Below are 121,896 nucleotides of genomic sequence, written 5' to 3'. Positions count from 1 at the left end.
CCTTCAATATTGAGAGTATTCTAGTCACCCCATCTCAAAAAAGTAGGGCTGTCAAGCGATTAAAAAATTAATTATGATTAATCATGCGATTAATTGCGCTGTTAAACAATAATAGAATATCATTTATTTAAATATTTTGGACGTTTTCTACATTTTCAAATATATTGATTTTAATTACAACACAATACAAAATGTACACTTTATATTTTTTATTACAAGTGTTCACATTGTAAAAAGACAAAAGAAATACTATTTTTCAGTTCACCTAATACAAGTACTGTAGTGCAATATCTTCATCATGAAAGTTGGACTTACAAATATAGAATTATGTACAAAAAACAGCAAAAATAGAATGTAAAATTTTAGAGCTTGCAAGTCCACTCATAACAAGGGGGTGTTCTGAGCACCAGAAGTATAACTAGCTTCATAAAAGAATTAGGTAAGTTCATGGAGAATAGGTCTATCAATGGCTGTTAGCCAAAATGGCTAAGCCTGACTGCCAGATGCTGGGACTGGACTACAGCGAATGGATGAATCACTCAATTTTCCTGTTTTGTTCATTCCCTCTGAAGCCTGTGGTATTGGCTACTGTCAAAAGACAGGAAATGGGCAGATGGACCACTGGTCTGACCCAATATTGCTGTTTTTAATCATGAGGTGAGAATGACTATATAGCCCAGTGGTTAGGGCACTATATTGAGAGGTGAGAAACTGCTGTTTAAAACCTTTTTCCCCCTTCAGGCAGAGAGCACGGAATTGGATCAGGTTTCCCACATCTGGGATGAGTGTTCTAATCAGTGGGCTAAAAGTATTAAGAGAGGGAGACACCACCACCATCTCCTCCTCATCCAGCATTTCTTGCAAGAAATAACTTGGGCACCTAAGCCTCCTGACTCCAGGAGAGAGGCTTCTGGCTGTGGATCAAAAGCAGAGATATGCGCCTCCCTCTACAGCCCAGATTTATGTTCCTAACTCTTGAGGGGCGGGATTTAAGACACATCCCTCTGGTCTGCATCTCCCACTGGCAAGCTTAGCTGGCTTCCTGCCCAGCATGCCAGCTTTTGTTGGTCCCATTCTTAGGTGTCTGTCTCTCCCCATGTATTGTATAGGGAGCCTAGGTGTGGGGTTTGCAGATCCCATTGTTGTTTCAATTATTTTCTAGGCACTGAAAAGTTAGGCATTGCAATGCCTATGTCCCTTTGTGGATGTCTATACTACAAGCGCTGCAGTGGCACAGCTGTGTAGACAATTGTTACAGTGATGAAAGGGGGTTATCCATCACTCGAGTAAATCCACCCTCTCTAGAGGCTTTTTAGCTAGGTTGAATTCTTCCATCCACCTAGCTTTGTTTTAATGGGGCCTAGGTCAGCTTACCCACATCTCTCTTGGGTTTGAATTTTTCACACCACTGAACAACGTAGTTAGGTCAACCTATGTTTTAGGTGTAGACCAGGCCTAAGAGTCTGCTCCAAAGCTCTTGAAGTCAGTGGAAAGGCCCCCATTGACTTCAGAAGGTTTTGGATCAGGCTACCCAGGAAGGGGAACTTGAAGTCTAGTGCCTTATTAGTACAATGAGAATCAAACTTGAGGACATGGCTCCTCAGACAAACCATTCTCTGCCCATGCCCTGTCCCCTTTTGATACCTGAGCACCTGAAAATAAAGGAGCAAATATGCAGAGAGCTTGAGACTTAGCCCCATTGGAACTGCTGTGTGAAAATTTCCAACCTTATCTCTTGGTATCTCGGGTTACATATTTTTTAAATGGGTATAATACCACCTGAGTGATGATAGAGATACTTGTATGAAAGGCACTAGCTGCCTACAGCCATTAGTTCCATTTGGATATTTTTCACTTCCTGTCCCAAACTCTTGTGTAACAACTGCAATTTGGAAAAAAAACAAAAAACCATGGCTGCATTTCAGTGCTGATTAAAATGTTCTGCAGATCTCTTTAAAAAAGGTGTGTATGTATGGGGAAGGAAGATTTAATTAATGAATAATTGTAAAGACCTTTCAGATCCTTGGATGAACGTTGCCCTAGAAGTACAAATAAGTATCTGCTATGTCTAATTATGAAAAATTTGGAAGTGAGTTTTCACATAAATGGCCTTTCACAGTAGTCGTGTCTCTTCAGTGTGCGCAGCACATGTGTCTGTCTGGGGTCGGGGGTCAACTACACTGTACGGCACTCACTCTTCCCATTCTCCTTAGCAGCAGCCCCGTGCTCCCTTGGGGAGGGGGGGAATGGGGGAAGGCAGCTGGGTCTCCCGTAGGGATTTGATTGATGGTCTGGAACCACTTTATGAAATGTAGGTGGTGTTTGTGGGGGCAGCAGTTAGAGTTGCCAGGTGTCCGACCAATGGGAGCTGCAGGGGCACCACCTGCGGGTGCAAGGGTAGTGCACGGACTCTCCCTGGCCACCCATGCGTCTAGGGCTCCAGGGACCTGGCGTCTATGGAAAGCGCCGCCGGGATCCCACATCCGAACCCCCTGTCCCAACCCGGAGTCCCCTCCTGCACCCAAACTCCCTCCCAGAGCCTACACATCCCCAACACCCCTGTCTCAACCTCCCCCTGCACCCTAAAGCCCTCATCCCTGGCCCTACCCCAGAGCCCACACCCCCTCCCACACTCCGCACCCCCTGCCCAGCCCAGAGCCCCTTCCTTCACCCCAAACCCCTCATCCCCAGCTCCTTCCACACTCTGAACCCCTAAACCCCAGCCCCACCCCAGAGCCTGCACCCCCAGCCGGAGTCCTCACCCCTCCACACACACCCCAACCCCCTGTCCCAACCTGGAGCCCTCCCCCTCACCCGGCGGGGTGTTCGGTTTTATGCAATTAGAAAGTTGGCAACCCTGCACAGACGCCAGACGTGCCCGCTGAAGCCACAGCGCAGCGATGCGGGTCTCTGCCTGAACCACACGCAGCAATGCTGCCAGGGTGGCTGCATTGCTGATTTGATGGATGCCTCTCAGCAGTATTGTTGCCATCTTCTTACCCTTGAATAAAACGCGGTTAAAGGGACAGGGAGGTGCTGAGAGAGTGAATGAAGGGGTCCTGGGCTCAATGCCTTGAATTGTTGCTAGGCTCCCTCCTCTGATCCTGAAAAGGTAGTCAGCGGAAAACTGCCCATCACCCCCTTCCTAACGTGGGAGGCACGCCGTGCTGCTGCGTCTGCACAGAACAAGTTCCAGCAACGCCCGATGAGTGCTCCCCACCCATTCGCCTCCCTTCCGCTCCCAGCCCCACACTCTTATCGCTCTGGGGCGCCCCTCTGCTCCACGTGATCGGCATTCCTTATACTCACCTCACCTGCCGGCTCTTCATCATCTCCTTCCTCTCCCCAGGAGCCTGGCTCCCCGCCCCCACAATCCACCTTCCCTTCTCTGACCCTACTCCTCATCTAGCTCCCCTCCTTGAGTCCTTCCAACTTTGAACTTCAAAGCTTCAGCAGAGCCGGTTTCCCTGTAGCGTGGATTTGGCGCGCGCTGGAGTTTCTTCTCCCTGCGGTGTGTGTGTGTGTGTGCGTGTGCGCGCGCGATGTCCCTTTTCCCCCCGCAGGACAAACTCCTTTCTCCTCTCACAGAGCCTCAGGGGAGAGCGGCACTGGGACTCTAGTGATCACCAAGCGGTGTTATAGCTGTTCATGTTTCTTTTTCTTTTTTTTACACATCACCCACAGGGAGGGGAAAGGGCGGTTGCAATAACCCTGCAGAGCGAGCGAAGGGCTGGACGCAGCCAGGTCTCAGCTGAGGTCCTTCCTTTGGGCACTAGAAGACGTGTTGATCTCATAGCGGCAACTTTGTCATTCGCTAGGAAGTGCGTTCTCCTCCTGCCCCATTACCTTCGGGTTGCGGCTGCCCCTTCCCCATGCTATTGGCTCCCGTCTCCTATTGCCTCTCACCCTCGCATCCCCCAGTTTTTGCTACCCCTTCTATCGCCTCCTCCTTCTCCTGGGACCCCTCTGGTTTTCATTCTTCCTGCTGCTGCCCCCTCAACCCCAATTTGGTATTCCCGCCTCCTTTACCCCCCCTTCGCCCCTGACTGCTCCCCCTCTTTCTGCTCCTGCCCTTTCACCCTTTTGCTGTTGCTTCCTCCCACTCTGCTAATTGCTACCCCTGCCATCACCTCCTGCTGCTGCTGCCTACCCGTGGCCGTTGCCTCCTCCCCTTCTGCTGCCACGTCCTTGTTTGAAGGAGCCAATGGGCAGGCTCAGTCAGGTGTCTCTTACCTGCACCACGTGGGGAGGGAGGGTGAGCAGGTAGAGCCACATCCCAAAACAGAGACGCTCGCAGCCATTGCGTGCCTCCTAGGGGCGCTGCCCTGGTTTGTCTTTGAATAGGTTCCCAAGCAGTCAGCTACAAAACGGGGACGCTGCACACGCCTCCCCTCCTGAGCAGGTCTCCGGGGAGTGGTGGTGGGTGGGGGAGAGCTAAGTGGCTGCAGGTGTGCGCGGGGCGGCGGGTTTCTTCCTTTACACTCCAGGGGTGGTGTGTGTGTGGCAGGGTCTTCTCGGTAAAATTGGGGCAGGAATCTAGTTTCTTGCTCTCCCCCGGCGATCATCATGACTGCGTCTCTTGACTATCTGGTGATCTTGTTCGGGACGACTGCTGGTGCTCAGGGGGCTAAACTGGGATCCGATGAGAAAGAGCTGGTCCAGCTGCTGTGGAAAGTGGTGGATCTGGCCCGCAAGAAGGTATTTCTCTGAGTAGCCCCCAAAGAGGGGAGGGAAGGGGAGGCTGCTGGCAGGGATTGCCCGTGCGCGTTCCGCTGGGGGCTCCCTGCGGGGGATTTAACCAGCTGCCAAGTTAGGGCTGGTGTCTGTCCGCGTTGAGAAGGCGCCGCCTGGGCTAGGAGCGCAGACGGAGTTAGGCGGCAGCCCACCCCACCGTGACGGGTTGTGTTCAAACAAACAACCTCCACCGAGCCCCATGGCGCGCCCGCCCACATAGGCTTTTCCCCCGGGCCTCCAGCCCGCGGGGCAGCCGCCCTACACGCCAGGGGGCGCTGGGGGGGGTGGGGGTGCAAAGCCCTGCTTCCCACAAATCCTGCAGGGGGGTTCTCCCTGGGAGCAGAGGGCGCTGACCTCTTTCTCCCTCCGGAGGCGGGGAGCCTGCATGAAGTGCTGGTCAGACCGGAGCACTTGGACCTGACCGAGGAATGCAAAGAAACAACCAAGCTGGAGGTGGAGAGCCTGGCGCGAGCCCCGCAGCTGGAACAAGCCCTGCAACAGGTGAACCCCCTTCTGCTTTCAATGGGGCTTCTCAAACCCCTCTCCAGGGAGTCGAGCCTCCCAGAGACACGCTTCCGACTGCAGAGGGTGTGCGAATAGCCCGCGGGGTCCCCGCTCCCCCAGGACAGACAAACTCACTGGGAGAGGGGGTGGGATAGGGTGACCAGATGGCAAGAGTAAATATCAAGACACACGGGGGGAGGGGGGTGCACGGCCCCCAGTTTCAGCCCCTGCTTTAAGCTATGGGTCAGGAGCGCACTGCCCTGGCTCTAGCCCCGGCCCCACATGGGCTCCACCCCTGCTTCATGGGCTCCAGCGGCCCCCACCCCCATGGCCTCTGTCCCCCCTGTGGGCCCCTCATTTTCGCTGCTCCGGACCTCTTCATTCATGGGCTCCAGTGGTCTCCCCACAGGGCTCCCCCATTGTGAGGCCAGCAGAGCTGGCTGGGGCTCCTTCCAGGAGCTGTCCATCCTTCCCAGCAGTCAGGGAGTGTGTGTAAGGCAGTCATGGCATGCAGTGAGTGGTGGTTTTGTTTGGCTCCTCTCTGCCCCTTGCCGTGGCTGGACCCCAGTGTAGTTCCAGCTCTGGACAGTCTCTGATGCCTGCTATCTGCGGGGCCCCGCCTGCCTCCCCAGAGCCGAACTGCATGGGACCTGTGCAGAAGCGTGGCTGGTCTTACCCAGTGTGGGGGGCTTGACTGGGCCCCTCCAGACAAGTGGGTCCTGAGGGAGCCTGGCCGGGGCAGGCCCTGTGCGTTGCTCCCAAGGGTAGGGTTGCCAATTTTCTAATCCCACAAAATTGAACACCCTAGCCCATAGGCACGGACTCCGTGGGTGCTCCGGGGCTGGAGCACCCACAGGGAAAAATTGGTGGGTGCTCTGGACGCACCGACAGCCAAGCTCACCTCTCTGCCGCAGCATCCCCCCTTCTCCTCCCAGTGCTTGCGCATGAAACAAGCTGTGGAAGTGAAGGGGGAGGAGTGGGAATGTGGCGCACTCAGGGGAGGAGGTAGGGAAGAGGCGGGGCCGGGGTGGCGATTTGGGGAAGGAGTCCAATGGGGCAGGGAGAGGGCGGAGTTGGGGCAGAGACTTTGGGGAAGGGGTTGGAATGGGGGCGGGGCAGGGGGGTTGAGCACCCACTGGTGCCAAGAGAAGTTGGCGACTATGCCCTAGCCCCGCCCCTGCCCTGAGGTCCCTGCCCTGAGGTCTCCCCCCTTCCACTCACTACATCCCCCCCCCGATTGCTCGCTTTCCCCCACTCTCACTCACTTTCACTGAATAGCGCACAGAGCCCCGTTGCCCCACACACACACCCCCGCCTAGGAGCCAGACCTGCTGGCTGCTTCCGGGGCGCAGCACAGTGCCAGGACAAGTAGGGACTAGCCTGCATTAGCCCTGCAGCACCAGCAACCAGACTTTTAACAGCCCAGTTGGCGGTGCTGACCGGAGCTGCCAGGGTCCCTTTTCAACCGGGCGTTCTGGTTGAAAACTGGACACCTGGCAACCCTACCCAAGGGACCGGAGTGATTTCCTGCCATGGGACCGGCCCTGACACTGCTGGCTCAGACCATCACCTCACCTCCCAGGGCCAGGGCATGGGGGAGTGAGTGTCTGGTAGATCTGTGTGTGTGTCGGGGGGGCTGGGCAGTGGAGGAGGTTTGTGTGTTTTGGGATGCTAGGCAGTGGGGGGGCCTCTTGGGGGGGGGTGCTGGGTAATGGGGGGGCTGTGTGGGGCACTGTGTAGTTGTGGTGGTGGGGCTGTGTGGAAGGGCACTGGGTAGTGTGGGAGGGGGAGATCTGTGTGTGTTAGGGCAGTTCTGTGTGGGGTGCTGGGCAGTTGTGGTGGTGCTGGGCAAAGGTGGTGGTGTGCAGGGAACTGTGCAGTTGTGGGGCGAGGGTGCTGGGCATAGCCAGTCTGGGGGGTGTTGCGTGGGAGGGCTGTGTGGCACGGCATGGGCCTGCCCCCAACAGGAAGGGTCACGCTGGCAGTACAGGGCCAGGCAGACCAATGTGCGTCTGGCCATGCCATGTATGTCCCATTACCTCTGGCCACCCCCCTTCCCCCACGCCCGCCACTCGCCTTCTCACCTGAGGGCTGGGGGAGGAGGTGTGGGGGCAGGGTCTGGGAGGCGCTTACCTCGGGTGGCTCCCGGGAAGCAGCCTTCAGGTCCCTCCAGCTCCTAGGGTCAGGGGTGGCCAGGGGGGCTCTGCCCGCCCCCACAGGCTCCACCCCTGCAGCTCCCATTGCCTGCGGTTCCTGGCCAATAGGAGTTGCAGAGCTGGCACTCATGGTGGACGCAGCACGCGGAGACCCCCCTGGCCACCCCTCCACCTAGGGGCTGCAGGGTCCTGCCGGCCGCTTCCTGGAGCCAGGTAGGGAGCCTGCCAGCTAGGTTGACCAGTCCAGCCCTGCGCCAAATATCGGGACAAATGCATCCCGATTTTATTGGGACATCTGGTCTCCCTAGGGTGGGATACTTGAACCTCTCTTTCTGTAGGGGCAGGGAGGGCTTCTCTCTCTATAGGTCTATTGCAGATGGTCTAGCTGGGAAGACAAACATGCGAGGAGGAGATAGGCTGCGACTCCAACCCCATGCCCCAGCCTCTGGAAAGCTGAAGAAGGCTCTTCTTGCTAGGGCCATGTGGGCGCCCGGTGGCTGATGAGCGCATTGGGAGAGGCCGGCACCTCTAGGGGCCTCCTGGGATCCCCTGAACCTGCCTTATTCTCTTCCCATTTCGGATTGGGGTAGCGAAGGTTAAGTTCAGAGTGACCCAGCCGTTGCTCTCCCAGGGCCCTTTCATTGAAGGTCGTTGGGTTTTAGTTCTCTCTTTGAATTTCTTTATTAAACTTACTGAAACTTTATTTCTTCTCTGCATGTGAGCCGGGGTAGAGACAGGCTCCAGCGTTACCAATCATATCTCCACAAAGCACCGGGGTGCTCTGTTCCTCTTTCCTAATAACCAGGAGGTTCCATAACTCATTGCTGCAATGCGGCTCACCATACAGTGAAGAGCTGCACCTCATTAACTTCCCCCAACTTTCAGCCACTGCCAGGAGCTTTAGTCTAAAGAGTTGAGCAGAAATTTTCGAACTAGGGTGCTTAAAGCTAGGCTTGTGATGCCCTATTGAGGTACCTACATACTTTGGGATGACTTTCAAGCGTGTTGGGCATGTATAGTCCCCATTAACTCTAATCGGATTTGTGATGGCTCAGCAGCTTTGAATATTAGCCCATAGTATTTAGGTGCCTAAATAAAGCATAGGAATGTGCCCTGAGTCCTATTAAGAGCATTATATAGCACTGAACATTTACCTTTTCATGTTCAACAAGTTGCAATGATCTGAAACTTACACTGACTCTTTCATAACAAAGTGTAGCAGTTCATAATTGTGTACTATGTCTATTTTTTTCAACTTTCAGTTTAACCAGTCTGTGAGCAATGAACTGAATATTGGTGTAGGTACTTCCTTCTGTCTCTGTACTGATGGACAGCTTCAGATCAGACAGCTTCTGCATCCTGAGGCTTCCAAAAAGGTAAGGTGGTTGCACTCATTAGACATTCCTTAAGACTGATCTACTGTGGTGGTGTTTGGGTTTTAATGCAGAATTGATCAGCTTCTTTTTGCTTTATGATGCCCAATATGAGTCTACTTCAGCATAGTCATAACAGAGAAATCTCTCATCCATCAATAAGCTTATTAGACTCTTGGGGCTTGTCTACACTGGGGAATTTTCCAGTTATAATGATATAGTTAAACTGCTGTGGTTATACCAGTATAATTCTCCATGTGGATGCTCTTATTTCAGTTTAATAAGGCCTTTTTCTGGTTTAGTTTATCAGCTTTGGAAGTGGCTTAAGCTAAAACAGAAAAAGGTCCTCTGTACTGGAATAAGTATGTCCACATCGGGAGTCATATTGGTTTAACTACAGCAGTTTAAATTCACACTCTACTCTATACTGGTATTTCCCATGTACAAAAACCCTTAGGTTGCTATAATGGGTTAATACAGGAACTAATTTGTAGGACTTGTCAATTATTTTGTGAAAAATTTACGATTTTAACATTGCTGTTGTACATACTGTTTTGAAACTTTGAAAGCTGACAGATCTAAAGATAAGCGTTCAGTCTTTATGTAATATTCAGCTTGCACTCTGATAATGGTACTTGCCTGTATTTGTAAAGAGACAAACACTGGTCTGAGATCATGTGTCTCTTCATCATCTGCCTCAAATTTTCTATAATTTGATGATTTCCAAAATTACCAATCACTAATAGACTTGCAAGTCCCTATCTGACTTCTCTATTGCCAATAGAATTGCAGTTGTGTAGACGGACCTCAGTTATAACATGGTTGTCCCTGCAGTGCAATCAAGCACAGTTCTGTGTTTCAGTACCATTAAGAACTAACAATATTCTAAGAATCATGCTACAGATTTATTCCAGTCTTCTGTTTTCACTGATGTTTTTGACCCATGCATTTCATTCTCTTCTGTGTCTTGTTTCTTTAAATGGTTGAAAGCATGATGCTAGTAAAACAGTAAATCTTACTGCTAATATCAAACTGCGATATCAGATTATTTATTAATGTAATACTTGCTGCTACTATTTGGTATTTATCATTCAAAAAAAGTCAGTTTAACAAACAGAGAATGCTCCTGTATTATGAATCACTTCATACTATCTGATGTGTTCTAAACATGAAAAAATAAACCATATTTTAATAACTATACCTTTCTCTCCATATGATAGAATTATTTCTCTAACTGCTCTACACTTTACCTATTTTATGCAGTTTATCCTCCATACAATTAGATTAAGTACATAATAAAAAAAATACAGAATCTTTGAAAATTGTTTTTTGTCATCTTAGTTTGTAAGATTTTTTGGGGGGACTAACACTTTTCTATGTATTTGTACAGTGTCTAGAACAATAGGACTTCAATGCTGGCTAGGGTCTTCGGTTGCTATTTCAACACAAATAGCTGGTAATTTGAAATCTACTCTGCGCTGATTATAGATTAAACCAAACAGACAACTACAGAATGTCACTGGCTTTTCTTGTGGATAACAAAATGTTGAGATTAAACCCTAAGTGTAAACTAAAACCAAGACTTGAAAAATCATTAGCTGTTTTTGTGTGCCTCAGTTTTGGATGTCCAATATGAACTACTTCAACAGGCCCTGACTTTGAGTGGTTGTTATGACATAGGCAGGTTCAGTTTATACTGAATGATTAAGAATAGAGTTTGGGGGGACGGGGGACTGAAGTGTCATGAAACCACAACTGGGAAATACCGAAGGTTGACTATTTGCATAAGAGTTTGCATGGGTGGGGTGACATTTATGAAACAAAAGTTCAGTTTTTATATTTTAAAATAAGAGAGCCAGAGTAGCAGTTTTAAAAGTATGTTGCAATTAAAGGAGAAAAGAACCTGTAGTTCATAACTTCTATAATAGAGAAAAATGCAGCTACTCTGGCTGTAGAGCTGATACTAGGTATAAGCACACTAAACATATAAGCACACTAAACAATTGCTTACGGCCCCAAGCAGGTCAAAGGGGAGGCCCACTATTCACTTTTTATTATGCATTTGGGGGACGACCCAGAATATTCCTGCTTAGGGCCCACGGTAAGCTAGTACTGACTTTGTCTGGCTGTAGCAGTTAAGTACACATAGATAATAAAAATCATTGATGTGTGGGGCTCTTCCTGCCCTCCCCTGCTGGTGGGGTTGGTACAAGAAAATGACGTTCTAACATCTGTGCTGATCTTGCACTTAAATGCAAAATTTCTGAAAATAGATGGAATTTGCATCACTAACATAATACCTATCAATATTCTAAAGCCAAAACCCAACTTCTTAGTGTATAAAATCCTTCCAACAGCACCTCCCGCCCCCCGCACACACACATACATACACCCTCTCATCCCAATACACAGTACCCCAATACACAAATTGGCCACTAAATTGTGGATGCAAGGATCTTGTTTTGCTGACTTTTGGAAAAGAAGCATTACCTCATGAACAGCTGAACTAAACATGGAAGCTTATGGCTGTAGGAGATACTGACTTTTCAGCCAGATACAAATAAGGACTTTTACGTGTGGACACCATTCCATGCTAATTAACTCAAGACATTTCCTCTTCCAAAACTTAATAGCTTTCAATGAACTTTAAAAAAAAAAAAAAAAAAATCTTACAAGGAAATTCCTAAATATCCATCATCTCCCCCAACTCAGTACCTGGGACAACCCACTTGTGTTCTGCCTGTTACTAATCAATCCCCTCTAGGATGACTTCAGACTTTCCCAACCTCTAAGAAATCTGCCTTTTTTTTTTTTTTTTTTTTTTAATCAATCCAATGTATTTAAAAAAAAAAAAAAAAGTTTCCTCTTTCCCCCAAATGTGAAATTCCTCCATACCCCAAAATAAAATAAAAATTTTGCCTGCTGTAAAAGGAGTAGCAATAATCAGTTATGCACCAGCGACTGGTTTCAGGAATCTGACTTCCTCTTCCGGGCCACCCCCATTGTTAACCTTGATAGAATCACACAATTAGGAAAAAGAGTTGGAGTGGAATATACAGCACATACTTCTGTTCCTGGAAGGTTATGAGATGTTAGACTTTAAAACATGACACCTATATGTATTAAAAATATGTTGTAGGTTACTTTTAGAGGTTATCCTGCATTCATTTTCTTTCCCTTTGTGCGGTTGGGTTCGTGGTATTAAGGGAGCCTGCCTTTATACCATAGAATGAAGAATTACTCAAACTCTTAAATAGTTTTGTTTATGTGGCATACATAGTGATAGGGTATAATGGCTTTTATTGGCACTTATGTGAGATTAGCTGTATACATTCACTCTTGGCTTTGCTGCTCATTAGTAATGCATCCATAACAAGCACATGCTGACAAAACCTTTACACCACATCATGCTATAATTTGTCTGTTTTACAAAATAGCCAAAACAACTATTTGAAGTGTGATTATACTCTGCAAATAGAATCTGTGACTTCCCTTCATTGAATATGCTGTCTATAAAATTAAAATGTCTTCTGAAAGTTTGCTTGGGCTCTGTAAAGCGAGCTGTGACCCCTCTAGTTTGATAGGGCCAACTAATGAAAATTGGAACCAAGAACTGTTAGGTGTGGTGGTGTAATAGTATCTATTTGCTCTCCCACAGTTATATTGAATCCACAGCATTAGTGATATTAATAAAAAGCAGCAATAACCTTCCCTTTTGTCAGTAAAGGAAGCAAATATCCCTGACTATACCAAGGGAACAGACTTATTGAGTAAGAAAGATTCATAACAATATTTAAGTCACTGAGAGAAGAGCCTTGTAAAAATATGTGCTATAATGTACTCAGGTGAGTGTGGCTATTTTTACTTGAAAACTGGTTGTAAAATGTGACAACTCAAGAGAACATAGACTGGATTCACCTTAGTTTACAGTCACTATCATGTCCTCTTACAGAATATCTTATTGCCTGAATGCTTCTACTCCTTTTTTGACTTGCGGAAAGAGTTCAAGAAATGTTGCCCTGACTCATCTGAGGTTGACAAACTGGATGTTGCTGCCATGACAGAATGTATCCTTTTTAAAAATCATAACTTGAATTATAATGGCAGCCTAGTACTTCTGGAAACACAGCCCAGGAACATAGGAGTGTTCATAATGCTTGTTTAGGAATGATATAATTTAGTAAACAATATTGAGTCATTAATGGGTTTCCTACTAAATATGCTTCTGTCTCTGGTAGCTATGCAAAAATTTGTGGTACCTTGCAAAAGCTTTGAACAGTCTATAGGAGACTTTGAAACTCTTCTTTACCTCTGAATTTTGCCATATTAACAATCACTGCCTTAGTGTCTTGTTTAATGTCAAGTTTTGATAAACCTTGACTCCTAATTACTAAAACACTTGAAAGGAAACACTGAGATAAAATTTGCATGTTAACAGAGTGCATTTAAAATGCTTCCAATTTTCATAGCATTTTTTCAGCCTTGTTTGGCAGATATTAGATCATGGATGTTGTGGGAGCTCATTTTAATTTCTGGAACATTTATTTCTGAAGCAATTATGGTATTCAGCCTTTGAGGTACATGGGGTTGCTTTTAATACCTGAGATATCCAGACACATGATGCTTCATGTAAACTCTGCACAGAATACCCTCTAACATGCAACTAGACTAGGAATCCTATCTCTTCACTGTCTTCTCTCCTTCTCTAGTATGGAGATACAATGGCTAAAAAAGCTTTCAGAAACTGTTCTCAAGTAGCCAGTAACCCAGTTAAATATGGATCTTAAAATCTTTGCTGCATTATTCTCAGTCTGCACTGGAGACAATCCATAGCAACTGAAACTGACCTCCAGAAATGTCCTCTGGCTAGACTCTTCCTTCCACCTCCCTGGTGGCTAGTGTTGTCTCTTACTTCTGCACACATCCCTGTTTTGTAACTCAGAAGCAGAAAACGCTTGGCTCCTCGAATGACACCACCAAAGGGAGCCTGCAAAGGCTGACTGGCCAGGAGGGATATGAATTTAAAATACTTTTCTCAGTTTTCAAATCTAAAACAAATATTGGTGAGAAACAGTTGACTAGGTTACACTCCATATGTAAACACCTGTTGTACATGTACAGTGATTACCATTAAAGCTGGCATCTGCCACACAGTGACTTCTGAGATAGTACAGCCTAAATAAAAATAGGAAATAACTGCAGTTTTTTACATGACTATGTAGCAACAGTGCATAAAGTGGTTGTTGTTGTGTCAATGTTTTAACTGTGGAATCCAAAGCTTGAAAGTAGCTTCAGATGTCAGAACAGTGTAACTAACTTTTCCACTAAGGGAGATGTGCCTTATTTATCTCACTACCCTAAAACACGTGTGTAGATTTGTTAATATACAGTATCTCCTCCATTTATTAGGTTCTCCTACACAGTCCAGGAGTAGGGGGTAATGGTATCTTTTTACTACTGTTGTCTGCAAACATGCAAGGAACTTCTTAGAAAACATAAGAAAACTCCCGGCTTCAAAGAGCTTACTTCATATAGCTTCAAAGTGTATCTATTGCAGCATCCTTGAACAATAAACTATTTGTGTTTTGTACAAAGCACTTGAAAGAGACTGCACTGGTGAGAGATGTTTTATCCATCCAATGGGAAATGAGGTCTGATGTACCTCTTTCCTCTTATCTCTGGGTAGCAGAGATTCTGACCAATCACAGGAGGGTCAAATGTTCAGTGACCCAAATAGTATAGTACTGGCCAAGACACAAGGGCATTCTTGGTATTGGGAGAATTTGACCAGAAGATTTCCATGGCCATTGGCCTCTAAATGTCACTTAGACCCACTCTGAGTGGGGTTGGATGGCATGGTGCTTACATCTCTAGTGACTTCCTGAAGCTTAGTTTAGGACTATATGTATGCTGCATGCTGCTGTTATGTGCAGATATGCTGCACACCCCCTAGCATGGGTATAAATAGCAGTGTAGATGGTGAGGCACTTAAGCAAATAGAGTAAAGACACATCAGAACCTTAGGGTATATACTCTACATGCCCAAGCAGTGCATCCCCATCTACACTACTGTTTTTAGCAGTATAGTGTCCCACTGCTGGAGCCTTCCCCACCACAGTGAATGGCTCTGGCAGGGGTGAGGCAGTGAGGAAAGGTTCCAGCAATGGGAAGCTGCTGGAGCCTTTCCCTGCTGTCCCCGCACCGAAGCCTTTCTCCAGTGCTGCATGTAGCTACACCACAGTGCAGGTGCAGCCCGCTTTTCACTGCCGCATGTAGTTACACATACCCTACATGCCACTGCCAGTGTAGACAAGGCCTATATTGTAGCTCCCATTGCTTCTACTGCCAATGGAGCTTCAACAAAACACCATATTATAGACCTCAGTTCTGAACTGGATAGACTAGTTAATTGAACACCTCTCTGAAAACATATAATTTCAGTGATTTGTTTTGTTTGTGGCTTTTTGTTGTCTTTCTGGTTCCAGATTATTTGACTGATTTGTAGATCTGTTTACCTTGGTGACTTCTCATTGTAAACCTGTTCTGTTTATGTGAAATGGCTAAAATATTCACTGTCTCTTCTACGTGTGCTTAATTTGATTGGATAATGGATTTTGTTCTCATGGTAGGCTTTCTGTTTTTTGGTTGGTTGGTTGGTTCATGTGGCTTCTTAACTACTGTTACAGAGTGGCTTGTTTCATAGACTGCTAATTTTTGTCAGACTGGGATAGTATTTGTGTTCTTAAAATAGTGGTAGAAACTGGTAAAAATTTCTAGCAGATGATCGTTTCCTGATGTTGGGGAAAGCACTGTATAAGTGGCTTGCTTACTTATGGCACCAATATCATTAATTGGTGGGCTGTAACGATGTGCAAAATATTTGCAGTAAACTATTAAGCTACTTCTCTGTTCGCATTACTGACTTAAACAGTCCCATTTCACTGGAAAAAAATTAGTACATTAGGCACTTTATTTCAAATATGAGTGAATTTTGTAGTAAAGGTAGGCAGACTCTGAATGAAAGGTAACTCAAACTTGAAATAGGCATTTAAGGGAAAAGCCAGACCTGTGGAGTATGAAGTCACTTGAAAGGAAACTTAAAAAATATTGCATACTCTCGCAGAATTTCTGCAGTCCCTCTGCTCTTAAAGCAACCAAGTATCTTCCATTTGGTAAGTGGAGAGGGCACAAGGTCTGAATCTAATGTGGAACTTCGTGTAAGTCAAATTCTCCGTTGCCCTGTACCTTGTATGCTGACTGCAGAATAGGGAGGCAGTATGGCTAATGGATAAATAACTTGCTTGGGCCTCAGGAGACCTGGCTTGTATTCCTGGTTCTGCCACTGGCCTGATGGGTGACACTGAGTAAGTCATTTTGCCTTTCTGTACCTCAATTTCCCCATCTGTAAAATGGGGATAATTCTTCTTTGAGAGGAGATTTGACATCTGTGGAAGAAAAAAAAATGTATAAGGGTGAAGTATTACTATATAAAATGCTACCAAATCAGAATGATACACTAGTGAGAATGAATACATAAAGGTAAGTGACTGTACAAGGTGCAGGATCATGGACAATCTAGCCTTGTGTGTGAGACTTGTATTGCACATGTGTGTATTCATTGTCTCTCTTTGACTAACCATAAGTAGCCCTCTTGCACAGAATGTTAAATAACAGTATGTTATGCTTGATCATGTATCTTGTGCAGGGGAAGCAACCTCTTGTAAAAAGAGTACAGAGTTATTAAACTGAATTAATAATTGGGTACCTTATTTTGCTTTTAGAGAGGGTTTATAATCAATTTCATCAGCTAAAACTACCTCAATCTATGGTAAGAAAGGGATTCCAGTTTCAAGAATTCCAGTCCATTCTGTGAAAGCACTCTGCTTTCTCCCCCCGCTCCTCCAGTGGAAATCATAAGTAGTTTTTTTATTTGTTTGTTTTAAAGACTGCTGGGATGCTAAGGAAGGGAAATAGTGCTCTAAAAGGTGCCACCTCTAATTTAGGGAATTGAGGAAGAACTGATGCTACCTAACTAAGAATCTTCTCTCTGAGGTCTCCTCTGCTATCTTTATTATGGAATCAAGCAGTATTTTTACTGTTTGAGTTTGTGGCAAACCTTGTTTTCTTGGCATGACCTAACAGTGAAAGTAATGTGACAGTAACAAGAAAATCAACTCTACAGAAAAGTCATTGGAGAAACAAGTACATTCCTGCTAAGAAAGGAGTTGTGGTTATTCAGGAAATTATGTTCAACTCGTGTGCAAATATACAGAAGGCCAGGGAGTGTTCATTTTGCACCTCTGTACCTCCCTAATTCACAGCACTTCTTGATTTACAGAACTTGCTAAGCCAGTTTTCACTGTTGTGAATGCCTTTAGGGTGGAATGAATAAAGCTTGCATGACTATTCCTAGATCAGTCTCCAGAAGACTCATCCTCCTTTCCCTCAAGATCAGGCGTGCAGAAGCCATTAAATGGCAAGTAAACAGAGGATATAATTGGAGCGAGAATAGCTGTCTTTCTTCTTTCTCGGCTTAGTGGGAGGCGGACTGTCTTAATGAGGAATATATATTGAAGGATAAATAGTCTAATACCCTGAAGAAAGTACTCCTGTTCTGTTGTCATTGCTCTGTTGTGAATCTGTGTGTGTGTGTGTGTGTGTGTGTGTATATATATATATATATATATATATATATATATATTTTTTTTAATGAAACATAAATTGGAACATGCTGAACAGAATCTGGATAGTAAAGTGGCAAAAGTAGTCTCTCTCTATCAGGAAGGCTGTAAAAAGCTCTACATGGAACACAACTATAACTCAGCGCTCAGAAAGGTTTTCATCTTAACTTAATCCTCTCACCCATGTAAATTATCTATTATTCATATTTATTGTTGTGGTGCCTAGGGATCACCCAGGATTAGGGCCCCATAGTGCTAGTCAGTCTTTTTCATTTGGCTTAAAATGTTAGATGTCCAAGTCTAGATTGGTGATCCAATTAATTGGTGACAGGTGACATGGAATGGACAGCAGAGACCGTGCCAACTGAAATAATTTTGGGGTCCTGTGCACTATGGGAATGGAGTGGGGGGGTGAGACCTGAGTGGAGTTGTGACCTGGTATGTGGAGTCAGTGCCACTCAGGTTTGGCCTGGCTGCCCCTCTCTCAGGGAGGGAGCAGCTGGGCCAAATTTGAGGGAGTGGTGGTGTGATCTAGTGTGCAGAGTTGCAGCTCCTCTCATTTCTCCTCTTTCCCCCCCCCCCCCCCCCCCAGTGATTGGTGGGGCCCCTGTGCTTGTGCCCAGAGAGAACATTGGGTAATCTGGGCCTGGGCAGATGTACCTCTAGAAGATGATTGTGTGAGAGACATTGGTGAGGCATTTCATAGTTGGATGTCTGTTTCTGCAGTCATAGATAGGGTCTGTCACTGTTCATGGAGAAGGTCGGTACATCTGCCATATGATATGTGGGAGAGGTTCAAAGTGGACCATGTTTCTGTGGAAGTGAAAAGGGAGGTGTTTTGGGGGAGGGTTGTTTTTTTTGTTTTTGTTTTTTGGGTCACTGGCATCTTTCCACCTTGCTTGCCATTAGTTTTTGGGGAAACCCTAAGTCTTCAGGCTCTTGCACTGCAAGCCAAAAAGGTTTTCTGGAAGTTAAGTTGGAATCTCGGTATATTAATTAGGTCTTTGTGTATTGAAAGATCCTTGTTCCCTCAAATGTAATGGCTTGTCTGAAGAACTATCATGTTGAGACAATTTTGGGTGGGTGGATATGTGCCAGGATTGAAAGCCATGGGGGATAAGCTAAATGAAAAGGGAAGGGAGAAAGGGAATGGGAGGAGGGAGGCCATATGGGTCAAGTGTGGAGTGAGACTGAGGGAGGGCGGTGGTAGGGAAAGAAACTATCTGTACAAATGGTAGAGTGATTGAAGTGACTCTCCCTCAAAGCTACAGAAGGAGTTGATGATACAGCTGAGAAGTAAAATTCAGGAGTTCTTGGCTCCCAGTCTTGTACTTACACAATACAACACCTATCTTTTGCCTCTCACTCTAGTTGGAATATAAATGTACCTATGCTTGGGTTGTAAACACATCCTGTATCTACACAGGTATTATTCGTAGGATTTAATTATTTTGGACTTCTTTCCTTGGCTACACTTGCAAGTTACAGCGCTGTAAAGCCTCCCCCAGCGCTGTAACTCACTCCCCGTCCACACTGGCAGGGCACTTGCAGCGCTGTATCTCCCTGGGTACACCGCTGCAGGTACTCCACATCTCCGAGAGGAATAACAGCTGCAGCGGAGTGGCTACTATGACTCAGGGGTGTGAGTGTAAACGCTTGCAGCGCTGTACTAATCACCTTGTCAAGTGGCCAATCCTCTCCATTGTTGTGACCGGCTGCAGGAATGCGGAAGTGCCGGTTTCAAAGCTTGTACCACAGAGAAAAGCAAACAGATTGCAGCTTGCGTTGAGTGAGTGAATGAATGAGCAGGGGGCCTGGAGTTCGGAACTTGCAAAATAGAGAGCTGACTTGCTCCAAAAAGCACTCTTTCTCCCCCCACACTCCCTGTCACAATCCACCCCACCCCCGTTTTGAAAAGCACGTTGCAGCCATATGAATGCTGGGATAGCTGCCCATAATGCACCGCTCCCAACACAGTTGCAAATGTTACAAGTGTGGCCACACCACTGCGCTGGCAGCTGTCAGTGTGGACAGACTGCAGCGCTTTTCCCTACTCAGCTGCACGAAGACAGGTTTACCTCACAGCGCTGTACAGCTGCAAGTGTAGCCAAGGCCCGCAGTGAGAAGTCTTAAAACTTTCTTTAAACATCCTCTTCCTCTTCTCTACTATGGAAATAGACTATTTCTGTATAACAGTCTGAGAGAAACTAGCCGAATTCACAACATGAAATTATACTTTTTGACTTATTCTTTATTTAAAAAAAAATTACCGTTTACAAAGTCTTCCCCTCAAAACATTAAAAAACTTTTTCTAAAGTAAAAGAAAACAATGCTTGGAAATCACTGCTACATGCAAACAGTCATCCACGCTTTGCTGGCTACATCAGAATCTGTTTTTATCCAGAGCAAGTTTTTGTTGATTTGTTGTGTTTTGTTTTGTTTTGTTTCTTATGTGCACAGTGATCCATTTCTCTCTTACCCAGGGTTGTAAAAAAACTGCTCTCAGGTAAGAAGCAGCAAAAATGAGAGCAATCCCAATTACTCCCACTAGTGTTGACCACCTTTTTCTCTCAACTCCTGTTAATACAAATAAAATGCGTAATTTAGCTAAACTAATTCCTTGTGTCTCAACGCTTGGTGACAAAGGCTGTGTTGGCATTTGGAATATTTCCTAAAACAATGTTTGTTTCAACTAAAAAAGCCACTTTTGATTTTTTTTTGTTCCCCCCCCCCCCCCCGCTTTCTTACATTTTTACTCTCCCCCAGTCTGTGGGGGTCGGGGGGGGGGGGGGGGGCTTGCTTTGTTCACACTTTAAGTGGAAAGAATTAGTGATTTTTTTTTTTCTTTCTCTGTTTGAGGAGGGATGGTAGTATAGATAGGAAACAATCCTGAAGTTAGGCCTAGTACTACTAGGTAACGGTATGTGGCATGAAGTGAGGTGAGGAATTCTAGAATAAAGAAATATTGGCGATAACTCTCTTAAACTGATTTAAAAAAAAAAAAAGCCTTCCCCAAATAATATAATAAATTGGACACTTGGATAGAAAAAAGTCTAGAAAAATATGTTGAATAGAGCTAGCTTGAAAAAAGTGAGTATATTCAATGAGAATATTAGTTAAAAAATTAATGAAAAATACTCTTCATGAGTGTGGGTTTTTATATTCCTATTTTAACAAATTTCAGTTTCTTTCAAGTTGTAGTGGTCAAGGCCTCGCTTAATCAGAGCCATAACTTCAACTGATGTGGAGATATTGAAATGTCTTGTATATTGTTTTGTATCGCTGATTGTAGATCAGACTATGGACAAGCAACAAAAAACACTCTCTTAATAGAGTTAAGCCCTGCATTTCTGTGCCAGCTCCACAGCACTTCCTAAGGGATTGTCTTCACTGCAGAGTTCACTCGAGTTGTAACCTGAGTGTTGTCCCTTACTCAAGTCCCATCTGCACACACACACCCTTAATGCAAGTGTGGTGATACAGTTAACTCGAGTGGCTGACCCACCAGGAGGTGTAAGCTAAAGCCTGAGTGAACATAACTCAATCAACAAGGAGTCTGGTGGCACCTTAAAGACTAACAGATTTATTTGGGCATAAGCTTTCGTGGGTAAAAACCTCACTTCTTCGGATGCATACCCCCTGATACATAACTCAATTGCTAACGCAATCACTCTGCAGCTGAAGTGTTATTTGCAGGAGACTTTCTGTCTGTGTAGGATCACCACATTCCCAAACAAAGGTATTGATGCTAACAGAAGCTTTTTTCCAGAGGCGTAGAGAGCGCCCTCCGACCGGAGGGGGCCCCGCAAGGAAGGGGGCCCCTAAAAGTGGCAAAAAAAATGTAAGGAGCCCCGCCCGGACATATGTTCGGAGGGGGCCACGTTCTTTGTTGCTACGGCCCTGCTTTTTTCCGTTAATATAGCTGCACCTACACCTGCGATTATATCAGCATAGCTATGTCATTTAGGGGTGTGTTTTACTTTTTGTTTTTGTTTCACATTCCTGACGTATGTAAGTGTAGACCTAGCTGCCTCTTACCTGAGAGAAGCTAATTTGAGAGGCATTCACTTGAGTTAATTCTGCAGTGAAGACATAGCCTAATCCGTTTCTGGTACCTCTCTTGAATGTCTGTGCCTTCCTTTAGATCAGTGGCTCTCAACTCTCCAGACTGCTGTACCTCTTTCAGGAGTCTGATTTCTCTTGCGTACCCCTAAGTTACACCTCACTTAAAAACTACTTGCTCACAAAATCAGACCTAAAAATACAAAAGTGTCAGCACGCTATTACTGAAAAATTGCTTACTTTCTCATTTTAACATATAATTATAAAATAAATAATTGGAATATAAATATTGTACTTACTTGTTTATACTGCTCTATATGCTATGCACTGAAATGTAATTGTATGAAATTTTAGTTTGTACTGACTTTGCTAGTGCTTTTTATGTAGCCTGTTGTAAAACTAGACAAATAACTAGATGAGTTTGATGTACCCCCTGGAAGACTTCTGTGTAACCCCAGGGGTACCCCTGGTTGAGAACCACTGCTTTAGATAAGGGATACATTTTTCCTGTATCCTATAAAGCTAAAAATATGGAAGAATTTCCTAAAGAGCTTTACATAAAGCATCATAACTAGCTTTCAAAAGTGGGACTGAAGCAAGACCACCTTTCCCCAACTCTTTCTAAAAATCCTTACCCAACAGGACGAAATTTGATCCATTTTAAAGAACTTTGGAGTCTGATGTAATGAAGAAAAATAACATAGTAAGTACAATTGAAATGACCATGTGAACATGGTGGTATTTGCCACTCAAACTTAAACCAGTCTCTGAAGACGGAAAGGTAGCTAGTAAATCCACTAGATATCAATCCAAAACAAACCATTTCTGCTAGTTCCTCCCATCCAGAGGGTTTATCTTCACCTTTCCCTTTGACTTCTTTCCAAATGGAAGAAGGAGTTAGGGTAGTCAGTGTTTTACCAGGATGATGTGCCATTAACAATTAGCCTTTCTATACTTCAGTATTGGGTTAGCAATCTTTTTTTTTTTTTTTAATTTATTTATTTTATTTAATTTTGTGCAAGTAGGTAAAATTGGAGAAGGTGCCATTTCTAAAGTTTCTGAATTGTATCCAAGTAGGAAGTGATATGCTAGTTCCAAGGAGTGGAGCAAATTGTGAGAGGTGCCATGTAATCTATATTAGGAAGTACTAAGCAACCTCTTTTAGTTTTTATGAGCTTCTAGTCATTGTTTTAATTTGCCTTTTCCCTTCCCACAGAAAGAAAGGTTTTAATCCATGTGGAGCATTTATGGTGGGGGTACAATTACTATGGTGAGATTTAAGAGATGACTCCAATCTATTCTGAATGCAAGAAGGTCTTTGACTTTCATTAAATTCTGTCAAATAACTTACACTTTTTGTGGAAGCTCTTTTAGCATCTCTGCTGTGCTGTCACCAAATGCTTCCTAAAATGACCTTGTATTCTGGTAGGTGACAGTGGTTGGGGGAGGGTGTTTGAACTGTGAAGATAACTAAATCATGAACAAGAACACAGATTTACTATTTTAAGTGTAAATTGACTGTCAGTGATACCATGGAAAGCTTGGTGATCCATGTACGGGGTGGGGAATTCTCTGTTCAATTATAAATTCATTTACTCAATGTCTGTTGACTTAACTTTAATTTACAGATTTAAATCTTGAAAAGAGCAGTCCAGCATGGCGTTTTGGAGCATCTCAAGTGGAAGATATGGGCAATATTATTTTAACACTAATTTCTGAAGTATACAGTAAGCAACAGTAGTAAACTTGGGTTTAGCTTTTTACTTTATTTCTCCAGAATGTTGGGGAGAGAAATAATTTCTGCCGTGTTTTGTAGATCACAGATTTGCAGATCCAGAAAGAGTGAACTATAAATTTGAAAGTGGTACCTGGTAAGTGGAGTGAGTGTGTGTGGGTGTTTTTACAACTAAGGCATAAGTACAAAACCTGACCTACACTTAAAATTTCTGTACTTGGCTACACTTGCAAGTGGTCTTTGTATTTTTTAATGTGTCTTCTATTTTGCTGGGAAGCTGCTTTAAAAAAAAAAAATTAATAGGTTGCTTAACTGAGATGAGGGGTTGTAAAACAGAACTATATGCTGAGTATCCTATGCTGGACTTGCACGGTATTGGTTAAGAGCTGCTACTATCTCCAGAATTGTGGTGTTAATTATCACTGATGATGGTGAGCACACTATCCTATTAAACAAAGATAAATAAGTTCTTGTTAATAACCCTATTGACTTTGGCTTTGTTTCAAGTGATAGGGGAAAAAATATTTGCTCAATGTAACAATGGCATGCAAATGTATCTTCATGTGTCCAAGACAGTATGAAAAGCAATGTAGAATTTTTCTAATAAATTATAAATATTAGTGTCTTTTTAAATATGTTTAGTAATGACAACACAGTTTATGCAATTGCAATGGTACCAATTATGATGCAAACTTCTTAATCTCACTCATCTCTTTTTAGCATCTAAGATTCTTCTCAATGGTATTGCTAAATGCTTTCTAAGCAGTGCCTGCAACAGAGATTAGTGTCAGAATTGGTCTTAGTTAGAATCTTCATGAATGATCTCGAAGAAGGAGTAAACAGTGTGGTCATAATAATCACAGATGCTACTAGTATTTGCAGCTCTTTCTAGCTCAGTAAAGCAAGGGAAATACTATGATCTAAAAAGATCATAAATATTGGCAGAAAATAATGAGATTCATCTGGTAAAATCTATTTAATAGGAGGGAGAAATCTGGACTGTAACAATGAAATCTGGGAATGAGAGTGGGCAGCAAGTTAGATAGGAGTTTGCAATGGAATACAAGAGTGAAAGAACAACAAAGAGTCCGGTGGCATCTTAAAGACTAACAGATTTATTTGGGCATAAGCTTTAATGGGTAAAAAACCCACTTCTTGCATCTAAAGAAGTGGGTGTTTACCCACAAAAGCTTATGCCCAAATAAATCTGTTAGTCTTTAAGGTGCCACCGGACTCCTTGTTGTGTTTTGTGGATACAGACTAACATGACTACCCCCTGATGCTTGAAGAGTGAAAGAGTTAATGCAATGTTGAGCAATCTGTATAGAGGCATATTCTTAGAAGGGTTAAGCATTTTGTATTCTGAAATATCAGAAACTTTGTGCTCTTCCTATAGACTCCTGCTCATCTTTTAGTCTGTAAGATGGAATTTCCTCTGTACGCGTCAACTTTAAATGAGTCCAGTAAATGGTTGAAATGGACTCCACAGATCAAAACAGTCTATTCACAAAATCAAAATTCTACCTATTTGAGAGTCTATAAAATGCGTCTGCCTTGATTGCTGCTGTGTAACACTTGACTCAAATAGTTGCTTGGATGTGATGCACAGGATGTTACTCACTAACACGAGGTTTATTGCTGGGTCCCAGTCACCTGACATGGGCCAGGGTTTCAAAAAGTTAATTTAACACCCTGTTGCATGATTCAGATGAGTATCCTCTTAACTCAATAGATACCAGAGTTATTGACTTGCAGCTGTAACTTCTATAGGATCATCTTCCTATAAATATGTATGTTCTTTACATCAGGGGGAGATGGGGTGAGAGAAAGAAGAGTGACCATGTTCAGGAGGCTAATTTCCCATAATGAAACATCTCATCCAAAGCTAAGCTACATGATGCAATTCCCAAGCTAGCAGCACAACTGTCCATGACTCCTCCAGGAAGCTAAATAAGAGCCATGGCAACTGGATTTTTTTTTTGTCATATCCAGTCAATTATGCAGAGCACAATTGATGGACTTTATATTCTGTACATTCACTGCTGTAGAATTTGCTGCAAAATCAGTCCTTTGCTGCAGAACTGTGCTCTAGTAAAATAAACTTTCTTTTAACTGTACTTTCTAGTCGTTTTGATTATGAGCCAAACTTCCCAACATGAACAGCATGTAAACAATGCAGTGCTGCCTGCCTTAAAGGTGGGAGGACAAGTAAATCTCTAGCCTTAATGCAAAGGTAGCCTTAAAAAGGTAAAGAAATGGAAGCCAGTTGGTAGGGCTGAAAGTCCATCACTGACTTATTTCCTGAAAGTCACGTTGATCACATAACCTTAGATTGGCTTTTGCATCTTGTTTTTTGGGGGGGGCCTTTGAGGAGGAAAAAGAGATGATGCTCTTGACCAATTTATAGCTGCCCTGGGTGTTGCAGACTCCCTGCTGATTACTATCCAGCTGTCTGGGGCTGGGTCAGTCGCTGAGCCACCATTGTGACCTCTAGCCACAACATCGGGTGTGGCTGAACAACATGTGAGCTAGCATGATAGTGGCCTGAGCATGGGACTTGAATTCTAAGCTCTTTGGGCAGGAACTGTCTTTGTTCGGTTTGTACAGTGCTGAGCTCAGTGGGGTCCTGGCTCATGACAAGGGCCCCCAGGCACTACCACAATATAAATAATAATCCCCATGCAGACACTAACTTCCTCTGTGGTCCTGAACAAGTGGGATATCCTCTGTTTTAATTTTCTCATCTTTTCCCATTTTTCAGTACTTCTGCAGTGGACGGTGTGATTTAATTTGTTAGCTCGGGTAGAGAACAGCATAAAAGCAAAGCATTGGGCTGGGGTGGGGAGCACCTGGAAAAAACACCTACAACTGTAATGGAGATGAGACACTGGGGAGCAAAAGAGACAGACCAAGAGGGGGAAGTGGGAAATAGACTGCTTAATTAGTCCATGTGTTCTGTGTTTCTGCCAACAAAGAATAGGTGTAAATGTGAAAGAATGAGAGGAAAAGGCGGGGGGGCGGGGAGAGTAGAGAATAGTAAACCGAAATGAGGGAAAATGTCACTGGGATGGATGGAATGAGACCGATAAGGGAAAACACGCTTATGACTCTTAAATTTGCAATCTTCCCAACTGTGTGAACAACCTCAGTCCTTGTTTGATAAAAGTTGAACATGAGTTTAATTTATTCAGAAGCTTACAGTTCTGCTTGCCGTCTGTGTGGTAGATATTGAGGATGGGCAAACTTCAGTGTGTGTTTGTGCTTTATCTGAAGCAGCAAGATGGAACTTGTAGATGATAATACCATAATCAGAGCAAGAGGCTTACCGTGGCAGTCATCTGACCAGGACATCGCAAGATTCTTCAAAGGCCTAAATATTGCCAAGTTAGTTACCAGCAATATATACGTTTATGACTTTGCAAAACGGAAATGGTGCTTGCTCTGCTTCAATGATTCACTCTTGTCTCCTTTTTCCTTGCCTTGACTCTTTAAGGGGAGGTGCTGCACTTTGTCTCAATGTACAAGGAAGGAGGAATGGGGAAGCTCTCGTCAGGTTTGTAAGTGAAGAGCATAGAGAGTTAGCACTACAAAGACACAAGCACCACATGGGGAATCGGTACATTGAGGTATGCTGCAGCAATGGTTGTGGGGTTTTTTTGTTTTTGTTTTTGTTTTAATCTCTTTGATAGGACTACAAATACCATGCCACATATAACTGATTTTTCCCCTTCTTTCCCTAGGTGTACAAGGCAACAGGTGAAGATTTCCTTAAAATTGCAGGAGGTAATCCACTTTTTCTTTTGTGGGTGGAGATGGGATTCAGTTCCAATAAACACCTGTAACTTAGTTTCAAATTATAAAGTGCTTCTATTGAATGTGATCTCTGAATTGGCTCATAGAATGCATAGGTAGTTGTGCTGAGATTGCTACCTACTCTGCTGATCATTACTGTCTTACAATTTATGCTGTTCTTTCCCTCACCCCCACCTTTATTGTGATTCATCAATATGCATAAAAACTGTAAGGTCTCTGGTGCAGGGACTGTCTTCATTCTGTGTATACAGTGCTTGGCAATGGGGCTCTGATCCCCGAGGAGCTACTGTGACATAAATAAATTCAATATGTTCTCTTCCTTTCAAGGAGTCAGTCAATTAAGGATCTTACCAGACTTGTTCCTGAATTTCATTTGCTACATAATTTTCCTGGGGCCATGGCTTCCATGTAATCAATTATAGAAAAACATAACCTGGATTCTTTCAGAACAGTGATGTAACTCTGTTCTACTTGTTCTCTATTGTTGTATACAAATCTCTGTGTGAAAGCAAATGAGTTTCAAAATATAAATGCTAACTATTAGGGATGGGTGAAACTGGTTTTTATTAAACAACTCAAACTTTTCCTGTATCCTAAAATGATCTTCCTTCCAAGGGAAAGTTGATCACCAAACACTGGAAGGGTGCAAAAGTGTTTTGTAAACCCTCACACCATCTTCTCTCTCAACTCCTCTCTCTCCCAACTGGTCTTAGCCAAGGGGGTTGGATAAGGCTCAACAAGCTGCCACCCACATCTCTGTTGTTGGGTCTCATTCTCAGGTGCCAGACAGGCTTGGTATAGGAATGACCTGCTTCCCTGTTCTCTGCAGGCTGCAGTAACCTAGTACTTAGAAGCAGCAGATACCAATACTCTGAAACTTTTTAAAGGCTCCCTAGAAGGGGAATGTGTGGCTGAGAGGGTTGGTAATGGAGTGTAGCGGTGCCTTTGACTTCTAGGGGTATGGCTAAACTAGAAGAGGTATGTGTGATTGGCATGTGTGTCTCTTCTAAAGTTTGGCTTTAAACATCTTTCTCCTCCCTTTTTTAATCCTGGTCTAGACATAAAGTAGGTCACTAGATGGACCCAATTTACAATCTGTTTCCTGATGGACACTAGGAAACAGATTGTAAATTGGGTCCATTTTCTGGAAAACAGCCACTGTTGGCAACTCCAGTAGAGACAAAGGACTGAGTAGGCATGAAAACTGACTCACCTGAACCTTGGTGACGGTCCCTGGGAGGCAGTGCAGATACACTTGTGCTGCTGCTGGATCTGCACTTCTATGGCTATAGAACTAGGTTGAACTTGGGTCTACATGGTGGTCAGTCTGGCATAAACACATAGGCGCACACATCCCTAAAATTGGATATGTCAGTGGTTTGCCCAGTGGCCCTCTTCTCCCCAATCCTAGAGGTAGAGGATGGGATTTTCAAAGGCACCTAAATGCTATGGACTCTCAGTGGGGCTTGTGATCCTTAGTTACTTAGGTACTTACGAAAACTCCACCCACAAAGTGTTTGTTTTTAATATGATTGACGAGCAATGGCAAACAGATGGATCTTGCATTTCACCCTGTGAAGATAAGGTTTGTGGCTCTCTGTCCGTGCAGCAAAGTATCATACCAGCTATTCTGAGGTTGACTGGGGGGTGTTGTACAATCTATGACTTGCTTATTTCATAGCTCACTCTGGAGAGCTGACGTGTCTTGGGAAGAGAGAACCAACTTTTGGGATAAGAATACAAACTGACATCCTCCCAACTGGCTGTAGATAGGATGCCTTGGATCACTTTACTGATTTTACTGTGGTATTACATTGGAAATGTAAGCAATGCTGATAGACTCCCATCTAGTTACTGAAGGCAAAACTGGCAAGCTTCTAAAGGTGACAATTGTATCAAGGTGGAGCCAAACTCCTGAACCTTCCTAAATGCACTTTTTTGCTGGTAGTTCCCAGGCCATTGTCTGGGGTAGTTTGGTGTCTGAAACAACATTTCAGAAATATGTATTTAAAAGTAAGGCTTGGAATTCACCAGAAAAGCCATTCCAGCAGCATCTGTGCTACTATGTGAGAGACTAGTGTTTGCTGACTGGGCATAGACTCAATGTTGTAAATGCAGCCTACTTTCCCCCTTGGGTGAGGGTGAATCTCTCATTTAAGCAATCAAAGGAGCAGCATTCTAGGCTTCAAAGAGAGGCGTGTCCCATATGATGACACTTCTGGCTTTCCAGGTGGCTTTTGAGTGGGGAGAAACAATGTGAATTTCAGTTCTATACCCTAGGTGCAAACAATCCATACAGAGAGGGAGTTGCTGTCTTTTACGTGTCTGTGGTGTCTCAACTTGGATTTTGTTGTTTTGTTAAAGGTACTTCCAATGAAGCAGCTCAGTTTTTATCGAAAGAAAACCAGGTGATTGTCCGGATGCGAGGTCTTCCTTTCAATGCAACGACAGAAGAAGTACTGACGTTTTTTGGCCAGCACTGCCCAGTAACAGGAGGAAAGGAAGGAATCCTGTTTGTCACATACCCTGACAACAGGCCAACGGGAGATGCCTTTGTGTTGTTTGCTTGTGAGGAATATGCACAAAATGCACTAAAAAAACATAAGGACTTGCTGGGTAAAAGGTACATTGAACTCTTCAGGAGCACGGCAGCAGAGGTTCAGCAGGTAGGGTGAAAGCTTCCAAATATCTTGGGCTCTTCTAATCAAAGAACCAGTCAGGAGGACACAGTGGTTGGCGTGTGGTTGAGGTCTTGAGGAATTGCTTTGTATCTTGTTGTGGGAGGAGAGTTGTTTGACCTCAAAGTGTGGACAAGGTCAGAAAATGTACCTTGTGAAGCCTTTCGTAATCAAGAGTTCTGATCCCTGTTTGTATGCATAGTCAATCTGCTCACTCTAGTGACTGTGTTTTTATTTAAACTGCCTTCTCCTCCCCCCTTCCCCCCCTCCCCCCGCTAGCTATGCAGGTGGCATAATTAAGAGACTATCAACAGGACCACTTACTAAGTTCTGACCAGTCATACCTGGGCAAGCCTATTGCACATGCAGGGTTTGCACAGGCCCAGTGGAAGGCCTCATTTGGCTTGCAGAACCTTTACTGGAGGGGATGCAGATGGCGGCACTCAGGCTGATTTCAGGGGGCTGGCAATTACAAGAACAACTTCTAAATTAAGTACACTTGATCTGGAATCATTGGGACACACAAGTAGAGCTTCACAATCCCACTTTTCATCTCTTGAGTTGACCTGCATTTGAAGACCACTAGGTGTCTAACAAATCATGTAAAGTATCATCAGAAGGCTGAGATCCTCTGCTTTCCAGTGGTATATAACATTAATTAGTAGTCCTGGGAAATTTAACCTGGAGTTGACTAAATTCTAGAAAACAAACCACCACCAACCAAAAAAACCCCCTTGTTTTCTGAGTTCAAATTTTCCATCTTAGTTGCTTAACGTTAACTTCTGTCTAATGATGACTCTCTGGTTAGAGGCCTGGTCACTGTAACTTATTGCAAGTTGCGTGGTTCAGTTTGGCCGCGTAGCAGCACGTATTTGTTTCGGCTGCTACCATGCTGCCTAAGGTATTAGTGCATTCTAGGAAAATCTGGACAACTGTCCTTGGCAGAGCAATCCCTAAAGTAAAAGAAGGAATATTGTGTTTTCTGTTACCAAAAGTGGTGGAGATTCAGCTCCCCATCCTGTCCCTGGTTGGGGTAAAAGTAGTCCCACACAGCTCTCCCTCTTTATCTTATACTGTGAGAGCTCTCTCTCTGTTTCGGTCTGCTTTAATCTCTTCAGCAAGACAGATTGTGAGGACAACAGTAGAAGGGGGCAATGCATTTTGGGATATCTTGCCACATAAAGACCTGCAAGGAAATAGGATCAGTTAAACCAGTTACAGAAACTGAGAGTCCTCTCCATGCTGCAAACAGTATGTTGAACTGGCTACCAGCAGTCAATCATGTGCCAGTCTTGGTCAAGGAGACTTGTTACACTTCCTACCACTGCACTAGCACACATGCTGCTCAGTTGATTGGTATTAACAGTGGAAATGCTAGTGTAGCCTGACCCTTGTCATTTCTGGCATCTTGTCACACACACAAGTTTTGAGCTAACCTGGATTTTTCATAGATCTGGAGTTTGACTCTTTCTATAGAGCCTTATCTGTTTGCACTGACAAAAACATGCATAATATTGCTGTATGCATAGAAGTTTTACATAGATGTGATCAAAGGAAATGATTGAATATTCACATAACTGTTAGGCAGGGCTCTTACTGTTTAAACTAGAAACAATAAATCTAAAATGTAACATGATCTTTTTGGCCAAATATAATTACTTTTAGCTGACAGATGGTGTTGCTACGTGGGCTACTTCAGTCATTAAAATAACTAAATGGTGGCTTACACTGTACCGTAGCACATGAAACAAAAATCTTCTTCTAGTTTCAGGACTCTTCTCTTCCTCCACCTTGACAGTGTAGTCTTGTGTCCTGGTTAACAGCTGCCGCTTTTGTCATCTAGGTTGGATGCCTTTTATTGGAAACAACTCTTCTATGACCATATAAAGTGCTTTGGGGGGATCCTACAGGATGAAAAGTATTATGTAAATGTAATATACATAATTCGGAAGTTGCTGCTCTGATACATTTTCTGGTATGGAGCACTGCAACTTGCAGTCTGATCAAAAAGAAACCAAGATGACATTTTCAAATAAAGCCACCCAAAGACTTCAGACTTATTCAGAACTTATTAATTCAAGCTGTATTTTTATCCTTGATTAAAAGCCTAGTGCTTAGATGACTTACCTTCTAAGTATTGCACAAGTTGACAGAATTTTTGTAAATTATAATCTACATTCCGTTCAGTAGAACAAGCTTGAGGTCTCACCATTTCTTTGTTTCTGGTTTTGTGCAGGTGCTGAATAGGTACTCTTCTACACCTCTCGTTCCCCTTGCAGCACCGCCTATCCTTCCCGTGTTACCTCAGCAATTCATGCCTCCGACCAATGTCAGAGACTGCATACGTCTGCGTGGTCTTCCCTATGCTGCCATTATAGAGGACATTTTGGAATTCTTGGGGGAGTTTTCTGCAGATATTCGGACCCATGGGGTTCACATGGTATTAAATCACCAGGTAGTTAGACAACAGGAGAATGCAAGTCATGGTTGCTAGTGTGCTACCCACCACATGATCCCCTGGGTTGATTACTAGTGGAATAGTAGGAAAGCAGCCTTGATAAAGCCCCTAAATGCACAAAGGGGAGACAGCTACTGATTCTGTCCTCCAGGAGTGTAATGGAAATAATCAATAGTCTTTCACAGAACCTAGCTGCTTCAAGGCATTATATCTTTTAATACTGGACCCAGTGTAGCAAACAAATTGCTAACAGGATCAACCGAAAACTTGGTATGGTTATCCGTAAATGTATGTAGAATTATTTCCATTGTCTGTAAATAGGTAACTCATGTTGCACATGGGGGTTTTGAAAGCAGGATGTGTTGGGCTCTATATGGTGAAACATACAACATCACACCTAAAAAGATTAAAAACGTTTCCTCTCTTTTTCTTGATGATGATAGATGAGGTAGTGGGGGTGAGGAATCTGTTTTTGTGGGGTTGTGATTAAAAAACAAACCAACAACAAAAACCTTTTAGACTCTCCAGCCAAAAAGTCTTGTCTATAGTTTGTTTGACTAATGGTAGGGGTTTCTTTTGTGGGGGTTTTAATTTTGTTTTGTTTTGGGGGTTTTTTTTTTGGGTGCCCAACTTAAAAAGCCTTTAAAAGGGACTCATTAAGAGGATGGGTATTCAGCATTTTCTGAAACCAGTCCTTTTTAAGGCTTCTTAAATTGGGCACCAAAATCATTAGAGCCAGGGGCCAAGGGTTGTAAGAGAGTCTCTGCCTCATTTTAATATGGCCCAATACATTAATTTCAAAGACTTAGTTACTTGAATGTGATGCAGAAAATGTCAAGTAAATTCAAAGATTTTAATAATGTGTTTTATGTCCAGAAGATAGACACTACATTAATTAATCTCTCACAACCTGCCAAAATCTCTTTTAAGAGGATTATAAAGGCAAAAACAACAAGGAGTCTGGTGGCACCTTAAAGACTAACAGATTTATTTGGGCATAAGCTTTCGTGGGTAAAAACCTCACTTCTTCGGATGCATAGAGTGAAAGTTACAGATGCAGGCATTATACACTGGTTCTCCACTTGCGAAGTAACTCCCTGCTCTCCATGTGTCAGTATATAATGCCTGCATCTGTAACTTTCACTCTATGCATCCGAAGAAGTGAGGTTTTTACCCACGAAAGCTTATGCCCAAATAAATCTGTTAGTCTTTAAGGTGCCACCAGACTCCTTGTTGTTTTTGTAGATACAGACTAACACAGCTACCCCCTGATACTTGACACCATATAAAGGCAAGTTGATGTTTGTAACTTAGTGAAAAAGCATAACTGTCACACACTTATTTAACATCTGTCGGGGCACACACAAAGGGACAAGCATGTGTGTTGCTATTTATTTGGTGATTTTGTTATATAGGGTAAACAATGTGATACTCTCTAGGCTTGGAAGAATTAATTTGTTTTTTTAGTTTAGATGGATAATGTCAATGTTCATTTTTAAGCATTATTTTTATCTATTTAAATTTTCACAGTTGTGGGAAATTATGGGTGGGGTCAGAAGTTCAGAGGGTATCAGGTAATTAATGATAGTCAATACTGAGATTCAAAAACTTAAAGCTTTATAACTGCTAAAACACAATTATCAATATCACAGGTCAAAACATATTAAGTAAATATCCCTAAATCAAATGTTAAATTCTCAAGCAGCATTTTTCTTAATTTGCTGGTCTATAAATTTCTATCATAGTGATAGAAATATTTTTGGTTGGTTTGTATGTGTGTGGTGAAATAAACATTTACCAGTAAAAATCTAATGCTTCCAAGCCTACCTATATAACTGGATTTCTGAAAAAAATATTGCCTCTCTTCCCTGGGATTACAGATTAAACTGTTCCATTTACCCAACCAAAATATACAAATTGATACTTAATTTCATTCTTATACTTCACAGATCTTTAATCTCGTATCAAAATCCTTAGGCTTGGTCTACACTAACCCCCCAAATCGAACTAAGGTACGCAACTTCAGCTACGTGAATAACGTAGCTGAAGTTCGAAGTACCTCAGTTCGATCTTACCTCGGTCCACACGCGGCAGGCAGGCTCCCCCATAGACTCCGCGGTACTCCTTTCGCCGAGCAGGAGTACCGCAGTCGACGGCGAGCACTTCCGGGTTCGACTTATCGCGTCCAGACAAGACGCGATAAGTCGAACCCAGAAGTTCGATTGCCAGCCGCCGAACTAGCGGCTGGGTATAGACGTACCCTTAGAAACCTGATAGCTGACCACTCTGAACTAGCAATCTCTTAAACTAGCAATTGTCCCTCAGGGAGGGCTAGTTCCCATTCTCCCATAGCTTGTGATATGGGTATGGTTAAAATTTTGCCACGGTTGCTTTTAGTAAAAGTCACGAAGGGATCGTGGACAATAAGCAGAAATTCATGGAAGCCCACAGCGCCGCCCAGAGGATTCAGGGGGCCTGGGGCAAAGCAATTTCGGGGGCCCCTTCCATAAAAAAAAAAAGTTGCAATACTATAGAATACTATATTCTCGTGGGGGCCCCTGTGGGGCTTGGGGCAGATTGCCCCACTTGCCCCCCCCAGGCGGCCCTGGAAGCCCATGACCTGTCTGTGACTTTTACTAAAAATAATGAGGGGGGACTGATTTGGGCGGGAGGGGTGTGTGTGTGTGTGTGTGTGTGTGTGAACCTGAGCCCTGCTGTGGGAGGTGGGGAGGGTTTAGTACTCACTGCCCCAGCGGCTGACAGCTCCATGGCTCGAGCTTGAGAGTTCCAGGTCCCCCCTGTCACCTGCAGTGGCTTGGCACTTCAGGAGCCAGCGGCTCTGCACTCTGGGGGCCCCAGCCGCAGGGCTGAAGCGGAAAATGTCACGGAGGTCTCTGAAAGTCACAGAATCCATGACCTAATTTATCCTTAGAGATGGGGTTAATGACCTGTTTGACTTAATCCATGAAGGCCTGGTTTACTCTAGACAATTAAGTCAATTTAAATCCATGCTCTCTGAGCAGCATAGTTAAGCCAACCTAACCACCCATTGTTGACCGTTCTAGGTTAACAGAACAATTCTTCTGTTGGCCTACCTACCACTTTTCAGGAAGGTGGATTATCTACACTGATGGGACAACCCCTCCCATTGGTGTAGGTAGTGTCTGTCTATGCTGAAGTGCTGCAGTGGCACAGTTGTGCCACTGTAGCATTTCAAGTGCAGACAAACCCTAAGTAAAGAACGGATATTAGACAACATGACTTTTATCTGAAGCTTGTTCCTTCAATCTGTCTCACGTGTTCAAACTGTCTTGTAAATTACTCTGGACATGAACCATAATCTGTTATGATGACACCACATACACTATCCATGCTCAAATTATCTTGGACTGACGTTTTGCCTTACTTGTCCCATTCTCTTTGGTTTTCTTCCTGGCCTGTGAAACTCTTAAAGCGCACTAAACTTGGTGCTCTACTAACAGAAGAAGACAGTCCTTGCACCAAGGCTTTTATAGTCCACTTCAGACACTGACAGTACAGTCTAGATATGCGAGACACACGTTCCAAACTTGAACCACTCGCTCTGTGGTGAGTGGCGTCACAAAAGTGTAAGGTTTTTAAGGAAGGATGTAATTGTGCAAATGGCAGCCATCTTTTCAATGACTGAAACCTGGGTCTTTTATCACTCCAGTACAGACCTCTACCACTTGGGCTCAAGGATTAACTAAATTGGCTGGACTGCCAATTCCAAGACTAATTTTTAAATGTCCAGAGATGGTCCAGGAATAAATTAAAAGCATAATAAACACAGCTTGAGTGCCTGTGTGGGGAAAATGTTGGTGAAGAGATCTGCTGTCTTGCCATCTGTTGCTCTCCTTGTGTCCAACGCAGCATGTAGTGGTAGACAGGAATCCTGCCACAACTGCCGCGTGGGAGCAGATCTCCTGCTCCATTGTAAGGATTTGTCTGTGCATCATCTATTCAGGAATACTCCAGTTTTAGACAAGAGCTTGAGTGAGCTTAGCTGCCTTAGTGACCCCCTCTGCGGGGGAGAGAGAAAGTTCTTTATTGCAGTACAGCCTGTGGTTATGACCATGGTCCATCTCCACTCTTCCTACATATGGCAGAGATAAGCTCTGCGTTGGGCCTGAATTCCCTCCTGTTCAACCTCCCCAAATCCTAACCCCTGCATAACTGAGCTGCACCAGTTCATTACATGTTGGGCTGGCTACACCTGGTTGGCATTTTCCTCTTGCAGAACCTTCCGTCTGAGGAGTTGAGAGCTTCACCAGTGCTGGTGAATTCAACTGCACAATACCCATGTTAAGGGTAGCTGATCACCCCGATTATACTGATGGAGTATTGAAGGGGACAGAGGAGATTAAACTTCTTGTCCAAAGTCACTGGTGGTGTCTATCTCTTGGTATGCTCATATGTTGTAAAGGTCCACGTCTTGTAAGCTTGACCATTTGCAGTTTAAAAGCAGCAGTAGCTTGCAAAGGCACATATATACTTGCCTCTGCCTCAGTAAGTAACAGACACTGGCTATGTTTAGGAAAAGCTTTTCATGATGTAGATTAAAAGGTTTTTTTGCAGTGTTGGAGCCTTGTTGGCCCCAGGATATTAGAGAGACAGAAGTTGGTCCAATAAAAGATATTACCTCACCCACCTCATTTCTCGAATAGATTAAAGGCTTCATTCAAAACTGCTGCCACAGTGCACATGTGAGAGGGTAAAGATTTTGTCATGCTTGAATTGTATGGGAGCCTTGTGGAATAATGTTAGCGTTTAAATGGTCAAGCTAAGCACTGAGATTAATCAGTGGCTCACAAACTTGAATACAGTCACCCCTTTGCTGTCGTCGTTGTTGCTTTTTGTCTCCAGGACCCTGTTCCTCTTTATATAAGGAAATGTGCTCTCTGAACAGAGGACTAAAGTTCCTAGGGCTTGTCTACTCTAGAAAGTGTTTTGGTGGTGGTGGTTTTTTTGTTTCCTTCCAGTGTAACCTAGGGCATGCATTTAAACCAATAATTCTACAACTATAAACCATCCCATGTTGCACCCTCCTCCCCATGTGGGCACTCTTATTCTGGTATAAGAATGGCTTTTGGGGTTCAGCTTAAGTCCCTTCCCAAGCAACATAAGCTTAAATGGAAAAAAGGCTTACACTGGGATAAGAGGTCTTCTAAACTCTTATTTTTACCGAAGCTATACTTGGAGCTAACGTGTGGCATTTTTATTCTCTCTATTCTGAGCCATAAAAATAGTCAGGCTATACTATAGATAACAGCTTTACTTAAATATTCAAAACAAATAATAGTAGAAGGCTGACAAATATTGATGTAATGTACAGTGGGCAGACCATGGGCCCAGGCAGTAGTGAGAATTTAAGTGTATCAGAACTGTTGATTGGTACAGGAGTTGGGGTGGTAATGGTCAAATAGTCTTTGTAAAAGATGCTGCTAACATTGCAAGTGACTCCTGTTTTGGTACCACATGAGTATTTACATTGGAACTATAGATTTGCTCTTGTTCCTTTTCTTGGTTTTTCAGGGCCGTCCATCAGGAGATGCCTTTATCCAGATGAAATCTGCAGACCGAGCATTTTTGGCTGCACAGAAGTGTCATAAGAAAACCATGAAGGACAGATACATTGAAGTCTTTCAGTGTTCTGCAGAGGAGATGAACTTTGTATTAATGGGGGGCACTTTAAATCGAAATGGCTTGTCCCCACCACCATGTAAGTTACCATGTAAGTTTTGCATGGTTCTTGGCGCTACTCTTCGCTGTGTGCTGGTAGGTGTTGGAGCTTCTTTCTCTTCCCAGTTCTTTGTACGGTATATTAAATGGGGGTGGAATTGCAAGGCTTTTCAATCTGAAATCAGCAGTAGCCTGTGATCATTTTTCTTTTGGTTGTGGATTACTATTACTGAAGAAGAATTACTTTCAAATTATACTCTTCTTTTCCACTGACAAACTTGTTTTCTGCAACTTAACTTGCTCTGGACAAGCAATGACTCTGAAAGGGAACTTTGCCCAATAAAAATTTAAATATGAATTAGTTTATCACTGTGTGTGTGGACTCCATGCCCCTCCCTCTCTTTTAAAGGCTAATTCTTGCAACCACTGGTAATGCTTTTTTCCAAGTCTAAACACAAATATTCTACCTGTTGAACAGCTACTAACCCCTGGACTCTTCCCTAGACATCCAGAATGCATGGAGTTAAGGTTGCTGGTGTGTGAGTGAAATATGTATTTAGACATGCAGCTAAGCTAGCCAAATGTCTTGGTGGATCAGAAAACAGTACTTTGCAAAGGCTCAGGGGCTGACATCTGTTTAAAGTAATATGGCTTTGAACCCATGGGAAAATAATACTTTGCTTCAAAGATTGCAAATGGCAGGATAATTGAGGTAGGATCCTCCTATTTATGCAGAAGAAATGGAATATTGTAAATCCAGACAGGTTGGTTATGACCAATGCTGTTTGTTTACCTGGTGGCTCCTTGGTAGCCCATACAGAGTTGGTCCCAGTCCACTTTCTAGTGGACAAATCATAGAATATCAGGGTTGGAAGGGACCTCAGGAGGTCATCTAGTCCAACCCACTGCTCAAAGCAGGACTAATCCCCAGACAGATTTTTACCCCAGTTCCCTAAATGGCCCCCTCAAGGATTGAACTCACAACCCTGGGTTTAGCAGGCCAATGCGCAAACCACTGAGCTATCCCTCCCCCCATCAGAGAAACTACCACCATCATAATTGGTCCCCTTGTCAGCAGAAAGCCAAAGGCCTGAATGGGAGTGAGGGATAGACAGGTCACTCTCCCCTAGAGATGCGGCAAGTGTACTCTGATTTTTGTTCAGAGACTTCTTTTGTGAAGGTTCCCAGAGCAGGCTAATGAACTCTGCTGAAATCATGGAAAAGTTTTTGGATTTCTGAGTTTCACCTTCTTACAGCTGTGAGCACAGGTGACTAAAAGTTCAAACAGGCCATGTCCCCTTGTCTGCTTGTGATGGGGGAAGTGAGGAGTTGAGTCATCAGATGGTCTCTTCACAACTGCTGGTCCCTTAAAAAAAGTGTGATCAGTTTTGCCATTCCTAATCTGTCTACACTGATCAGAATATGGTTCTGGAAGAAGGAGAGAGACACTACTCTTAAGGGCTTTGGGGAACAGTCTGACCCCCCAGTTCTTGTATGTGTGCAACTTGTAGAAACAACCTTTGTTTTTTGAATTTGCATTATCCTGTTAAATGAAGAAGTGACATGGTGGGAAGTACCAAGGAATAATATAATGGGCCTGTTAGGGATGGAGATCTCTAAATTGAAGGAATGCCCTGTATAATGGGGAAGATTGGACAGATATAATCTTGGATATTGACCAACTTTGCTCTTCTCTTTTGAAGAGAGGAGACTTAACTGATAACTGAAACTAGACCAGTAAACCAACTCATCTCTTTGGAAAGAGAATTTGTTCCTACAAATCATAGAATCCTAGAAATGTAGGCCAGGAAGGGACTTTGGTAGGTCATCTAGTCGAATCCCCTGCACTGAGGCAGGACTAAATATTACCTAGACCATCCCTGATAGAGGTTTGTCTAACCCAGGGGTAGGCAACCTTTCAGAAGCGGTGTGCCGAGTCTTCATTTATTTACTTTAATTTAAGGTTTCGCGTGCCGGTAATACATTTTAACGTTTTTTTAGAAGGTCTCTCTCTATGTCTATATATTATATAACTAAACTATTGTTGTATGTAAAGTAAACAAGGTTTTCAAAATATTTAAGAAGCTTCATTTAAAATTAAATTAAAATGCTGATCTTACGCCACCAGCCTGCTCATCTCGCTGCCAGCCTGGCGTTCTGTTCATCTAGGCCGGCAGTGGGCTGAGTGGGGCCTGACCTCTGAAGCCCCCCACACCCCCAGAAGGGTGGGTGTGGGGGGCTTCAGAGGTCAGGGCAGAGGGCTGGGGGTGTGTGGAGGTGCAGGGCAGAAGGCTGGCGGTGTGGGGGGCTTCAGAGGTCAGGGCAGAGGGCTGGGGGTGTGTGGAGGTGCAGGGCAGAAGGCTGGCGGTGTGGGGGGCTTCAGAGGTCAGGGCAGAGGGCTGGAGGGGTGTGGGGGGTGCAGGGCAGAAGGCTGGGGGTGTGGGGGGCTTTAGAGGTCAGGGCTGGGGGTGTGGGGGGTGGGTCAGGGCAGAGGGCTGGGTGTTGGGGGGGGGAGGGCAGAAGGCTGGGTGTGTGGGGGGGTGCAGGGCAGAGGGCTGGGGTGCTCGGCTTGTGGGGGTGCTCCCAGCCCTCTGCCCCTGAGCGACTCATGGCAGGGGGCTGGAAGGGATATGTTCTATTCCACCCCCTGCCCCAAGGCCCCGTCCCTACCTCTTCTCTGCCTCCTTTACCCAGGGCCGGCTTTAGCAACGGGCCGCGGGGCTGCCGCGCGCCGGCTGGAGCTCCGGCCGGGAGAGCAGGGCTGCGGGGCTTTTACGGAGCAGCCACGCTGCCACTCCTCCCCCCCACCACCCCCCTTTGCAAGGGCCGGCGCAGGGAAGGAGAGGAGGAGGGGCAGGAAAGCAGGCTGCACCTCGGCTGGGAGAAGAAGCGGGGGAGCTTGGCTGCTGCAGGACGAAGCTTCTGCCTCCTGCCCCCCCCGCAGGGGAGAGCGGTGGGCGGGGGGGCTGAGTGAGGCCGGGGGTCGGAACCGCGGCAGGCAGCCACGTGCCATTCAAAATCGGCTTGCGTGCCGTCTTTGGCACGCGTGCTGTAGGTTGCCGACCCCTGGTCTAACCTGTTCTTAACCTCACTGACTGAGGCTACATCTACACTACAGGGGGGGGTCGATTTAAGATACGCAAATTCAGCTACGCGAATAGCGTAGCTGAATTCGACGTATTGCAGCCGACTTACCCCGCTGTGAGGACGGCGGCAAAATCGACCTCCGCAGCTTCCCGTCGACGGCTCTTACTCCCACCTTCGCTGGTGGAGTAAGAGCGTCGATTCGGGGATCGATTGTCGCGTCCCATTAATCGATCCCCGAGAGGTCGATTTCTACCCGCCGATTCAGGCGGGTAGTGTAGACCAGGCCTGAGATTCCACGCCCTCCCTAGGCATTTTGTCCAAATGTTTAACTGCGCTGACAGGAAGTTTTTCCTGGTGTCTAATCTAAATCTCCCTTGCTGCAATTTTATGCCCATTACTATGTGTCCTGTACTCTGTTGTTTAGGAGACCAATTTATCATGTGCCTCCCTATAATAACCTTGAGAGCAAGAGATGGCTTCTGTGTATTGTCACATACCTTTTTTTGTTTTGTGATTTCTACACAGATAACTTTATGAAAATGTGAGCAAGTTTTTTCCAGGTTGGAAAGACCCTAGATTTACTTTGAGGCTCTCTTGCTGAATATACTGGAATTTGGTGAACCATGTTAATCTATCCTCCTTTGGTTCTTTTAGGTCTTTCTCCTCCGTCCTACTCACTTCCAGCTCCTGCAGCAGTTATTCCAACAGAAGCTGCCCTTTATCAGCCCTCCGTGCTTTTGAATCCACGAACACTCCAGTCCTCCACAGCATACTATCCAGCTGGCGCTCAGCTCTTCATGAACTACACGTACTATCCCAGGTAAAGCAATGAGACAGGAACAAATAAGTCCTTTTACAGCAAATGCATGAAGCTCTCAAAAGAGTATTGGCTGCCATGGTGAAGGCTTGTGCTATAGGGAATAGCCTGCTCAGTATTTGATCAGGGTAATTATTTCAGAATCCACTGGTGGGGTTCCAGGTTTAGGTGGCAAATTTTAATATGTGTAAAATATTGGTCACTTGAATAGCGTGTGACTTTTTGAAAAGTGACCAAGTGACTTAGAAGCACACTTGTTATTGCCTCTCCGTGGGAATTGTCCTTTTTTTGTTAAGGGGCTGTGTGTCAGGTAAAAATCCCATGGTTTGTGTCTTAAAATCAGAGGTTTGCACTAATGTCTTTTACCAGAATTTTGCCTCTTCCTTCCCTCAACTTGTTTTGCAGTGTTCTGACTGATGCCCTCCACCCTCGAGGTAACTGCTTTTCAGTGTCTCTGTACAGTTAAAGGATTTTGTAAACTTTGATGGGGAAAGGCGCTATGTAAATTATTCCCACGTGCTTCAGTGCAAGTTGACTGACTAATGTTCTTTTCCCTCCTCCATCCCCCATTTCTCTCCTCTGAGGGCTTTTAGCTTTTCCTGGTTAAAGGAAACAAACACCGGTCTCTTGTGGGTGCGGTATAGTGGGTTTAATATATACTTCACAATCACAAAGTAACTGTTCGTTCTGACTGGAATGCAAAGTACTTCATACTGTCGAGATTGTATGTGAGGCCTGATCTCAAAGTTAGGTCAAAGTAAGCCGTCTTGCGTTAACCTAGTTGTGCATGTGTCTACATTTAAACTTGTCTCCCACTGATATAAGCACCACATTACAGAGACGCAGTAACACCGTCCCCCATTGAGCCGGGGTCAATGTACTGAGGTGAATGCAGCACGAGGGTAAAAGCTGTTGCCTATGACAACACTAACAGTCCTCCAGCAGCTGTCCCACAATGCCTGACACTGATAGCTCTGCTCACAATGGTAAATGCCCAGCGGTCACAGAAACCGAATGGCCTCCCTTCCCTTTAAAGCCTCATACATTTTTTTTTAAATGCCTCTTCCTGATTGTCCAGCTTGGCAAGCACATCTAGCAGCAATCCATTGTTGTGTACAACTGCCCAGCTGACCATGCAGGCTACATGGTCCAGAGGTACTCCAGAATGGAGTAGACTGGAGATATTGGATCTCCTAGGCCAGTGAGGAGAAGAGGCTGTGTAGGCATAGCTACAGACCCGCCAAAGAAAGGTGGATATCTATGAGCAGATTGCATGGGAGATGCAGGCGAAGGGGTATGACCGGGACTGGCACCAGTGCCATATGAAAGCAAAGGAACTGCGTCAAGCGACTGTTGGCCTTGCTGGCCTTCTGATAGATCTGGTGCCGAGCTGCAGATGTACCGCTTTTACAAAGAGCTGAATGCTGTACTTGGCGGAGACCCCACCACCACTCCACAGACTATTGTGGATACCACCAAGAAGCCAAAGTCTCAGGCCCCTGGCAATGAAGAGGTGGAGGAGGATGGGGAATGTGAGAGTGGGAGGTCCAGCTACAAGGTGAACCAGAACCTGTTTGAGACTCCACCGCTGTCCAGTTGGTCCCGGCAGTCAAGCACAAGCGAGCCTGATGCGGGGAAGCAACCTTGGGTAAGTGTGTAAATGTATTTCCCATTACAATGATGGCACCTTCAACTTACCAGGACACAGCTGTTGACTCTTCATTAATTTACTTGTAGTAGAAGAGGTAGTGTTATCTGCTTTTCATTCCCCTCTAGAGGTAGGATAGTGGGGCCATGTGGAACAATTTGTTTATGTACACAGGGATGTCCCTTGAATCCTCCTGAGTGTCTTGATGAAACTTTCATGGAAGTACTCTGCAACCCTCTCCAGAATGTTTCTAGGGATGGCAGCCTTATTTCTTCCTCTGCAATAAGGACACTTTCCCATGCCAGTCAATAATAACTTGAGAGACAAGATGCGTAAGGTAATATCTTTTATTGGTCCAACTTCTGTTGGTGAGAGAGACAAACTTTCAAGCCACACAGAGCTCTTCTTCAAGTCTGGGAAAGTGATGCTCTGAGTACATTTCTGTGTGGCTCAAAAGCTTCTCTCTCTCACCAAGAGAAGGTGGTCCAATAAAAGGTATTACCTCACCCACCTTGTCTCGTTAATATCTTGGGACTAACATAGCTACAACTACACTGCATACAGTAATAACTTTGGCAAGTGCCATTGCAGTACACAGGCTAGCAGCATACGAGCCTGGGAGGCTTCAGGACACCAGCAGTGCTCTGTGCCTTTGTTACCCTCAGGAGAGAGAGATCAGATAAAACCTTCAGCATCTGTGGTCAATGGTGCCAGCATTCAGTGCCATTGCCCTTTATGCATAGCTTCATGCAACCGAGCAATTCCCTCTTCATTTCCCTCACTCCTGGTGGGCGATACTCATCAGTGCTGGTGCTGTGAGTGGTACTGCACACAAGCACTCTGTAGCAGAAGTGTCAATAAGCATGTCTGGTGTAAAATTTTAGGGGAGGAAGGGAAGGGAGTTCTGAATCTTCACTTTCACTTTCCACTGTGACTATACTGACAATGGTACCTCTGTGTGTTTTATCTGCAGCTGCTGCCGTTGCAGCCTTGAGGGGTTCCACAGCCACAACTGTGGAACGCCTAAGCCAGATAAGGAGAAAGAAGAGGACTCAGGATGACACATTCAGCAAGATCCTGCAAGCCAGTGTTGCATCAGACCGTGAGCATGGGGCCTGGAGGATGAACACTGCAGGTAGCCTGTAGAAAGGCCCAGGAATCTTCGAAGGAAAAACAGAATCAGATGCACCAGGATATGACTGGGCTTCTTCGGCAGCAAACAGATGCCGAAGACTCTTGTGGACCTACAGGTTCAACTGTCATGGGCTCGCCTCCCTTTGCAGTTCATGGAGGACTCCATTACAGCATCATCTCCCTACACACCCCACTCAACATACCACATGGTATCAGGGGGCCGCATCCCGACTCCTACCACTTCACCCCGAAGAACGTTAAGGACAGCCACACTTCTCATACACTGACCTGAGACAGCCATGGTTGCTGTATGTGTAGGTAAAATGGACATGAATGTTCTTTCTGCTTAAGTTCTGTTCCATTAATTTAAGTTTTTAATGTATTTGCTTTTAAATTGCACAGACTTCTTGGGCTGACTTAGTTACTGAATAAAATTCTATTTGGAAAAATAATTCCTCTTTATTAGTTCACAACATACGCTGCAGAGAACTTAGCAGTTCTAAAAGGACCCACTTCTTGCTGTACAGTGTGACAGCACATAGGATCAGTGACACAATGTAATAATCCTACATGTACAGCAAACGCTTCAAAATTAATAGGAGCATTGACAGTGTTCTATTCACAGATGTACACCATGCATCACACAATTCCTAACAGACCCCAAAACAGCAGGACCAGGTAGAGCACAATCCACCACAATGCATTACTGTGGCACGCAGTTAAAGTGCTCTTTCAAAGCCTCTCTTAGCCATATAGCTCAGGGCTGACCTCTTCTAATAGCCCTTGTGTCTAGCTGTTGAAACTTGGCAGACAGCCACTCCACTTCCCACTCAGCAGCAAATTTTTCCCCTTTTGCTTCACAGATATTATGTGGGACACAGCAGGCAGCTATAACCATTGTGATTTTTTTTTTTTTTTTTTAAATTCAGGTCCAATCTTGTGAATGAAGTGACACTGGCGTTGTTTAATCTACCAAAAGCTCATTCAGCTGTCATTCTGCACCTGCTGAGCCAGTGGTTGAACCTTTCCTTGGTGCTGTCAAGGTGACCGGTGTACAGCTTCATGAGCCAGGGGAACAATAGCTAGATTGGGTGTCCCCCAGGATTACTATTAGTATTTCGACATTGGCAATGGTTATCCACCAGATGGGAAAGTCCCTCCTTGTAGCTTTCTGAACAGTCCTGTGTTCTTAAAGATTCAAGTACAGATGTTCCCCAGGGTTACGCAAACCCAACTTACGCAAATCTGCACTTACAGAAAAAGTTCCATACGCTTTTTTTTGCCTAATTGTCGGGTATACATTCCCGACTTATGCAAAATTCGACTTATGCAAGGCGTTCCGGAACAGAACGCTTGCGTAAGTCAGGGAGTGTCTGTATCATGCACCTTCTCTGACCAGCCAACCCTGATGTTGTTGAAGCATCCCTGGCGATCCACCAACACTTCATAATTATAGAAATAGTCCTTTCTGACCTCTGCGGCAAGGTGGACTGGTGCCAAAATAGGGATACGCGTGCCATCTATTGCTCCACAGAAGTTTGGGAACCCCATTGCTACAAATCCATCCACTACATTCTGCACATTGCTCAGAGTCACAGTCCTGCATAGCAGGAGGCGATTAATGGCCCTGAACACTTGTATGACAATGGGCCCCACAGTGGATTTTGCATCGCCAGAATGATTTCCCACTGATTGGTAGCAATCCAGCTCTGCAAGTTTCCACAGTGCGATTGCCACTCACTATTCCCATTGTCAATGCAGCTCTCATTTTGGTGCCCTTGCACTGGAGGGCTGAGGCAAGCTCAGCACACAAATCCAGAAATATGGCTTTGCACATCCGGAAGTTCTGCAGCCACAGCTTGTCATCCCAAGCCTGCATTATGATGTCATCCTGCCAATCAGTGCTCATTTCTCGGGCCCAGAAGCAGCGCTCCACCATCTGTAGCTGCTCTGTGAACACCACCAACAATCTTAGAATTGATTCACAGTATATCTCACAGCAATCTGTCCTCCAATAAATCGTCATATTCCCCACTGATTCAGTTCTTCTTACAACTCTGCAAATATTGGAGGAACGTGCGTTCTGTGCTTGCAACACTTATGACAATAGTGCAGAACTGTGCAGGCTCTGTGCTTCTGTCAGAGATGGTGGACAGTAAGGAGGGCCATGTGAATTTGTTTTTCGTTTTTTTGTGTTTAAGGTGCAAAAATTATAGGATATAGATAGTTGCATGCTGAGAAGTTGACTCCTTGCTCCCAGTCCCCCATGTGCAACTCATTTCTGCCTCACCAGGCATTGCCAAAACTTCAACAAAAGACAGTGTGCTGGATGGTGGTGGGTTGTACACTGGGATACCTACCCATGGTGTACTGCACTGTGCATTGACACAAGCACTCCTGGTGAGTACCTGCAGTGCCAATATAAGGAGCTAAGTATGCATGTGCACGAGGAATATATGAACTGTGGTAGCTTTATGCTACATAACTTGCATCAACCGAAGTTTGTAGAGTAGATGTGGCCTTAGTAAGTGGAATATCGGATGGCTAATCTAAACCTCTTTTGGTGATCTACTGTTGGTGCCCTGAAGCCATCCATACAATCTTTTACAGCATGAAGTATCCTTTCTGGGACGTACTGTGCATATCCGCCATTGTTTGCTGGAAGCCCAGGGCATACTTTAACAACATATCCTGCTGAAACATTTAACCTCCCTAAAAATATCTAATGGAAAGTTCTCATTAAACCACTCTTCATTTCTGTCTGTACTAAACAAACGGTGTTGCATTCCCTTCATCCCTAGCCACCAACAATTGAAGTGCAGTCTAGTACCATACGTTCTAGTGGAAACTTACAGGAGGGGGTTAAACAATGTTGATACCAATAGTGGACCACAAACCCAAGAGTCCTTTCCCATCACTTTTTTCACAATCCTTGCTTCTTGTGAGTCAAATTATCCAAGTTCTATTCAGCAATTTAAAAAGGAAGTTGCCATAATAGCTGTCTCTCTTTGAGATAGATCATAGGCAACCCCATTCTTGATGCGAGCATTATCCCTGAAACGTTCTAGAAGCAGTTCATGGGGGCCATTTGGAACTTTCCCCTGTGCTGTGTTCAGAGGGTGTTATATGGGGGAGTAGTGACCATCCCAAAAGTGTGAATCTAGAGGGAAACTCTTTCAGTGGGGAGGGAAACATTGCTTTGCTTAACCGTGCTTCAAGATTTCCATGTGGAATCTCTGGGTAAGGATTCCTGAACTAGGCCCCAAGAGATGCTGTTTCCTAGAAGATGTTGAGGGTACCATCCACCCTAGAGTGGTGGCCAATACGGGTGTTCATCACCAAAGACCTGAAGTATAGGTTAGGCTGTGCAGGAGCTGAGAGAGCCCAGCAGGGCCGGCTCCAGAGCCCAGCAGGGCCAGCAGGTGCCTGGGGCAGCCAATGAAGAGGGGGGCGGCACCTCCGGCCGTTCGGCAGCAATTCGGCGGCGGGGTCGTCACTCCCTCTTGGAGCGAAGAACCTGCCACCGAATTGCCACCGTAGAATGAAGCGGTGGTAGAGCTGCCGCCGCTTGCAATCGCAGCTTTTTTTTTTTTTTTTTTTTCTGCTTGGGGCGGCAAAAACGCTAGAGCCGGCCCTGGCAGCACGGCTCATTATTTTAAATGAATAACTTTGAAGAGATGGTGCCATGGGTGCACTCGCTGCTGGTGGTGCCTCCTCCTGGCTGTCCTGGGATTAGCTCTCCCCAGTGCAGGGTCTATCCTGTCGTACTCTCATCCTGCGGATCCCTCTCGCTCCAAGAACCACAGCCTCCTCTTTGTGACTCAGCCCTCCGGCTGGGGTCACTATGTGGTTTCCACTTCCAGGGGGTAACAAAGTCTTTCCAGAACAAATTGGACTAGGTAGTCCACTGCCAGGTCCCCAGTGGCTGGTAGAGGAACCTGGCCACACCCTCTACTCTGGGTTCTAGCTCAGGGGTCCTCCAGTCAGCAGCCAAGGCCTGCACTGTCTTATCTTGCTGTTTTCCCCTTCTGTTGCCAGCTTCCTGGCTTATATAGAACCCTCCAGATGAGCCTGCTTCCAATCAATTCCCTGTTCCTCTTCCAGGTGCAGCCTGTGGAGTTAATTGGCCCACCTGGCCATCTTAACCCCTTCCAGTCCTGTGTGGGGTAGACACCCTAGCACAGATAGGTTACATTTTACTGAACCAGGATGGACAGCTCACATTTATCTGCACAGAAAAAAAAACGTAAAAGGGAAATTCCAAAACTAAACCATCTTAAAATTAGTTGTTTGCTACACTTGCCTATCATGTCACTTACCAAACTCAACCACTTAATGTAAAAGCAAGGAAATGAATAGCTAAGCACATCATAAAACTTGCACAGGCCACATAAAACAAATAATCCTTCTCAATAAGATATGCAACCTTAATTCTGAATTACTATTCTTTCTTTGAGTCCATAATACATACACCACATACAACCCTTCTGGAAAAAACAAGAACTATGACCCTGTAAAACAATTCATGCAGGCATAGGGTCTACCTGTGTAGAGCCCCTACACTGCAGTCAAGGGGTTCTATGTAGGTGCAGAGGTCCTACTGCAAGCTGCTCAGGACCAGGGCAGATACACAACAATTTCATGTATTGATCAGCCTCAGAAGCAAGTCCAAATACGCCCATAAAATTATCTTTAATTGACAGTTGTACACTATTCCTAGGAAATTAAATATGGGATACTATTCCAAAGAACATCAACTGTAACTACTTTACCTCAAAATTCTACTTTCTTAATAAATCAGCTGACTTTTTCCATTTGATAGTTTCTGTTAGGGCACTAACTAAATATCTTCTAATATTTAGGAAAAGCCTTAATTTATTTAATAAAAATTTATGTGGCTTGTTTAGTTGCAATAAAAAACTATCATATAGAAAGATATGCATTTATGTGAGCAGTATAAGACTTACTCCCTTGGGTTTTGTAAATGATGCGATAAGGAAGTACTTTTTTTCTTTTTTTGTTATTGAGTAACCTTAACCTTTTTTTCTTTTTAATGAAGTTTTCTGGAACTGAAAATAATCCAGCAAATGTGAAGTAAGTGCAAGGGGAAGGAGTGGGTCTCCTCAGTGCTAAATTGTATATTTAAATGCATGTACATGGAAAAGCAATAAGGAATCAGTAGCTAATGACCAAACATTGGCCCATAAATCTAATAAGTGAGCATTTATGGAAATAAGGAAAGCCTCTTTGACCTACTACCAAAAGGTTCAACAGCTTGTGTTGACAAGGTCAAGGATTTCTATAATGGCTGATTCCATCATTGACATAGTGCTGTACTCCTTTTTTTTTCTTTTTCTTTTTCTTTTTCTTTTCCTTCTTTTTCAATTCTCTCTATACCGCCCCAACCCTCCAAGTTTTCTTGTGCTTATCACAAGCCCCCGAGGGAGACAGTTTCAACTGTCTTTCTTTCAGTGTACTAGTGCCAGGGTCGGCAACCTTCGGCACGCAGCCCATCAGGGTAATCTGCTGGCAGGCTGCGAGACATTTTGTTTACGTTTACCGTCTGCAGGAACGGTTTACGTTTACCCCCCCCCCCCCCCCCGCAGCTTCCATTGGCTGGACATGGCGAACTGCAGCCACTGGTTGCTGCAGGGGGCCGTGCCTGCAGATGGTCAATGTAAACAAAATGTCTCGCGGCCCGCCAGCCGAATACCCTGATGGGCTATGTGCCGAAGGTTGCTGACCCCTGTACTAGTGCTATAGTTTTTAATAATAAAAAAGCTTGTCAGTGTATGGGAATACATGTGTGATATATAAGAAAATAATGTAAGAGTTGAGTTGACTTGTTACATTGATCATAAACTGCTGTAATTACATTGCTTGTGCATGTTCACACAACACACCTTGTGACAGCAGAATGCATCCACAGTTGGTGCTTGAGCACCATGGATAGCTATCCCACTATGCAAATCATCACCTTCTCCCACTAGGAGTTCTGGGGATGGATTGCAGTGCATCATGGGTAAGGATCACCGCCCCCATGACGCAGTTTTCTCCGTTCCATAATTCCAAGGGCTTCCAACTGCATTTTGTGCCGTTTTTCAGCTGTGCCTGTACACTTTGCACCTGTCCTCTCTGCCTGAAAGCATGGATCCTGCACTGCTCACCAGTCTTGTGATAAGCATTATGAACACAACATGGCTGATCATACAGTATTTCATGAGCTGCGAATCTGAACAGGAATCTGTACTGCTTGCCCTGCTGCGTGCCATTGAAAGAAACAATTCAAAATTTGATGTTGTCATTCGCAGAGAGCTGCACACAGTGGACTGTCACTAGTGGGGTTGGGAAACAAGCACCGAGTGGTGGAATCGAATTGTGATGCAGGTATGGGATGATGAGCAGTGGCTGCAGAACTTTTGTAAGCACAAAACCACCTTCCTTGAACTGTGTGCGGCGCTTGCCCCTGCCCTGTGGCGCAAGAACACCAAAATGAGAGCTGCCTTAAGGGTGGAAAAGCGAGTGGTGATCACAGTGTGGAAGCTGGCAATTCTAGACTGCTATTGGTCAGTTGCAAATCACTTTGGAGTTGTGAAGTCCACCGTGAGGATTGCGGTGATGCAAGTATGCAGGGCCATTAATCATCTGCTACGAAGGACTGTGACTCTGGGCAATGTGCATGAAATAGTGCATGACTTTGCGGCAATGGGATTCCTTAACTGCGGTGGGGCGGTAGATGGTGCACACATCCCAATTTTGGCCCCAGACCATCTTGCGACGGAGTACATCAACAGAAAAGGCAACCTCTCTATGGTATTGCAGGCCCTGGTGGATCACTGGTGTCATTTCACGGACATCAATGTGGGGTGGTCAGGGAAGGTGCACGACGCACACATCTTGTATAGAAAGCTGCATTCAGGGACTTTCTTTCCAGACCAGAAGATTCCAATAGGGGATGTGGAAATGCCCAAAGTGATCCTGGGAGACCCAGCCTACCCTTTATTCCTGTGGCTCATGAAGCCTCTCACTGGAAACCTTGACAGCAGCAAGGAGCACTTCAACAACAGACTCAGCAGGTGCAGAATGACCAGAGAATGTGCATTTGGCAGATTAAAGCGTTGTTGGCACTGCCTCTTTGGCAAGTTAGACCGCAGTGAGGAAAATATTCCCATGGTCATAACAGCCTGATGTGTTCTGTATAACGTTTGTGAAGCCAAGGGGGAAAAGTTTCCCCAGGGTGGAAGGTTGAGGTAGATCACCTGGCAGCTGATTTTGAGTAGCCAGATATCCGGACAATTAGAGGGGCACAGCGGGTGCTATCCAAATCAGGGAGGCTTGGAAGCATCATTTTGACAATGAGCACCAGGAATGTGTCTTTCTGTAATGAATTGAGCCAAGCATTGTTTGCTTGCCACCTTCAATAACTCTTGTAATGATTCCTGCTTATTAACTGTACTCTGCAAATGTGGCGATTGCCACAGTATTTGAATTTCTGTTGCAACCACACTGTGTAGGTCACAAATAAAGAATCACTGTCTTTGTGGTCTAAATTTTTATTAAACAGCAATACACAGCTTTACATTTCTTACAGGGACATAGAATATCAAGGTTGGAAGGGACATCAAGAGGTCATCTAATCCAACCCCCTGCTCAAAGCAGGACCAATCCCCAACTAAATCATCACAGCCAGGGCTTTGTCAAGCCTGACCTTAAAAACCGCTAAGGAAGGAGATTCCACTACCTCCCTAGGTAACCCATTCCAGTGCTTCACCACCTCCGAGTGAAAAGGTTTTTCCTAATATCCAACCTAAACCTCCCGCACTGCAACTTGAGACCATTACTCCTTGTTCTGTCATCTGATACCACTGAGAACAGTCTAGATCCATCCTCTTTGGAACCCCCTTTCAGGTAGTTGAAAGCAGCTATCAAATCCCCCCTCATTCTTCTTTTCTGCAGACTAAACAATCCCAGTTCCTTCAGCCTCTCCTCATAACAGATGAGGCATCACCAATGTCGAATAGAGAGGAATGATCACGTCCCTCAATCTGCTGGCAATGCCCCTACTTATACAGCCCAAAATGCCATTAGCCTTCTTGGCAACAAGGGCACACTGTTGACTCATATCCAGCTTCTCATCCACTGTAACCCCTAGGTCCTTTTCTGCAGAACTGCTGCCTAGCCATTTGGTCCCTAGTCTGTAGTAGAGCATGGGATTCTTCCGTCCTAAGTGCAGGACTCTGCACTTGTCCTTGTTGAACCTCATCAGATTTCTTTTGGCCCAATCCTCTAATTTGTCTAGGTCCCTCTGTATCTTATCCCTACCCTCCAGCATATCTACCACTCCTCTGCAGTCCACACCATCCTCTAGATCATTAATGAATATATTGAACAAAACTGGCCCCAGGACCGACCCTTGGGGCACTCCGCTTGATACCAGTTGCCAACTAGACATGTAGCCATTGATCACTACCCATTGAGCCCGACGATCTAGCCAGCTTTCTATCCACCTTATAGTCCATTCATCCAGCCCATACTACTTTAACTTGCTGGCAAGAATACTGTGGGAGACCGTCAAGGAATAATATGTCCACTTCTTTCCCCTCATCCACAGAGCCAGTTATCTCGTCATAGAAGGCAATTAGGTTAGTCAGGCATGACTTACCCTTGGTTAATCCATGCTGACTGTTCCTGATCACTTTCCTCTCTTCTAAGTGCTTCAGAATTGATTCTTTGAGGACCTGCTCCATGATTTTTCCAGGACTGAGGTGAGGCTGACTAGCCTGTAGTTCCTTGGCTCCTCCTTCCCTTTTTTTAAAGATGGACACTACATTAGCCTTTTTTCAGTCATCCAGGACCTCCCCCAATCGCCATGAGTTTTCGAAGATAATGGCTAGTGGCTCTGTAATCACATCCGCCAACTCCTTTAGCACCCTCGGCTGCAGTGACATGACAATGAGCAGCACTCATTGAAGTGAGGATCTCACAGCTACGTGCATGTCCAGCTGTCATTATGGAAAATGTCCCTGGGGAGGAGTGAAAGGGTACTGCGATGGGCAGTGAATGTGAGAGGAATGTGTGGGCGGAGTTTGAGGAGGGCATGGAATGCAGTTCTCTATGGGCTGCAGGTGGGGGGGTTGAGCATGCATGTGTTCTGCCTGCAGCGCAATCAGGGACATCAGCATCTCTGCTCCTCCATGAGCTTTATTATCCACTCCTGACCCTGTCTTCTCTCTTGGCTATCCGTTTGTAGTTTCTCTCTCCACGGTCTGCACTCACTATCTGCCTGAACTGATGATTGCAGCAATTCCCAAAACATGTCGTCCTTGCTCCTACTCCTCCTCATTCACCTCCTTATCTGATGGAGGTGCTCTGCCAGCGTATAGGAGCTGGTCCTCAAGGGCAGAAGCAAAAGAAACCATATACAGTCAGTATTGTGTGTGCACTCAGTAGTGAATCATAAGTTACATACACCTTTTTCTCACTTGGCAAACATTCAGCACAGCCAGAACATTAAACGTGATGAGTTTGGCCTGGGGGGAAAAGAGCGTGCAAGACAAGACAGGGTCGGAGTGGTTTCAGAAGGGTATCCGTACAAGCGCCTACGGACACTATTCTGAAAAGTGGCACCATTTTCCACAGGCAAAGGCGATCAAAGCTGAATCGCACACTACTGAGGGTAACCAAAGATGTGAGGGTGCATCTCCTGTATGTGTGCACCTTCAGAACGGGTCTGTATGCTGTTCGCCTGTGTGCTGCATTTGTTCCTCCAGAAGTAATTGCCAATTGGCGCTGCAAAGTTTCCTACAATGGGGGAAGAAACAAAGCAGCTCTGCCAAGGAACCTTCAGCAGAGGATTGCAGAGTATCTACAGGAAAGCTTCCTAGAGCTCTGTGGAAGATTCCCAGGAGATTTCGGTGTGTATTAACCAACTTTTCCACAGGACCCCCACTGCGTAGCTGCACAAGGTAATGCAAAGCAGATGCAAACTGTATCTAGTGGTGTTAATTTCGATCCCTTCTCCCATTTGCATCATGTAACAAAATAAAGGACACTTGTACCTTGTGTAACTCTGCTCTTTCAAAGAAAGATGAATACTTGCTGGAGCTCCCCTCTTCTCCTTGAGGCAACGCCAGACCTGGACTGTTGGGACTGGCTAGATCCCTCTGGAGTCAAAAAGATGTCCTGGCTCTCCGCACCACCGGACAAACCTATTGCCTGTCCCACATCTTCCTCCAAATCTATCTCCTCGTCCACCACTTCATCCTCGGGGTTGACTCCACTGGTCACTACCACCAGTCCCCCTGAAATAGCCACAGAGCTCTTGGTGGTGGAGCTGGAGTGGCCACTAAGGATGGGATGCAGTTCCTTGTAGAAGCGGCATGTTTTCCGTGCCACAGCTGAGATATGGTTGGCCTCCCTTGCCTTCTGGTACACTTGCCTCAGCTTCTTGACCTTAGCACAGCACTGCTGTGCGTCCCTTTCGTGCCCCTTCTCATCTATGCCACGAGCAAAGTTCCTATGGCTGGATCAGAGCTGTGACTGCACAGCCTCCTCTCCCTACAGACTCACCGGATTCCGCAACTCCGGGGTACTCCACGTGGGAGCCCGTTTGCTGTCGAAAGCTTCCAATAGCTGGTCATGGAGGAAGAATGCCCTTGTTCTTAAGGAGAGACCCAAGGTTTGCCACTGACTTCTTGTGAGACTTGGGGGTAAATCAATCTCTGCCAATTTTGTTAATCTCTAGAATGTAGCTAATACTGGACTAACTTTGAGGTGTAAAGTCTGTAACACTCACTGAGATCCTTGAAAGTTGCTGTAAGTGCAAAGTATATTTATGTTCATCTAAAGGGCATCAAAACCAATCCCCACTTCTGAATATTCAGTGGCAAAAAAATTACTTGAGGAAGACAATAGCTGCTGTCTAAATTACATCATTCAGCATGAGATGGTGGTTGGTTTTGGTTTTTAAAATAGATGATACATCTGTCACTTTGTGTGCTGTGGTTCCGTAACAGTCTAAAACTTCCACAACATCTTGCACCATAACACTAAATGTTACGTAGCAGTGATGGCAGCATACAATTACTTATGACTGATATTGGTCATGGTGTTCATGAAGTTAGACTTATTAGAAGTTTCTACAATTTTGTACTCATTGGTTTTTGCAAGGTTCAGTTTGAAGATGGCTCTTCCTTCTGCTCTTCTATAGAAATACGGTTCAGGTATTGTTAGTGAAGAGGAGTTAAGTGAAGATTCCATGTTCCAATGTGTGATCTCCAGTCGTTTTTGTTTTTCTGATGTATATTAATAGAAAACTCTTATAGCTGGAGGGGGCAGGGGAGAGTGCTGTAACTGGGGACTTAGAAACCCCTCCTGCAGGTTACATGCTTATTGACATATTTTAGTCTCTAGAGAATGAGACTTTTTCCAATCACAGTTGGATGTACCTTTCGAGAGGCACCCAGCAATACTTACTCTTCCCTAAACATTCCCCAATGGCAGGCTGCTAGAGTTCCAAAAATTATTCAAATCAGAGCATTCCCACAATACAGGCAGAGAAGTACTACTGGGTCCATTCCTGTCGCTTTTTGTTTTCCAATTCTGTTATCTTATACAGAGGGATAGTAGTTATGCACTGAGCAATAATGGGAGATGCAGTGTCTATTAGATATGCCATGACATTTCATTAACTAGAAAATGTTTGTTTGTAACAAATTTGGATGGTGCATCAGTTTCTAATGACTTCTCAGTGTTTCAGAAGGGCAGTTGGTCTGATCTCAAAATATGGGTTGGTAAGCTAGAGTCAAAAAATATAGAAAGAGGGGCAGTTGTTGTGGAGAATAATTTTGTGTAGGTATCAGTAATTAAATAACAGATATGGCAGTCCAAGTAGCTGGTTGTACAATTTATTGGAAAGAGCTTGATTCCAAAAGCATCACTAGCTCTTGCTCTACAACTAAATAGCTTTCAAAATCCATTTCTTATATTATTTCTGGTCTATATTGAGGGCAAATCACTAAGAAATGGTGGCCTAGTATGGCTTTTCATCTTGTGTTGCAGGTAAAACACTAAACTAGATGGTCAACTAATATAGAGATTAATGTAGGGCCCAATTCTGAAAGTGTTAAATAGCTTGCTTGTAAAGCTGGAGTAATTGTAAAAGGCTTCACAGGACCATCTTAATCACTGTTCAAAGTAGTCTGTACCGTTTCTGATTTATGAAGTCAACCGTCCTTCTGAAATATTGATATAAATGTTCCTGTTTGAATGGAAAAATATATAGTTCTCTTCCCTTCTGGTAATTTAAAGATCTTAGGGCAAGTTTTGTAAGAGTGTAGGGTGTTACCACAAGTGTTCCAGCCGAATGCTAACTTCAGCAATTTCATTATGCCTATATGAAATTCACTTTGTGTTCTAAGCTGGAAGTGGTGTACTACCGTGCACCACAAACTGATATAGTTTTGTATGCTTAAAACTGTTAAAATGTTTTTTCCTACCATTGAACTGCATTTCAGTAGTGAGGACTTACAGACACTGCACTTTAAGTTGACACGGCAAGCCAAATGTGCACACGTTGCCATTGGTGCTGTGATATGACAAAACAGTCTGTCCTTGTGTCAGCCCAAAGGATAGTTCAAAACCCTTTAGTCCTCTGAAAGCTAGACTTGTAGGTCTTGGAACCCTCTCAAGGAGGTGACTGTTCAAAATTCAAGGAAGCTTGGTAACCCTAAATGGTGTACGTAGTTTGAGCTTTGGGGATTGTTGAAGATGGAATGTTTTATATTATACGTTTGTTAATAATTTAGCTGAGCTGGATGATAGAGTTCTGTCTTGTTGAGTTAGATTATAAATCCTTCAGAGTAGGGGCTTTCTTAGCATATGCCTTTTTTTATTAGCGCCTAGCACAATGGGGCCCTTATCTTAGTTAAAGCCTTTAAGTGCTACCATAATACAAGTAGTGGTACTGGAAATCTGTGTTCAGCTCCTGCTCCAAGTCTTACTTCCTAGGCCAGTGGTTTTCAACCTGTGGTCCACAGACCCTTGGCAGTCTGCAGACTATCTAAGATTTCCAACAGGGTTTGCACCTCCATTCAAAATTTTTTAGGGATCCGCAAATGAAAAAAGGTTGAAAACCACTGTCCTAAGCCAACAAGGGCCTGGGAGTGCTGTGAGGGCATCGGAGTGGTGCTCATGGAGAAATCTGAAACCTTGCTCATCTATGACTCTTCCCACTGCCTAGGCTGATGAGGCTTATCAGAGAGATGTGTCCAGCCCTCCCTAGCAAGAAGGATTGTGAGCTCATGGAGTCTCAAAGCTGAAGTTCCAAATTGGCAGAGTAGAGAGGATCCCAGTAACTCTGTTAAGGATTCAGAGGAACCCCAGCCATAGAAAAGAAGATTAATCAATTAGAACAACAAAATAAACAAAAACCAGTAAGTGACACAGTTGCGTTGTCTTACTGTGTTTTCCCTTTAGTCCCCCAGGTTCACCTCATACCCTTGGCTACTCCCTTTCAGCGGCTAACACTAATGTCCCTCCTCAGCATGGCATGATGGTCAAAATGCAGGGCCTGGCTTACAGTTCTGGGTTTAAGGAAATTCTTAACTTGTTCCAAGGTTACTAGATCAGTAGCTTGAAGGCGGAAAATCTTCAGTGCTCCTGTTAACTATCTTTAAATTGATTATCTAAGATAAATCTTTAAGATTACAATTTGAGACCAGTTGCTTGTTTAAGGCAAGAGAAACTCAAGCCATAGAAAGAGTTGTAGGAAAGGGTTTGGAAGTTTGGTCCATACAGTTGGAGAACTGAAAATCTAGAAAGTGTTTAAGTGATCTCGGTCTGGCTTCAACTTGTGCAGCTAAATGTATGCCTCCCCCAAATTCAGATTTGTGCATGCAAATGGCACTTGATGTGCCCAAATTGGGTAGACCAGCAATTTCCCTCATTGTCCACAGAGCATTACCTGGAGGTCTGCAGAGAGCTGGTTGATCAAATGATGTTGACTGCTCCCTGTTTCCTGTTAAACTACATTCAAAGACAGCTGCAATTATAATAAATACTTTCCTAATCATCTTTCCATGTAAGCAATTGCTGTAGTTGCCAATGGGAGAGGGAGGTGGTCCCCAATAAAATATTTCTGCATAAGGAAGTCCACATGATGAAAGCTGGGAAACCCTTCAGGTATTATTTACCTGATTTGGGCATGTAAATGCTGTCTGCATAGCAAAATCCAGTTTGGGGGCATGTGAAAACTTGGATGTTAACACTTCAGAAATTACCTCTTAAAAAGGAATCACATTTTGTTTTGGGAATCGTTGTAGACTACTGCAGTTTCCAAAACACTGCTGGAAAAGGCTAATTTAGACACTATTGATTAGAGCCAAGGCTAAAGACCTACTCTCACAAGGAAGGGTCTGCAGTGAAGATGGTATCCTCTACTCTTCAATTCTGATATTACTCACCTGAAAAGCATCTTTCTGTTAAACTCAGAGCTTTCCATAAATCAGATTTTTTTGCAAGCCTTTAGGAAGCTCTCTGTACTGCAGCTTCGTTTCATAAGGTGCCTCCTCTCTTATGGCAAAAAGCTAGTCTTAAAATTATATTATGCAAGAAGGTTTTATGTGTATGTCAAGAGTGGCAGGGTTGCTACATAACCTTCCTGCCTCCACATAAAACATGCAAGTGCTTGTTCCTACTGGATGCTGGTACTGTTACATCAGAGGGGAGAATCCATCCTGACTCGTCTTCAGCATGAGAGTGCTGAGATTCTTTAAGGTGAAGCTGTTTTGCCTAGGAAATGGTCAACTTTAGGTACAGCTGAGCTGGTGGTGTGCATTTAAAACTATTATGTTTAGGTGGTGGCTAAGGACATGTCTGGATAGGAAAATTATACTTTTTTTATTATTATTATTGAGGTGTGCACACAGGGAGTTGTACTGGTATAAAACTGTTTTAACTAGTAAAACTTTCCCATGTAGACAAGACCTAAACCTGAGCTAAGGTCTTACCTTTCATCCACAGTAAGGCTGTAGCTGTCAACCTAACCCCTGGTATAGATGTAGCTAGGTTGACAGAAGAATGCTTCCATTGAAGTAGCTACTGCCGCTTGGGTAGGTGGTGTTCAACAGCAATGCTAAAAATCCCTCTCTTGCTGTAAGAAGTATCTACGCTACTGGCGCTACAGTGGCAGACCTACGGCATGGTAGCAGTGCCGCTGTAACGCCTGTAGTATAGATACAGCCTGAGAAAGAGCTGGCTTAGTTAGCTAAGGTCAACCTAAACTCTCTACTACTTTTCCTAGTTAAGACCTGGGCTGTGTCTTCACTGCAAAAAAGTGAGATAGCTATCTCATTTTAAAATCCTAGTGGAGACAAAAGCATAGCTAGTTAAGGTAAAACTACCTATGGCAACGTAAAAACTATCTGTACTTTGTCCCCAATAGGATTAGGGCTAGAGCTCTTAATGTAAAAAAGCACACCTTCTTTTTTTGCTGTTTAAAAAAAAAAAAAAAAAATTAGTTGTTTTGGTTCCTCCCTGAACTGAACTAGAAAATCTATCATGCTATATGCTATTTTCTGTCAAACTTTAAAGGGGACAGGAGGAGAAGACAGTGTTCTAATTGTATGCAGATTCTACAAGGGTGAACGGAATCCTATAGCATAAATAATCTTACATTACTCCCTTTCTGTGCATTTAAGATAGTTTTACAGTTCAGAATAGCAAAAGATTTCACACATTCTTGTAGCTCTTGACCATTCTGGCTAAAGGGATAATGTTAATTAAGGTAGTGCCAGAAAGCTATTCAGTTGTTAATAGTTTATGGGAGAAACCCCTTCACTCCATGAGACAATGGGTGATTTATACTGATTAGGTTACAATGGTGTGAACATATATGTACCCTGGAATTTCATACGTATTATCTGCTACTTTAGTGCATAAAGAATACTGTAGGACTTGCCAAATCAGAACACAAAGATCTGTCTAATGAAATATCCTGTGTCATTAATGGTTTATGCTAAATGCTGCAGAGGAAAGCATAAATCCACATGATTCTGAAATGTTTTGGTGGAGGGAAGGCAGGATTTCCTCTTTACTTCCAGATAAGTAGCTTAACTAGGAGTCATGGTTTTAAACTTCTCTTTTTAAATAACATTATTCCATCTAAGGTATATAATACTCCTTGAAAGCAACACCCATTTATTGGTAGATCTGAACAGTAATACTATTACTACTTATGTAGTATGTGATCGTAAACTGAAATATTGACCCTCTTTATATAGCTCTTGTACTGGATTACTAGAACAAAATCATGCAGATACCTTCTCAGCTGAACTGTTCAGTCAATAACTCTTTCACTGGACATCAAAAACGGGCTACATCTGAAGGTAGAAGAGACACAAATGCAGTGCTGAAGAGCTACCAGCTTTCCAGACATGAAGCTGTGATATAAATAGTTTTTGCAAAAAGCACATTTATCCCTTGGTCATGAGATTAACCTACTTCAGGGGTCGGCAACCTTTCAGAAGTGGTGTGCCGAGTCGTCATTTATTCACTCTAATTTAAGGTTTCGTGTGCCAGTCATACATTTTAACATTTTTAGAAGGTCTCTTTCTATAAGTCGATAATATAGAACTAAACTGTTGTTGTATGTAAAGTAAATTAGGTTTTTAAAAGGTTTAAGAAGCTTCATTTAAAATTAAATTAAAATGCAGAGCCCCCCGGACCGGTGGCCAGGACCCGGGCAATGTGAGTGCCACTGAAAATCAGCTCGCGTACCGCCTTCGGCACACATGCCATAGGTTGCCTACCCCTGACCTACTTCTTACTATTACTATTCATCTTCCAGTCCCTGTATCCGTTTAATGCTCTGAGTTTAATTTCTAATCTAGTGGTGGATTGCGTGGTGAAACCTCTGAAAATTCCTCTCCAATAGTGTGACCCTGTACATACATTCCATATCACTTATCTGCTGTTTTAATAATGGTTTAAGTGCCATCCCTGCTGAATAATTCACTTTTAGTGCTACATAGACAAGAGATGATCAGGTGCCCTAAAGTAAGAAAAGATTCAAGCAGGTAAAACACTCTGAAGGAATGGGGGAAGAAGGGTAACAATGAGGGAAGTACATGGCTCCATAGACAAGCTTGTGTGCATAACTCGTAGGTTTTGAGTCATGATTTTTTTTTTTTAAGTATATAAACAAATGATTGATAATCCCTGCCAGCAGCTTCACTGTAGGCATCTTGGTAAAAGTGAATCTTGAGGAGAGATTTTTGATGGCAGTGCTAGTAGGTTTTATGAATTAGTTTTAGGAGGACATCTTTGCAATAGGAGTAGTGGAAGAAAGTGTGAAGGTACTTGTGAATCTGGCAAAGTGGACAAACTGATGTTAAGTGTTACTGGCGGAGCAAATGAGTGGGGTTGACTTGATGAGACACAAGTAGATATATAGGGAGGACATTATTGTAGGTTTTTTGTCTTTGAATTTACATATAGTTTTCACTGGAGGAGGGAGGTGCTAGCTTTAGTTTCACTCAATATAAAGATTTGTTAATGCATGCTACAATAAATTATGTTGGTGAACAGTCTGTAAGGCTCCACCTAGCGGCCAAGTTCTCAACTTTTCCTTTCAGAGACTGTTGCAAACACGTATACATTGCTGAATCACATATCTGCTAACTTGGTGGTGACTATCACCTTGTTACATTTGTATTGTGTTTTTTGATAGGTAAATGGCTTTCTTAGACAGTCTGTCTTTATTTTCTGAATATGTTCTCTTGAGATTGTCCAAGCCTTTTATTTGAGACAGGTCCCAACTGACCAACCTTGTTTGACAACGTTCTGTTTACTAGTCCTTTAGGTTATTAGATGAGGCTGATTCTGCAGCATCACTGCTGTTGCTGAGTTGTTTTTTGCACTGATACCATGGTGACAGGGAGCATTACAAATACTTAGATTTGTAAATCTGTAGTCGGAAGCATGCCCTGAGCTTTAACAAAAATTATGGCTGCCTTTTCCTGTTTCTTTGAAAATTTTTGCCCTGCTTCTGATCATGTACATCTTAACTTGCATTCTAGCATGCAGCAGAGGATGGACTTGTACACACAAATGGCACGGCAAGGACAATGCCCAAAGAATGGATTTGCATTTAAAGGTCCCAGCAGTTAGACTTTCTTAGAAGAGACGGTAAGGATAAAGAACACTAGCATATTACTTGGATGTCTGATTACTATTACAGTTAACTGCCTTTAACTCCTCATTTGTATAGGCACCTTGCCAGCTGTCAATACATTCTCCTCCTTGGAAAATTGCACTCTGTTTCTGTAATCTTCACAGAACACATAATGTCACTTACTGATTTAAAATGGTCTCTTGGTTCCCTTGCCTATCTAAGGCACTTTTATCCACAACTGGCACTTGCTGTGTAGGCACTGTACATCCCAGTTCTTCTAAAACCATGGTGCATTGCCAGTGGTGCTGGAGTAAGTAGTCTTCAGAAGAAAGTGAGGGGTGAAGACTTAAGGAAAAGAACCTCTTTAGAGTAAAGAATCTTATTCCCAAAGTTGCATCTTGGCATAAAACATTAATTTGACAACCCTGGTCTCAGATGCCAGGTGGGGTTTGGTTTTTAAAACTAGATATGTAATCAGGGGAAAAGTGATTATGTTCCATTCCCAACAAATGCAGTTTTTGATCGGCCCTTTCCATTTGCTGAAAGGCGGGCTATCCCATGGGCATAATTAACTTCTACATGTAAATCTTCACTTACTGTAACTTTGCTGCTACAGCATCCGTGTAACTTTTCTCCTTGAATCTAGCGCAGAATCCACCACAGCCATTTTAAACAAGATGAAACATTTCAGCTAGTTAAGGGTTACTCATACAGATTCATTAGCTGGGTTGCTGAAGCCCAATATCATGGTCTGATAACCTAAGGAGTGTACTTTGTTGAATAAACTAGGATTTGTGTGTTAGTGAAATGTGTCCCGCCTTTTCTAGTAAAAAAGCTATAGTGTTTGTATGTAAAGTAGTAAGTTTTGCATGATCTGGAGGCTTCCAAAAATTCAGTTTTCACTGTTCATTACTATAAAGTGAATAATTATTGTAAGAAATGACTTGCATGTTAAGGAAACAATGAATAAGAGCAGAACAACCTATGTTCATAAATAACATTCAAATTCATTGTGTATTTCATGCAGATTCCTCCTAGCTTTCTGATGTTTGTGAACAATTACAGCCAGACAATTGGAGACTGTTTGATTATATTCCTAGTTCTTCTTTTGGTCAAGCCAGCTGTTCACAAGAAAAATCACCAGAACCTTGGAAATCATCATATTGACCTGTATCTAATTTTTAAAATATGAAATACACAATGTCCACAGAGACTCACATACACAAATTGTCACTGGAACCACTGAGCCCTTCACTGAGAGCACAAGTTCAGAGATCACGAGTCCTGATTTTTTTTGTCTATACAGAAAGTATTAAAATGCTTTTCACGTGAATAGAATTATAGTTTAGATTAAACTTTCTAGATTCAGGACATTATGTTAATATACAAAGGTATGTTTGAAACATCCAATAAGCCCAAGTTTTTTATCTAATTTGCACACAGTATAACGTTTTTATATATATTAGGACCTTTAATTATGCATTCAACATTTTTATAAAACATTGTTTTCTTGTCTTGTACATATTTGATTGTTCTGTGCAAAAAACCCTCTGTATACTTTGACAGATTCTAGCCAGGATTACTTTACACAGTGCAGAAATGGTTATGAATGTAAAATGATTACCTGAAAATTACTGTAACTTTGTAAAATACATGAAGTGTGAAACGTTAAACGTTTTCTCTCCAACTCTTCTTTCATCTTGTACATTGATTATATGTATAATGTGTATTTAAGTGAATTTTACATAGAGTATAATGGGAAATATTCTCAAATCAGTCTGCAACAGGAATTAAAAGATGGATGCAGTTAGCCTCAACTGACAGAAGGTAACTGCATCAATCCCATTTCTGATGTCCCCATCCTACCACCTACCAGATTCTTTGCATGGCGAGTGTTAAATGGCTTTCTGTCCAAGAGAAGTTCCCATGATCATGATCCATTGCAAGACTCAACTTCAGAGGAGTACTAAAATCAATTTGTGAGGCCTGGCTGGCTTAAACTGACAATGGAAGATGGAAATTCTCTCCTCTAAATTACCTGTTCTTATCTAGCTCACACAGGTAGAAACTGAAACGTGTTATGATCCGATAACTGACAGGTTAATATGTTCATGCTCTCTGAACAGGTGTCCATTGGCCAGAAATCACCAACACAACTGGCAGTCCTTGCAGAGGTCAAGGTTTGAATACATAAACTGATCTATTCGTAATCTCACTTAAATGGTTGATGTCCTTCTGGAACAGACTTGTGGTCTATTAGCAAGACTGTATAGCAAGCCTGCACTCTCCCTCTGTCTGTGCTGCTACTTCAGCTTCTAGTTCTGTCAGACTAACTTGTTCCATGAACTTTAAACTATTTTTTTTTAAAAGCAAGGAGAAAAAAAATCCAATTTTGAATGTGACTAAAAGTGAAAAATATTTTGGATAATGAGGTTTTTGGTGTAATAGGAGAGGTGTGTTGTTAGAAGGCATAGATGGGACATCTCTCTTACACCCTGTTCAAAATATTATCAAAGCCCTGGTTTTCAAACTGACCTGTACAGCAGTAACCATCTCAAATCTTAAGTGACCCTTGTGAAAATTAACAACATAGAATTGTTTCTAGCTTACAAAATCACTGCCAGACAAGATAAGACAGATAACAAATTGATCTGTCCCATTGGAAAAATCTGTTTGGCTATAATTGTAGAGCTTGATGTTGAAACACATTTATCCTCCTGGAATCTTGTTTGCTCAACTTCTGTTAGAAAATAGATGTGTACAAAATGTAAAAGTTTCTGACGGGAGTGGAGTGGGGGAAATGGGAAGCTAAAAATACTCTTATCTGACTGAGACAACTTGTTTTGAGCAAAGGGAATATTTGGTAAGGAAGAGTCAATTCAAGACCTAAGAATCAAAAGCTACAATGTCATATTTCCCCCAGCATTATTTACACTAATGGAGTCAGTGTTGTTGTTTTTAAATGTTAATTTGATTTTATTTTTAACTTCTTTTAAGACCTCAAATATAGTGTGAGTAAAGTAGACAGGATTTTTCACTGTAGCTGGTCAAATTACTTAATGCAAAGTAGAAATTTAAAATACAATTTGTTCTATATCTATGAAGGTGGCTCTGCCTTCAGTCATAAAAACAATGAAAAATGTTACTAATATTTTGCAGTTAAAACTAATTTGTTCACTTATTAAAGCAACACTTAGTATAGTAACTCCTCACTTAACGTTGTAGTTATGTTCCTGAAAAATGCGACTTTAAGTGAAACGATGTTAAATGAATCCAATTTCCCCATAAGAATTAATGCAAATAGGGGGGGTTAGGTTCCAGGTCAGCTTCCCCTACTCTGCAAGCACCAGGAGCAGGGGACTCAACCCTCAGCCCACCCACTCCACTCCTTCCTCCAAGCCCCCACCCTTGACCTGCCTTTTCTCCCTCCCTACCTCCTCCCCCTTTACTTCGAAAGCTGCATCCTCCCCCCTCCCTCCCCTCCCTTCTAAATGCCGCAAGCCAGCTGATTGCCGGGTTCTGGAGGCAGGGGAGGCGTGCCGAGTCCTTGCTCCTCCCCTCTCCCTCCTGCCGGGGCAATCAGCTGGCTTGCGGCTCGGGAGGCAGGGGAGGGAGGGGGAGCCTGCGGGCCGAGTCCTCGCTCCTTCCCCCCTGCCTCCAAAACGCCGCAAGCCAGCTGATTGCTGTGGGCAGGAGGCGGGGGGAGGAGGGGGAAGGCGCAGGGTCTGCCGACGGGCAGGAGGTGCCATGGGGGGGGTGCGTAGGGAGGCTGCCAGCTGTGGAGAAAGCAGGTAGCCAAACAACGTAAGAGTGGAGCGTTGCACAACTTTAAATGAGTATGTTCCCTAATTGATCAGCAACGTAACAACGAAACAACATTAAGCGAGACGACTTTTAAGTGAGGCGTTACTGTACTGCTATAGTTAAATGTTACACCACTTTCTTCCTTGATCCTTGTTTTCAAGGATTTATAAATAAGATAACCTGAATCTTGGTTTAAGTGACCTGTAAGTGTTTGCTTCTGTTTTTTAAACAAATATCAGACTGTGCAGGAAAAGGGGGAGAATTATTCACCTTCTGGAAACTCCAAGAGTTCAGAAGTGAGCTCCATACTTTCCTTTCCAAGAAACCAGTCTTGAACTGAAATTTCAGTTCAAGCCATTACAACCAAGGTTTAGTTCTAGTTTGATCTAGGTCTGCCTGAGTGAACCAATACTATGTTGCTGTCAAAAGGTTGTGCGTTTTAGAAACCAAACATACTAACAATGGCAGGCTGTTGCTATAACTAGACATATTTGCGTTATGCTCTGCTCACTTTTTCTAAGGCAAATTGGAGGCCTAGTCTTGCTCCCCTGGATATCAAGGGCAAAACTCCGTGACCTCTGTGGGAGCAGGATCTGGTCCTAATCATTCATGTTATCAGGCAATCTTGATACTCAGTCATGACACAGGTGGAAGTACCACTGAAGAACCAACTCTTTGTAATGTTAAGATTGTGGATGGAGTTTGAAAATGTGACTCTGTGACTTGTAGACAGACATGTAACTTCTCTGAAGGAAATATTTGAAATTGATCATCTGGACAGGAACTGTAGAAGGAGCTCTGTTAAGTGCTAACAATTTCTTGCCATTCACTCTTTCAAAACTATACTACTAGCAAATCTGCATTTAATCTGGCAAATTATTTAGATTTAAAATCTAAATTCATGTGGAGCCTAAATATGCCCTACACTAGCTGAAACACAGTTTTTAAACGTGTTTGATAAACACTTTACGGGTGGTGATAAAAGTACATTTAGAATTCAGGCTGACACCTCATTTCACACTTGTTTTCTGAGGAGGGGGAGACAGACGGACATGAGCTTAGGACCTCGGGTGTTCACTTTAATTTTTTAATTTCCCAAGTGTGTGGTTGACTTGTACCTCAAGCTAACCATTTGTTGTATTTTGTACTTCATATACACTGTCTTTGCAAGATCTGAATTTTAAGGTCTTGATCTAGATTTTTTTTTGGAAAAAAACATTGCCTGTGCTCACTCTCATTTAATGTCATAAACTGCATGGTGCAAAGTTGTATTGCTTTGCTATGAATGTTTACAATCTCATACGCAGCACTGTCTCGTTTTGAGGCAATTTGTTAACAATTTCACAGTTTATCATTTTTTAAAAAGTTCTTTGTGAACTTAAGACTTAGGGTTGGATTTTCAAAAGTACTTAAGGGAGTTTTTGAAAATTCTGCCTTAAATCTTAATTTTATTGTCTCTGGCTTGCAAGCCAATCTTCTGTCACAGCATTGTAAAAGAAGTGGCTTGGCAAGGAGCAGCCAGACCACATCTTGCTGCAGTAAAGCCATTAAACTGTTGTAACCAAATGTACATTCCTTCCCCCCCCCCCCCCCCGCAGGCTATCTGCATTCAGCAGGCAAGCCTCTCTTTGTGGATCTTGAATTAATATTTTAATGTGAACATGGCTTCCCGCACAAGGTTACGTTCATCATTGCCTGCTTATTTTTTCACTATCAAATACGTTGGGATTTTTGCAGTTTGCACGCACAAAATGTCATTGCCTTGTACATGTACAAAAATAACATCAATACTAAGGGCCTGATGCTGTGAACACTTACTTACAGGCTTAATTTTAAGTAGGTGAATACTCCCATTGAAAGTAATGGGACTGTTCACCTGTTTAAAGTTAAACAGCTGTGTATATGTGTGCAAGATAAAGGCCCATATTAATACTCCAACACCTTCGAGATCAAAAATGCATCTGCTCCTAATGTGAGAGTTTGAATTGCAGCAAAGTATTGTAGTTGTCTAATGAGACTTAATTTTCCATTCCATTTTCTGAATGTTAGTGGTATTATCTTAAAATCATCATGCTCTAGAAAGCAATAATTTGTAACAAAAAAATGTAATGCTTGTGTGTGTTAACCATACTGTCACTGGCTTACATTTTCTCAAAGGTAACTTGTTAAAATGTAGAGCCGTTGTGGTAGATAAAGAGGGAGGAAACACTAGCACACTAAATTAATTTTGTTACTGAGATCTGATTTATTGGACAATGTGTGAATATCATAAGTGCATATGTGACAGTTTATAGAATATAGCTTGTGTCCAAATTCAAAAGGGGGAGGAGGGGGAAAACAGGTCTTAAAATAACTGAGTTACTTCACTGCTTGAAAGTGAGCGTTTGGCATGTGGAGTTATGCAGATTTCTAGTAGATGCTATTTTTTGTTTAATCATTAACAACTTGAATGGAGAGCCAAACAATTTCTCGTCCCTGCACCCTCCCTTACAGCTTGCCCAAAATGATCCTTTTAAATACAGGAGGCTAGACTGACTACTTGAAATACAAATGTATTCTGGAGAATAGGTCAGAATAAATAATTAAGAGTTCACTTTTAAATAACTGTCTTAACATGGCTTGAAAGCTTATGGGAAAGGCAGCGTGGTACTAATAAGGAAAGAATGAAGCAATGTATGTTTTATTGTGTAGAGCTAACATATTTGGTAATAAAAATGTTCTTTCCTAACTGTTGAATGTCTTCATTTAAATGGTTGACAGTTTTCTGGTTTAATACATGCCATGTCATAAACAAACTAGGGAAATACAACCTAGATGGATCTACTGTAAGGTGGGTGCATAACTGGTTGGAAAATAGTTCCCAAAGCGTACTTATCAGTGGTTCACAGTCATAATGAAGGGCATAATGAGTGAGGTCCTGCAGAGATTGGTTCTGGGTCCGGTTCAGTTCAATATCTTCATCAATGGTTTAGATAATGGCATAGAGAGGACACTTATAAAGTTTGCAGACGATGCCAAGCTGGGAGGGGTTGCAAGTGCTTTGGAGGATAGGATTAAAATTCAAAATGATTTGGACAAACTGGAGAAATGGTCTGAAGTAAATAGGATGAAATTCAATAAGGACAAATGCAAAGTACTCAATTTAGGAAGGAACAATCAGTTGCATACATACAAAATGGGAAATGTCTGCCTAGAAAGGAGTACTGCGGAAAGGGATCTGGGGGTCATAGTGGATCACAAGCTAAATGAGTCAACAGTGTAATGCTGTTGCAAAAAAAGCAAGCATCATTCTGGGATGTATTAGCAGGAGTATTGTAAGCAAGACATGAGAAGTAATTCTTCCACTCTACTCCATGCTGATTAGGCCTCAACTGGAGTATTGTGTCCAGTTCTGGGCGCCACATTTCAGGAAAGATGTGGACAAATTGGAGAAAGTCCAGAGAAGAGCAACACAAATTATTAAAGGTCTAGAAAACATGATCTATGAGGGAAGATTAAAAACATGGGGTTTGTTTAGTCTGGAGAAGAGAAGACTGAGAGGGGACATAACAGATTTCAAGTACATAAAAGGTTGTTACAAGGAGGAGGGAGAAAAATTGTTCTTAACCTCTGAGGATAGGACAGGAAGCAATGGGTTTAAATTGCAGCAATGGCGGTTTAGGTTGGACATTAGGAAAAACTTCCTGTCAGAGTGGTTAAGCACTGGAATAAATTGCCTAGGGAGGTTGTGGAATCTCCATCATTGGGGATTTTTAAGAGCAGGTTAGACAAACACCTGTCAGGGATGGTCTAGATAATACTTAGTCCTGCCTTGATTGCAGGGGACTGGACTAGATAACCTCTCAAGCTCCCTTCCAGTTCTATGATTCTATGTTGTGGTGTATAGGATTCCATTACGGGGAGATTTTTTCAGTAATGCAGACCTGCAGTCAAACATTGTTGTAGAACTCATCTTTTACACCAGAATTGAAGTATTGCTACGTATGTGGTAGGGATAAGGTGGGGGAGGTGATATCTTTTATTGAATCAATTTCTGTTCATGAGAGAGACAAGCTTTCGAGCTTACACAGAGCTTATGCAGACCTGAAGAAGAGCTCTAGGCCTGTCGACAGAAATTCTGGGCGCCCGGGCCAGGGAGTCCCAAGGGGGGAACAGGGCCTGGGGCAGAAGTGACAAATCCATCACTGCTGGGACTGCCCATGCTGGCCCGTGGGGCCCAGAGCGGTCTCACGTGCCTAGGCACCCTGTGGCCTGCCCAGGTGATTTAAAAGGGCCTAGGGCTTCTGGCCACTGTGGCTGTGGTGGCGGCCGGGGCCCCCGGACCCTTTTAAATCGCCTGGATCCCTGGACAATTGCCCACTTTGCCCCCCCGTCAGCAGGCCTGAAGAGCTCTGTGTAAGCTCGAAAGCTTCTCTCTCTCACCTATAGAAGTTTGGTCCAATAAAAGATATTACCTCCCCCACCTTGTCTCTTTAATATCCTGGAACCAACACAGCTACAACACCACTGCATACACATGTGGTAATAAGATAACTCAAGTTAAAATAGCAGCAAAGACACCGTAATGTGCCTTGTTTATCAGTTTGGGTTAAAACCTATAAGGGAGTCACTTTGAACTCACGCTGCTACCCCAAGTTAAAAGTTGAGTTGCTGTGTCTTCACTGATGTTCTAATATGGTTTCGCTAACCCAAGTTAAGAACACACCGTTGCAGTGAAGACTTACCCTAGAACTAAGATTTTAATAGGGGTTATTTTAGCACAGGTTCAAATATGCCTTTTTTCCAAAGTGAAGACAAGGCTGAGGAGTTCACAATCTCTATGCAGGCCAATATGGGAGAAACAAACTCTTCCAATTTGACAAATGGGAACTAAGGCAGTAAAAACTCAAAAGGAAATTTGTGGCAAAGCCAGGAACTGATCATTTCCTCACCACCAATCACCACAAGTCTTTATTGTCTTAATCTTTACACTCACTTTTTCCAGCTTGGGGGGGAGCTCAGTACCAGCTGCAGGCAAATGGTAGAGGTGTACATTCCTAGCTCCTGCCTATGGGCTAGGGATGTACATGTGTTCTGTGCTATGCCTCACTCAGGTGGGCATAATTGTCTTCTCCCTACTTTCTTCAGGTAGGAGGAGAAATGCTGATGACTCTCCTCTAGGACTTCAACTTGCCTGCATGGGCAGGGGAGCATTGAGACAATGAGTGAGTAGCATCACTCGGGAGATGGGACTGTCCTCATCTCTGAGAGACTACAATCTCCACCACCCACTCAGTGCTCTCTAGAAAGAGGGAGTCAAGAGAGTAGAATTGGTGCAGTGGCAGCCTGGGCCTGTGACTAAAGTAAGCAGCAGCTGCATCACTCGCAAGAGCGGGGTGACCTTTCAGGGCCTTGAGCTGAGCACCACGTCTAATCAAAGAGTCTGGCAGTTCCAGGATTGAAATGCTAGAGTTTCTAGCACCCAGTTGCTCCTAGAATGACCTATATCATACATGCTACCTAGGAAAGTATTTAATATCAAGTTGTCTCAGTGTGGGTCTTGACTGCAGAGTTAACTTGGGTGACTGTCCTACTGTTAGCCTTGCCTGAACATTAGCCAAACTGCAAAGCCATGGCCATGTTATGTCCTCATTGGTGCTACATGCAGCTGTGTGTGTCCTTAGAACTTGTGTGGCCACACTAGAAGTTTCTTTGTGATGCAGTAAGCTAAGAGGCTCTGATTCTTTTGCAGTGAGTGATGGGAGAATTTAGCTACAGGGGAAATTACAAGAAGGTATTGAAGGATTATCAACATGTGAGTGATTGTTTGTCCTCGTTGCAGTGTGGGTAGATTACCAGCTAGCCTGGGTGTAAAGCACCACTTAATTTGGGTGAGAGGGTTTGCATGTGTGAACAGGAGGAGGGCGGGGATTAGGAGCAACATGTGAAGAGCCCAAGGTAATTCTGTAGTGAAGACAGCCTGAGTAGTTAAAATTATTTTTGGAAAAAAATGAAGTATACAAATGCTCCACAAACATCTTTAGCTACAACCATGATATATGCATTAAATTAACTTTTTTTTGTGGAGGGAGAGAATGCAGCCTTGCATTCCTTATGGTAGCATTATAGTACTGGATTACTTAAGCAGACCTTGCTTTAAAAAAAGCTAATGCTTATACAGACAGGTGCTTAGATAATACAAGCCTGTCGTGTAAAATCTGAGGACAGCATAGTGGTGTAGAACTCCAGATACATGTACAGTTTAGAACATAAAGGCTTTATGCTTTACCCACCACTGAAGTTGATGGCAAAACTCTCATTGACTTTGGGGTCTAAATGCTAACAAAATCCTGAACCTCAAAGCTGTTTAGATTGTCTAGTCTATCCCTGCCAGAAATAAGTCTACACACATGAACTTTACATTCTCAATTGTTTTGTCCCTTACACTTAAATTCTTGCAATGGAGTTTCAATACCATCTTTGTCTAATTCAGAAATTGTTAAATTATTTTTGATAAACCAAAATTATCCTGCACAGATTTTTTTCAAATTATTGTTCTTCCCACCTTATCCACAAACATGGTGGTGCATATATAATTTTCTGTGAATATTCTCAACCCAGTGAACAAACTTGGTAATTTAGCATATAGGCAATGCTGAGATTTAAATTCTGATTCTTGAATATTTTGCATCTTCTGCCACCTACAGGCCTCCACAGCAAATCAAATTTCCAGACTCCTGTCACTGCAATGCAGACTGTCATAGACAGACCCTTTCCAATTAATCTTCCTTCACTTTTTTAAAATTCACTTAAAAATAAATCCAATCACTGAAAGCTTTATTTAAAGCAGGTGTATAGGGGTGTTGTTTTTTTAATAAACTGATTGTCAGCATAGACAGGATTGGGGATAGAAATCAAGGGTGGCATTCTTTGGGGCAAGAATATGGTAGTGCCATACTAAAAATAAGAAATCATCTCCAGAAACATGAAGAAAATTAAGGAATATGTAATTTAGTCTGAGTATAATCTGCTCATACAGAATACTGTATGTTTGGATCAGTAGGGAGAATACATATGACATCTATATAAAAGAATATAGAGAGCTTTTAGTTTGTCAGTGTATTCTTAGTACTACACTGAGAGATCCTGGATACCAGATATTCTGTATCCAGTGCAACTTGGGGAGTGGAGACCACAAAGGTGGCTGTAAACCACCTTTATAGCTCTAGCACTTGTGCTATTGGTCACTGGTCTAGTTTCAAGAAGCAACTCAGAGCAGTCTGAGGGCTGTTCTAACTTGTATGATTTGCACTGGTCCCCAAGGCAGTTCTGGCAGTTGAGGATTGCTGTACAAAAAAACTCTAGTCCCCTCCCCAACCCCTTTGTCCAAGCTACCCTCCTCTCCTATCCCCAAGAGCAGAGAGGGATGATATACGCCTCAGGTAGCTCTCTTTGTTGAGGAGTCCCCAGGTGGCTTGTTAAGCTAGCTTTCAGCAGTGGAGTATGTTTCAGGTTCTGACACACAAAAGCTGTACGAAGTAGTCACAGGAGGAGTATCTCTATGCTGTTTGGAGCTTAGCTTGTGGCTTTCAGGGCACTGTATACATCCTAAACAATGTGCCAGGAAGCCATTTTTTGAGAAGTTTCAGCTGGTGGGGTTTTGCCTCCAGTGCTGATAGGACATAATGTGATTCAAAAGCTCTTTATAAACCATCAGCCTTGCATGAACAAAACTATGATGTGGTTTTGGTTATATAGTACCTAGCATGCTGGGGACCAAATCCTGAAACCGGGTCTTTGGGCACTACTATGCTGTAAATATTTAAAAAGATGTAAATAAACGTTATTTTTGCCACCTGAAATCTCTACTAGGAAATATGATCCCAAACAGTTGAAAATTGAAAATGTCTGTTTCCAGTTGGTATTTAAAGTGCAGTACTAGTCTGAAAAGCAACTATAAAAAAAGCATTATGAAGTTCCATCTTTATTATGTCTCAGTGGCTTCAGATCAAAAATTCTCCACTTACCAGTAAACAAAGATTCTAGCTCTTCAAACTCAACCTATTCTCTGAGAGTGAAACTAGGTTATTTTCCTTTTCATGCATTATCACCAGTAATAAATGTTCTGCAGACTAAATAGTGTCCGCAGTGACAGCTGTCTAGGCCTATTGGCTTCAAATTATGCCCTTAGTTACCCCTGTACAACTTTATTGTGGTTAAAGTGTTACACAGGTGTAATTGACTGCCCTGTAATTGGAACTTAGTGAACAATTAATGCACAAAAAGGAACAGAATGTAGCTCACTTTCTTACACAAATTAACTCTGCGGTACTAACTGGAGTTAATAGACAGTAAAACTCATTTGGAGCACTACAGTCACACTATATGAGTGTAAGCCAGCAAAAAGCAGATCTACCGAGTAAGACAGTACTGGTCTTATGCTCTAATAAATTTGTTAGTCTCTAAGGTGCCACAAGTACTCCGGGTTTTTTTAAGTCACTTTTCAGATTTGAACTACGCTTTATCACTAGTATGAATGAGAAAGTGGTGTTTGGAAAGCCTTGTGGGGCTTTGGTACAGATACCTGGTCTGTATAGAAATATTTACATTTGGCTAGGAACAGATCTTGGGAGACAGCTAAGAAAGCTTCCAAGGCAATGCATTACAAGTGGAAAGGACCCAGAGCCAGGAACATGCAACAACGGAATCTGAGGTAAATGCTGCTGCTTTTTGGCCTGCTGCACAGGTGAGTTTTTATCCAATTATGACCTCTCCATATTTCTTCTTGGTTACAACAGTTCTGAGGACTTGACTAGTGATCAGTTTTCTGGGTATCATGTAGAGGCAATTCCTGAAAATGAAGATGTTAGAATATTCCAGTTCCATTTTAGGAAATAACCTAGAACTAAGCTGACAGATGCAGTGGTAGGTGTCTTAGTGTTACTTGTAGCCTGAATATAAGGGCATTTAGTTGGAAATAAAAGGTCTAAGTGTCTCCCAAATCTCTAAAAACATATGTAAGGAACTATTGGAACAAATGGATAGAGGCTGAACTGACTGGGGGAAGGAAGTTGCTCATGTAATTATGTGAACAGAGTGAGGAGTCAGGATTTTTTAAATTGTTTTGGAAAAGATTAGAGGAATTTCAGTACAAATGTGTGTGAGTGAATCTCAGTCAGTTTCAAAGGAATATAGAACAGAGACAGAGCAAAGTATCCTAAGTGGAAATACACCTCTACCTCGATATAACGCTGTCCTCGGGAGCCAAAAAATCTTACCGCATTATAGGTGAAACTGCATTATATTGAACTTGCTTTGATCCACCAGAGTGCGCAGCCCTGCCCCCCCGGAGCACTGCTTTACTGCGTTATATCCGAATTTGTGTTATATCGGGTCACGTTATATCGAGGTAGTGGTGTAATCTGTTCTACTCGTGTTTTTGTTTGGGGCAAGAGAAGGCCTCTGTGCCATCTCATTCTGTTCCTTACAGGGGAATTCAAATGTGGGAAGGTTGTGACTGTGGTAGGCAGTAGCCTAATTTCTCATATAAATCCCCAAGTCCTGCGTGCTTTCTTTGTGGCTACACACAGTGTGGGAATGCAACATAAAAACTATAGTGAAACCCTTTTTAAAAAAAGCTCTAACTCTTCTGTTTGTTTCATTGCTCATGGGGGGAAAAAATTGTGCAAATTTATGCAATCACAATTCAAATGCATCTATCCAATCAAAATTGTTATTTAAGAAGTTACGAGGCACTACCATAACCCAAGTCACTGAAAATGAATAAAAATAAAAACCAAAAATTGAACTGGCTAAACAGAATTAAATTATAATAATGTAAAAAATCAAAATATAACATGAATTGATGGTTGTTACAAAAGAGGTCTGAGGTACAATCATTCCCTAGCGATGTACTCACTGAAGCATCTCTTTGTTAGTATAAATTGAAATTTATTAATAAAAATGTCAGACGTGTCCATTCAATGAGCACTAGAGAGATGGGTATGACATCACTTATAGCCAATAAGAAAGCTCCATCTGTGTTCAGAGTTCTACACCCACTCTGTACTGTGTATTAATGTACCAAGCAATTTGTATGTTCTCTGCACTGCCGTATGAGCGATTGCTCTAAGAACAGAGTCCATTCAGTGCATCAAAAGCGCTCTTAATAAAACATGTAGGTAGAGCTGAAAATCTGTCTGGCAGAGTAATGAGCTAAATGGCAGCAAAGTCTTGTAAATTTTTGTTAAAAGTAATGAACAGTTTAAAAGGAGAATCAGCTGGGGGTGCCAAATCACTGTGAGCAGAGCATGCTAGAATATGATTTTCATAGACTAGATATTTGGCTCAGTTGTTACTTTTCCTCCAGGGTTCAGTGTGTTTTTCCTGTCTCTCTGTGTGGGTAATTCTTAATCAATGATTATGCACACACACAGAAAAGAAGAGAAAATACATTAAGGTGACACCTTGTGACCCTTACCAAAGCATGCATTGGGATCACCTGATGAATCCTGTACTAATGATGGATAACATGTTTTGGATACTGACAGATTTACAGAAAGCTGCTTAAAGTAGAAAACGTCTGCACTCAAAGATGTGAAGCACTCACATGTCCACAACTTGCTTTGTTCGACTCAGTGAACTAATAATACAAAAGCCACTTTAAAAGCACCCTACAGATTACATTCTCTTAGAGCTTCTTAAAAGCTCACACACTGAAAGTGCATTTAGGCTAAAAAGGTAGCTTTAACTTTCACAATCATGACTATACAATAGCTGTAGCATTTCATCTCAGCAGCAGCAGCTCCACTAAGTGCATCACTTCACAATTAACTGAACATAGAACTGATGTCTTTATTATTTTATAGCATTCTTTTGGATTCTAAGTAAAGTTAGACTCTGAAAGGGACTTTGTCAAGCCACTTCTGGCATAAGATGTATTAACAATAAGTAGCACCTTACTACTATGAACGCAAGTAAACTGCAAGGCGACGCAGCTGCAATAAAACTAAAAACTCAGATGTGCTGTTTACTGAACTAGTGAGGCAGTCAGGGTGTGTGATGTGACACTTCCTGAAATCACTCTGTCATCCCTCCTCAGGGCCATGTATATGGTCTTATGTATATATTTATATTGCTGGATTCCTTCTACTGTTTGAATATGCAGAGCAGCAATTTCCAGTCCATTCTGCAGTTGTCATTACCAAAAAAAAAACCCCCACACGCGTGCACACACACACAAAACTAAGCAAGAGTTAGGCTCACCTCCTCTCTGGTCAGATAGAATGCCCTAGTCCACGGCATACCACCTCCAGGGCCGGCTCTAGTTTTTTTGCTGCCCCAAGCAAAACAATTTTTGGCTGCCCCCACCCCAGCCCTGGGCTCTCTCCACTGCCACCACCCGCACCCCCTGCCACCTGAGCCCTGGGCTCTCTCTTCCCCCCCACACCCCCCCCTACTGCCCCAGCCCTGGGCTCTCTCCACCGCCATCACCCGCACCCCCTGCTACCTCAGCCCTGGGCTCTCTCTTCCCTCCCCCTGCCACCCCAGCCCTGGGCTCCCCCCCACCAGTGCTGACTCCGCCCGCTCCCCCCTCACCTCCTGCCGGTCCGGCACTGGCAGGGTCGGGGTAAGCAGCGGGGCTCCCGGGCCGCGCCTCAGCCCAGGGTCTCTCCAGCCAGGGCTCCCGCCTCCAGGACCGGCCGGGACCCAGGAGGGCAGAGCCAGGGGACCGACCTGGCAGGGGGCTGAGGAGCCGGGGCAGGGTAGCCCCGTTGGGAGCGGAGCCCTGGAGAGTGGGACGCGGGCCCCGCACGGCAGCGCCCTGCCCTCTATGGCCCCACTGCTGCTGCTTCTGGCCGCCCTGCTGCAGTCCCTGGACAGCTCGGGCTGCTTCGCCCAGCCCCGGCTGCGGCGCTGGGGGGCGGCCACCCTGCGGCACCTGCAGGCGGCTCCGTGTGCCTCGCTCGGAGCCTGCCCAGCCCAGCCACAAGGTGCGGGCGCTGCTCCCCCGTGGCGCAAACCGCAGCGGCCCCAGGGCACCCCCCGTGCATGATGCGCTGCTGCTACCAGCTCTGGCTCTAGGCTTTTGCCGCCGGAAGCAAAAAAAAAATGGCCAGAATGCCGCCCTTGAAAATGTGCCGCCCCAAGCATGTGCTTGGTTTGCTGGTGCCTAGAGCCGGCCCTGACCACCTCTCTCTGTCACTGTCAGCCACTGAGGCTATGTGTTCACTACCGAAAAAAGAGAATAGCTAATGTGGGTTAGCTGCAAAAATCCTCTTGAGACAAGGCACAGGAGGCTTTTACCTCACTGTAGCTAGGTGAGTTCAACACTCAACCACTCTCTCCCCACCCCACCTGGGGTTAACCTCACTTAGCTACAATGAGGTTAAAAACTACCTGTGCCTAGTCTCAAGGGGATTTGAGAGCAAGATCAAGAACTCTTGTTAGTTATCTCACTTTAAAAATGCACTTTTTTTTTTTTTTTTTGGCAGGGAAGACATAGCCTGAGTCCTCCAAAAGCACAGCTTTCCTAGTGAGTCCCAGAGATTGAGAGGGATGGTCCCTACAATATAACTGAGGCCCAGGGTCAAAATGAACTGGCTCCCAGACATTTAGCCAGCTGATCCACTTTTGTGGGGGTGTCACCATGTGATCCAGGATCTAAACTTTCATTTAAAAAATATTTAGCCAAATCAGTTTAGACAGAACCTTCAAAATATAAACAAACTGGGGTCCGCAGGCATGCTGGAAACAATAGTTCTGAGGTGGGAACTGGTCTGCTTCATCTCAATGGGATGTAGACTATCAATATTATCAGAGAAACAAGGTAGATGAGATAGTATCTTTTATTGGACGAACTTCTGTTGGTGAAAGAGACAAGCTGTGGAGCTTCCCAGTGCTCCTCTTCAGATCTGGGGAAGATGAGCAGAGTATCTAAGGCAGAGGTGGGCCCGCGGGACTGTCCTGCCCAGCTCCTGGCTGGCGGTGGAACTGCGTGCGCCTGCCGAGCAGAGCGGCAGTGTGTCTGGCTCCGGCCGGCGTGGAAGCCAGACATGCTGCTTTGCATGCTCTGCTCAGCATGGTAAGTGGGCTGGGGCCGGGGGGTTGTATAAGGGGTGGGAGGCTCCAGGGGGCAGTCAGGGGACAGGGAGCAAGGGGTGGTTGAATGGGGCAGAGGTTTGGGGGGGGGGTCAGGGGATGGGGAACAGGGGGGGTTGGATAGGCGTGGGGTCCCAGGGGGCCTCTCAGGGGGCAGGGGTGTGGATGGGGCTGGGACAGTCAGGGGACTGGGAGCAGGGGGGGGGTTAGATAGGGGGCGGGGTCCCAGGAGGTGGTTAGGGGCGGGGTTCCTGGGAGGGGGCAGTTAGGGGACAAGGAGCAGTGGGGGTTGGATGGGTTGGGGATTCTGAGGGGGGTTGTCAGGGGGCAGGAAGTGGGAGGGGGCAGATGGGGGCCAGGTTGTTTGGGGAGGCACAGCCTTCCCTACGCGGCCCTCCATCCAGTTTTGCAACCCCAATGTGGCCCTCGGGCCAAAAAGTTTGCCCACCCCTGCTCTAAGGGCATGGCCACACTGGCAAATGTAGAGTGCTTTGAGTTAAACCAGCCTTCGTAGAGCACCGTAGGGAAAGCACTGCAGTCTGTCAGCACTGCAGTCTGTCCACACTGACAGCTTCAAGCGCACTGGTGTGGCCACATTTGCAACACTTGCAGTGGCACTGGGAGCAGTGCATTATAGGCAGCTATCCCACAGAGCACATCTTCCCATTCTGGCGCTGTGGCTTGTGGGAAGGGGGCAGGAGGTGCGGGGCATTCTGGGTCCTGTCCCAACATCCCGTGATGCATCGGTTCGCATCCCAGCAATCCCTGTGCTTCTGTCCACATTTGGCACCATCTTTCAATGTTTTTTGTACTGCGCGCTCTTGTCTTCCCTTTTGGTCTGCGGGAATGGAGTCCGAACTGCTGAGGAATATGCTGACGAGTGTCACCTGCACGTCCCGTTTGGCAGTCGAGTTACTCCTTAAGATCCAAACTAACAGTGAGGACTCTGATGATTATATCGACTTGAGTAATGCATACGACACGAGATTGCTTGTGTCATTCACAGACATGCTCACCACCGTGGAATGCTGCTTTTGGGCACTGAGTGGTGGGATCACATCAGCCTGCAAGTCTGGGATGACGAGAGTGGCTGCAGAACTTTCGGATGAGAAAAGCCACTTTCATGGGACACTGTGAGGAGCTCGCCCCTATCCTGCAGCCCAAGGACACGAGATTGAGAGCTGCCCTGACAGTGGAGAAGTGGATGGCTATTGCAATCTGGAAGCTGGCAACTCCAGACAGTTACCGATCGGTCGCTAACCAGTTTGGAGTGGGAAAGTCGACGGTTGGAGTTGTGTTGATACAAGTTTGCAGGGCCATTAATCGCATCCTGCTCAGAAGAACCATGACTCTGGGTAACATGCATGACATTGTGGCTGGCTTTGCACAAATGGGTTTCCTTAACTGCAGAGAGGTGATAGATAGGACGCATATTCCAATTCTGGCACCAGCCCACCTAGCCTCCAAGTATGTTAATTGGAAGGGGTATTTCTCTATGGTTCTCCAGGCGCTTGTGGATCACCATGGGCATTTCATTGACATTAACGCAGGCTGGCCAAGAAAGGTGCATGATGCACCCATCTTTCGGAACACTGGCCTGTTCAGGAAGCTGCAAGCCGGGACTTCTTTCCCAGACGAGAAGATCACAGTAGGAGAAGTCGAAATGCCCATTGTGATCCTTGGAGATCCCGTTTACAGTGGCGTAGCCAGGGTTGCAGCCGAGGAGGAGCGGCGGAGAAAAAAGGCGCCGGTCCTTCGGTGGCATTTCAGCGGCCATGCGCATGCGCCGAAATGCCGCCGAAAGATGGAGCGGCGCATGCGCAGGGCCACCCCGCTTCCCCATCCGGAGCGCTCTCCAGGGCACCGAGACCCCCGGCCACGCTCTCAGGGCCTGAGTCCCGGCAGGAGCGCCGGGAGCCAGCACGCGGCCCCGTTCCGCCGGCCGCCGGGAGCCAGCCCGCGGCCCTGTTCCGCCGGCCGCCCGGAGCGGCGGGAGCCAGCCTGCAGCCCTGTTCCGCCGGAGCGGCGGGAGCCAGCCCGCGGCCCCGTTCCGCCAGCCGCCCAGAGCGCCGGGAGCCAGCCCGTGGCCCCATTCCGCCAGAGCGCCGGGAGCCAGCCCGCGGCCCCGTTCCGCAGGCGGCACTTTTGGGGAATGTGGTCAGGGGAAGTGGCCGCTTCCCCTGAACCCCGCTAGCTACGCTACTGCCCGTTTACCCTTTAATGCCGTTGCTCATGAAACCCTACACAGGGAGCCTTGACAGCAGTAAGGAGCTGTTCAACAACAGGCTAAGCCGGTGCCGAATGACTATGGAGTGTGCCTTTGGCCGTTTAAAGGGCCGCTGGCGCTCTGTATGGGAAGCTGGACCCGGCCGATGACAACATCCCCGCGGTTATATCCGCGTGCTGTACCCTCCATAACATTTGTGAAGGGAAGGGTGAAAGATTCACTCAGGTATGGAACTCGGAGGTTCAACACCTGGAGGCTGAATTTGAACAGCCAGAGAGCAGGGCTATTAGAGGGGCTCAGCAGGGGCCTGCAAGGATTAGGGATGCCTTGAGAGAGCAATTTGAGGCCGAAAGCCACCAGTAATATCTGGTGCCCTGCACGGGAGTGAAGTACAGTGGTTCCAATGTTAGTAGGAATCTGTGTTTGCTACGCTGACTTGCAGTGCATGTTGCTTTCCTGGGCTAAGGAGTCTTTTACTTTATGCAATAATAAAGAATGTTTTCCAAGCCAAAAAATCCATTTATTGAAAAAAAAATTCATTTATTGAAAAGAAACACAACTGCTTGGGAAACAAAAAGGGCAAGGAGGTGGGGTGGGGAACGGTACAATCACAGATTTGTGTATGTCCTGTTATCATACTCAGCCTTCCTGTCTGGAGTGCTGTGCAATGAGTGCTGCACTTCAGGATGGCTATACTGCATGGTGATGGGGGTTGAGTGCAGTGGGTATGGGTTGTAGTTTTCAGGGCTGGGTGGTGAAACTACAGGTGTTGGAGGCAGCTAGTGGCGATAAGAACCCAGATGTTGGGGAAAGTGGGTTGGAGGTGAAAGTGGGTTGGGGCACAAGGGAAAGAGTTTTGGGACAAGGGCTACGGAGGGGCGGGGGTAGGGTGACCAGATGTCCCGATTTTATAGGGACAGTCCCGACTTTTGGGTCTTTTTCTTATATAGGCTCCTATTACCCCCCACCCCCTGTCCTGATTTTTCACATTTGCTGTCTGGTCACCCTAGGCGGGGGACGGGCGCGGTAGTGCTCTGCCTGAAGTGCTACAAGCGCCTGTATCGAGTCCGCTTGGCGCTCCATGATGCTTATCAGCCGCTCCGTGCTTTGCTGCCGGAGCTCCGCGCTTTGTGACAGTGATCCGCATTCTGCTGGCGGATCCTCCTTTCACTCTCCCTCCACTCCTGCGCTTTTAGATTCTCGTTAAGGGACTGCTGCATTATTTCATGCAGCATGTCTTCTTTGCTTCTACGTGGCCTCTTCCTAATTCTTTGGAGTCTTTCGGCCAGTGATAATGTGGACGGCTGAGATCTCAAGGTTGCATCTGTAAAGGCAAAATGCAACACTTAACAGAGGCAGCATTGTTCACACCAGACAGAGCAATGATTCCACTGTACTTAAGGGCAAGCCAGGGGTGAAAGTAACTTAAAGAATTTACCGGTACTCCGGAGTCCTTAGGAGGTGGCAGGGCCTCACCCAGAAGAGGTGTGGCCTCTACCAGAAGAGGCGGGGACTTTAAATCTCTGGGCGCTTTAAATCAGGATTTAAAATCCCCGGGGCTGGGGCTATGATAGCAGCAGCTGGGAGCCCCGGGCCCTTTAAATCACCTCCGGAGCTACCAGCTTCAGAGGCGGCTGGGAGCCCCGGGGGTGATTTAAAGGGCCCAGGGCTCCAGCTGCTGCTACCGCAGCAGAGCCCTGGGCCCTTTAAATCACCATTGGAGGGGGCCCGGCCTCTGGCGGAGCTTTAAAGGGCCCGGGGCTCTGCTGCAGTAGCAGCAGCCGGGAGCTCCTGGCCCTTTAAATCACCGTCTGAGCCCCACCGCTGCTACCCCAGGACTCCAGCAGCGGGGCTCGGGTGGCGATTTAAAGGGCCCCGGAGGGTAGCGGCAGTGGGAGCCCCGAGCCCTTTAAATCGCCACCCGAGCCGCGCTGCCGGAGCCCCGGGGTAGCAGCAGCAGCAGCCAGGGGCTCGGGTGGTGATTTAAAGGGCCCGGGGCTCCGGCTGCCACTACCACCCCAGGCCCTTTAAATCGTCCCCAGAGCCCTGCTGCCGGATCCCTGGGGTAGCGGCGGTGGTGCTCTGGCGGCAAGCTAAAGGGTCCAGGGCTGTAGAGGTGGCTGAGCGCCTGGCCCTTTAAATCGCTGCCGGAGCCCCGCCGCCGCTACCCAAGGGCTTCGGCAGGCTCCAGGGACAATTTAAAGGGTCCGGGGCGGTAGCGGCGTCCCCAGAACCCTGGGGAGCCGGGGGCGGGGCTCCAGCAGCTATTTTAAGGGCCGAGGCTGTAGCGGCCGCTACCCCAGGGCTCCGGCAGCAGGGCTCTGGCGGCAATTTAAAGGGCCCAGGGCACCAGCCGCTGCTGGGAGCCCCAGGCCCTTTAAATTGCTGCCAGGGGAAGCCGATCCACCCCGGTAGGGTGCACTGGCTCTTGCCAGTAAGCTGTACCGGGGCGTACCGGCTTACTTTCACCTCTGGGGCAAGCACAGTCTACACCAGGGATCGGCAACCTTTGGCATGCGGCCCGGGCCGGTTTGTTTACCGGCCGTGTCCACAGGTTCAGGCCAATGGGGGCTGCGAGAAGCAGCAGCCAGCACATCCCTTGGCCCACGCCGCTTCGCGCAGCCCCCATTGGCCTGGGATGGCGAACCGCGGCCAGTGGAAGCCGCAATCGGCCGAACTTGCGGACGCAGCTAGGTAAACAAACCAGCCCGGCCCGCTAGGGTGCTTACCCTGGTGGCAGGGCTGGCTTTATGACCCATGGGGCCCGATTCCAATATCCGGCGGCAGTCCGGGTCTTCAGCGGCACTTCGTGGCGGGGGGTCCGCTCCGGGTCTTCCGCGCCACCGAAATGCCGCCAAAGACCCCCGGAGCTGGGCCCTCTTAGGCGCGGGGCCCGATTCCGGGGAATTGGGTGAATCGGTTTAAAGCCGGCCCTGCCTGGCGGGTCGTGTGCCAAAGGTTGCCAATCCCTGGTCTACACGGTATCATAATTTGCCCGTCCCAAAGCGAGTGCACATAACCCATGGGAGCCCCAAAATGGTGAGTAAGCACAGGACCAAGGGGGACTGATTGTTTCACGGACGTACTGTCCTCTGGGTTTCTGTGCCTTGGGGAGAGCCAACAGCTGCAGGGGACCCCTATACTGAACACTGTCCCCACATTTTCCACAGGAGTTCGTCCTGGAAGATATCTCGCTGCTGAGGGAGACCTGGGAAGCAAGGGAGAGTCTTCTACTGCAATGCGGCTTCTGCCCTGGCCCATATGCAGCTTGCCTGTGTGCAGCAATGGTCCCCCCCCCCGCCCCTCACGGCACAGTGGTGCGGACATGTTAGCCTGACTGGGACAAGGACCACGGTAGCTCTCCCAAGAAACCTGCGCAAGCGCATTGCCGAACTTCTGGATGAGACCTTTGAAGAGATCACTGAGGCCGATTACCGCAATGTGAGAGTGCACATCAACGCCCTATTCCGCATCTAGGCATGCATGCAGCCCTAACCCTCATCGCCCCAAAAGGCCGCACTGAATAACTTCCTTCCCAAAATAAAAGCCACTTACCGGAAACCTCCTCTGGTGTTTGTCCTTCCCCAAGCACCGGCCGCTGCGACTGACTACCTTCCTCCTGGCTTGAGCACAGCTCCTGGCTGCATGCATCTAGGGATTCCGGGGTGTCTTCCTCCTCCTTAGCACCCTCGCTCCCGCTTTCCTCCTCCTCCTGCCTTGTTGAACTGGGCTCTGAAGTGTCCATGGTGGTCCTTGGAGTGGAGGTGGGGTCGCCCCCAAGTATTGAATCCAGCTCTTTGTAGAATTGGCAGGTCGCGGGGGCAGCACCAGAGTGGCGGTTTGCCTCACGGGCTTTGCGGTAGGCATTCCGCAGCTCCTTCACTTTAACCTTGCACTGCAGCGCCTCCCGGTCATGGCCCCTTTCCATCATGTCCCTTGATATCTGCCCGAAGGTATCGTAATTCCTATGGCTGGAGCGCAGCTGGGACTGGACAGCTTCCTTCCCCCAAACACTGATGAGGTCCAGCACCTCGCCATTGCTCCATACTGGGGATCACCTGGCACATGGAGGCATGGTCACCTGGAAAGATGCGCTGAGAGCACTCCACGCCTGGCTGAGCAAACAGGAAGGGGATTTTCAAAATTCCCAGAGAATTTAAGGGCGGGTCTGATGGTTGGTCACCCGAGGGCAGGGCAGTAGAGTTCAAAGTGATGACCAGAGTGGCTAGAACAGGCATTGTGGGACACTTCTGGAGGCCGATCAGAATGCATTAACAGACCAGGGCATCCACACTGGTGCTACGGTGCTCCAGCGGGGGCACATCAAACATTATTCCACTCGCCGAGGTGGAGTACCGGGAGTACTCTACAACATGCCTTGTCAGTGTGGATGCGTTGTGAGTTAGAGCGCATGGGGCTGCTTTAATGCGCTCTAACTCTCAAGTGTAGCCATGCCCTAAGCTAAATACAAGTTGGGACAGATTGGTAAGTATAAGGGATTCACACATGCTGGAGGAGACCACTTAAAATGAAGTGGGCAAGTAATGGTTAGCAGGCAGCAGGGTGTGTTACAAATTGTTGTAATGAGTCACAAAACCAATGTCTCTGCTAAGTCCGTTGTTTTTAGTGTCTAGCAGAGTTATGAATTTAAGTTCCCAGGCTCATCTTTTGAAGTTGTTGTACAGGTTTTCTTTGAAGATGAGGACTGAGAGGTCAGATATGGAGTGATCGCTTTGTGAAAAGGAAGGAGTGAAGCTTGCTGGCTAGCCAAAGATGGAAAAGGGCATTTCTAACTACTGTTTCCACCTGACTGTCCAGAAGCAATGAGATACCTGAAGACTGCACAATCTGACCACTTCAATCAGCTCTCTGAAATGCTTCCTATTTTCCACCATCATCACATCTGACTTGCCTGTGCTGAGCTTTAGTCTGCTGCTCTTCATCCAAGTGCTCCTGTGTGTCTCTCTCTAGGACAGCTAGGCAATGAGACTATCTAGGTTTCATGAGATTAAGAATTAGAGCTGGATGTCATGATGCTTTCCTGGCACTGAGTCCATAACTCCTCAGTGTTCCCCAGAGAGGTCCAATCTAAACGTTGAATAAGAGGGTCTGTAGCACTGAGCCCTACAGGACTCCCTAAATGAGAGCTTTTAGGTGACTCTCTTTAAAGACAGTGAGATAGTATTCTTGGATTCAGGGCCGGCTCCAGGCACCAGCTTACCAAGCAGGTGCTTGGGGCGGCCACTTCGGAGAGGGGCGGCACGTCCAGCTGTTCGGCGGCAATTCGGCGGATGGTCCCTCACTCCTGCTCGGAGCGAAGGACCTCCCGCCGAATTGCCGTCGCAGATCGCGATCGTGGCTTTTTGTTTTGTTTTTGTTTGGCTGCTTGGGGCGGCCAAAACCCTGGAGCCGGCCCTGCTTGTATTTGATGGCCTGTGTGGCTGATTATTTTATATGGGTTGCCGATGCATCAGATGACCTGCTATATTGGTGTCCAATCCATCTCCCATTACAAGCAATACAACCCTTTCAATTGGCTTTAATGGAAGATATAACAGAATTAAATGCCCAGTCTGTATATTGTATTAAAGACCCTAGTGCTCTAAGTCAGGCACTTAGAGATACAAGTATGTAAAACATAAAAATTCTATTTCTCTCCTGAGCGTTATCAGATGTGGCAGTATCAAGCTCTGCTGTGCTGAGCTGATACAGGAGAGGGAGCAGAAAGTGAAGAGAAACAAGGGGGCCAATTGTTTGACTTTTTCTTATATAAATTAAGGGGCAGATAGTCACCTCTATAGAATTTTTTCTGCCTAGAAAGCAGGAAGCTTTTGAGTTGAAACAGATTTCCCTCTGCATTGCTCTGTGGGGATGGTGGAGTTTATACTCCCTCCCTCTCTCCTACCTCTGCAGAAGCAGCAGGGAGGAGTCCAGGTGCTTGAATGAGCAGCTGCTTCAAGGTCCCAACAGGTCACAGGAGAGCAAGGGAGTACTGGACACAAGTCCAGTTTAGAGCTAACCCAGACTCAGATAAATTTCATATAAAAGTTATTATGCAGGCAGGGCCTAAAAGAGACTTAGAACTATGCTGTAAAACAGAACTGTAGAGTAGTTAGCTAGGTAGGGCATAGCACAATGCGCAGAAAGAAATAGCCAGCCACACCAATCAGGGAAACCTATCATAGAACCCTGATAGCATCATCTGTGTTTAAGGATCATGTATGGTTTAGCTATCGTGGATCTGATTCTAGTGTGGACAGATCCTATGGTCTCATCTACACTGAGCAAATTTTGAGGGACTGTTACAATACAGTAGTCTCCCACTGTGATTAAAACATGGTTTAGTCCTGCAGCCGAGACTGGATCAAACTGACTTAACCCGATTTCCAAACTCTGGGACAGCCTTTGTCTTTACAAGTCTGTAGCACAGTTTGACCCATCAGACCAATAAAAGATTGAATCATGTTTTAAACATGTTTGGGAGGTGGGGAGGAAGAGAAACTATCATGCTCTGACCTAGTACCCTAGCACAGTAGTTGCTACAGTGCAGACTACAAGGAGGCAGGTAATCGGTTCCAAGGCCAATGTTGTTTGATTAATATTAATGATGTGGAAAAGGGAGTACAGCAAAATGGTAAAGTGTCCTTAAAAAATGCTCAGAAGTTGAAAATTGCCAGCACTGTTATGCTTTTGTAGCTCAAATAATAAATGATTCAACAACTGTACTGTTACCATGGGTACGGTTTCTCATTGAGCCTAAAATTGCCACACTGCTGACAAGGACCTATTTTTAGTATCAGCAGATGTGTATCTTTAAAAACAGTGAAGGAAACCTACTACTCGTGTGGTGTCTGTCTGTATGTGTGTGAGAGAGAGAGTGTTTGTTTTCTGGTGTTAATAAGAAAGGCAAAGAAAATTAAATGTGTTTGATCTCCCAGATAGATGATGCAGTAAAAGGGGATAGTGTGAACAACTTAAATTACCATTAACATCTGGTAAATAAACCACAAAAAGTGGTAAGATTGCCAGTATACAACTACCCATGCAAAAACTCAGATCATCAGTGTCAATTAATTTGCTACAGTAATAGATGCATCCTATTTTCCATATACATTAGTGTCTACTCGTGCATTATCACAGACTTACTACACCAAAAAACGTAGGCTCAAACCTGATACCCAAGCCTTTGGCACAAATACTGATCACTACAGTGCAAACCCTCTTCTTCACAGTGTTCTGCATTTATTTCATGCAAGAGGGAGGTGCAAGGCTAATATCTGAGAGAGTACCCAGATTAGGGAAGGTGTTAATAAATTCTGATAAATAGGCTTCAGGGGAGTAGATTTTATCAGTAAATGTCATTGATTTCGTCAGACGCTCACAGACCAATTAAACGATTTTCCCATCGATCATCAAAATTTAGAGAGGGAAAGTAAGAAAATTGCTGCTTCAGATCTACAGTTTAATTTAAGAATATTTACTTTGTATATTTTGACACGTGATGTTGATAGTTTGTGTTAACAATTATAAAGCTTTAACTGTTGGAATCTCAACATCTACTGTCATTAAATAATTACTGTCTGATCCACCCATAATTTCCCACAACTGTAATCATTTAGATCAGAGAAAATGCTGAAAATAAACATTATCTGTTAAAATTTAAAAAATATAAAATTTCAGAGTCTGCCAAGCATACTGATAAATAAGATAAGATAATGTTATCTTGTAACAATGCCAAAGACACACAGAGCGCAATCCTTGCTATCAACATACCAATTTACCACATATTTTCTCAGGCACTACAGTGGCATCAATATGAATTGTACTATAAAGACCAGGGCAATTGATACTACTGTAAAGGCACTTGTGCTCAAAGGCTCTGATCCTGCTTCCATTTAAGTTAATCGGATTTTTGCCACTGCCTTCAATGGGAGCATGCTTAAGGCCTAAGCCTTTTAGGGCCTGATTATTAGAGCGAGGCCAGAGGAGTTTGCCTACAGGGACACTTAAAGAACTGACACAAAAGGTATTTTGCCCAAATATGTGGCCAGACAAGTACTGCTTTAGTCATGAGTGCATCCAAAATCCCCACTCTGGAAGTGCCTATGTGGTAAATACACATGCAAAAGTGAGTGTGTTAATGGGCCTCTACTTTTCAGCAATACAGGTTATACAACACTACACTAATGTAACTTACTCCATGTAGAGTAGAGGGGCATCATCACAGACAGTTCAGTGTGCAATCTGCAGTTGTGGTCAAAAAAGCAAACAAGTTGTTAGGTTGCATGAGGAATGGGAGGAAGAATATTTTAATGCCTATATATAAAACAATGGTGTGGCCTCATTTAGAATAGTGTGTGTAGTACTGGTAACCCTATCTCAAAAAAGGATAATACAGAATTAGAGAGTGTTCAAAGTAGTGCAATGAGCATGATAAAGGGTCTGGAAAAACTTGTATGCAGAGAAAATGAAAAGTTTGGAATTGTTTATTTTAGATAGAAAGAAGATGAATAAGAGGGGACATAATAAAAGTATATAAAATAATGAATGGTCTAGAGAAGATAAATTGGGAAAGAACAGTTACTTACTTTACAGTAACTGTAAAGTACTTCAAGGTGTGTTGTCCATATATATATATATATGCCACTCTTAGTGTGCATTTACTGCATGAGCTCAAGATTGGAATTTTTTGGCCAGCAGTGTCTACTGGGGTTGTGTCTGTGCCCTGAGTGCCATGTGCCCTCACTTGAGGGAACAAGGGGTGGAGTGGAGCCAACTTATTCTGAGTTCCTTTGCCAATACAGAATCCAGGTGTCATAACCTGCCCTTTTACTGGGCACACACCTTGTTCAACACTGGTGTCTCTGCGTTGCTAGTAACCTGAAATACTGAAGGTGTTCCTTGGAGTCTACTTGAAGACAGATTGTAACAACTCTGTCAAAAGAGGCAACCAACCTAGATAATGTTTTGTGAATGTGTGGACTGATCCCAAAGTAGCTGCTCTACAAATTTCTGCAATGGGAACACTTCTGAAAGAAGTTGCACAAGCTGCCTGAGTTTGAATGGAATGAGCCCTGACTTGACCTAGATGATCTAAAGTAGCTAACTGAGAACATAGCTAAATGCAATCTCACTTAGATAGCCTTTGAGATTAAATGGTCTGGGTTTTCATTCTTTTTGCATAGGCAACAAACAATGTAGGAGAGACCCTGAGTGACTTTGTTCTAGCTAGGTAAAATGAGAGGATCCTATGTACATCTAAAGAAAGCAGTTTCACCTCCCATTGATTGGAAGGGGGTTTAAGAAAGAACATTGTTAGATGGATCATCTGATTTAGGTGGATGTCTGACACCAGTTCAGGAATAAATTCTGGATGGGTCAGGAGTGGGGTGTGTGTGCTAAAGGAACCTAATGTTTGTGATAAAGAGTGTATGGCGGACCTACCATGAGTGCTTGCAGTTTTCCAATCCTACCGGCTGAAGTAACCATGACTAAGCAGGCGGTCTTCATGGACAGATCTAGGAAAAACTTCCTAACTGTAAGAACAGTAGGACAATGGAACAGACTGCCTAGGGAGGTCGTGGAAGCTCCTTCGGTGGAGGTTTTCCAAAGAAGGCTGGATAGACATCTGTCTTGGATGGTTTAGATACAACAAATCCTGCATCTTGGCAGGGGATTAGACAAGATGACCCTTGCGGTCCCTTCTAACTTTATGGTTCTATGTAAGGTACAGTCTGCAATCATAGAGTCTGCCCTTGTGTACAACACAGGCCGTAAGACTTCCCTGAATTAATTCCTGTTTGAACTACAACATATCTCTTAGAAAAACATCCAATCTTGATTTTAAAAGTGCCAGGAATGGAGAATCTGCTACAATCCTTGGTCATATGCTCCATTGGTTAATTACTCTCACTTTTAAAAATGTGCACCTATTTCTGATACCAGGGACTCAAAGGGAGGATCCATCAACCCAGGTAAAACCACACTGAGATTCCAGGAGGGAAGGGGTTTCCACAATGATGGGAATAAATACACTAGGCCTTTAATGAATCTAGCCATTATAGGATGTGAAAACACTGTGTGATCCTCCACTAAAGTTGATGCACTGATATAGCCACCAAGTGCACCCTTATTGAACTGATAATGTTCTGATCCTTTTAATAACACTAAGTAGTCCACAATATTTGGAATGTCCAATTCTGTTGAAGAAATATTGTGTTGGTATGCCCAAACGGAGAACCTTTTCATATCGCTGCTTAAGTGATCCTTGTAGAGCCTTTCCTCTGTATATGAGAATGTTTTGGACATCCTTAGAACAAGTTATCTCAATGGAAGTCAGCCAGACAACATCTGGGCTGTGAGATGCAGAGAGGCTGCATTCTGATGTAAGATGGTTCCATTGCCCAAAAAGACTATGTCTGGACACATTGATAATGTTATTGAAGATTGAATTGAGAGTCTCATGAGGTGTAGATACCAGAATTGTCTGAACCAAGCTGGTGCTATCAGGATCATTATTGCAGACTCTTGTTTGAGGTATTTTTTTTAATACTCTCAGTAGAAAAGGCGTTACCAATTTGTTACAAAGGTTTGAATTGATTTAGTAATTTAAAGAAACTTCAGGATAAGTAAGCTTGATTGGGTTTATTAAGAATTATTTAGACAGTATATAACAGAAAGAGACCATAATTACCACAATTTGTAAGAACCCATTCCTGTAGACTAGTCAGTTAACATGCACGATATGTCTGGTCCTGGTTTTGAGGTTAGCTTACAGCTTGGTACAATTATAGCAGAGCTGCCTACAATTTTATTTATATGTGTGTGTGTGTGTGTGTGTAGATATATATATATATATACACAGACATTTTATTTTTACCCATAAATTTCCAGTATATTAACATCTGTTCTTTATCTGCTAGACTAAGTGTTTGTACTTGTACTCGCTAAAAATATTTATTCTTAAACTGATAATTTCCAGCAGGCTAGCATCTTCTCTTCTTAGCGTGACTCCCAAAGCATCATTGGGAAGTCTGGCTCATAGACATGCTACATGCCTTATAAAAGTCTGCTTCATAGGTCAACAGGGTATCATGCATCAGACCTGGGGTCCAAGGAGTGAGGAGTGCATTTAGAGGTCCTGGACTCAGGCCTCACCTGGAGCAAAAGATGGGACATTTGTTTATTTCTGTAGCAAACAATTCCATATGAAAATGACCCCACCTCTGAAAAACTTTCAGAATGATAGTGTCCTTTATAGTCCACTCCTGGTCATCTGAAAATTCCCTGCTCAAGTGATCTGCTAGAGTGCTATGTAGTCCAAGTAAGTGCACATCTGTCAGGACAATGTGGTAATGGTTAGTCCAGTTCCACAGTCAGGCTGCTTCTTGACATAGAGGGGATGATCATGCTCCTCCTTGTCTCTTCATATAGAACAACACAATGGTGCTGTCTATCATCACCTGTGCTATCCTGGATTGAACCAAAGGTAGAAATGCTAAACAAGTGAAACAAATTGCCCTAAGATATTTATGTGAAGACAAAATATGTGGGGAACAGACTATCCAACATCTTCCTTCTGTGGAGCTCTTAAAGGTTCCTCTGAAGCTTCTGGTACTGGCCACTACTCTAGATGGACCTTGGTTCTGATCCAGAATGGCAATAACTGTGTTTCTGAAGTTTTAATTAAATGGAGTTGTCTTCTCAGAAAGGGTCACCTTTAGTGTTGATTCATTAATCTTCCCAGCTTAGTTATACAAGTGCAACAGAATTGGAGCACACTACTTATAAAGTTGAAATAGTCCCCTAAAATAATTTCACTTTTATTAATGAGTTTTAACATCCAGGTTAAGCCTCCAAAATTAAAACTTCCCATAACAAAAATAAACTGTTTTATCCAGGAAATGCCAGTATTCTAGCTGGTTGTACATACTATATGTAGGACTGCAAACCAGTTTGTAATATAACCTCACCACAGACACATTTTCCTGTGTCCCACATTTTCAAACCATGCATCCTCTGGGCTGAAACTTTCTATGCTTTGTCTCATGTAAATGGTGAACTTTTCTGTATGGAAAATCTATAAAAAATCTCTGCAGCCATTTTTATGAAAGTGTGTGGGGGGGGGGTGGATTACCTTTCCCTTTGAAGAAAACTAATTGCAACCACAGATTTTTAAGAAACGATTCAAGAGTAAACAAGAGATAAGATTTTAATTAATAGATATAAAGCCAGAAGGGACCATTATGATGGCCTAGACTGAGCTCCCATAACAGGCCATAGAACTTCACCCAGTAATTCTTGGCATAGATATAGTCCTTATTGAAGATGACGGTCTTTGCTTTGTTTAGGGGGAAAATAAAATTAAAATGTTATAAGTGGCTGAAATCTCATTTCCTAGCACACTGAGTGCATTTGCTAAACTTTTCAAAGAGCCAAATAAAGCCTCATTCTTTGTAACATCACTGCCAGGAGCTGGCCTTGGGACAATATGCCCTGCATGCAAAAGTGCGGTTGCATTGAGAAAGCAAAATCTTTAAACAAAGTAACCTGCCATCATGAACACTAAGATTAAAACATGTTATAGTTGCTCCATAATTTTTGCTGCATAACAAAATATTTTGCATAGCTGTGAAATCTTTCATCCAAATAATTCAAAACACCTCACAAATATTCATCACAAGACTCTTGAAAGTATTATCATCTTCCCCATTTTAGACACAGGTAAAGGAGGCACGAAAACAGAACTGAAAACCCCTCTCTCCATCTGATGCTGTTAGCACTGAGATACATTCCACCCTAGACAGAACAATTGCTATGTAAAACAACAGAGGGTCCTGTGGCACCTTCTGTTGCTTTTTACAGATTCAGACTAACACGGCTACCCCTCTGATATGTAAAACAAGCCTTCCTTGTCTCAGGCCCTGGCCTTATCAGAAAGGATATGGGAATTGTCTGGGAAGCATCCACATCTGAAAATAAGGAGGGAGCTGCACTGTGGAAAGGAGTGTGAATTCAGGACAAGACTAGTGAGAGAAGCTGCCACAAGTAGCAGAGGGGAAGCTGTTAGGAAGGAAAGACTGTAACAGAGGTGAACAGACAGCCGATTTAGTATATTTTCTTGTATCTGCGTACCAAGGATTTTAGAAAAGATATCAGATTAGAAGAGGATAATCATGCACACCCAAGCTATCTTAGATGTTTTTAAATGCCTGTCACTAATAATACTTCGCTATAACAGTGTAGGGGTTAAACACCTTTTTTATTATTTTACCCTTTTTGGAGAAAATAGCTGTACTATTTGTGTATGTATACATGCACACACCTTCCGCTGCAGTCATTTGGCTGACCAATATGGGGAAAAAACTGTATTATAAAGGTAAAAAGGCATGAGAATGTGAATTTAAGAAGGTCAAAGTTTGGGTTATTTGCTTTAATTTCAAATCCTTGCTTTTATAGATTTAATATTTTAAATTAGAACAATCACATTGATACAGGTAGAACAAGCATCTGCCTATAGCAGTAAAATGCTTAGAGCAGCAAAATATTTAGTATCAAGCCAACCAGAATCCAGTTCCTGTAATTAAAACATGTTTCTGCTGCTCTCTCTTCTCTGAGTGCTCCCTCACTACATAACACAGAATGTGCAATGAAAGGCTCCTTTTCTTTGTAATTTATTACTGCTGCTAAGAATAATCACACTGAGCCGTGAAACAGCAGCCTTGCTGGATTGTTAAATCAATCAAAGGCCACCCGCTAACTGGCAACTGATGGAACAAGCCTCAGAACACTGGGGGTGAGGCGAATAAAGTTTCTTTGAAGGCACTAAAGGTGAACCTTCAAGATTGTTTCTACAGTAAAACCTCTATCTGAGGTTGGAATTGAACATATTTCTAATCTTTATATAGCTCAGGAGCAGCACCCTTGCTTTAGCATCTTTTAGGGTACGTCTTCACTACCCGCCGTATCGGCAGGTAGCAATCGATTTATCTGGGATCGATATATCGATCCCCGAACGCGCTCACCGTCGACTCCGGAACTCCACCAGAGCGAGCGGCGGTAGCGCAGTTGACGGGGGAGCCGCGGCCGTCGATCCCACGCCGTGTGGACCCCAGGTAATTCGATCCAAGATACTTTGACTTCAGCTACGCTATTCGTGTAGCTGAAGTTGCGTATCTTGGATCGATCCCCCCCCCCAGTGTAGACCAGCCCTTTGTTAAAGATTTGTCAGTTTTAGTGACTACTCTGTGTAGGGGGGGGAGGAGGAGGTTGGTTGTTTTTTCCACAATTGCTTTTGATCATTATACTCCTGTTGCAATCATATTTGCCTTGCATTTTAAAGAATTGAATAGTACCCTTTGCTAAATATATCAGACCACCAGAATACCCCTGCAGAGCAGCTCATGTACATAAGTAATGCAATTTACATACAGATTATTTCATGCAAAGAGATGTTTCAGTTTCTTGTAACTGCAAATATATTTATTACTAACATTTAAATATCACAAAACTTTTCATGGTGCTTTACAGGGACTTTAATACATGGGGAGAAATCCCCACAGAAATCAATGGGAGTCTTGCTTTAGACTTAAGTGGGACCCAGATTTCACCTCTGGTTCCTGAGGCTCAATTTAAAGTTACTTTCATTGTTGCTGAATTTAAAGAGGACAGAAGAATTAAAAATAATACAATGTGAGTCATATAGCAAGCAAATGAGATTTCTGATACCAAGCAGAGATGGCATAAGGTGAGTAAGAAAACATCTTCTATTGGTGGAAGAGACAGAGAACAGCTTTTGTCAAGAAGTTGGTCCAATAAAAGATATTCTCTCACTCACCTTGTCTCTGTCAAGCAAAGATTGAGCCAGAGCAAAACTGGAAGTCAACAAGGAAAAGCAAGGTAAAAAAATGAGGAGTCCTTGTGGCACCTTAGAGACTAACACATTTATTTGGGCATAAGATTTTGTGGGCTAAAACCCAAATAAATGTGTTAGTCTCTAAGGTGCCACAAGGACTCCTCATTGTTTTTGCAGCTACAGACTAACATGGCTACCCTCTGAAACAAGGTAAAATAAGTGCACTCAAAGAGGGATTTCGGAGAACAAAGATGCTTAGAACTGAGGATAAGAGATGTCATTCATGTCGTTGGGACCAGCATGACAACAGGCACACAAGTGAGAGTTGGAGATGATAACAAAGGGAGCCACAAAATGATGTGTAGAGCAGAGAGCAATGGGGAGGATGTGATATAGATGGGGTAGAGGAAGGAATGAGGAATATGAAAGCCAGTGATGGTGTTTTGAATAGGACTCAAATTGTGCATTAACCAGCCCATGTTCTTCCTCTCCCTTCTACTGTTTGTCAGACACACTTAAGTCTTGTCATAACATGAGACTGTAAGCACTCAGGACGGTGACCATACCTTTCTGTATACATCTACTATGCTTAGCACAATAGAGACCCACTCCTGATTGAAAGCTCTAGGCACTACTGCAGACTAATCTGAAGGAATGAGAAATGTGGCCAGAGTGGCAGGCAGGGAAGATTATTCTAGCTGCTGAATGTTACTGTCACCTTCTGTCAATCAAGGAGAAAGGTACAATAGAATAAGCAAGATAAAACCATGGTGTGAAGCAGGGTTTTGTCCAAAGAGTCACGAAAACATTTCTCTGCTCCTACAGAGAATTCAGGGGGTAAAAAAACATTGTTTATATTATTAATGTGCAACTTTGTGCCATACTAACCCAACAACATTTAAGTGCACAATAAGATACAATAACTCCTTTTCATATTTTTACAAAAATTAAGATCAATATTCACCAGAAATACAGAACCCCAGAAGTGCATAAAAGACTGAACCAGCTCCAAAAGCTATTACTATAACACTTGTTAATTACAAATATGTAAGTCTTTAATTTGGGCCCTGGAGATCATAACTCATTTGCTGAAAGAACCTGCTTTTCTACCCAGTTTTCCTGCTGATCTGACCAGGAAAAGGAGATGAACCCATTAAAAAACATCAAAACACAGCAACTAGGAAAATTGTAGATGCACTAATAAGACTTTTTGGGTACAGTAACAATTCAAAAACATCTAAAGTTGTTGAGAGACAACTGATTTTATCTTTCAAAATTGAACAAGCTAAGTGTGCTGTGAAGGGCAAAGGCAGTATGGAGTAAATCAAGTTAATTTTTTTTTAAAGTGTACCTTAGTTGAGCAAAGCATATTTAAAGAAATGTAGGAAACAGTTTATTTCACTGTTTCTACTTTTATCTTTGCACTACTTAGCAAACAATGAAATCTTTCTTGAATAAGTATCACTTTCAGGTTGTTATGCATAGGATAGTACAGCAATATTTGCACTGCAAGGTAATGTTTTGTGGGGTTTATTAAAATAAACTAGAAAGAGTATAAAAATGTGTCAATTGGTCTTACACTACTTGTCTTGTTTTCCAGAACCAAAATGATAGACCAAATTTGATGTTTATTTGTGAAAATCATGATGCAAGCTCTATTTTGAATAAGAATTTTCTTAAGACATGTATGGAGGGGAGTGTTAAAAGTTTATTGGCATGTGTTTATTAGGTTCATGTTACAAGTGGTAGAAGCATTGGAGAGAGTTTTGAAAATCATCCAAAATGAATGCCAAAATCCCTTTACACAACACCATCACACACAGTGTACACAATGCTTAACTCAATGGAGCCCTTTCCTATCCACAGATCTCCCAGTCCTGCACAAGGAAAGAGTAAAGGTTATTTTAAAAGCAATTTAGAAAGTTAAAAACCAACTAGTCAATGAAATTTACTAGTGTCTTCTCTACGTCTCATTTCAATTGCAAGTTTATTAAAACGTATTATTCTAGTAAAACCCTTAGAATGAATGTCTTTATAGTCTTCACTGACTATAAAGAACACTTGTAAAGTTAACTGTTCTGATTAATATACACAGATCTGTGTTTGGGTTTTGGAGGGGAAATGTAGAATCTCTGTGCATAAACTGAAGTAATGGAAACTCAGAGGTAAAATCAGTATGGGAATATTTTAGTTGGCCTTTATTTTATACATTCACATATTTAACCAAAGTTGCATAAATACTGACACTACGTCAGCCAAGTTAGGTAATGTAACAGAGTTACTAAATAGACCCAGGTAATTAAACTGTTCATTCCAGGATTTAAGTTAACCATTAGCACAGTGGGTGCAACTCTGGTCCTGGGACTATTGGACAAAAATATGAAAATGAATAGATGTAAAGGCACAATGGCAGGTAGTTACATTTGAAAGTCAGATTGTTTTATATCTTAGACTTTTGGGAGTTAAAGAATGAAATAGAAAATTTTAAAATAATTCTTCTGCAGTATTTGTAACCTAAATATTGCAACATTCTGATAAAGCACAAGAACAAAGGTAATAGCAAGTCTGTTTATTCCTAGCTGTGTAAAATGCAAAAGAGTAAACCACATAAATTATGAAACTTAGGTTTTAAAATTGTTTCAGATATTAGGAATTAGATATTACAATGTTTTTGAAGTCTGCTCTTACCATGTTCCTTTAAGTTATGTGCTTTGTTATGAAAGATCACATTACATGTCCACAAGTCTGCTTACAAATTAGAAAAAAGAAGAAAAAGCTGGTAAAAAGCACAGTACATACTGCTTATTTACTACCATCTTAGGACAAAAAAAACAAAACCTGAAATCAATACTTCAACTGAACATTAAACACAATTAGGTACTAAAGATTACGTATATCACTCAATGCTAGCACAAGAAAAATATGTCCTGACGTAAGTAGTTTATGGATCAAATTTGACCTTCAAAAAGAGTGAACGGTGCAAGTAACTAACTGCTCAGAGGTAAACATCTTCCATTTTCTTTCAAATGGGATTATACCTTCAAAGGAGCTGCTTTTACCCCAATGTGTGTAGGGGAGGGGGAAGAGGGAAAAGGGGAAATTGTTTTCTAGTGTGTGTACAAACCTAATTTTAAAACTCATTTGTTGACTATTTTAAAATGGAATGAGATTACCTACTAACCTAAAACATTCAGAATAAGTTTTTAAAACACCAATTAGCACCATTGTTTTTGAATAAATCTCCGTAAGTCTGTTCCTACTGAGATGTAGGAGCCTACTACTCCCTTTCCCTCTCCATATCTCAGGTTAGTTGTATGCTCTTCTTCCCCAGGAAATAAAGAACATGAATAAATAACCAACTTCATCTTCTTTCCTCCCTCTAATGTGATATACTAGATTGTTAATTTTGTTGTCAAGTGTGATTTGACTTATGAATTCCTGTGGCAAGGTTGAGTCTGCAGGAAAGGATGTCCCTTGGTGTAAGAAAGAATGCTGCTTGCGAACAAAGGGGCTCAATTGCATCTCAATGCATTAATAACTGGTGTCCCACTGCATCAGACTATGCGGATTGTTGTTTTGTCTGCAAAATGGAGATCTCTTAACTGAAAGGGAAATATGATGGGTTATGTATGTTTGTAAGACTGTCACCACTGCTTAGTTCATATAAAGGTTTACTTTCCTCGATGTCAATAAGACACAGACCCAAGTTAAAAACAAGACCACATTTATTCAATACAGACATGTTAATTAAGACAAGTCCTGTAAACCAGGAACACAATTCAAACACTCCGTTACGAAGTGTATATATTTTGACAACAGCCAGCATCTTTTCAATCCAGCCATTGAGGTTTTGTTTTGTTTTTTTGGAAAAAATAAAAAGTTATTTAGCTACCATATGTGAACAATGTATCTCTGTCTTCATTCACTCACACTTCACAATGATCAGTTCAGCGGCTTTCCAGTTCTGAGATTCACATTTAAAACCGCTCTGTAGTCACAATGGGAAAAGTGTAAAAAAGAAACCCAGGAGGGGAAAGGAAACACGCACCTCCCAATAAGATATTTTAAACTTATTGCAAATGGCTCCTGTGAGACCACCATAGACGGACAAATCTACTCCCGTGTAGCGAGAAAGACTCCCAGCCTGGAGCGCGCTGGCAGTGGGAATAACAGGGCAGGGGTGTGAAGAGACAAACAGCCTTCTCTCTTGTCCATCCTCCTAGAAAGAGCCCCCGAGTGCCGGAGCAATGGCAGTGGTATTAGCAGGAAGGACGGGGACTGGTGGGGTTCTTAGAGAGCTTGCTGTAATATGACCCTGTTTCTGAGAATCCCACTGGTAGGAGGAGCTCTTGGAAAGGGGGAGGGGGGGGGAAGCACAACAACTCGGATCGGGCAACGTGCACGTCCTCAGGAGACTCCCAGCGGTTACAAAACACAGGGCTCGCCCACAGTACAGTCAAAACAAGCTAAGATAGGGTTACTATCTCCAACCGGCTGGTGAAAACACCACCACCGTGCGTGCGCTGGGTGGATGCGCCTTTCGGGGACTGCAAGCGGTGACCTTGGGGCAGAGGAATAGGACCCACGAAATTTTAAACCCGCTCCACCTAAACCTACCTCCCCGCCGCCCCACACGCGTACCCCTCCCCCTGCCGGGTGCCGCATCTCCCGCTCCCCTCCATGACCCCTTCCTCCAAAACAACGGCAGGTCGGGATTGGCCCAGCGTGGTGGTCCCTTTCCCCGCACCGACACACAGCAGCGAGTTGAGGGGGTCTGCATCTCCGCGGAGCGGGGCACGCTCGATGAAGGTGGGGGGCTCCCTCCTTCCCCCACCCCCATTAGCGACCACTACAGAGACTTACAGCGCTTCGGGGCTAGCACCACGTTTTATACAGAATAGCCTGACCCCGGCCACGGGGTCTCACTGTCAATAAAGAGTCAGTTTCAAGTACGGGGGTCGCCCCCTAGATAGATCCGCCGATAGCTGGCCCCTCCCACATGCGATGTCCTGATCCCGGCGCGGAGCTCGGTGCCACGGGATCTCCGCAACCCGCGGGGCTATTGCAGAGGCTGCAGGGCTGCTGCTTCCCCCTCCCCGCTGCCGCCGGTGGTTGTTGTGGCCACGGCCGCCGCCGCCAGCTGCAGGCGCCTGACGGCCTCCTTGATGAGGTTCCCGGAGAGGATGAGCTGCTGCAGGAGCCGGTGCGGATCCTCCTCTTCGCCGGGCGCTTCCCCGGGTCCCGGCCGCTTCCTTCTGTGGGAGGCGCTCCGCAGCCAGCCCCGGCCGCACAGCTGCTTGGCCACTCGCTGGCTATTCTTGCCCGGCCGCTGGGGCTCCGCGGGCTGGTGCGGCTGCAGGGGGGGCGGGCCCCGCGGGACCAGGAGGCCGCTGCCGCGGGGGGAGTAGGGAGCGGCGCGGCCCCGGGCGGTGGTGGGCGGCGGGTGCTTGGGGCCGCGGGGGGCCGGTGCCCGCTGGGCGCTTAGCTGCAGCACCTCGCCCAGCTTGGCCACCAGCGCGTCCACGTCCTTGGAGCCCGCCTGCCCCACGGCGACCGAGCGCTCCAGCAGCAGAAAGCGCTCCCCGGGCAGGCAGGGCATATCGGCCGGCTCCGCGCGCCGCGCCGGTGCAAACCCGACTCGCAACAGCCCGCTGCTGGGCTTGGTTTGTAAACAATGGGTGACGCGAAATCCCGGGCACGTCCCACTGCGCTGAGCGGGGGGAGCGGGCGAGACCACATCGGGGGGTCACAGAGCCGCCGCGGACGAGCCCCCGCGCCCTTTTTGGGGCCCCCCAGCAGTCGCCTGTCCAGAGGGTGACGAGAGGGGATGGGCGAGGGTGAGCCCGCCCTCCCCCCGCTTCGCCGTACATGGGCTCGTCCGCTTTCAAACCCCGCACCCAAAGGGATGGGGACGAGCCTCTCTGACCGGTAGGAGGAGCGTGATTGGGGGGGAGGGGGCATGAAAGAGTGAGGATGGAGTTGGGAGGGGGATGTAAGGGGAGCTGAGCGGCCTGGCTGAGCGGTGGGGGGCAGAGCTGGCGTGGGACGCCCCTGGCTGGGGGGGGGGGCAGAGCTGGCGCGGGGTGCCCCTGGCTTCGGCGGCGGGGGGGGGACAGAGCTGGCGCGGGGTGCCCCTGATTGTATTGGGGGGGATGCAGGGGTGCTCATGGCTGCGTGTCGCGGGAGGGGGCGCAGCGGGGACGGGAACTGTTTCTTTAGGTATGTTTGCGTGGTGCCTGCTGGCACAAGGTTTCAGTTGGGGTCTGTAGGCATGTCGGTAATACAGCGTGTGTGCGCGGAATGTAATTCTGGCCCCTGCTTTCATTGTAGCTGCTGGAGCGTTTAGCAGCAATGGGGAGTGGTAGAACAACAGGGTGCATGAAGGCATTTAGAAATTGAGATTATTTTTTAATTGCCAGTCTCACTGAAACATGTGACTGGATTAAAAATAGTTATGCCCTGGAAATTTTAAACTCTTATTACTTATGGTACTGGGAGTGTTTTTAAACCCAGTAACCTTGTACATTATTGTTGCCTTCCTTTCCTTTATCCAGTCTACACCAGGTAGAACTACATTAACCATGCTCATCTGAGACAGTTATAGCTAACACATATCAGCATATCCATACAGCAGCGTATTTTCTAGCATAATTGTATCAACCATGTTGGCTGTCCACACCCGTCACATTGACAACTGTGTTTGAATCAGTGCATTCTGGGGAAACTGGGCAGCTCTCCCTTAATGCCACAGCTACTAATGCCAGGGAAAAAAGAGGTGATTTTCATTTAGTGCTGTGCACTTTAGGATCTCCAAAGACTTGGGAAAGGGGAAACAGTCCAGCTATGATTATGATTATGGTACCATCTACCAACAAATTTGTGTTAGAAGCTGATTACAAATCATATTATGTTGCAGCCTTGCTGTGAAGCAAGATTGAAATATGATACATACACGCTATTAAGAGCCATATATGTAAACCCTGATGTGTATAGCCACAAACTACTGTCTGTGGCTAAGAGTTTGTCTCCATCCAGATTTTTTACAACTATACCTATATTGGTTTAAAACTAAAGCAATACAGCCCCTAGTATTAGGGTTGCCAGCTTTCTAATTGCAGAAAACGGAACACTCTTGCCTGCCCTGTTCTGCCCCTTTCCCAAGGCCCTGCCTCTGTCATTCCCCTTTTCTGAGGCCCTGCCCCCCACTCACTCCATGTGGGAGGGGGTTCTGGGCTGAGTCAGGAGGTCAGGGTGTGGGAGGGAGTATGGTCTCTGGACTGGGGGTGTGGGCTTTATGGTGGGGTCGGGGAGGAGGGATGTGAAGTGCAGGAGGGGACTCTGGGCTGGGGCCGAGGGGTTTGGAGTACAGGAGGAGGCTCAGGGCTGGGGCAGAGGTTTGGGGTGTGGGAGAGGGTGAGGGCTCCAGCTGGGGATGTGGGCTCTGGGGCGGGGCTGGGGATGAGGGGTTTAGGGTTTGGGGGGGTGCTCTGGGCTGGGGGATGGGGCCAAGGGGTTTGGAATGTGGGAGATGGCTCTGGGCTGAGGCAGGTGGTTGGGGTGCCTATGTGTCTCTCTCAAATGTGGAGATTATGGCAGTGACATGATTTATATCAAGTTCTCAAATGTAATTTTAAACATTTAGAATTTTGTAAGGTGAATCTTAAATGCTTGTGAAAAATTCCATATTGACAGCCATTTGTCCACAGAACATCAGCAAAATGCCTCACCGATGTGCCTCAACCTTTGCTTGGAGAAACTGTCCCCCCACCCCACCCCCGCAGCAGTTCAGTCTCCATGCCCATTCTAATCCTTTGCTTCTCTGCACAGACTGGCAACAAAGAGTAGTCAGTCATGATGCTGTGTGTGTGAGAGAGAAAGAGAGATGTGGGTGGCTGTCATATGGGAACTTCACTGAGTGCTCCAAGTCATTTATCAAAAGCCATTGGCAAAAATATGTCTCTACTGAGCCAGGCTAGGTTAAGTGAACTAGAAGTGAAAGATACTGTATCTAGTTACACTATTTATTAATATATTATGTATTAATGCTTTATTATCACCACCACAGTAATATCTACAGGCCCCAATGAAGATGGGGACCCCAATGTGCTAGGTATTGTACAAACATGTAAGGTACATGCTCTTCCCTGCCCCCAAAATCTTACAATCTAAAAAAGACTTCTAGTATTAATAACTATGCACCATTGTTTCAAATGAAAAGAATGTAAGGAGTCCATATATGCATTACCTGGATATTCTGATTTAGGTCTATAATAGGAGCACTTTTCTTCTAGTATAGGCCCCTTAACTCTGTAGCTATGCTGACATAACCCCCTGATGTAGATGTGGCTAAGTTGACAGAAGAATTCTTCAGTCGACCTAGCTACCACTGCTCAGGGAGATTGATTACCTATAGTAGTGGAAAATCTCTTCATTTGCTGTAGCAAGTGTCTATGCTACAGCTTTACCATGGCACGGCTGTAGCTCCGTAACATAGACATGGCCTGAGTTTACGTTGTGTGCAGTGAGGTCTATATACCTCGTCCATTACTGTAGTATTCTGACCTCTCTTCACAAAAAGAAGAGCAAAAATCTTTTGAAAATGAAAGTTTTAGTTCTGGAATAGAGAGTAAAACCCATATCACATCTCTAGATACCCTCTATATCAGGGGTGGGCAAACTTTTTGGCCGGAGGGCCACATCTGGGAATAGAAATTGTATGGTGGGCCATGACTGTTCATACAATTGGGATTGGGGTGCAGGAGGGGGTGAAGGCTCTGGCTGGGGGTGCAGGCTCCTGGGTGGGGCTGGGGATGAGGAGTTTGTCGTATAGGAGGGTGCTCTGGGCTGGGACCGAGGGGTTCAGAGGGCAGGAGGGGGATCAGGGCTGGGGCAGGGGGGTTTGGTGCAGGAAGGGGTACAGGCTCTGGCTGGGGGTGCGGGCTCTTGGGTGGGGCTGGGGAGTTTGGGGTGCAGGAGGGTGTTCCGGGCTGGGATCGAGGGGTTTGAAGGGCATGAGGGAGATCAGGGATGGGGCAGGGGGTTGGGGCGTGGGGAGAGGCTCAGGGGTGCAGGCTCTGGGCGGTGCTTACCTCAAGCGGTTCCCGGAAGCAGCGGCATGTCCCTTCTCCAGCTCCTACGAGAGGCACGGCCAGGTGGTTCTACATGCTGCCCCATCCGCAGGCACCGCCCCTGCAGCTCCCATTGGAGCACTGGAGGGGGCCATTGGAGTGTAGGGTGACCAGACAGCAAGTGTGAAAAATCGGGATGGGGGTGGGGGGTAATAGGAGCCTATATAAGAAAAAGACCCAAAAATCGTGACTGTCCCTATAAAATTGGGACATCTGGTCACCCTATTGGAGTGGGGCCATTGGAGCGCGTAGGAGCCAGAGGTGGGCCATGCGGCTGCTTCCAGGAGCCACGTGGAGGGGCCCCTGACCCTGCTCCTTGGCGGGAGCTCAAGGACCGGCTTAAAACGGCTAGTTTGCCAACCCGGGCTCTATATCATTGCAATTTGTGGATTTTCCATGCACATAGATTCCTGTTGGTCTTGGCCATAAGGAAAAGTTTCATTATGTTTTAAATTTCACTTTGCTCATGCTGGCAGATTAGCTGTCTGTCACTTAGACCTTACAATGCCAAGCAGAGCAATGCCTAAATACCTTTAAAAATCTGTGCTTTTTATTCCAAATTAAAGTGGTCTTAATTCAGTTTAGTTTAATTTACTTTGAAAGTGAATTGGCTAAATCAAATTAAGGACACTTCAGTTCTGAATGAGAGCATCTACAAGGGGGTTTAATGCAATTTAACTAGTCCACTTCAAATTCACACCCAATTCGATTTAAACATTCCTGAGGGTCCCCATGAAGACAAGCTCTTAGTGACTTGCCCAACATCATGTAAAATGTCTATACAGCACCTGGGCACCTGCCTCCCAGCCCGTATCCACAGACTCATGTCACTGGGGCTTGCAGTAGTCCTCTAAAAATAGCTGCATAGACTTGTGGCTCAGGCTCTGAAGCCCACCCCCACCGCTTCAGAGCCCAAGCCGCAACATCTGTACAGCTATTTTTAGATCACTAGTGCAAGACCCATTAACACAAGTCTGTGGAGCCAGACTGGGAGGCTCACTCCCAGATACAGTGTAGACCTACCCAGAGGAAGTCTGTAGCTCAGCTGGGAATTGAACCCACATTTCCTGAGGCCAAGAATAGTGTCTCAACCACAACACTATCTCTCTCCTCGGCACAGATAAAGTACAGGGTTTTTTTAAACAAGGTATCGGATGCTGGTAAGAACATCTGCACCCTGTCTACACTATAGCATCCACCATTGTCACCAGTGGAAATGAATTTTGAGACATTGTTTTCTCTTGTAGATAAGGCCTTATCGGGTTCCCATAAGAACGTTAAGCAAATTAACATAAAGAATATGCAAGATGGGGAGAGTATCTTCCAAAAATAAACATAAGGGCTAAGGGTGAACATAGAGCTATCAATAATACAGCTGTGCACACAAAATCTTTGACAAGTTACAACATGGTAGTTAAAAAGATTTTCCTAACAGATAAGTTGACAGTGGAGTTGGCTGATGGGTGGATGCTTTTTTTTGCCCTGACACTGACAAATTTCTCAGTTCAGAGATTATCAGAAATTACCACTGCTAGTGGTCATCCAAGCCATTCTATTAAAAAGATGCCATAACTGCAAACAGCAGTTGCCTCATGGCTTTATATTTATTACTATTCCTCATCTCTTCCTTTTAGAACTGGACCTTTTATTTATGTAAATCTATTTAAATTTTGAAAGAACAGCTTTTTCTTATATTTTAATTTGTTTCTATTATTTAATTTAATTTCCAGAGCCCTCTGGCTGGGGATGGAGTATGAGTGTTTTATATGTAAATAATACTTTTATTAATTATGTGGCAAGCTCTAAATTTTGTCTTTTAGTCGATCATAATTATGTAGGCTAATGATCTGTCAGTTCTCAGGGACACATTTCATGTCAGAGTATAAAGGCCAATCACATGCCTTATCTTCTTTGTTGATCCTAAAGAAGCAAGCATAGGTTGTGATTTCTGAGCTTTACACCCAGTTAGTGCAAACAACAAAAAGTCAAGTCACTTTGGCCTGGTCTACACTACGACTTTAATTCGGATTTAGCTGCTTTAATTCGAATTAACGCTTGACCCGTCCACACAACGAAGCCATTTAATTCGAATTAAAGAGCCCTTTAATTCGATTTCTGTACTCCTCCTCGACGAGAGGAGTAGCGTCAAAATCGGTATTGTTAATCCGAATTAAGGTTAGTGTGGCCGCAATTCGATGTTATTGGCAATTAGATGTTATTGGCTACCCACAATGCAACGCTCTGGAAATCGATGCTACTACGGTAGCTTGGACGCACACCACCGAATTAATGGTGCCTAGTGTGGCCGAATACATTCGAATTTATAAAATCGGTTTCCTAAATTTGAATTATATAAATTCGGATTAATCCTGTAGTGTAGACATACCCTTTGAAGCCCCTGTAAACCTATGTAAACTCAGGTATAGAAGTGGGAGCCCTTTTATCACACATGTGGACATGCATGTTTGTGTGTACAAACACGAAACTATCGTGAAAATAATAACTCATCATAAGGGAACTGAGTAATATACTTGAAATTTCCAATGCCATAGATCATCTAGTTACAATAATTGTACATGGCTTTGAAAATGTAGAGAGCCATTTAATTTCTTAGTTGGATTAAAAATAAATTGACCCATCTTTTCGTGCCCATTTGCTCATGTTTCAGAAGCTTTGTCATATGTACAGCACTTAGATATTATATATAATGCTCCTCTTCTTCTTAACAATAGATGTCAAATAATGGTGCTTGTGCAAACTAAGCTCATCTCCTACACATGCTTTATGTTGTGCATTTCAGAATGGGTAGAGGCCAGAATGCCAGAACAAGAATAAGGTACTTTTAGATTTTCTAACAATTGTTTTACTAACCTGCACCTATAACAGAATTCTAAAAACAAAAAACTTTGCTTTAAAAAACAACTAAGGTTGCTAAATGACATCCATATGTTTGTCTATCACAAAACTTACAAAATCCAAGCACATTAAAGCAAGGAAATGAATAATTAAGGACATCACAGGTTTTATACAGCTCAAAAATGTAAGTATAAATACATTGTCCAAAACTTTAAACAGTGATTTTGGATGCCCAACTTGAGACACCTTAAAGGGACCTGATTGGGCACCCAGAAATTGAGGTACTCAAAAACATTAGTTACTTTTGAAAATTTAGGCTTGTATTCTTAAATACAAAAGCATATTTCATCACAACATCAGAATCTGCTCATATCCAGGGATTTTGTTTCTTTGAAGTATTGTTTTGTTAACTTGATTTTGGTATTTAAGGGATTGTAATGGGGTCAGCTGTCTCCTGAGCAGCCCCTCGTGACCAAAGATCACTCTGTAGCAATCTGCCTCTGTTTCCTCCTCTTCAGGACTCCTTAGATGCCACACATTTTTTTCTGTGGTGAAAGTAACCCTCCTTGGGGTCATGGTTTATTCACAGAAAATAAAACTCAAAATCCCAAATGAAGGTCTAACAAACATCTCTTTTCTTACTCCCAATCCTTTCTGCCTGGAGAGTTCTGCAGTCTTTCCGCTGCTTGCTCAGGGTCTCTCCTGCTCTAGCAAGCTACTCCCTGTCTTTTCTAGCTCTAGTCTTGGGCCAGGTCTACACTAAAAAGTTCGGTCGACTCAACTGCGTTGCTCTGGAGTGTGAAAAATCCATCCCCTGAGTGACATAGTTAAGATGACTAGCCCCCATCAACCTACGGTAGCTATGCCTCTTGGAGGGCGAGGGGATGGATTAACTACAGTGATGGTAGAACCCCTCCTGTCGCTATAGTGAACATCTACACTGATGCACTACAGTGGTGCAGCTGTAGTGGTTTAAGTATAGACCTCGCATTTGTTCCAAATCCCAGGTCTCTGCAGCTGGAGTCTGCTCTCACTGAGCATCATCCCATGGGAGCTTCCAGGTGGTCTTTATGGGAGAAAGCACCTGATCCCACTCCGCTGTGCCTTTTTTAGTAATCAGGGTTGGCTAGCCCCAGGCCCTCCAGCTCTTCAAGGGCAAGCCACCCTTTTACAGGATTACAGTACTGTTAATTGGAAGGGCAATCAGTTATCAATTTATGAGTTGACAGTAGATTTTTTTTATTTTTGGTAAAAGTATTTTAATTGCTGGTTGCTGAGAATATGTTGTATGTGTAAGCCGCAATTGCCGAGTCTCTGGTTCTGTTTCTAGCATCCACCAGGTCAAGACTCCTTGCATTCTAGTCATTTGCGCCTTCCATACTCCTGAGGACAAGCCTCTCCTCTCCCTCTCTGGGGACTCAGCTATCAGAATCTTCCCTCACTGCCAAGACAAACCCCCAAAATGGATCCCTTAGTGCCAAAACCCCTTCCATCTGCCCTTAACTCATCTACTGAGCTGCTAAAATTCTCCCACAACCTGTAACGACCAAAGGGTTGGATAGGTTTCCTTTTACAGCGCATCAGCCCTAACCTTACTCAGCTACAGGGATTGCTTCAGATCAGCTTGTGAAACTTCCTGTTTAGCAAGGATTGTCAAGGTGCTTTGCACAACGTTCCCAGCCCCTGCTAACCTAGGAGAGAAACCAGGACTGGAAACAGAACTTTCAGATCTTTCAGTGATGGACTAAACCCCACAAGTCAACCAGGTTTCCTACATGTCTTTTGTTTACTCAAATAATTGAGTCACTTGCAGCTGTCCTTAAAAGTCAGGATAAAAACTGTTTACAGTGATATCATATACAAAGTGATGGGCTGTTGTGGTGCATCTTGTGTGATTTTGTAGGTTTTCCATAAAACTTTATTAATGTTCTCTTTAAGTCCTGGCTTGTCATGTATTGAAATATAGAAATAGGACCAAGTAGAGATTAAAACTAAATATTGCAGGACAAAAATCCCACAGATTTTTTCTGAAATCTCTGATAAAATACTACAGATTTAAGAGAAAATTCCATTTACATTTTGTCAGAATTCCCTGACAAGTTACCCACACTTCCAATTGTACCTTTACTTAATAATTGTTAAGCAGACATTTCCCCTGTTAAATCAAGCCTATCGATAATGAATACATTAGGACCACCACAATAAACAAGCATGTAGTGATGATGAGCAACATGTCTTTCTCAGCATTTAGGTTAAAAATCTTTTCATTGTAATGAGAAAAGACTTTTTTCAAGTTGTATACCAAGGATCTGATCCAACTCCCCGTAATCAATGGGACTTGGATAAAGCTGCAAGCTTTCTCCATTTAAATCCCTCCTCAAAACACTCTTTCAGCATAATCCACCATACAAAGAAGAATGTTATTAAAAAAATTACACCACTTGGGATCTGATTATCATCAGGTACATCCTGTTGCTGAACTGTGTTTTCTAATTTAGTGTATGAACCTGCTCCCACTGGAACCTACAGAAGCACGAGCAGGCCATTGGATTGTAAGCTCCTTGGAGTTGCTGTTACATTTACAGGGCTAGCTGCACCTCTGTCCCCTTTGGGTCTCTCTGAGTGCATCACCTCAGGTGTCAGGCCTTGGGTCTTCATCTCTCCTGGCTGAATTCTGTAGTTCTCCCCTCTTAGACCAGGCCCTGGGCTACTGTACCATGTTTGTCAACCATCCTTATTCAGCAGGTCCAAGTGGGTTTGTCACCTGTGGTTCTTCCCTTCAGGAGTGTTTGGCCTGTGGTATCCATTGACAAAACAGCCTTCTTCAAACCAAAGTATTTTCTATTTAAAAGTAGGAATAAAGCAGTAGAGAAAAAAAGATAGACACCTGTCTGTCTTACCTAAAGTCTTACTACCCCCTTACCTAGGCCGGCCTAGCTTCTATCAGACACCTCCAGTGTATGGCTTGTGTGTCAGTTGGTTTCCTCACAAAACTACCCCTCTTTGACAGAGCCCCTTTTTAAACTGCTATAGTTCTTTTGATCTTCTTGTGTTTCCAGGTCTTTTCCTGTCTGGCAGGAAATTGTCTCTTAACAGTCCTTAAGTGTTCACAGAGAAGTGGCTTATCTTGAGCGATTCTTTGCCCTTTCTGCTTATTTTTCCTTGCAGCCCTCTAATAAACCAAACCAATATACTCATATATTAAAAAGCACAATAACCAGCTCAATATACAGTATTAATAAATTACAGAGCCGTTCCACTTCCACCACTGCAACCAAGTCTTTCTCTATGTTTTGAGTAGAGCTAATCTCACTGTTAGTATGTAATAATAATTCTTTTAACTTCAGAGGAATTGTCTTTTCTGTGCTTTTACAGCATCCCGCACTGAATGGGGCCTTTGGGCACTATCATAATATAAATATTTATGACTAATAGCAAGTAGATCATGGTACTTATCCTCTTCAGGGATGCATAATCTCTGGACTGTTGGCAACTGAGCTTCTGCAGAATACTGACTGAAACACTGCTCAGCTGTGTCCTATGTAGAGATCTGAAGTGCTATGGGAACTAGAATCAGGTTCCACTTCTTCCTATTGTGCTTTCATTATGGCTATAAATAAATGTACTCTCTCGGAGAGATTAATTCTTTTGGAATAATCCTGTATCCTGTTCCTTCTTGTTAGTGTCATTAAAATTAAGAGCAACAAAATAAAAAAACCCATCACCACTGATAAAACCGTCTCACTATTTTATAATTGAACAGCATCTTTTCTGTTCCTCCAAAGGATCCACTCAGTAACCTCTCTTCCCATCAGGAAGGAGCAGTCAACTGCTGTTCCCAACTGCCACAGAACACTGATGCCAACACTTCGTCCTTTTTTGCTGCTAAAAGGACATGATTATTGCAATGGAGGTGGCTCCACAATTAAGGCTCAGTTGAGTTTTTCATTTAAAGCAGAGATTCAATTTCTTTGTTTTGTTAAAACAAAACAAAAACACAGCACATCTTCCCCAAACTTACAGCACTTACTCTTTGAAGACGGAATTAGTTTTCTGAGAATTTACAAGTAATCCATTAATTTATGTATTTATTTTGTGGTAGCTTCAATCCAGGCCCTTGCTAATTGTTGTACAAGCACATACAGTTCCTGCCTCCACTGTCTGTCTTCACTGCAGAGGTAACTGGATTGAGCCTAAACTCGAAGAAGAGATGCCACTCTGCAAAATAACACTCAGCTTGCTGCCTGCACAATTGGTGCTGTACTCACTTGCACATGCTGCTAAGACTTCTGAGGGCCTATTCCATGGTTCTTAGTGCTGCAATAAACCGAGCCACTCTGATTTATTTCCCGTTGAACTGTGGGAAAATTTGTGGGGGAATTCTGTAATGACATTGGAGGACTAATAGCACTCAAGTGTTTCTACCTGAGTCCACACTACAGAGTGGTTTTGTGAGCAGGTGATGAATTTTGCTCACTCAAGTTTTAGCCTATAATCTCTCTTGGACTAACTAACAAGAATTAAAGGCACCATCACACTCTAGTTAAGGGTTTTTGTATATGGATTGGACTCAAGTTAGGGACAACACTTGAATTATAACTCAAGTTAACTTTGCAGTGAAGACAAGCCCAAAGAGTTGACAATCTAAGGCCCTGTTTGCAAAATGTAGTGAAAACATATTAAAAAATGGGTCCGTTAACACAGTTCTATATCCACAATGCAGAGGACCCTAAAGGTTAACACATCTAAGACCATTTGTCCAACACAAAAACTCCCAGCTTCAGTTAACGAACCAATTAATTGAACATTCAATATTATTAGCCTTCATTATAATCTTCCTCTGAAAGCATACACTAGATCACATCTTCAATGGCTAAGTCATCACTTAAGTTATGTATGATCAGCAGCATGAGTCCATATATTTCAGAAGTTTTTCTTATTTGCACGTCTCACAAATTTACCTGCACAATCAATGTTAAAACAGATCTTTTTAAAGTTAGGTTTTAACTGAATGCTGCACTTTGGGAGGAAAATTCCTCCCCCAATTTAGCCAGTATTTTACTGTTGTCCCACTATGGTGGTATTTACAACTTTCACTTACCATGTAGTTTATTATGTTCTCAAGTGGGGCTCAGTTGTTGTAGTACGTACCAGACCCTGCAGATAAATTTCCTGTAAACAAGCACAATACCTTTGGGAGTGGAGGGGGCCAGAAGTGGAGTCCCAGACAGACTGGCAGAGGGTTTGACATTTGTGTGACCTGCAGTCACCCTTGACATTAAAACCTAAGTGTAGTGCAAAGCAAAAATTTAAGAAACAATAGGAACAATCCCTACAGCAATTCCACATTTGTGATTATTCTCCCCCTCCCAGCCATCCCTCCCTCTGTTCATATTTATGCAGATTTTTATTGCACGTGGGTGTTGCTCAGTCTGGCACAGCAATTGCTGGTACACTTGAAAAGGAATTTCATTATGAAAAATAAAATGTTAATGATGATAACGATGAAGATTTGCTTGCTATGGGGATTCCAATATGCACTCTTATTATCACATCATTCAACTACTGAAGTCTCCATTCTGTGCTCATTGATGTAGCTGCAGCTGAACGAGGTGAAATATTACATTGAAGACTGCTTTTCTTGAAGTGAACCTAAACTGCTCTTCTTACATAAAATCATCCTGGTATGAAAGAACCATGTGACCACAAAAACCCTGAGGAAAAACTCTTCTAAGGCATCAAAAACAGAAGACGACTGATAATTCCATCTCTCCTAACAGCAAAACCTTTAACAATAGTAAACTGAAGTGAGTGATCACATGAATATTTTCTATTCCAAAATACCTCAAATTTGAGAGAGTTGCAGGGTAGTTTTTATTACTCATGAGTAATTCTTACTGGCAGAAGTCGGTCAGCATTAGAAGAACCTGCCACTAGCATACCAGCCAGGGTCTGATTGGGTCATACTCCTGGAATCATCTAGGAACCAACTAATGCCTGAAATTCCCCTGTGGTTATTCATTTTGACAAAGACATGATGATGGCAGCCAAAACAGTAGCTTCCGTTTTTACTGTAGAAAATATTGTGATGGGGACCCAATTAATACACAATAACCCTGGCATGGCTAAACACAACTATGATTATTTTATTTATTTAATGTTTGTAGATGACACCCTAATTGGCATGGTTCCACGTTGCAGTGTAGACTCAAACTGTCAACATGCTCATCCACAAATATGGTAAAAACACAATTGTTACTATTTAACATTTGTATAAAGCTCCTTTGCAAAACTGAGCCATGCGCAGCTGTTTCAGGCAGGAATCAAACCGTGTTCTGGCCCTTTTCTTAGATCACACTACAATCCTTCAAAATCCAAGGCTTTAATCATCATTTGGGAAGAGTTGAAATTCAATCCCATCTAATACTTCAGACCAAACTATGTTTTAACCATCTCAGAAGCCAACAATGAGGTAACCAGGTCTTCCAAATTGGTACATACATGGAGCCATAAGTGCTGGTATTAGATTTGAGATAATGTAAAGAAAGATGCACAATAACATGTAATACAATTAATTTGTAAATCAGAGCATCCTACATTCAAAGAATTGCAAAAGAGGAAGACTATAGGGACATTCCTTTACAGAACTGGGAGTAATGAGTATCGAATAGGCAGAAAAGGAAAACTACATACAGAGGTGGAGTCCAAGGCTTTCTTGTTATTATGGCAACTGTGAAGGAGTTCGCTCCTTGCAGGTGCTCCTCCTAGTGGCTGGATCTGGAAATTAGCTCTCACTTCATCTGGCGCCCTCTTCCTTTGGTTGCTTGTGCTGTGGCCTCTCTTCCTCACCATGACTTGGGGTGCTCCCACTTCATAACTCAGCCCTCCGACCAGGTCACTATGTAGTCCTCCCACTTCTGGAATAATAAAGTCCTACTGGACAAGCTGTCCAGATGATGCTTTGGACAGCCTTCCATTCCACTCCCAGATCCTGCACCACTTCCCAATGGCTGGTAGGGGAACTCGGGCCTGCTCACTACTCCAGGTTCCAGCCCAGGGACTCTATGCTCAGTCTCAGACCCTGTTGCTGTTTGCCTGGGCGCCTTCCTACCCCATCTCTCTATCTCCTTGCCTATCTCTGTGATTACCCCCGGAACTTCCTCCACTCCCATCACACCCATCACAATGACACAGTTAGGTCCCTTCCATGCTACAGATTTTAACTGTGTGGTAGGCTTAGTTATATTTGTTGTGTAGATGAAGCTTAAAAGAAAGCAAGCTTATTTAATCCAAAATAAGGGTCCACATACAGATTTACACCAGAATAACTAAAGATTATTACAACCGATTTAGTTATTTTGGCTCCAATCAGTAGATGCACCCTTTTTTAAAAAAAAAGCTGGGCTTCCGATGTAATCACAGGACTTGAGTTGATAGTGAAGGTATGGGTCTCTCCTGGCCAACAGATCTCTGTTACGATCACTATTAGGGAATAGCAGTTATGTTGGCTCTCTCGGGGTGGAGAACCTTGACCAAATATTTTGAAATGTAAAACAAGGATGTGGGAAGGTTCAGATAAATTCTTACTTTTTAATTAACAAGTTCTCCTAGCCTTAGCAGTTGTGAATTGCATGGCTCATGCTGCATGTATTGAGAGACCACTGGTTACCAGGACTGTGAAATATGGGTAACACCAAAACTGTTATATGAAGGACACCAAGAAGCCTATTAGAAAAACTACAGAGAGGAAGAGAAAGTTTCCCATATACAGTGTATGTTTTTCCTAGTTGCTATAATGTGATAAAAAACCAGAAATGATGCTGTTTGCCCTCTGAACTGATTTTATATATATATTGCTGCCTGGAGCTGCTGTTGGGAGCAATAAAAAAGGCTGCTGTAATGTGAGGCTGTCTGTCTTCAACTAAAACCAGGAGTTGCAGTTATATAATTATCTGAAATGAGATGTTGAAAAACTGCAGCTGTCTCATACATACTCAGCAACATTACTGAGTCTCAAGCACACTTTCATAGCCATGCATACATACACAGGTTTCCAATACGTCATTTAAGACACACTGCATTTTATAGCATGGCTTGTGTAATTGTATCGCTTTGCTTTACTGTATAATTTCATATATAACAATCCATAAATAAATAACATTTTATGAATAGGTGAATAATCTAATACAGCTCACCACCTACAGTATGTCAGTCAGATCTACTCTTCCAGTGCTAACAGGACATACAAAAGAAATTTTACTCTATCATTGAAAATTCATCTAATTCTGTATTCAGCTTTGAATGTTTCCCACGTATCTTTGAGTGACAGTCCATCTTTTGATGTTCATATTTGCCATCTGGATACATAAGCTTTGTTCCATAGTAGAATTATAAGAAGGTGCAAATAAACCCACAGGATTAAAATAATTTTAAAAAAATGATCCCAAGCAAATGTAACTGTAAATGGTATAGAATAATGCAATTTTTATTTACGTCTAATGGCATAGATATCCGTTTTTTAAATAAGACTGGTGATTTTCAAAGGGACACTCTCAACTTAAAAATCACACTTCTCTTTGAAATCTTTTTGCTACTATTGCTACAAGTAAAACTATTATTATAGCTGAAGGAAATTAGAGAAAAATATTTTCTCTATTTTTTTAGTTTGTTTACTTTATGCATGTAATAGCATATTATGTATAATCAGTTTCACTATTTATCCAGCACTGTTAGTAGTTAGTCAGTTTTCCCTGTTTGTATGGGTCTTCCATAGAGCAACAGAGGAGAAAAATATTTGAACAAAATAGGAAAATGTGCCTGTAAACTTACAGCAAGGCAGAGAATATTAGAGGAGGAGTGGTACCCAATACTACTTTAACTATTTTTTTTTTAATTGACTGGATCTCAAATTGCTGGATCCCTTTTAAATTTTTAATTTAAAGTTGAACTGAAAAGATTTTATAACACTACTAAATAAAAATATTTAAGATCCCAAATCAGTAACCAAATACATGAATAGACATATGTGTGTATTTATATATTTAACCAGACAATGTTTTGACTTCATTTGTTAATGTGTAAAACAATCTGAGATCCTTAGATGAAAATGTGCAATTATTAATTACTATTGTTATTTTATTTATTTATTATACCTACCTGCTAATATTTGAGTTCAGGGTTCTGTGTTTCCCTATGTCCAGCTATAGGTGATAGATAGCATCACAAGCAAGTGTAACAATGTAAAGGATGTAGCTTCTTGCTGCTCTGCACTAAGTGTTGCTTATGCCATCAGCTATTGCAGGGTAAACACTAAATATGAAACACAGATCTTGGCAGGTTAAAAGCATTCTCATTAAAGTTTAAAGCATCAGATCATTAAAACTTCATAATTCCCATACTGTAAAACACTTGAATGTATAGTCATGTAAAACAGAACCAGATCCAAACATTGATTCAAACTTGGAAAGCAATTAATAATCATTCCCCAGAAATGTATGAATGTTCTTTCCAGTTATTTATGTTGCTGTGAGTTGGGCAGGGACATACACAGTAGTCAGATTTGCATTCATCTGCTGTTATGTCACTGGGAGAGGTACTGTCTTTTGTCTTTAGCATTTCTCTGCATACTCACTGCCCTTTGTAAGATGATCTCAGCCTCACTGGGTCATATTATAATTTATTACTAACAATCCCTCTGTGAGTTCTTTTCTGGTAGTCAGTAGTCAGTCTGGAATCCATTTTCTGCATGCTGATGACTTGTGCTGTTTTCTTGTTTGTCAGTGAGATCATACAGTGAGGACTTATATCTTTTCAGTGTTTTGTTACTTTAGAAAACCATTTTCTCAGCAAATCAGGTGCCAGTTGCTTTCGTATAAATCAGTAAATTCTCCTTAGAAGATACTCAGAAATCTTGCATGTAGGGAAGATGGATTGGATGAACTTCCATGAAAGTTTAATATCCAGGGCTTAGTTCTCTGCTGCTTGCACCTTGACCCTTCATTTATACCCCTCCTAAGTGAATGGAAAACAGTACTAAATCAGAATGTGCAGGCAGCTTTAATTCTGTCACTTCCTAACTTTTGAGTACTGCTTAACTTTCCAACCTTAAAATTCTTTTAAGGTTGGTTGGTTTTTTTTTTTTTTCATGTACCTTCAAATTCATCTCCCTTAATTATCTAAAATTGTAGACATGCTTTAAGGGCGTCTCTGTGTACACATTTTAACTAGGGCAGAGGTCAGCTGAGTTGCAGCCAGGTTCTGTGGGCTTGTCTTCTCTATGGGCTAAATCGGCACTGCTGCGATCGATGCAGTGGCATCAATTTAGTGGGTCTGGTGAAGACACGATAAGTCGATGGGAGAGCGCTCTCCCGTTGACATAGTGTGGTGTAGACACCGCATTAAGTTGATGTAAACTACGTCGATTTAAGTTATGTAAGTTATGTAACTTAAGTTGTGTAACTTACATCAACTTAATCCTCTAGTGTAGACAAGGCCTGTGTGACTCAGTTGTAGGGAGGAGAGACCCAAAGTAAGATATAACCAGAGACAATGGAAAGTTGGAAGGTGTAAATAAATAAATCCAGGATACCAATATTTAGGTTTTTTTCTGCACATTTTTGTTATTCTTTGCTCTAAGGCTAGCTTTCATGTATTAATCTAATGTAATTGACAGGTTACAAGTAGCCTTGCCTTCCCATATGTTTAAATGGGAGTGAGTTCCACCATGGAAAAGGTTGAGAACAATTAATTTAAATTTAATTGATCTAGGCATTTCTACTATTCTCCTCACCATAGTATCTGCTCACCTAACTAATGACTCAAACCAGTTCATACTGGAGTCAGTGGGAGAGTTGTCTTTGAATGTAATGGAAACGGGGTCAAGACCTAGGAAATTAAGGACCAACATTTCAAAAGTGGCCACTAGTTTTGGGTACCTCAGTTGTTGGCTGTCCTTTGAGACACATTTTCTGTGATTTTCAGAGGTGTTGAAGACCCACAACACCAACTGAAGTCAGTTGGAATGGAGTGTGCTGGGCACTTTTGAAAATCAGGTCCAAGCTGTAGCGTGTAAAAAAACGGGGTACACAAAATCAGGGTCCCCTTTGAAAAAATTGGCCAAAATTTCTGACGTTTTCCAGCCATGAAGATAGTTTCTGTAATGTAGCAGATTACCAGTAACCCATGCTTAGAGAGAAATAGATAAATCATTTATTCCTGGGGGAATTCTGCACCACTGAGTGTGTGCAGAATTCATGTCCCCCGCAGATTTGTTTTCTTCCCTGCAGAAAAATGACTTTCTGACAGGGAAGCAAATGGAAGCTGCAACAGCAGTCACGAAGCACTCCCTAGCAGCACAGGCAGGTCGTTTCAGGCACCCAGAGCAGCTGGCAGAGGGGTAAATCACCACGGGGCTGAGTACACCCCAGCCAGTGGCTCCTATCCTGAGCCACTACTAGTCCGGCAGGGCTGAAGGCTGGAGAGGATGGGACTTCCTCTTCCCCAGCAAAGAGTGGCTGGGGCTGTGTCAGACCCACCCCCAGAAACCTCCCACAGCTGCAGGAAGCTTAGCATCCTCCTATGACGTTGCACTCTATATGATTATATGAAAGTATGCTGATGAGTATGAATATACTGTAACTGGAATATGCTTCATGCAAAAGGTCTCTTGTAAGGTATCATTACAAAGCTTATAATCTACTGAGTGTGGTCATGCTATTTGTATAAATGTATCACTCTCGTATCTGAAACTAGAAATATGAAATATAACTCTGAGGGCCTATTGTAATTATGCAAAGTGTGGGCCATTAATGGTGGTTTGGAACCTTGATGACTCCCATCAACCAGGACAATTGACTGTGGATGGCTCTGTTTGCAGGCAGACCTCCCTGTGAGTCAGGCTGGGAGGAATGAAGGCTTGGGGTCTTACAGTGACATGTGATCATGTCACCTGAACTGGAATCCCTCTTTAACCTGGTGTTTTTCCATTGAGAAAGAGGGGTGGGAACCCAGAGAGACAAAGGATTCCCGCTTTATGCAAAAGATATATAAGTGGGTGGAACAGAACAAAGGGGGCAGCCATCATAAGAAATCCCCTAGCTACCACCTGAGCTGGAACAAGGGCTGTACCAGGGAAAAAGATTGTGCCCAGACTAGGAAGGCGTTCAGTCTGTGAAAGAAACTTATTGAAACATTTCTGAGGGTGAGATTTTATCTGTATTCAGTTTTATTACTGTATTAGGCTTAGATTTGCATGTTTTATTTTATTTTACTTGGTAATTCACTTTGTTCTATCTGTTACTACTTGGAACCACTTAAATCCTACTTTCTGTATTTAATAAAATCACTTTTTACTTATTAATTAACCCACAGTATGTATTAATACTGGGGGGAGGGGGGGCAAACAGCTGTGCATATCTCTCTATCAGTGTTATAGAAGGCGAACAATTTATGAGTTTACCCTGTATAAGGGATATAAACGGATTTATTTGGGGTTTGGACCCCATTGGGAGTTGGGCATCTGAGTGTTAAAGACAGGAACACTTAAGTTGCCTTCAGTTAAGTCTGCAGCTTTGGGGCATGTGGTTCAGACCCTGGGTCTGTGTTGGAGCAGACTGGTGTGTCTGGCTCAACAAGACAGGGTGCTGAAGTCCCAAGTTGGCAGGTAAAGCAGGGGCAGAAGTAGTCTTGGCACATCAGTTGGCAGTTCCCAGGGGGTTTTCTGTGAACCAACCCATCACATCTCCCCTGCTTCCTCAACCCATCACTCCTCATCTGTGGGGGGAGGGGTCACTGTACAGGTAGCTGCTCCCCCATCCATCCAACTCCCATGCATCTGGACCTCCCATACCCAGGCACCCCTGCCAAGCCTCTTCCGGTACATCCAGAACCCCCTTAGCCCTCCATACCCAAATCCCACCCCACTGAACCTCAACCCATGCATCTGGAGCCCCCCCTGCACCCAGACCCCCTGCCTCCGGACCTCCACCCCTGCACCCAGACCAACCCCGACTGAGCTCCCTGCACTCAAACCCTGATGCCCCCACCCCTTGCACCACCTTGAGCCCCCACATCCAGACCCCCATGCCACTGACCTCCAACTAGCTGCACCCAGACCACCACCCCACCAAGCCCCACTCTCCCAGCACCCAAACCCTCCCGCTGAGACCCCCACACCCAGACCCCTCTGCTGAGCCCC

The 121,896-nt window shown here is 44.1% G+C and overlaps 2 protein-coding genes across 4 annotated transcripts; one reads left to right on the top strand and one right to left on the bottom strand.

Moving 5' to 3' along the window:
- Positions 1–4,548: 4,548 nt before the first annotated feature.
- ESRP1 (epithelial splicing regulatory protein 1) lies at positions 4,549–62,748 on the top strand. 3 transcript variants are annotated; one of them, XM_065398951.1, is made up of 14 exons: positions 4,549–4,698; positions 5,107–5,235; positions 8,657–8,770; positions 12,720–12,834; positions 23,139–23,237; positions 23,327–23,381; positions 26,519–26,629; positions 26,739–26,871; positions 26,986–27,028; positions 29,423–29,724; positions 31,973–32,191; positions 37,748–37,946; positions 41,636–41,801; positions 58,057–58,204. In XM_065398951.1, the coding sequence occupies exons 1-14, from the start codon at positions 4,567–4,569 to the stop codon at positions 58,202–58,204; spliced, it is 1,965 nt and encodes a 654-aa protein (XP_065255023.1). In that variant the 5' UTR covers positions 4,549–4,566. The 3 variants fall into 3 exon arrangements, with proteins under 3 accessions (XP_065255023.1, XP_065255022.1, XP_065255021.1); XM_065398950.1 differs by lacking the exon at positions 58,057–58,204 and adding an exon at positions 62,658–62,748 and having other exon boundaries at positions 4,567–4,698; XM_065398949.1 differs by having other exon boundaries at positions 4,567–4,698; positions 37,748–37,934.
- A 39,028-nt stretch (positions 62,749–101,776) lies between these two features.
- FRAT2 (FRAT regulator of WNT signaling pathway 2) lies at positions 101,777–102,347 on the bottom strand. The gene has a single exon (XM_065400107.1). The coding sequence runs from the start codon at positions 102,314–102,316 to the stop codon at positions 101,777–101,779; it is 540 nt and encodes a 179-aa protein (XP_065256179.1). The 5' UTR covers positions 102,317–102,347.
- Between the last annotated feature and the right edge of the window lie 19,549 nt (positions 102,348–121,896).

Source organism: Emys orbicularis, chromosome 2 (genome assembly GCF_028017835.1).
Source record: "Emys orbicularis isolate rEmyOrb1 chromosome 2, rEmyOrb1.hap1, whole genome shotgun sequence".
Classification (NCBI taxonomy): Eukaryota; Metazoa; Chordata; order Testudines; family Emydidae; genus Emys; species Emys orbicularis.
Note: the sequence above shows the minus strand (reverse complement) of the source record. Positions and strands in the feature narration are given on the sequence as shown.

Coding starts and splice junctions, on each gene's coding strand:
- ESRP1 (XM_065398951.1), top strand. CDS start 4,567: ATGACTGCGTCTCTTGACTATCTGGTGATCTTGTTCGGGACGACTGCT. Junction 23,382..26,518: donor AAATTTGAAAGTGGTACCTG/GTAAGTGGAGTG, acceptor CTTTATCTGAAG/CAGCAAGATGGAACTTGTAG. Junction 29,725..31,972: donor CGGCAGCAGAGGTTCAGCAG/GTAGGGTGAAAG, acceptor GGTTTTGTGCAG/GTGCTGAATAGGTACTCTTC.
- FRAT2 (XM_065400107.1), bottom strand. CDS start 102,316: ATGCCCTGCCTGCCCGGGGAGCGCTTTCTGCTGCTGGAGCGCTCGGTC.